The 110788-nt window shown below is 32.7% G+C and overlaps 14 protein-coding genes, 8 non-coding genes and 1 pseudogene across 41 annotated transcripts; 20 read left to right on the forward strand and 3 right to left on the reverse strand.

Moving 5' to 3' along the window:
* The first annotated feature begins 4407 nt into the window (after nt 1-4407).
* On the forward strand, nt 4408-8632 carry LOC100785156 (transcription factor bHLH68). 2 transcript variants are annotated; one of them, XM_003530459.5, is made up of 9 exons: nt 4408-5228; nt 5619-5937; nt 6354-6431; nt 6676-6741; nt 7126-7272; nt 7370-7426; nt 7684-7728; nt 8001-8048; nt 8144-8632. In XM_003530459.5, exons 1-9 carry the CDS (start codon nt 4999-5001, stop codon nt 8276-8278), a joined length of 1125 nt encoding a protein of 374 aa, XP_003530507.1. In that variant the 5' UTR covers nt 4408-4998; the 3' UTR covers nt 8279-8632. The 2 variants fall into 2 exon arrangements, with proteins under 2 accessions (XP_003530507.1, XP_003530506.1); XM_003530458.5 differs by having other exon boundaries at nt 7126-7191.
* Nucleotides 8633-18352: 9720 nt separating this feature from the next.
* Nucleotides 18353-25964, forward strand: LOC100808867 (putative E3 ubiquitin-protein ligase LIN). Its single transcript, XM_006584758.3, has 15 exons — nt 18353-19310; nt 20201-20437; nt 20558-20643; nt 20735-21898; nt 21990-22134; nt 22289-22546; nt 22650-22956; nt 23323-23447; nt 23522-23638; nt 24024-24155; nt 24232-24354; nt 24743-24853; nt 24935-25081; nt 25272-25517; nt 25750-25964. Exons 1-15 carry the CDS (start codon nt 18525-18527, stop codon nt 25765-25767), a joined length of 4002 nt encoding a protein of 1333 aa, XP_006584821.1. The 5' UTR covers nt 18353-18524; the 3' UTR covers nt 25768-25964.
* A 4060-nt stretch (nt 25965-30024) lies between these two features.
* LOC100791180 (protein NRT1/ PTR FAMILY 1.2) lies at nt 30025-33172 on the forward strand. Of its 2 annotated transcripts, none has more exons than XM_041017929.1 (5): nt 30025-30306; nt 30404-30514; nt 30646-30863; nt 31131-31669; nt 32175-33172. In XM_041017929.1, the coding sequence occupies exons 2-5, from the start codon at nt 30412-30414 to the stop codon at nt 33052-33054; spliced, it is 1740 nt and encodes a 579-aa protein (XP_040873863.1). In that variant the 5' UTR covers nt 30025-30306; nt 30404-30411; the 3' UTR covers nt 33055-33172. The 2 variants fall into 2 exon arrangements, with proteins under 2 accessions (XP_040873863.1, XP_014634153.1); XM_014778667.3 differs by having other exon boundaries at nt 30026-30306; nt 30404-30496.
* A 220-nt stretch (nt 33173-33392) lies between these two features.
* LOC100801952 (cyclin-dependent kinase F-1) lies at nt 33393-37061 on the forward strand. 7 transcript variants are annotated; one of them, XM_006584760.4, is made up of 3 exons: nt 33403-33997; nt 34207-34963; nt 36935-37061. In XM_006584760.4, exons 1-2 carry the CDS (start codon nt 33515-33517, stop codon nt 34951-34953), a joined length of 1230 nt encoding a protein of 409 aa, XP_006584823.1. In that variant the 5' UTR covers nt 33403-33514; the 3' UTR covers nt 34954-34963; nt 36935-37061. The 7 variants fall into 7 exon arrangements, with proteins under 7 accessions (XP_003530518.1, XP_006584823.1, XP_006584822.1 ...); XM_006584759.4 differs by having other exon boundaries at nt 33416-33997; nt 36834-37061; XM_006584762.4 differs by having other exon boundaries at nt 33416-33997; nt 36853-37061.
* A 2290-nt stretch (nt 37062-39351) lies between these two features.
* On the forward strand, nt 39352-45423 carry LOC100777327 (protein tesmin/TSO1-like CXC 5). The gene is made up of 8 exons (XM_003530452.5): nt 39352-39962; nt 40399-40506; nt 40606-40783; nt 41623-41976; nt 42435-42535; nt 42617-42711; nt 43876-44298; nt 45077-45423. The coding sequence occupies exons 1-8, from the start codon at nt 39751-39753 to the stop codon at nt 45259-45261; spliced, it is 1656 nt and encodes a 551-aa protein (XP_003530500.1). The 5' UTR covers nt 39352-39750; the 3' UTR covers nt 45262-45423.
* Nucleotides 45424-47401: 1978 nt separating this feature from the next.
* On the forward strand, nt 47402-49024 carry LOC100807973 (uncharacterized). Its single transcript, XM_003530550.5, has 3 exons — nt 47402-47661; nt 47750-47868; nt 48728-49024. Exons 1-3 carry the CDS (start codon nt 47519-47521, stop codon nt 48745-48747), a joined length of 282 nt encoding a protein of 93 aa, XP_003530598.1. The 5' UTR covers nt 47402-47518; the 3' UTR covers nt 48748-49024.
* Nucleotides 49025-50455: 1431 nt separating this feature from the next.
* LOC100809412 (proteinaceous RNase P 1, chloroplastic/mitochondrial) lies at nt 50456-54607 on the forward strand. Its single transcript, XM_003532435.5, has 7 exons — nt 50456-52155; nt 52244-52333; nt 52436-52617; nt 52716-52836; nt 53046-53117; nt 53244-53370; nt 54315-54607. Exons 1-7 carry the CDS (start codon nt 50815-50817, stop codon nt 54554-54556), a joined length of 2175 nt encoding a protein of 724 aa, XP_003532483.1. The 5' UTR covers nt 50456-50814; the 3' UTR covers nt 54557-54607.
* A 1391-nt stretch (nt 54608-55998) lies between these two features.
* LOC100793829 (probable protein ABIL5) lies at nt 55999-60375 on the forward strand. Of its 2 annotated transcripts, none has more exons than XM_003530497.5 (8): nt 55999-56243; nt 56340-56422; nt 57764-57911; nt 58091-58187; nt 58293-58332; nt 58718-58872; nt 59017-59078; nt 59204-60375. In XM_003530497.5, the coding sequence occupies exons 1-8, from the start codon at nt 56169-56171 to the stop codon at nt 59297-59299; spliced, it is 756 nt and encodes a 251-aa protein (XP_003530545.2). In that variant the 5' UTR covers nt 55999-56168; the 3' UTR covers nt 59300-60375. The 2 variants fall into 2 exon arrangements, with proteins under 2 accessions (XP_003530545.2, XP_014634156.1); XM_014778670.3 differs by having other exon boundaries at nt 56002-56207; nt 56330-56422.
* Nucleotides 60376-61649: 1274 nt separating this feature from the next.
* Nucleotides 61650-65984, forward strand: LOC102667535 (uncharacterized). Of its 3 annotated transcripts, none has more exons than XM_014778671.3 (6): nt 61650-62124; nt 62681-62744; nt 62832-64319; nt 64400-64473; nt 64626-64737; nt 65224-65984. In XM_014778671.3, the coding sequence occupies exons 3-6, from the start codon at nt 62852-62854 to the stop codon at nt 65838-65840; spliced, it is 2271 nt and encodes a 756-aa protein (XP_014634157.1). In that variant the 5' UTR covers nt 61650-62124; nt 62681-62744; nt 62832-62851; the 3' UTR covers nt 65841-65984. The 3 variants fall into 3 exon arrangements, with proteins under 3 accessions (XP_014634157.1, XP_014634158.1, XP_006584829.1); XM_014778672.3 differs by having other exon boundaries at nt 64412-64473; XM_006584766.4 differs by having other exon boundaries at nt 61650-62120.
* Nucleotides 65985-66737: 753 nt separating this feature from the next.
* On the reverse strand, nt 66738-67959 carry LOC100500277 (dynein light chain 1-like). Its single transcript, NM_001248781.2, has 2 exons — nt 67524-67959; nt 66738-67223 (listed from the first exon to the last, which is right to left on the reverse strand). The coding sequence occupies exons 1-2, from the start codon at nt 67659-67661 to the stop codon at nt 67080-67082; spliced, it is 282 nt and encodes a 93-aa protein (NP_001235710.1). The 5' UTR covers nt 67662-67959; the 3' UTR covers nt 66738-67079.
* A 6232-nt stretch (nt 67960-74191) lies between these two features.
* LOC113002466 (small nucleolar RNA Z43) lies at nt 74192-74289 on the forward strand. Its single transcript, XR_003268027.1, has one exon. It is a non-coding gene; the product is annotated as a small nucleolar RNA Z43 (small nucleolar RNA).
* Nucleotides 74290-74584: 295 nt separating this feature from the next.
* Nucleotides 74585-74664, forward strand: LOC113002470 (small nucleolar RNA U83). The gene has a single exon (XR_003268031.1). It is a non-coding gene; the product is annotated as a small nucleolar RNA U83 (small nucleolar RNA).
* Nucleotides 74665-74756: 92 nt separating this feature from the next.
* Nucleotides 74757-74846, forward strand: LOC113002464 (small nucleolar RNA snR60/Z15/Z230/Z193/J17). Its single transcript, XR_003268025.1, has one exon. It is a non-coding gene; the product is annotated as a small nucleolar RNA snR60/Z15/Z230/Z193/J17 (small nucleolar RNA).
* A 99-nt stretch (nt 74847-74945) lies between these two features.
* Nucleotides 74946-75048, forward strand: LOC113002471 (small nucleolar RNA snoR99). Its single transcript, XR_003268032.1, has one exon. It is a non-coding gene; the product is annotated as a small nucleolar RNA snoR99 (small nucleolar RNA).
* A 95-nt stretch (nt 75049-75143) lies between these two features.
* On the forward strand, nt 75144-75266 carry LOC113002496 (small nucleolar RNA SNORD14). The gene has a single exon (XR_003268051.1). It is a non-coding gene; the product is annotated as a small nucleolar RNA SNORD14 (small nucleolar RNA).
* An 89-nt stretch (nt 75267-75355) lies between these two features.
* LOC113002499 (small nucleolar RNA SNORD14) lies at nt 75356-75473 on the forward strand. Its single transcript, XR_003268054.1, has one exon. It is a non-coding gene; the product is annotated as a small nucleolar RNA SNORD14 (small nucleolar RNA).
* Nucleotides 75474-75575: 102 nt separating this feature from the next.
* Nucleotides 75576-75699, forward strand: LOC113002497 (small nucleolar RNA SNORD14). Its single transcript, XR_003268052.1, has one exon. It is a non-coding gene; the product is annotated as a small nucleolar RNA SNORD14 (small nucleolar RNA).
* A 116-nt stretch (nt 75700-75815) lies between these two features.
* Nucleotides 75816-75939, forward strand: LOC113002498 (small nucleolar RNA SNORD14). Its single transcript, XR_003268053.1, has one exon. It is a non-coding gene; the product is annotated as a small nucleolar RNA SNORD14 (small nucleolar RNA).
* Nucleotides 75940-77750: 1811 nt separating this feature from the next.
* On the reverse strand, nt 77751-80261 carry LOC100815810 (chloroplast processing peptidase). Its single transcript, XM_006584768.4, has 5 exons — nt 79675-80261; nt 79153-79290; nt 78666-78752; nt 78176-78243; nt 77751-78078 (listed from the first exon to the last, which is right to left on the reverse strand). The coding sequence occupies exons 1-5, from the start codon at nt 80110-80112 to the stop codon at nt 77928-77930; spliced, it is 882 nt and encodes a 293-aa protein (XP_006584831.1). The 5' UTR covers nt 80113-80261; the 3' UTR covers nt 77751-77927.
* A 971-nt stretch (nt 80262-81232) lies between these two features.
* On the reverse strand, nt 81233-84856 carry LOC100809945 (pentatricopeptide repeat-containing protein At5g21222). 9 transcript variants are annotated; one of them, XM_006584772.4, is made up of 5 exons: nt 84722-84839; nt 84294-84369; nt 83791-84030; nt 82576-83481; nt 81233-82384 (listed from the first exon to the last, which is right to left on the reverse strand). In XM_006584772.4, the coding sequence occupies exons 3-5, from the start codon at nt 83851-83853 to the stop codon at nt 81500-81502; spliced, it is 1854 nt and encodes a 617-aa protein (XP_006584835.1). In that variant the 5' UTR covers nt 83854-84030; nt 84294-84369; nt 84722-84839; the 3' UTR covers nt 81233-81499. The 9 variants fall into 9 exon arrangements, with proteins under 9 accessions (XP_006584835.1, XP_014634159.1, XP_040873859.1 ...); XM_014778673.3 differs by having other exon boundaries at nt 82576-83493; nt 84722-84838; XM_041017925.1 differs by having other exon boundaries at nt 84639-84787.
* Nucleotides 84857-85007: 151 nt separating this feature from the next.
* On the forward strand, nt 85008-87817 carry LOC100810479 (PXMP2/4 family protein 4-like; annotated as a pseudogene).
* Nucleotides 87818-100658: 12841 nt separating this feature from the next.
* Nucleotides 100659-101842, forward strand: LOC100776613 (transcription repressor OFP8-like). The gene has a single exon (NM_001317602.2). The coding sequence runs from the start codon at nt 100777-100779 to the stop codon at nt 101656-101658; it is 882 nt and encodes a 293-aa protein (NP_001304531.2). The 5' UTR covers nt 100659-100776; the 3' UTR covers nt 101659-101842.
* Nucleotides 101843-107144: 5302 nt separating this feature from the next.
* LOC100811016 (uncharacterized) lies at nt 107145-108177 on the forward strand. The gene has a single exon (XM_003532437.5). It carries the CDS (start codon nt 107383-107385, stop codon nt 108049-108051), a length of 669 nt encoding a protein of 222 aa, XP_003532485.1. The 5' UTR covers nt 107145-107382; the 3' UTR covers nt 108052-108177.
* Nucleotides 108178-110788: the final 2611 nt, after the last annotated feature.

Below are 110788 nucleotides of genomic sequence, written 5' to 3' on the forward strand. Positions count from 1 at the left end.
TACACAAATAAAATAAAATCAATAAATAAATGAAAATGAATAATAATTTTATAAAATTAGTTTTATTATCATAATTATTTTTTGTTTTATAGTCCATATTATTAATATTATAAAAAATATAAATGACAGAAAATACTTAATATTATATTAAAAATTTAAAAATAATTATTTTAAGATAATTTTTTACCCAACAATTATTATTGAACGGAGAAAATAGTAATTTTAAAGGAAATTCTGAAGCATGTGATGAGGAATCCAACGATGAAAACGTTTTTGACATGGATTTAAATAAGCTATTTAAGTTTTTTAGGCTAAATATTGGGGTTCAAAAAAGACATTCCAAATTTCAATATTGTCGTTTGTATGTGTTACACAAATATTTTTGAGTTAATAGTACAATATGCTAATTATGATATTGTTTAAGAACATGCTGCTCATCTCGCGGATTCAACCTTGTGTGAGCAGTGGACAATATATAATTAACTCTTCTGTTGGCTTCGTGACGAAAAAAGATAAAGACACCGTAGTCGTAAATCCTACTATAACTTTTTATTTTAAATATTTTACTGTCGTAAATATTCATGATTTCTATGAGAAAATTAAAAAGAAAAAAAGAAATCGTACAAGCTTTTATAACTTTTGTGTATAAAATCGTGATTTCATTTACGCCATATCCTTAAATGAGTATTTTTTCAAAATTTATCTTCATTTTGATAAATTTTTTTAAAAAATACCCCTTTTAGTAAATATCCTTACCATCCTTTTTCTCATAAATTCCTTTCATATGAGAAAGAGAGTTGTGTTTGTTTCTCGGGAAGATCATGGAGGAAAGCTAAAGAAAATAAAATGAGAAAAGTGTGGTGACTAAGGGGAGAAAAGTGTGCTAGAAAGAAAGAAAAGACACCGCACCTACGACAAAGATTTTGGAGTACTGTATGTGCTAGAAAGACAAAGCCATCCCCGGCTAACTATATGCCTATTCTTTATATATTTAAAAAATGTAGCTTTTTAGTATTATTTTTTATACTAATTTTTTATTTGATTAATTATTTTATTTTTTCATATATTTTTTTTGTCTCTTTCTTTATTGTAAAAATTTATACAAAATATAGTACGTATACATTTTTTATCCCTTTAATGCAAATGAAGAAAACTATGTGGGTTAATTGTTTTCAAGTCTCTGGTCTCAGGGCAGTCTTAGTTCGAGAATTATAGGTTTATTTGTTTGTTGCTGGTAATATCAAAATGCGGTTAAAAGGAATGTTTGTTTGGAATGTATAAAACTAATTATATTAATTAAGAGTTTTGTTAACCAAATGCTTTAATTAAGGATGACATTATATTCATTAAGAAATTAAAAGAATATTGAAAATCATATAAAAACTCATTTAAAAATTACATAAGAATACATTTTTATGTATTTTAATAAAACATTTTTTTTTTACTTTCTTCAATTTAAGTTATTGATTAACATCTGTGTTATGTGTAGTTACTATAGCTAACCAAACGAATAATCCCATCACAGTTTTAATATGTTTACTATTGATTTGATCACTTTAAAATGGCATCAAAATGCTGATAGCAATATAATACGAAAATTTACAGCATGCATGAGTGCGTGTACGACCTATATCCTATATATGGCATACTTAAGTATGAGGAGGGGTATCAACAACGCTTAGCTGCTTAAATTAGGTATAATATTTTTTTGGGTGCATAAACAAGGAAAGAACAAAAAACAGAAGCTATTTTTACAATTGAAAAATAAATTTCAATTTAAATTGAAGATTAGTTTTAAAAATCATACACTCATTGTTACTCTATCGAATATTTTTTTTCGTATTAAATATTGTATGCATATATTATTATTTGCTCTATTGAAACTTGAAAGTCAATTTAAATAATTTTTAGAATACGAATTCACGTTTGATTTTTATTTGAAAAAATGAAAATTTTGGACAAGGATAAATTAGAATTAAATATTGTAATTAATTATCTTTTAAAAAATTAAGTATTATAATATTGAAAATCTTGATTTATCTTTTAAAAAGAAAATATTTATTGCAAAAATTGAAAACAAAAGAAATCCATACTCAACTAAAAGTCTAAAAGTATTAAGTTATATAACAAAAATACATGCATTATTTTGTAAAAAAAAAATACTAATTATAACTATTGCTTATAGAAATTCTTAAAATTAAAATGACTCAAATCCTATATGAAATTAATTATGTTAATAGATAGATTGAATAAATTTACCATTTTATATATTCAGATCCAAATGTTAGAAATCCTTGATTGAGAAAATCAATAATTTTGTAGTCAATAAGGAAAAATAAAATGAGAATTGACATGTCAACTAGATTGAATATTAATTTTCTAGTCTAGTTTTTTTATCTTACTAAAAAGACTTAATTAAACTTTGAATATTAACTTTGATTAAAACTTTTAGCCACGACAATGAAATTCCTAAACATATTTTTTAAGAATTTTTTTTATCAAACAATAACAAATTAAAGTAAAAATAAAAAAATGAAATTGAAGTGGGAATATTACTACTATTACACTACTTTTTATTATAAATATACTTTTTAAATAATATAATTTGAACATAAATCATTTCATTTTAAAACTTTTTGTTGACTAAAATATATTTTATAAAATAAAATTTATTCAAATCAAGTTTACCAACGCTTTCCTCCACATGCGCAAGGTTGATGATGTTAACGTCATAGATTTGATTTACTACTTTGTTAATTTGTCACACAAATTCGAAAAGTTAATAAAGATACTCCTACGTATTATACGCTGATGAAGTATATGTTTACACTTGAAGTTACTGCAAGAGCCAGCTTCACATAATGATTAGTATAACCGTAACTCGTTGAGAGCATTACGCCATTATCAAGTTGTTCGTCATTAGTCAATGATAGAATCGTTAAGCAAGTAATTTTCGTTGACTAATGTATAAAATTGTCAACGCATTATACATGCAATCGACCATCATGGCGGAAGAAGAAAACCGAATTGAAAGACGATTAATTGGGATGGAAAGCTGAATCCTTCAGGCAACTAATGTGGCTAAAATTTTTAATAAATAATTTTAAATTCTCCTATGACATCTTTTTATCAATGTTAATGTATCCCTTATAGTCACTATCGGATGATTTTTTTTTTTTTTGCATTTTAGTCTTTTTTGAATTTATGCACCTAAGATTACCCCTTTTTGCATCTTAGTCTCTTATCGTATTCATGCACTTGAGACTATAAGCTTGTGTATTCCTGTAGACTATGATTGACTGACCCTGTATAACCTGTCTTATTTATTGATCCAGTATTTGCTATCTGACCAACCCTGGATAGCCAACCAATGATCTTGCATTGGACGTTTCATGAGACTCCAAGACACAATCTAAGTGTAACGCCCATGATACACATATGAGAATTGTAAGAATAACAACTAGATGGAATATGAGAAATCATTTCAGGAATATCGGAGTCATTCGGATATAATAAAACCCTATATGAGCCAACGTTAAACCACACAAAGGACATATATTACACTTTTCGCACTAAATGTTTTTGGGTTAGGTCTCTTGTTTTCTTACCCATGATCTAGCTACAAAAATAATTAATTTTTTATTTATTAAATATAAACACATTTAATATTTTTATGTATTTAATTAAAACATTAAATATATTTTATTTAATATTTTTGTTAAGAATAATTCCACATCGAATAATTCATGAACATGATAAGTGTTTATATAGCTGGGTAGACCATGAGAGAAATTTTAATAAAGGAGAGAAGAGGAAGGAAAATGAGAGGTTTTAATTACATATTATATTTGATTAAAAATAGTGGATGCATGGAAGAAATTTTAATGGAGATGAGATTGGGGAGTTTCCCTTTTCTTCATTAGTTCACAAGAGGAGAGGAAGGAAGGAAGGAGTTTTAAAAATTAATTTAAATTTGCATTTATATAGCTTTAAATTTTAAAACACACAAATGTTTTGATCATTATAATTGAAATGTTTTACATTTTCACCCCTACCTTTCAAATCCTCCCAATTGAAGAAGAACAAAATTGGATGGAAAAGGATTTTTCTCCCCTAGCCTCATAAAAATTGATGAGACAACAAAAATTTATAAAAATCTCCCCCTCCTCTCCATTTCCTTCCAACTAATTAAATACTATGTAAATCTGCTTATAATTAAAGCAAACGAAAATACACATGCAATTAAAATACATATGACCGAAGATCAAGAGCGTATTCATTTAATAATTAGCTGTAACCCTTTTTTCTACAGACAATAATTAGCTGTCTGTAACTTTTAACCTTTTCATACATAAATATAGTATAAGACACAGACTAATTAACTCATTGACAACTGCTTAATGAAATGAAATAAGCAATGAATGCCAATGCAGTCAAGGATAAGGTGGAAGTGTTTAGCTTGGATAAGTCAAATTAAATTTCTCAAATTTTAGACGTCTCATCTATTAAAAGGCATTGCAATATTGTGCAAGTCTCAGTAGCACGCCACGTGGAAGATATGATACAAAATTCGTGCACTCGAGAGTGGCTATGGTTAGACGCATATATTGGTTTTCTTAATTATGGGAATTTGCTACCACCTTTTCTGTCCCACTTTAAGATAAAGCAAAAGCAAGCAGCTAGCTAGGGGAAATAGAAAAGCAAAGGAAGAAAAGAAAAACATGAAAGAAAGAAAGAAAAGAAAAGAAAAGCAATAAAGAAAGGGAAAAAAAGAAGAAGAGAGAAAACAAAGACAAAAGGTTCTCAAAACTCCATGATTATTCAAATTCTCTAAAAAAACAGTACCAAGCAGTAGTAGTGTTCCCTCTACTTAATCAACCCACAGGAGAGGACCTCTACAAAGACCCTGTTTAGGCTTGGGTTGGAACAACATCAAAAAAGAGAAAGCAGACTTTCTTTTCTCTTTTGTAGATCGAGATCGTAGAAATTAAGAAAGGCATGAATAGAGGTGTTTTGCAAAGCTCACCGGTGCAACAAATGATGGCCAGAAACCCTAACAACTGGTGGAACATCAACACCATGCGCCCTCCTCCTCCTTCTCAAGCTTCTGCACCTTTCTTCTCCACTCCTTCCAACTTTCTAACTCCTTATAACCCCACTTCTCTTCCTCTTCCTTCTTGGCATGACAACAATCAAGAGCTACCCGAGTCATGGAGCCAGCTACTCATGTAATACACAAATACACACTCTCTCTCTCTCTCTCTCTCTCACACACACACACACACACCAAATTAACACACCCACATGGTTGCATGGCAAGGCTTGGTATTTTTTTTTTTTGAATTAAAAGTATTTACAGGTTGAGAGTCATGTACTAATCCTTTCGGCCGATAATCATATACTAATATCTCTCGAGATTGATTTCAGAAAATAATTATTTACTTTTTTGCAATATTCTCTTTTAAGAAATCTAGAAAAACAAGAGATTATTTCTTTAAAATAAGTTAAACCAAACCCTTACTTAGTACTTACATATATGAATATGTTTGATTATTTGAAGGATTAAATCTAACTGATTTTAATTTGTTTTTGGTTGCATGTGTGGTTTTGGGAAAAAGGAGTGGGATGGTGTCTGAAGAAGAGAAAGGGGGTATGTGCCAGATTCAGTCAAAGAAGTTGGAGAACTGGGAGCAACAAATGCTAAGCCAGGCTCCAAGTGCTCCTATTGTTGATGTTAAGCAAGAAAGCTCGGTGAACAGCTATGTGTATGGGCATGGAACAAACGAAGAGTTTCAAGCAGCAAAGCCAATTACATGGTCTCAAATAGTGCCTGCTTCTTCCCCCAAATCATGTGTAACAAGTTTCAGCAGCAGCATGTTGGATTTCTCCAACAATAACGCCGATGCGAGGCCTCCTCCACCAGATCCATCCTCAGAGGTAAAATTATACACATTAATTTAGAGAGATTCTACACAATTTAATTTGTTATTGTTTTTCTTTCTTTCTGGGTTTTGATACGAGTTGCACATTTCGTGAAACTTTACTAAAACCAAATGACAATTGAAATTAACCTTTGAATTTGGTCCCCGAAATGCTTTCGTATTGAAGAATATTTTCAATTTTCATTTTCCAATTTAATATACATACGCCAAAGGCGTGGGTCCTCCAACTTTTCTTTTTAAACGAATATGTATGTAAAACGGTTCTTCTAATATTTTTCTTTATTATATATAGATAAAAAAATGGATCGTTTGCTTCTCTTTATCTTCTATTTTCTTTTGGGTTTCTACTTTAAGTATTTCTTTTTCTATTGCATTATAATTTTAACGATTTTTTTGTTTTTTAATTTCAAGTGTAATAGCAGTACTGCAACTGGTGGGGCATTCAAGAAAGCTAGGGTTCAACCGCCCACAACTCAGTCGACCTTCAAGGTATTTTCATCGATTGCAAACAAATACACAGAAACTTCCAACCTCGAACACTTTTTCAGGCAAACCAACACACATAACCGCACACAAACATCACATGTGTGTGGGTGGTCACTGTTGTTTTTCTTGATTGTCTTGTTCCTACACATTTTTATTTCATTTTATTTTATTTTTCTCATTTTATCTTGATATATGAAGAATTAACATAAGCCAGCATATCAATTAAGCATGTGTTTGCCCGTTACAGGTTAGGAAGGAGAAATTAGGTGACAGAATTACCGCCCTTCATCAACTCGTTTCCCCATTCGGAAAGGTATAAACCTAATTTATTCAATGGAATTGAATATTTACATAAACTTAATTTATATCCAAAATTGGAATAAAAAACTAAAGTATATATATATATATATATATATATATATATATATATATATATATATATCTTCATAGAAAACCTATAAAAGTTTGCATATCCAATTAACCTCGTTAGTTCCCTAGCTCCAACATAAGAATGGAAAACGATACTTTTTCTTGATATGATTCATCTTCCCCATACCCTCTTTCTTTCACACAGTTTTTTAGAGAAAAGAAAACAATATGCTCTTTGTTTATATAGCATTACATAGAAGAGAAGAGATGACTGAGAATATGACTGTAGTGTGTGATATATATTTTGATTTTTTTTTTACTTTTGCAGACTGACACGGCTTCTGTCTTATTAGAAGCTATTGGGTATATCAGATTCCTTCAGAGTCAAATTGAGGTCATTAATGTTTATTCTCCTCGCTCTGTCGATTTTTGCAAACGACCACGAGAGTCAGTGAATAGTGATGGCACGCTAGATGTTAGAAGTCCATTATTTCACGTTGTTCTAATCTTTCTGCTTCCACTTTAGTTTTTGAAGTTCTAAAAATATTCTCTTTTCCCCGTGGATGATGCAGGCCCTTAGCTTACCATACTTGGGCAGTGGATCAGGAAACATGAGGCACCAACAATCCGTAAGAAATAATACCAACCCATTTCTAGTTAGCACACAACACATACATAAAGCCGTTTCTCACTTCCCAAAGCAATGATATATATATATATATATATATATATATATATATATATATATATATATATATAAAATCACTCTAGCTTTCTCTCTCTTGCAGCATCTTTCTTCTTCTTGCATGTGCGCCAGAATGCATACTAATTAATGGGTAATAATGTGGTACTAATTGAGTGATGATTTGTAATTGTTTAATGTTAGGTTCAAGGAGAGAAGAATTGTATATTCCCTGAAGACCCCGGTCAGGTATGCTTTTTCCTTGGATCCACTAATTAACCCCTTAAAGGGATACGTTTGGGGATTTTGCATTTGGAAAAGAAGCTTAGCCAGCCACCTGCAGTTCGACTTGCATTCTATATTATAAGTGAAGAAAAGTTTATAGCTAGACAATTAAAGACAAATGTCACCAGCTTTATCAGATATAATACTATATATTAATTAGTTATTATATATATAGTAGTTTGAACACTAGCTAGTCAAATTCTCATTTTATTTAATTTGTTTCTGGCCGGTTATAGTTGCTGAATGAAAACTGTTTGAAGAGGAAAGCAGCTAGTAGTGAGCAGGTAATTAATTGTTCTGTGAATTTTTTCCTTTTCTAATAATGATTAAACTAATTCAATTTTTACTTATGTCTTGCTTTATTGGTTGTTGCTATTAGGATTCTCAAGAAGAAGCAAATAAAGACCTGAGGAGTAGAGGGTTGTGCCTGGTTCCAGTGTCATGTACGCTCCAAGTTGGAAGTGACAATGGAGCTGACTATTGGGCTCCTGCTTTTGGTGGGGGATTTCGGTAGATTGCTCAACTTACTATATATTAATGGGTTATCATGCATATGCAGCATATATACAGCAGAGAGGAAAATATAATATTCATGGAGATTGTATAACATCATTAGCAGTCAATCTGCTGCAAAACCTAATTAAGGCTGATTGCTCATGATGCTATACAGCATTCCTGAATAAAATGTATGCTGCCAGTCAAGTAGTATATATTTTGCAAGCCCTTGTGAAGACTCCTTAATTCACGGAAATCAGGCTCTATTTATTTTCACTAGCTTAATTAATTAAGAGGTCGATCGATCGAACAATGCTAGATTAATTAATGTATGTATATATATGCAATAATTGTATGATTATTTTCATTGCTACTTCTTTAGCAGTAACTAAACAGGAGATCATAAAAGCTATTACTAATGCATAATCTGCATATCCACTATTTAAGCCTTTAAGATTAAATTTATTGTCCATTTGGTACATCACGAAATTGTGAGAAGGATATACAAAATACGACATCGAGCTAGTGTTTATTTAGACCAGTTTACATAAGTTACTTGAGTGCATGCTAAACAATATTTAAACTTTTTTAATATATTCTTTATTTTGAAGCTAATTATATGTGAATTTTATTAAATAAATATTTTAACAAATTGTGTTTTATTTAATAATAGAGTGTAATATTCCTATAAATACTCGACCTAGCAGTCGGCATATATAAAGTTTGCAGTGTATTTTTGTACGTGGATGAATAGACGTAAAAAAGTGTGCACACTTCGCAATGACATACACCGACACCGACAGAGTTTAACACGCATGCAGACTTGTATCGCATGCGGGGGTTATATTTATAGTTATACTTATTATACCCTTTCTTTGGTTATACCAGTCACCGGTGTATATAGCAGAATAAATAGCCCTAGCTTGGCTAGGGCAACCCATCTGTTATTGCATTTCAGCAACACACTTCATTTGTTTCATCATAAATTATAATATATAGAAAAAAATTGTTAACAATAAAAAATTTATTGAACATGTATTTTTTATTTATTAAATTTGATGATAGTAAAAAAATTATAATGTCACTTCAAGAATGAGTCTTCTTATTTTAATTTTTGAATAAATTTTAATCAATAATATAATAAAACATGTATTAGAAAACTTATTAATAACATTCCTTATATTTACAAGATGTTTTGAAAGAAATTATTACGATGAAAACTTTCAATAATAACTTTTACATCACAATACAATTTTTAAAAATGCGATCAAAATTAAAACCTAAATATTAGTACTTCTTATCAAACCACCATCACCAACTTTTTTATGTAAATGTTGTTGTCACGGCCGGCGTACGATCATGTAGTGGTGGCGGGAGTGGAGTTGATTGAAGCAACAACAATGAGAGGTGACAATATGAATAATGACATGGTGATAGTGGTAACATAATAGTAATGATACTAAATATAGGATGTCAATTAACAAAGATCACATATTAAATGAATAACAAGATTACATCCAAATTAATATAATATAAAATAATAAGAATTAAGATATAACAAATAAATTAATATAAGTGACTAAATTATATTTTATAATAATAATTGATAACATGATTTGTACCAATTTATATATCTTACTAAATATGAATTTATATATATATATATATATATATATATATATAAATATTTTATATTAAATATGAAAAATTTAAAAATATTTTAAAAAATATAGTTTTTCAAAAATTACTAGTTCAAATTGATCAGCTCTACACCAGTTTGACTGATTCCCATTGGTTCTTAAACCATCCGATTTTTCTAAATTAATCAATCGATCTTCATGTCAATTCTTGGTGGTTCAACTAGTTGAACTGGTCAATTGGATTTTCAAAATATTGATTTTTTTAATAAAGCTTCTAGACAAAGAATAGATTTATCTTTTAATAAATGTATATATTTTGAACTCTTTATGTAGGTCATCAAATTTAATATTTTAAAAAGGTAAATAAATATGTGATTTATATATTATAACAAATTTAATATAATAATAATAATAATAAAAGAAAATATAATTTATGTTTACATAAATAGGCCTAAAAAACTTCTTAAAATGCCTAATGTCTAGCCTTTTTTAACTAAATATATTTTTATTGGACTAATTGTAAACTAGACCGTAAATTTCTATCAGACGACCTAACCAATTTCTATCTATTTATGTGAAAAATGAATAAATTAATAAGTAAAAAGATAAAAAGCATCCACAAACAAGTTTAAGGAAAACTAATAAGTAATAATAAAGTGTCTGTTATATAGAATGGTTTTACTAGTTGAAAAAAATACTTACCAGCCATGACATTTATATTTGAAAAGTTATGTGCAAATAATATATATATATATATATATATATATATTCCCCAAGCTAGGATAATAATCTAATTACTTGCAGCCGTTTGTTCTTATCATTGTGTGTCCTCTATCTCGAAAATTAATAAAATTATAAAAAAATCGATGGCCAGCTAGCTACTAGCTACTGTAACTAGTATCGCATATAGAAATTGGCTTCTCTATTATCATCCGTTCCTCAGCTGTCTCGCATGTGAATAAGAAATGTACAAATTCCAGTATTACAAACTTCCAATAAGAAGGGGTGAATTAGTGCTGCGATGTATTTAAGAAATTGGACCATCTGAACTGACACGCAAATGATAGTGAAACATTCTATGGCTCTATATACAATAACGAACATTAATGGCATGGGTTGCATACAGCATATCTGATGCAGCCATTCATCAACACAAGATACTTACGTGTAGTTGTGCAAAAAAAGATCAATTAATACACAAGATACTTACATTTTGTCCAGTTATACAACTTAATTACAAGTTTGGAAGCATGGAGAACTGAATTAATCATCAAACAAATAAGCATAAAAGAAAAAAGGAAAAAAGAAAGCGTGAGTGAGCACAGAACAAACAAGGTAATTCATAAAGTGAATAAAAACAATCAACACGGCATAGCAAAGTTGCGAAAGAAAATAAACCAACTAAAAATGGGGAACACTCGATACGGCAAAACAAAAAATAGAAAAGTCTAAATCACTTCATGTCTATATATATGCGAGTATGAGGAAGGATAAGTATTATAGTATTTAAATTTGCACTTATCATCGTTAAATTTTATAGATAATTTTACCGAAAACAACATAGTTAACTACTTCCTTTTTCAAAGTAATTTTTAGCCCTTTAATGTTAATAAAAAATAAAATGCTAAATGTTTTAACAAATTCAATTTACAACTAATAAAATTTAAACAAATATGATTTATAGCAAAGTAAAATTGTTTTTTTTTAATTTAGAGACTTTGACCGGTTAAATTTTTATTTAAAAACAAAAAAGCTTAAAGAAAAAAGTTGAAAGATCAAGATTAATTAAACTTTTTTCATGAACTAAAAAATAAATTTTTAAAAAGTTTAAAAACTAACAATCTAATCCAAAATACAGTGAATTGAAAGCAACAACTTTCAATTTAGGATTTTTATTCACACCGTCACTTTTTCTTCTTCTCCTTAATGACACAAAAACAAAAGCCCAATTTCATAAAACTCAATGCAAAAAGTTTGGGTCCACATACAGTTCTCTCTATTTGCTTTTGTATTTTTTAAAAACTTTTTTCCTCCTAGAAACATGATAATTGTTGTGTATAAGTATATTTTGAGATTAAATCACATAGAAATTGTTAATTTCCTTCTTTTAATTCTTCCTTTTTATGTGTGAATAATTGAGATTTTAACATCATTTAAGTTTTTGTGCATAAAGTGTTCAAGTTTTGTGAATTTATAGTGTTTGGTGAATAATTGTCACAGAAAAATAAAGTAAAGCTCGAGAAAACAAACTTAAGATCTGAAGATGTTCGCTTAGCGCAACACAATCGCTTAACAGGTAGAACACGCTTAGCGCCAAGAAGTATGAAGAAGTCTGATACGTGAAGGCGCACTCAACGCAAGTCACACGCTGAGCGCTAGGTTATCGCCATACTCGATAAGCACGGTAATCGCGCTTAGCACGAAGGTTGCATGAAATCCAAACTGAATTGCAACTATAAAAAGAGAAAGAAGAGAAGAGAAAAGACAAATGTTAGAAGCACGAGAATCAATCATTAGGAGTCATTCTTTCTCTCCATTCCCTTTCTTGTCTACTCCTTTCATTACCCATTACCCTCTTACAATTATAAAGTCTCTTAAGACAATGAGAGACTAAAATCACTCTTGTTGGGAGCTTAATAGTCAACTATTTTTTATGTAATCACTCTTCCTATTTATTTAATGTTATTTTAATTTCATTATTTTTTTTCTTTGCTTAATTTCATTGTTTATGGTTTGATCACCCATATTCATAGTAAATTTTAGGGGTCACATTGGGAAATGTTATTCACTAAAAGAATTGGAAAAGAACATCTAAATAATTCATCTCTAAGGATAGAATGATTTTATTTAGCCTATTATAATCTCCATTCTTAATGCAATTTAACTGTTTTACCTCTTAAGGAGATTTGAGAGAGAAAATAGATAAATTATACCGTTTCACATGAAGGATCATGATAAGGATAAATTAGTAGATGTAGGTGATAATTAGAGTAATCTAAATAGAGAAATTTTTTTAGCATTACATCAAGAGTAACTCTTGTAGGTTAAGCCCTAGACATTCTCATCTTCTGAATTAACTTTTGCTTCTAATATTGGCTTCTCTCATCTTGTATGTTTTAATTAATTAATTTAATTTTATGCTTGTTTTTCTCTCTTGTTTGTTTAAATTTAATTTTATGCCAATTTATTTTACTTTTCTTTTCACAACCTTTAAACCAATTTATTTATTATTTGAAAATTATAAATTTACCTACCTAAGTACAAACAAAGTTCATCTAGACTTGATACTTAAACTTTCGTTTTATTTTACTACTTTACAAATTTGTGCACTTGTCAATCGTTCAACAAGTTTTTGGCATTGTTGTCAGAGACTTTGTTCTTTGTACTTGATAATTTGGATATTCCAATTTTAAAGCAATTGGTTTTTATTCTTTAGCTTTTTATTTAATTTTTCTGAAAAAAATCAATTTTCTATAATCAATTTTTATTTTTAATTTTTATTTTAATTTTTGCTTTATAATACATTCTTTAACCTTGATAACCTGTGTTGTAGTTGTTTTCTTTCTTGTATGTGAAGTATAATTTCAGGAAACAACCTTGTTCCATTGGATCTAGAGATTGAAACAACTTGTAGAAGAAACAACCCTGCAAGAAGAAGGAGGGAACAACAAGAGGTCTAGGTAAATTAAGGAGAGAGAGAACCATCATCTTCGGTATCATCTTTTTCTTTCCATGTGATCAACCCACATCCCAATTTTGAAGAACGTATTATGGCAGAAGATAGGCCATAGAGTGACTTTGGAGGACTATTTTTGTTCCTTTTTACCTTAGTACTTTACTAGCATAGCCTGGCCCGAAGTTTAAGCCACCAACATCACTTATCCACATTCTTTCATTCAGCTGATTCAAGGCAATTGTTGATGGATTGACAAGTGCACCAATTCGTTTCAAGTAATAAAGTTAAAATGGAAGTTCAAGTATCGAATTCACATGGATTTTATTTGTACTTAGGTAGATGGATATTTTATTAATAAAAGAAGTTAAAGAAATTTGACTTGAAAAGTTTATAAGAAAAACAATAATTTAAATTGACAGAAAATTAAATCAAACAAGAGAAGAAATTAAACAAAAATTTAAATTGATTAATTAAAGACAGAAAATTTAGAGAACCTAATAATATTATAGAAGTAAATTAAGAAGATGAAAATGTTGAAAACTTAGCCTAGCAGAGCTACTTTTTGATGTAATGTTAATAAATTTTCTCTATTTATAATTATTTTAATTTACACCTGTATCTATTAGTATACTCTAAATTTGGTTCTCCACATGAAAGGGCCTAATTTATCTATTCTCTCTCAAATCCCTTTGTAGAGCTAAAATAGTAAATTGCATTAAGAATAAAGATGTATAACAGGCTAAACAAAAATCAACTTATCTCTAGTGATGACTTTATTTAGATACTCTTTCCTAATTCTATTAGAAAATAATATTTTCCAACATTACCCCTAAAACTTAACATGCAAATGGGTGATCAAGCCACAAACAATCATGTTAAACACAAGAAAGGATAATACAAATGTAATATTATTAAATAGATATGAAGAAAAATTACATCAAGAGTTTAGCCTCTCATTGTCATAAAGGTTTTACAATTACAAGAGAAAAATATTTAGTAAAAGGGAAAGAAGATAAGAAAAGGAATAAAAGAAAGGAATGACTCTTAATGCTTGCTTATCCTTCTTCTAACTTTTGTCTTCTACAAGGAATTATATTATCTTGAAATCTCTGTTTATTTTTTTCCTTCTTTTCTCTTTTTCTTTTATAGATGCAGATTAACTTAGCTACGCGAATTTCTCGTACTAAGTCTACCTTTACTTTATTGAATTAGCCTGTTTTTCTTAATTAACCCATTTTTCTTAATTAGTCTGCTTTCCTTAATTAATTTATAATATATTCCAACAAATGATAAATCAATCATGTCACACACTATGTTGATATGCATACCCCATTTTTTTATTGAATAATTAAATTAAGAAAAAATATAGATTTGAATTGTAATAATAATATATCGTTGCACAGGTAGTTATGCAGAAACATTATAAAATAATTTATCATTTGATATATGTATGTTATTGTACACAAAATTAAATATTGACAGTTTTTATTAATGTAAGAGTATAATAAATAAGAATATATTTATATAGAATGTTAATATTTTGTGTCTAATAATGACATACATATATGAAATGACATTATCTCAAATTAATAATTTGCACATTTGAAAACTGTTAACTTTATATTATTGAACAAGTAATGGCAATGCCAACGTAAACTTCAAAAGCACTCATAGTTGATAACCTGAACCTGCAACGTTGCATTATAATAATATATACTGTAAATCTCTTTTCATATCAAAGGCTGTAACTTTGAGATGATATAAAAACTTAATAATTACATGTTATTAATTTTTATAAAAGCATATTTGGATAGAAAGTGTTGATAGTACGAGGTTGATTATAACTTAGGTTGATGGAGATGGAGTCCCTACTACAAGAACGAAACAGAATCAGACTAGCGAAAAGTTTTTCTAGCAAGTAAAACTGAGATAATTCATCGATCAAACGTAGTCTTCGTCTGTGAGTAGAAGAGAATCTTGAAGAGTGGAGAACGAGTTGCCTTATTGGTAATGGATGTGATCGCTTTTACCGTATGACTTTTCTAGATTTCTAGTCAATATATATATGTGTATATATATATATATATATATATATATATATATATATATATATATATATATATATATATATATATATATATATAATAGGTATGAAATTGAACAAACAATACGTAGTTTGTTGATACTATATATGTTATATGACCATCATGGGGACTAATTGTTCGTATTATGGTACGTTGCTCATTACAGGAACATTGACTAATCCCAGACAAAGTATGCAAAACTTCACAAGCCAACAATTTTAAGTAAAGTGAAGGAGTCTAGTTCAGGGCAGCCCAAATAATCAGGGGTATAAAGTAAATTTTAAGAGAAATTTGAAAATTATATTTTAAATATATATATATATATATATATATATTACTTTTGTCAGTATATAATTTATTTCCTATTTTATGAAAATTAATTATAATTTTTTTGATAAAACTAAAATTTAAGCTTTAATTACTTAACTTTGAGCTGACACATTTACTAGTTCAGTAAAATATAGAAAAAAAAAAGCATGATGGTAAAATGAAAAAAAAAATGATGATAATTTGATGCTAAAATGTACAATTAAATTAAGAAACAAGTCTTTGTTCATTTCCAGCTCGTGTGTGCAACAACCCAGCAATCACGTCTCCAACAGCAACCGTGCGTACATACATAAGGTATGTTTTTTGTTTTTTCGTACTATAAATCACAAGAAATATGCAATAGCATGCATGATGAAAATGTTGATGGAAACTCCAGGCTTGGCTTGACTTTCATAGGATATGCCTGCTGGAAAGGATGACAAAAAAACAGTAATCATGTTGGGCGTGAAGTTGCAAAGCAATAAACATCATTTCCAGGTGAGCAATTACCAAACATCGCCACCACGCGAGGCCATGTCATTTCCACACCCTAATTATTCTTCTTTTCGATGTGACGACATGCGTTGTTCATCCATCACCCTTTCTATTTCCAGATCTCTTTGTCTGTCACTGCTTGTAGTTTTGATGTGATATTTAAACTGTTCTCTTATGCTCATTTCCTCAAATGTCACTTTCCAATCTAAAGTAGCACAGCGTATTGGTTTTTCTCCTTATGATTGCGTGAACTAACTCACATGTTATTCTAGTTTAATTACTAAGTTTGGAAGCAGAATTTGGCTCTCTTAATAGTTGTGCAAAGATCGATTGTTTCTCATAAAAAAAACATCCATAGTATAGATCCAAAAAAAATATTGATTTTTTTTCCGTCAATGTGTGTTTAGGTTATAATATATAATGTTAATTTCAATTAAAATTGAATTTTCAAGCAATATGATTTTTGCTCGAATGTTTTATTCTTAAAATAAGTCGATACTAAAATTTTGATGTAAAACATAATTTAAGTCACTTTAACTTAAAAATTAATTTTATACCAAAGTTAGTTTTTTTAACGTGAGACTAAATTTTTCTATATTCACTTGAAATTACGTTAATTACAATATTTCAACATAATTTTTTATGATTCAACGTAAATCCAAACAAATTCAATGTATACAAAAAAAAAAATCTGAAAAAATATTGATGATAAAATTCAGTGTAAAATTTTGATTTAATGTAAAACCCACTTAAAGTTACTTCAACTTAATGTATTCTATGCCCAAATTACTTCAACATAATTTTATGTGGTGTTTAGTCAAATTTTAAATAACCTGACCGGTACTGGCCCATGCACTACACAATGGATTGTGATCTTGGTCTTACTGCCTATGTCCTGCTCTGGTTAGAAAGGCCTATTAGTCCCACAGTGTGTTCAAGTGATGGCCTGAAAAAAAAGGAATGAATCAAATGGATAAAAAATGTAAAAGAATTGTGTGATAGAGGAAAATTCTCTCAGAATTGGTTTAGCTTTTCCGTTTCTAACTGTATACTATTGAAATTGTCAAATTTGATGATTCTTTCATGCGTTTGATTTAGCTTTTCAAATTGGTTTTCTTAGGATTCTATATGCTTGTTTAATTTGGCAAATTTGTTGTTAGCGCATTCATAAATCGAGCATGTGTTGATTTGATAATATTCAGAAGGAAAATAATCAAGTGGTGAATGTGAATCTCCTCTGTATCCGTGCACATGATTAACGAGCCGGCTGGGCGGCAAAACGGGTCCCACCCGCTGTTCGTGTTTTACCGCGAGATTTCAAAGTGGACAGAGTTACCAAAATGTCCCACTCTTTTGGCCTTGCTCCACTTCCGATTCCACACAGCTGTTTTAGATGTTGCCATTTTAACCTAACCCTCGTTTTTTAATTCCATCTTTAGTTTTTCATATTATAAAATCTTTTAAACTAGTAGTAGTATAACTTATATGAAAATTTTGTCTTTTGTATAATTTTGGCTCAAATTAACCATTTATTATTTTTTTTATTCTTTCTTATTATATACTAACTCGAATTGTACGTAAGTATTCCCATGTTCTATATTGGGTGCAATTACTGCAGACCCATTGAGTTACCTCTGTCCTTTCACAATATCTTAATATAATTTGACGGTAATATTTAAAGGACTATCTTAGCAGTTAGCACAATATCTTTGGACCGATTAAACTTCACAAGTTAAACAACGTCATTGAAAGAAAGGAGACACACGAGAGGTTTAAATTTAACAGCCAGTTGATTAAAAACTCTCGCAGCAATGTTTTGCAGTAACATTAAATACAAGGGTCACATTGGTAAAGTAAAGTATTTTATTTTAGTATTTTATGAAAGTAAAACATGGTAAGACCAAAACAAGGGTCACATTGGTCATTTCAGAAACTGCCGTCCGAGACTTCTAATTCCGGCAAATTCAATTGAAACCGTTAACTGGTATTTCCGTTAACGTCGTATCCATAATTTCATATACCCCCCCAACAGACCAAACTTGTACTCACTATCACACCACCATGACCACCGTAACGGTCACCACTCGAGCTCAAATCCTCCGCCACACCGCCGCATTCACCTCCTCCGTCCTCTCGCAATCCGAACTACGTCGCCGCCTCATCGCCACTCTCCTCCGCGACACTCCATTCTCCGACCAAAAACACCTAAACCTCGCCGCAGACACTCTTGAGAGCGCGATCTCGTTCTCGAGCCCCGCCCTCCGCTTCTCGTCCCTCTCCCTCGCCGAGAAGCTCCTCCTCCCTCTCCCCGACTTCCCCCTCTCCTCTCTTCTCCTCTCTCTCATCCACGCACTCCGTAACCGCCCTACCGAATCCGCCGTTAGCCTCCTCCGAATCTTCCACTCCAACGCTTCCCTCGCTCGATCCGAAATCGCTCCCGCGCTCTACGAACGCCTCTTCTCTCTCCACCTCTTCCCCGTCTTCCGCTGGTTCGATGATCAGAGGACGCGGATTCTCTCAACGAGCCGTAACGATAGCGATTATTCGGTAACTTCCGAGGAGTACTCCGTGGTGCTGCCATGCGCGAAGGTGTTGTCGAAGATGAGCGAGGAGCAGGCAGCGAAGCTCAGGGAGGTGGAGAGAGACTACGAAGAGGTCCTCAACCAGAACTGCATGGTTCTCGCCGAGTATTTCAAAGAGGTTTTGGTCAACGAAAACGGTGACGCTGCTGCGATTAGTCCACCGTCGTTGGTACTGAAGAGCGCCGCAGAAGATGGCCGCGGCGGTGTGGAGAACAGAAAGGAGGAGATGATGAAAATGAGCGTGTTGGAGAACGGACGGTATAATGTAATAATGTTGTATCTACTTAATTTGTTCTGTTTACCAATTCCTTACTATTTTCAATCTAACACTGAGAGCATCAAGAGCTGGTCAATATTATTTTCATTTTCATATCAACTTATTATTTAATTATAGGATTACAATTTTTTCCTCTCTAGCTTATATGATTTCTGTTTCCTTGAAAATCATTCTGAATTTTATCCAAGTATTTCATAATTTTCATGTCTTATGCTAAGAGAAAAAAAAAAGAAAGGTTTTCAGGTTGTTGGAAAATTAGAATAATGGTAATTAACTTTTGAAGGTGTTTTTACAAAAAAGTTATATTTTTCTTATTAACTAGTATTTCAGTTAGTAACCTACAGGATAATCAATAATGTTTATTTTATATACAATTGAATTTATAATAAATAAACATCTAAAAGTATATTATGATAGGCTGACAAGAGAATTGAATATAATAAAGATAAAAAGAAAATTATTTAAAATAGTTAAGAGAGAAATTTTTTATCACTTGTAGAAATAATACGTGAAGTGCACCTTAGAGAGTGGAAGTTACTGAAAATTTGTGTAGTTCTTGAATGTGTGAGATGCTACTATAGTAATAATCTCTATTAAATAAATTATTGAAGTTGAAATACAACTACATTTTAGAATTTGAAATATAGAATTTATCATCATTACAATTTCTAACTTTTATATGAGAGACTAACAAGATTAATAGATTTCAAATTTAAAGATATATTTAATATTTTTCTGATTCTAGAACTATCGTGACCTCACCTCACAATTTTGATACAGAATAAAATGAGGGGGGAGAATATTAGATTTTAATATAATACTAGGCACTTGCATTTCATGATCATTCTGTCTCGTTTTTTATGTACTGATTGCTGCAGCCAATATGGTCCGAAAGGGAAGCATCTATTGAATTTTTGAGCCCCAGTTCCAGCAGCAGATCTTCCCAAGTGCCATTTTATCCTCAAAGAGTCTTTTCCAGAATCCTCAAACCCCAAAAAGCTTCAAAAACTTGGACAACACCAGTCTATTTAAACTCAACCACCGCTGATACTGATTTTTCTTTAGATGAGAGTTTGCTTAGTTCGTCTTCAGATTCTGAGGCAGAAAATGATGAGGTAATTGATGCTACCGAGAGAGGGAGAGCCGAAAAATTAAATATTCCCACGAGGTCTGAATTTTCTATGCTAGTTGTTTTTAGTTCTTGAAATGCTAAGTAATAAAGCTGTGTCCTGTAGGAAAAGGACAAAACTGTTGCATTGTTGGAGCCTCGACAAAGCCAAATTAAGGAGCGAATGCTATCCATCTTCAAACAATCAAGAGGGTACGTATACGCCAATATTTAAAACCATTCTTGGTTATGTTATTGCATGGTGTGCTGCATTTTATTTAACTTGGGTTGTTCCTACTTGTAGTTCCCCAGATTATCCTATGGCAGACTTCGATACCCCGCTGCATGGAATTGGGAAACATGCACCTCCCAAGGACTTTGTCTGTCCAATAACAAGTCACATATTTGATGATCCAGTGACTCTTGAGACTGGTCAGACATATGAACGTAAAGCTATCGAGGAATGGTTTAATAGAGGAAACATAACCTGTCCCATCACACGCCAGAAGCTTCAAAACACCCAGCTACCCAAAACAAATTACGTGCTCAAGCGACTAATTGCAAGCTGGAAAGATCGCAACCCCCATTTGGTCCCACCGCCGTGTGAGAGTCCGTACGAAGATACTGATGAGGCAGTTGTGATACCAACAACATTGCCTTCAACTTCTCCTAATAGTGTTATAACCCAAGCCACCGTTGATGGGATGATGAGTGAGTTACGCTGTGCAATCAATAACCTTTATATGTCAGAGGTTCTCCAGGAATCGGAAATGGCCGTGCTTCAAATTGACAAGTTCTGGAGAGGAGTGAATGTAGGAGTGGATATACATAGCATGCTATCAAAACCTGCGATAATCAATGGATTTATGGAGATCCTTTTCAATTCTGTTGAGCCCCAGGTGCTTCAAGCTTCAGTTTTCCTTTTGGCGGAGATGGGTTCCAGAGACAATGCTGTTATTAAGACTCTCACACGTGTGGACACTGACGTGGAATGTATCAAGGCTCTTTTCAAGAACGGGTTGACTGAGGCTGTTGTCTTGTTGTATCTGCTAAACCCTTCCACTATGAGTCTTGCAGAGATGGCAATAGTGGAGTCTCTAATAACAGTTTTCAATAAGAAAGAGGAAGACTTGGTTAAGATGTGTTTGAAGCCCAAAACAGCTGCAGTGCTTTTACTTGCACGGATTGTTGGAAGCAGTGAAGAGATAATTGCATCTTCGGTTGTCAATACCCTTTTCTCTGAAAAAACAATTGGAACTATTGTCGGAAGTTTGGGAGCTGACTTGGCAAAGGAGAGGATTGCTGCAGTGGAGATCTTGTTGAGATGCATGGAAGAAGATGGGACTTGCAGGAATAACATTGCTGATAAAGCAGAGTTGTCACCTATTTTGGAAACTTTAATCGGTGCAACCGATGGAGATCGATTTAAGATTATTCAGTTTTTCTTTGAGTTAGTCAAATTAAATAGGTATGTATATATCTTTCATTTTCATAATTACACTAATCAAACTAATCTAAATTTTAGTTTGTCTGATAGCTTCCTTCTGGGTTCCCTTCAGGCGTACATTCATTGAACAAATCCTCCACATTATAAAGGAAGAAGGACCTTTTAGTACAATGCATACTCTTCTTATTTATTTGCAGACAGCTCTTCAAGATCAATGTCCAGTTATGGCTGGCCTCTTACTCCAACTCGATCTTCTGGTGTGAATCTTTGATGCTCCCTGAATCTTAAATATAAAAATTAGTTGTATGATTTCTTATTACAGTATCTTTGTATTACTGCCTTTAAATCACAAATGATAAAAATCTGTTTTACAAGTAATAAGGGCTTAATTTTCATCATGACATTTTGTAGGTTGAGCCAAGAAAAATGAGCATATACCGGGAAGAGGCGATGGATACTCTTATTTCATGCCTGAGAAACACAGATTTCCCCGTTACCCAATTAGCAGCTGCTGATACAATTATTTCACTGCAAGGGAGTTTTGACTTCTCTGGAAACCCTCGAACAAGAGAAGTTCTTCTTAAACGAGCAGGTATCGAAAAAAGTTCCAGAAGTCTTGTACAGGTGGATCAGATCAACAACTTCAGCCCAGAAATTGATATAACTCCAGTTAAGTCCTTCTAAACTCGAATCTCTTCCTGTATTTTGACTTTTTGGGTTCTGCTTGCCAAATATTCTCTCTGATACCTTATTGTTTGTTTGGCGTCAACAGGAAGAAGAGAAGGCAGCTGATGATTGGGAAAGAAGAATTGCATCTGTTCTAGTTAGCCATGAGTTTGGCACTCTTTTTGAGGCTTTAGCAGATGGCATGAAGAGCCGAAACCCAGAACTACGATCAGCATGCTTTATATTAGCTACATGGCTCATTTACATGTTGACCATTCTACCAGATACAGGGATACATGTAGCAGCTCGTGCCTGCTTGCTGAAGCAGTTCATAGCTAAATTAAATTGTGCTAAGGATGTAGAAGACAGAATCCTTTCTATGCTTGCTCTCAATAGCTTTCTTCATTTCTCTGGTAAGTTTCACAAATATAGCCATTGAATACAATTTACAAGTTACAACATCATTTCAAAAATATGGTACAGCTAGATAATGACAAACAAAAATCTTGTCTAAGAAGGGGTAGCTGCCAATAAGCAGTTCCTTGAAGCATGATAAACTACTCAATACAGAATTCAACATTTATTTAGATCTGATACTATCAATCAATATTAGTGTTGGCTTTCGTTATTAATCTGTTATTTGAATTTTGAAATGAAAATAATCAAAATAATTTCCTTCTACATGAATCTATGAGACTTTCTTATGATTTATATGTTCAAGTTCCTGCATGTCATTGTTATAGAAAATTGTTGATCATACATCATATCATGAATTTCAGACGGCTTTGGTGATCTAACTTCCTTCACTAAGGATATCATAAAAGGGTTGAGAGAGCTAAAGAGATCCTGTCCTTTAGCAACTAAAATGCTAAAGGTTCTTGTTGAAGAAAATGAATCTAAAGCGGTAAGTTTGTTGAATTCTTTTACCATTGTCTAGTATAGGCATGGTGCATGATTTAATGTTCTTGATTGGAACAGGAAATTTGGATACATAAAGAGCTCATAAAAGAAGACTGCAGCGAGAATGGAGAGGTGCTGTCTGTCATTTGCTTTAAGGGTAAATTTTTTTCAGGACATACAGATGGCACTATGAAGGTAATTATAGTTAGAACTTAGAACTTTACATGCCTTGTATACTCTAACGAATAATGAATTTAAGTCTGAACGAAAATATCTGTACTAGTTGAAATATTTGTTCCTTAGAATTACTGGAAAATAAATCATTACATTATTGAACTGTTGATTTATGCAATTACCATAAAAAAGAATGAGGTGAGCTAGACCTAAATACGTAAAGATATATGTATCACAAACTGGAGTGGACTTTAGGGCGTGTTTTATGCCACATGCTTAAAAGATTGAATGGCTGGAAAAAAGTCAAGTCATGCTTGATCATTGGCAAAAATGTTTTGGTCTTGGCTGCACATGACAGCTATACTGTAATATGAGCTAACTGGAAAATACCTTGTAACTTCTGAAGGTCTGGACATTAAAGGATAACTTATTCTGTCTGATGCAAGAGATCCAAGAACATACTAAGGCTGTGACAAACTTGGTGATTTCCGAATCTGATGACAGATTATACAGTGGTTCACTTGACCGAACTGCAAGGGTAAAATTTTCTGCAGTTATTCTAACCTCAATGTTGGGCTGCCTGCTAACAAAGGTTTTGTTTCATTAAAGAACAGGTCTGGTCTATTGGAAAGGCAGCAATACATTGTGTGCAGGTGCATGATATGAAAGACCAGATTCATAATTTAGTTGTAACCAATAGCTTATCTTGTTTCATTCCGCAGGGGACTGGTGTCAAGGTACTCTTAAACTATGAACACATGTTCTTCTTTAAATGGTTTTGGCTCACTTCTTTTATGCAGGCTAGAGTGTAAAATAACACTAGTCTCCTTATTATGAATGTCTCTCTGTCACACTCACTTGTACACACAAACATTATGCTTGATACATTGCTCTGAGCTGCATGTTTTACCGTTTCTTTATTTTCTTCCCTTCTGATTATGTCTTTGACAACAAAATCCCTAGGTGGGATCTTCACAGGCCATTAATTTTTGTAATAGATTCTGTTACTGCTTTGCCCTTTGTACTGAAAATTCTTAACAATTACTTCATACATGCATGCATACATACATACATACAGACAGACATACATTGCTTTCTGCTGAAATTAGTTTGCTATCTTATCAGGTTCAGTCATTGAATGGAGAATCAAAGTTGTTAAATTCTAGTAAATATGTGAAGTGCTTGGCTCATGTTCATGGGAAATTATACTGTGGATGCCATGACAGTAGTGTTCAGGTATCAAGTTTTTGAAGTGTAAGGCAGTCTAATGTGATGCTTTATCAACATTCTTGCAATAATATTCTCATGATATTTCAGGAGATACATTTGGCCACTGGAACAGTCAACACTATTCAAAGTGGTTATAAAAGATTACTTGGGAAAGCAAATCCTATTCATGCACTGCAAATTCATGGTGAACTTATATATGCAGCTGGCTCTTCCTTGGATGGATCCGCTATAAAGGTATCCCAGACACGTATGATATAGCGGTATATATAATGATTAATAATAGTTACAATTCTTGCTAGAAACATCGGGTTTCATGATTTTCTGAATTCCCAAGCATAGAAAATCTTTGAGCTACTTGATGTTAATTTTAAGGATGTCATAAACTCATAATAGCTAACTAACTTTTGCATATATAAATGTCAAGATATGGAACAATTCCAATTACAGTATAGTTGGATCATTGCAAACTGGATCTGATGTGCGGGCCATGGAAGTGAGCTCAGAATTGATTTATTTGGGGTGCAAAGGAGGTACTGTGGAAATTTGGGATAAGAAGAAACACAAAAGAGTCGACACGTTGCAAATGGGTACGAATTGTAGGGTTAATTGCATGGCTCTAGACAGCAATGAAGAGGTTTTGGTAATTGGAACTTCAGATGGACAGATTCAGGTGCCTCTTTTATTTATTCAATTAACTAATTAACTTCTTGTTTGAATTTTAATTCCAAAATAACGATGGAAATTGTGCTCTGGAACTTAGATGGACTTCAAGTTTTGCATTTTCATGTCATCATATATGTAGCATTTGTACTTTGTCTTCCAAGTTCCAAATCAGATTTATAAACGAAATTGTAATTATAGACGTTTCCTTTAACAGTTACTAAATCTCTGGTTAATTGCAGGCTTGGGGAATGAATTAAAAAAAGACGCTGAAGGTGCAGTGGTACAGGAAGACATAGATGAACTTACCTTGACATTTGACAGTATTACATTCATTAAACCTTAAAAAATACTTTCATTTTTTAGGTTCCTCGTGAGCTGTATATAGCTCAAAGTTTATACATCCAAGTGACTTGTACATAGATTAATTCATAGATATATTGCTATATCATATGTATGAGATTGTCTTTTTAATTTTTATGCATTCTTCCTTTTTATTTCTTTTATCTCTTTCTTTTATTTTCTTTTTCTTGTTTATGGACGTTTGTGTGGGGACTTTAGTAGGGAAGGAAGATGAGGATAAATTCTAGTATTTTGAATAAGCATTCTGCTGATACGAGAAATTAGAAAGAATCTTCATTTTAATAATAAATATGCAATAATTTTCCATCTGTTCATAATATAAAGTTGTAACATTCAGATTCACGTGTTACATTTTTTTCTTCAAATTCACCTGTCATATTTAGTAATAAAATTTTAGTAAAAAAATATCCAATGAAGTTATTTTAATAAGAGATATATTTGTAAAAAATTCTTATATGAAAGTTCTAAGATCTTTAATGACCACTTAGGAGTGATTTAAATCACCATAAGACATAAACAAAGATAATTCTCAAATAATTACATGATTAATTATGTAATCACATCCTCATAAGTAGCAATAGAATTTTATTTGTATTTTATAAAAAAATTTCATATTTATAAAATAATATTTTTTTGTTTACATTAACTAAGATTGATTGAGTCCGTTTAACGATGACATCTACTTATATAATTTAATAAATGAGATATATTAATTTTTATACAATAAAAATCATTACATATATATTGTTCTATCCGGATTAATGATGTCTTGTCACAACAATTCTGCTATCAATAACAATTTAGATTAAAATTATAAAATATTTGTTTCTCATTATCATAATCTATATTATAATAACAAATTTCTAATTTTAATCAAATACTTGTCATATTAACAATTAATTTAATAAAACAATAAATATGATAATAAAATAAAAAATAATTTTTTATTAAAATTGACATAATAGATTGAATTTTGGACATACATATTTATCCCCAACATATATATTATAACTTTACCCACTGATTTGTTTTACTAAGGAAAGCTCTTTATGTCATTGATAGTAAAACTTTTTATACATTTAGGTATATGATTTAAGAGTTTAATAATTGTTCGTATAAAATATTTTATACTATTAACTAATAAAAAGTTATTATTAATATAATTTTTAAGATACATAGTAAAAGTCCTTGATATTGTATTTACATAAAAAAAATTAATTATTCTTTTAGTCCTATAATTTAAAAGTCTTATTTTGATTGTTATAATTGTAATATTTTAACTCTTTTGATTATGATCGTCTAAAATTATCTTACATTGATATCTTTTAAATCGCTACAAAAATGAAACTACTATTTAATTTAATTTTTTGGTGGTTTTTCACCGTTTGCTTTAGTTATTTAGCAATTTTATATATATATATAATTAATATGACATTAGGAAATTTCAGATGTGGGTAAAAAGGTTAAAAAATTGTAACTATAAGAATCAAAATAAATAAATAAAAAACTTAAATGATAGAAAAAGATGTTGTAACTAGAAAGATTTCTCATCAAAATTTCAAATCATTTTTTTTCTCTATTCTCTTTTTAATCTCTCAATCAATTGTTTATTTTTAAAAAATAATGATTACTAATTCACATCTACTTTGTATATATTACTTTTTAACCTATTTTTGAAGGAGATAAAAGTTATCAACATTAGGCTCATCTTATAATTACAAAGTACTTTAATTAAGATCAATAAAATTCGAAAATTGTGATTTTTTTGTACTTTTAAGTATGTGAATTAAATTTCTGGCAAATAACCTTTTGTGTACATGTAACTTCTGTTTCCACCAATATAACCGTCGATTCTTCGAACAAAACAAGAGTACATGAAGCTTTCATCACACCCAGGGGACCAAATTTAACTTCTATTTATTAATTAACAGATTAAAAAAAATCAATTTCCATACTTTTTATGTAAAATACGCTTCGATTCAAGTTAACTTAAAAGCATGTTTCAATTTTTAAAATAAATTTCATCAAAATTATTTTTAAGAAAATGTTTGATAAATATTTCATATTGTCCGAAAGTAGATTTGAGCTTAAGTCAATCCTATAAAATCAGTTATAAGGTGAAGATTATTCCTCATTTATATAGTTTATTTTGATATTATTTTTATTGGATGTGAGACTTAACATATCTCATTTTTTTCATAGTTATTTGTCATGTGAGACTTTTAACACATTCATTTATTTAGGTGTGACCACACATATGTTATCCTACACCTAAAAAGAAAAAAAAAATATATATATATATATATATATATATATATAATATAACATAATTTATAGTGTGATTAAAAAAATTAAAAATATTGACAAGGTGTTTAAAATAAAAATTGATTCATATATATTACTATTATTTTTATGAAATCAAACGAATAGTTAAATACTAACTAAAGTCAGTTCACCGCAACTTGAAATGACATAATTTTTTTTTTTTTCTTCACCCTTTGGAACCTTGGATCAATCGTTGGACACTTAATCTAACCTTTTTGTTCCACCGAGTCACATATTTAATACAAGTAATCTTTCACTTCAAGCTAGTTAAAGGTGGACGATGACAGTTAAAGAAGTATATTATTAAGTTCTATCAGCCATGGGAGTTAAAACTGAAGTCAATTAAGAAACTTGGAATCTTGCTTTGGAACGAATTTGTCCAACAACACTTGTAACTCAATACATTTTTTCCTCAAGTTGAACCAATTTGTCCAATACTTATAGATGATAAAGACTTTCATTAGAGGGAGAGATTATCATGTAAAAGAGAGTTACACTTAAAGGAAAGATGTGTTGGGTTATAAGTGTGAGGTGAAGTCACACATTAAATAGAAGTAGAAATTGAACACCATATAAATGAAAAAAAAACTCATAGCGTTAAGATTGAAAAGCACGTGGATTTGGTGTAGCACAATGAAAATGATTCTCTTACTATCAAATCTACTCCTTTACTAAATGTTACTACTAGTGATAATTTCGAGAACTCATGGCATGTGATATTTGGCTGCAACCCAAGTTCAGCGAGTCTTCATAAGGAATGGTCTGCTGCTCGTGCTTTGTCCAATCTACATCATGAGCACCATCACCAAATTATGCTCTCATCTTGGTCGAAACCTGCACCTGGATACATCAAGATAAACATTGATGCTGCTAGCTTTAAAGACATCAACAAATATGACGTCAGCGTTTGTATACGAGATGACCAAAGTAATTTCATTTCAGCCAAATCTCTTCACCATGAGGGAACACCAGAACCTCGGGAGGCAGAAGCAATTGATCTCTTACATGGTTTGCTTTGGGCTAAAAGAGCTACGACTTCATAACATTTTGTTTGAGCTTGATTGCAAGACAGTCGTTGACGGAATCTCAGTCGGTTCTACAGGAAGCACAGATTTTAAAGTTATTCTATCTAAACATAGAACTTTAATTTCTAATTTTTAAACTCGGGTGAGTTTCATTAGAAAACAAGTGAATATTGTTGTCCACTCCTTAGCAACAAGAGCATCAATTTCTATACTTGTATTCAAGTCTTTGATTATATTCTCAGTTATATCTTTCATCGTATTATTAATGGTGAGTTAATCTTCTTTTAAAAAAAACCATCATGAAAAAAAGTAAGTATTATCCATAAATGAAACCTATAATCATTGTTTAATTAATCAACACCCAAATTTATTAAAAAGATTAAATATTTTTTTCTGACAAATTGTGCAGTGATTTTTCAAACAAAAAGGCATACTTTTCCTTTGTACTTTGTACTTAACGAGCGATTAAAAAAGTTAATCAAATATTCTCAATAGTCTTTTTTTTTTTTTTTAAGAAAAACTTTTCCTCTGTATTTCTCACTTACCAAACGAGGTCTGTATTTTAAAAGCAATTGATTGCATCACAATTATTTTTATCAAATTTTAAATCAAACTGAATGTTAAAAAATAAAGCCAGTTACCTTCATTATACTTGAAATGACATAAATTAGTTTTTTTTTCCTTCCTTTCACCCTTTGGAACCTTTGATTCGTCGTTGGACACTTAAACTTAATTACCTTTTCGTTCCGCGGAGTCTCTCACACACACATATATATATATATATATAACGTATTTTTCACTTCACACTTGTTTAAGGTGAATGACACATACGGATTTAAGCCCAATTGGATGCCATTTCGTGTAGTTCATATGACAATAATTAAATAAATGGTTTAATATGTACATAAATAGCCAATTTTTTTGTCGTAATTAAAATTTTGTTTTCCTTTTTAAGGAAATTGGGTGGTCGTTAATTTGCAACAAGAAATACTACTAATTTCTTTCGATTACCGAGATGCGACAATAAATTACTATAATAACGAGGTCAACTGCACCGAGTCGTAACACACGCAGGAGAGAAATATTGTATGCGGATAAAAAGAGCTTTTGTCCATATATTGTAGTAACTAGCTTAATTAATTTATAGTATTTTGTGTGTAACTTTTCCATGTGTGTATCGCAGAAGGAAAAATGGAGATGCCAATGGAGCAAAAGAAAGCCACCGAGCTGCTTGAAAGGAAAAAGGGTGGTTGGAGAACCATGCCCTTTATCATAGGTGATGACCCCTTTCAAGGCATTTCTCTATTCATTCATACATTAAAAATCATTGTTTTTCTTTTGGCACAATGTTGTGTGTTACTGCTAGTGAGGTATATATATGAGAAGTTCTAATATAACCAGGTTGTGATTTCCATCTTCCTGTAGCAAACGAGACCTTTGAAAAGGTTGCAGTAGTGGGGCTCCGTGTAAACATGATTTTGTACCTGCTTCAGGAGTATCATTTTGACCCTGCAACTGGAACTATTATAATGTTCCTGTGGAACGCCTTGACCAATCTGTTGCCCATCTTTTGTGCTTTCCTTTCTGATTCTTGCCTTGGACGATTTCGTGTTATTGCAATGGGAACAGTCATCCACCTTGTTGTAAGCCAATACTTTGGAATAACTTATTTTCGGTTTATTTGGATTATATGACATTAAGAACTTATAAAATATATATAGCTTATAACACACACATATATATATATATAATCAATTGTTTAATTTTAACTTATTTCAACAAGCTTTCAAAAACAGTTTATAATTTAAATATTGAAAATAATTTATCGGAAATGGCTAAAGTCTTAATTAAGTTGCTTACCCAATGGGCACTTGAATTTCTTACATGTTTGGTTATTATCTTGATTGCAGGGCTTAGTTGTGTTATGGCTCACTACTATTATTAGGCATGCAAGGCCTCAATGTGATACAGAACCTTGTGCAAATCCAACAGTACCGCAACTCCTGATTCTTTTCTCTTCCCTTACTCTCATGGCTCTTGGAGCTAGTGGCATTAGGTCATGTACCTTGGCCTTTACCGCAGATCAAATCTACAACCCTGAAAACCCACAAAACGAGAGGACCATGAAGAGCTTTTTCAATTGGTACTATCTTTCAGTTGCCATTTCAGTAACAATTTCAATGGCATTCATAGTGTACATTCAAGTTAAAGCAGGGTGGGTTGTGGGTTTTGGGATTTCTATGGGGATTGTGTCACTGTCTGCAATCATGTTTTTTTTGGGCACTTCCATATACGTCAAAGTGAAACCAAACAAGAGCTTGCTCACTGGCTTCGCCCAAGTGATTGTTGCGGCCTGGAAAAACAGACACTTACCCCTGCCTCCCAAGAACTCTGACATTTGGTATTTCCGCAATGGTTCTAATCTTGTTCAACCAACAAACAAAGTAAGGTATGCATTGATTTTTCATATGATAGACTCTCATGTAACACTTGTGTATGCGTTTCTTTCTTTGTATAGAGATTAAATAAATATCTAGGCACGTTAAAGAATAGAGTAAACACCGAACAACCAAATCTATTGTTAAAAAAACGTTAATCCTTAAACATATAAACTCTCACTTTAATCTTTAAAAACAATCAAATATTGGCTATATTAGTCCTTTTTAAAACTAAAGTGTACCATGTTTTATATGACTAACATTTATAATTTTAAAAACTAAATAAAATAATATTTCTGTAGTATTGGAGATTAATGTGTCTTGCACTAATTTTTTCAAGAAGAAATTTAGGTATATTGCTATATTAGTAAGAAGAAATAGACAAAAAAATTGCAAATCATATATAGTTTATCCGGTCCCCATTTTGTAATATGAAATTATAAAAAAAAATAAAAATTAGAGGACTTATTTTGAGCATGTTAATTAATTCAATAGTTCATTGATCTCCCTTCTTAGGTTCTTGAATAAAGCTTGCATAATCAAGAATAGAGAGAAAGATTTGGACTATGAGGGGAGACCCAATGAGCCATGGAGTCTGTGTACAGTGAGACAAGTAGAGGAGTTGAAAGCCATAATCAAAGTCCTTCCTATTTGGTCCACTGGCATCATACTTGCGACTACTGTAAGCCAACAACAATTTTTCATAGTCCAAGCAGGTACCATGGACAGGATGGTGTTCGGTATAGATATCCCAGCTACTAATTTCGCTTTATTCATGATGCTAACTTTGACCATGTGGGTGATTGTGTATGATCGCATTCTAGTTCCCATTTTGCCTAACCAACGAATACTCACTGTGAAGCTACGAATGGGAATTGGGCTAGTGATCTCATGTTTAGCCACTCTAGTAGCAACATTGGTAGAGAAGAAGAGAAGAAATCAAGCCATAAGTGAAGGATTTATAGACAACCCGAAAGGAGTGGTCAACATGTCAGCTATGTGGTTGGTGCCCTCCTATTGCTTATTTGGTTTGGCACAAGGTTTTACTGTCATTGGACAAATAGAGTTTTTTTACTCTCAATTTCCTAAAACAATGTCCACTGTTGCTGTTTCCCTATCTACCCTTAACATTGGGGTGGGAAACTTGGTGGGAAGCCTCATCATCAAGGTTGTGAAAGATGGGACAAGGAGAGGAGGAAGAGCTAGTTGGCTAGCATCAAATATCAATAGAGGACACTATGATTACTACTATGGACTCCTTTTCATTCTAAATTTGGTTAATTTGGTATGTTTCTTGGTATGGAGTAGGGCTTATGGGAGTACTCAGGATATAAAAGATTGGGATGAAGATGTTGACAAAATTTTGACATCAGAGAAAGAGACCAACACACAATAAAAAGGAGGAAAACAAAGCAAAAGAAATAAATGTATTCTCTTGTATTAGTGGAAAAAAGATATTTTGTGGCTGTATTTTCTTATTTCTTATTAAAATAAGAATGTAAAACCATGTGAAATTATCCTCTTTTATAATTGTTATAGATATAGTATCGATAATCATGCAACACATGGAATAATGTGTCAATCAACAAGAGTGGATTTAGATTATTAAAATATTAAATATATATTATTGAATTATAAATTAACGGGCATAAAATTGTCCTCAATGAAAAACATGTGTGGTCCATTAAAAAATTACATAATTTATTGGCTTATTAAATATATTTTCGGTGTTATAATATATCTAATCTTTCCCACGTGTGAATAAGAGAAGTTGAGTGAGAAGTGAGAAGAAGAGACTGATAATAAGTTTGAGGCAGAGGCATTGGACACCGGAGTGGACAGTGAGTGTGATTGAGATGGATCCTCCACCGAAGAGCTGGAGCATCCACACCCGATCCGAGATCATAGCAAAATACGAGGTCATGGAGCGGGTCGGGTCGGGAGCATACGCCGATGTGTACCGCGGCCGCCGCCTCTCCGACAACCTCACCGTCGCCCTCAAGGAAATCCACGACTACCAGTCCGCCTTCCGAGAAATCGACGCTTTGCAGCTCCTGCAGGGCTCCCCAAACGTCGTCGTTTTGCACGAGTACTTCTGGCGCGAAGACGAGGACGCCGTCCTTGTCCTCGAGTTCCTCAGAACCGACTTGGCCACCGTCGTCGCCGACGCCGCTAAGGCCAACCAGCCCCTCCCCGCCGGCGAGCTCAAGCGCTGGATGATTCAGATTCTCTCCGGCCTCGACGCTTGTCACCGCCACATGGTCCTCCACCGAGATTTGAAGCCCTCTAATCTCTTAATTTCCGAACTCGGCCTCCTCAAGATCGCTGATTTTGGACAGGTTATCTCGTTCTCAACAATCACAAACCCTATCCCTCTAACTATTGAAATGTTTTAGCCAGTGTTTGCATAATTGATTTTTTAATTTGAGTTTAATGGTCATTCCCTGGCGCTGTAAATCTATTTTGTATTCTACTATTAATTTTACACTATTGAAATGTTTTAACCAGTGTTTGCAAAATTTACAGAATTGATGGGTTGTTTTCTCAGGCAAGGATTCTCACGGAGCCTGGTATTGATGCTTCTAATAATCATGAAGAATATTCTAGGGTTTTAGATGACGCTGACAATAAGGATACTATTACTAGCACTCACGATGGGAAAGCAACATGCACCACAAGTGGCGTAGATAGGGAAGAGGAAGAGAAAGAACTTGGTTGTTTGACGTCATGCGTGGGGACTCGTTGGTTTAGGGCTCCTGAGTTGCTTTATGGATCCAGAGACTATGGTTTGGAGGTTGATTTGTGGTCCTTGGGATGTATCTTTGCAGAACTTTTAACTCTGCAACCTTTGTTTCCTGGAACTGCTGATATTGACCAGCTTAGTAGAATCATTGGTGTTTTGGGTAGCCTTGATGAGAGTGCTTGGGCTGGTTGTTCTAAACTTCCTGATTATGCGATAATCTCCTTTAGCAAGGTGGAGAATCCTGCTGGTCTTGAAGCTTGTTTGCCCAATCGGTCCCCTGATGAAGTGGCTCTGGTGAAAAAACTGGTTTGTTATGATCCTGCTAAGAGGGCCACGGCGATGGAGCTGCTTCATGACAAGTACTTTAGTGAAGAGCCTCTTCCTGTTCCGGTTTCTGAGCTGCGAGTTCCTATGACCAGAAAAGGGCAAGATGAGGATTCCCTTTGTGGGTGGGGTGATATCGATGAAATGGATTGCGATTCTGATTTTGATGAGTTTGGCCCTCTGAATATCACAAGGACTGGAACTGGTTTCTCCATACAGTTTCCTTGAAGAATTCAAGGTACATTGTATTCTTGGAACTGCCTTTTTGCCTTTTCTGTTGTGTTGCTCAACTGTTATTATTTGCTGGAAATTCTTCGGTGAGAATATTGATAAGAAATATCTCTTTTTGTCTGATTTATCATTCACTTGTGAACAAAGGGATAAATTGTTGAAAAGTATGCATGATTGTGTGTTAACATGACACTCGTAGTTGATATAATACATGGACTTGTATCTGTTCAAATTTACACATATAATGATAGAACCCACTATAGTTATTTTTGTGTTTATTGCTCTGATGACATGACAAAGTAAAAAGTTAGCTGCAAGAGGATTCATATCCATAATAAAGACCGACTTTTTGTGAGTGGAAGTGGGAAATTCTGCAGCCCAGCTATGTTAACAGGGGTCTTTGTGAACTTAGACGTTGAAATATATTTTGTTTAAATTTATATTTGTATAAAATTTAAAGGAAATTAAATAGAGGAATATTATTAACTTTCCTCTTTTTATTTTTTTAAGAAAATAAGCTTCCTCTTATTAAATAACTCTGACACTTTGTTGCCTTTTTAATATGACTCCATTACCTGTTTTTGTCTCTATACATGAATACTATTTTGTCATAATCATTCATTCGAGAAAAGCAAGGCATACCTTGTCATCTTTAACTGTACATAGAAATTGGATGGTTATACTTCATGATATTTGTAATCCACTTTAAATCCACAATACCATGACTTGAAAAAATTAGAAAAAGGGGAAGTTATTTGTTGCTTATGACTTATTGGTTCTCCCCATGTCTTTTGATTAACATATCTTATAAGCTATACTTTTTAATCGTTAATAACTTCTTCTTTTTTTTTTATCTAAAATAGGCTACTGCATAAACATTATGAAGACAGACAGACATACTTTATCTAACTTAATGTCCATTACATAATGTCAATCAAGAGAGAGTCAAAAGAAATTGAAACCAAACAAATAATTGATTGCTACAACTTATATGACTCTGAAATTAGGGCTGAACAAATTAAAGCATACCCAATTACCCATTACCCATTATTTACAGCAAGTACCTCCAGTCTAGTTTGTTGCAATTCCTTATTGAAAATAAAGCAGTGTTATTGAACATCAAGCTTAGGTTGGACCGACAATGCACCAAATTACCCAATCTCCTTCCTATCTAATCTCTAACCCCCAATCCAATTTGCTGCACTGATGTCACCCTTATTCCAGTTCCTCAAATTTATCCACGGTATCATTCACTTTTCAATAATGTCTATTATTTACTACAAATATGACTGTCTATTAGCATATCCACTGTTCTAAGTATTGCATACCACTTCTTAGAACATGCTTAAACTACCTACGTATGTAAATACTATTTTATTATATGCACCGAGGCAATAGTCAATAATGCATGGAAAAACACAAACTGAAAGAGTAAAGAACAATTCTCCAATATAGGAGTTGCTCAGCGTGTAAACACTGATATCCATAACAATTCTCTTTGCCAAATACTACATCCACGTTAACTAGTCTGTTAGCACTTAGCAATATTGTTGATAATTTCTAGACCAAAAGATGAAACTACTATTAATCAAGGGCAGTAATGGTAGCAACAAATAAATTTTGTATGTTATTTTATTTAAAAGACATTGATATACTAAACATCAGGACTTAAAATAAATCTTTAGGTTCAATCACACCTGCAGAAGTGAACCATTTATACACAAAGATTATATAATTATCAACCTAAAGATTGTTTACTTAAAGAAGTAGAAATTCTGAAAAACATATTACATTATATATTATCAACCTCTATTATTGAGATCTTTTGTTCTCAATATTACATCAGTTGCATTAATGTTTTTCTGTGCCTCTTCAAGATTCTTCTATTTCTGCTAGCATATTTTGTGATTCTCATCAGCCCCTTCTCTGAAGTGCAAGTAATGTGGAAGAAATGATGAACAATCCCTTTGAAGTGCAGGTTCTTTTAGCCTTGGAATTTCCTATCACACTTCGAACTATATATATTGATTTATGCAATTTTGGAATCAGTAGAATACTAGAATGTGACTTGGATTCTACATATAAAGAAACCATTTTAAACAAAATATTTATAATGCTAATTCCTGGATGTTTTTTTTTCTTCTGTCAATTAATTTGTAAAACTTAAGCCTTTTACTCAACCTTGTCTTGGGACAAATCTAACTTAAATTATTTCATTTTAGACAAATAAATTTAGATCTGCATTAGTAACAGGTCTTAATCACCTTTTTACTGGAAAATTAGTTCCAAATAAGACGAACAGTGAATTTCTTATTTCCGGACATTTCTGTGAACACTTACCTGCTGCTCAGCACTATATAGCTTTCAACTTGAAGCTATTATATACGCTCCTGAATTCTTTCTTCCAAAAGCATTACGCTAAAAATGAGACAAACTTTGAAAAATGGAATGTTATTTAAGCAGGCATCTCTTCTCCTTTCTATTGGTAAAAACATTTTATTTTCATTTTTCAAGCGTGAAAGGAAAAATAAATAATTCAACAACATATCAACCTTTGGCAAAACTTTCAGCCATTTATGGCAAATAATTCTCTTAATTGCAAGGAGACATCAAATTCCAAAATTAATTCACAAACAAATCTCTAGCCACTAACAGTCACGGAAATTCTCTAAAAATAACTTCAAATGCGACATGCATATAAAACCAATCTGGAAGGGATGACAAATAGAAATCTTTGCGGGAGCAATTTAAAATAGTATAGATTCATTTCCTACAATGTCCAACATTTCCTATAATTTCCCAATACTCATTAACTCATTGAAAGCATTTGATTTTGAACAATTTGTATTGCCATCAAGTTTTATGGTGTGTATCTCCGTTAGTTTCTTTGCGACGACTCTTTTTTTAATTCATTATAATCAAACTACTTGAATATTATATGGAGACTGATCAATTCACCAAAAAATATGGAGAGTGATCATGATACCTTTTGTATCCTTCACCTAAAAAAGAATGGAATAATGTCTTGACTTTTATGTTGAATTGCTGTCATGTTCGCTTATATTGGGCTAATATCCCAGTTGAGTGTCTTCCATGGTCCAATTTTAGTGGGTAGTTTGATTGAAGTTTTTAAGCTCTTTAAGCCTTTTCACACGGAATATATAGGGTTTAGTGGTTTTATCACGTTTTCCTTAGGGCCACCATACACATACAGAAGCCAGGTGGAGTCAGTTTGTTATCTACTCCTTTGCTATTACCTCTGAAAAAATACAAAATATTTAAACATGTCATTTCCTTTTCAATTTATTATCCTAAACATATACAGCAAAGACTTATATTTCATTTTCTTCACCATTTTTTGCCATTGGTCCAAGAAAAGAAAAAAAGACTGTAATACAGATTTTTTTAATTACCATGTAATAAATAGTACTTATTTTCATTCTAAAAAAATGTAATAAATATTACATTTTTCTATTTATAAGAATTAATTAACTAGTTTACCGTGATTAATTTAATTAATAAAAAAATTATCTTAAATTTATATTTTTTTTAAAATACTATTGTTATTAATGTTTTTCTCTCTCTTCTAAATGTTTATCAATACAATATTTTTCTAATTTAATTGGGGATATTCTAGTTTAAGAAAAATTAATTCAAAAAAATTATGAATTTGATCTTATTAAAATGAATAAATATCACTTCTAATTTGAGTCTTATAAATAATCTTACTTAAGAATTTTATGATTTTTATTGAGATTTTTTCTCCTACCCATACTTTTTTCATTCACAATTAGGAACAGAGGTGGGATAGTAAAAAAAATATAAACATTATTAATAATTAATCTTACTAAAGAAATTTGAGATTTTTTTCTCTTACCCATACTTTTTTCATTCACAAGAAATTATTACTTGAGAAATTCGAATTATGTTTCGTTAAGTAATGTTGTTTTATGAAAATTAAAATAAAATAATACGATTATAAAATTTTACAATTGTGAAAAAATTATTGATATTTTGTCAATGTTACTCCAGTATGAAACCATGAGATGACAATGAGATTAGCTCGAAATTGCACTTAGTGGCATAAACTGTAAAAAAGTTTGCTCTGGGAAGTCAACAAGTGGCGTGGGACCGCTTTATTTTAGCGCCAAATTCTCTCTTTATTTACATCTTAGGTTTAATCCCAAAACCGAATCCCCTGTTATAAACCCCAGAGACGCAAAGTAAGGCTCCAGATCAAAAACGCACACGTGTCCACAATTAACGGCTGATATGAAAAATGGTTTGGACGTGGGTTGAATCGTAGGGCAGAGAAGCAAAGAGGAGCACTGCTTCTATGAATTTGCGCCGCGTGATCAATACTTTAACGAAGAACCGTTGGATGAAGAAGGGAGCGATATCTGGGCGTTGAATATTTACAAAAATTGAATTTGAAAAGCTTGGGAGAGAGAGGGAGGAAGAGAGGGGGCGAAGGCGAACACCACCAACAAAGAACACACACAACTCAAACCCCCCTTCTCCCTTCTCTCCTCTTCTCTTCTCTTAATAATCGCAAAGTTTTCTTTTTTTCTTTTTCATATTTTCTTGTTCTTTCTATTGTTGTTCTGTGTCGGTGTTTGGATCGAATTGTCTTTGATTCGAGAGCTGAACGCAGAGTGGGGCTCCGTTTGGATCTGAATTTGAGCTTAATTTTTGTTGAATTTGTAGCTCTGATTATTCTTGTTGTTACCATCAATAGTCGGTGAGAAGACTGAGTGAGGTTTTGATTTTTCTTTTAAAAAGATTATTGTTTTGATGGGGGAAGGTGAAGCTGAGGGGAGTGATGGCGCTCCCAAGAATGTTGTGGCAAACGACGTCGTTGCCAATGCGCTGTTGCCGTTCGATGTTCCCGCCAAGAAGTTAGCGCGGCAGCTCGATTTCACCGGCTTCGGCGGGATGTCGACGACGCCGCAGCCGCAGCCGCCGGTGGTTTTGCCGCTGCGGCCTTCTACTTCTGTCAGGGTTGGGTGAGTTTTTGTATCCTACATGTTGTTTTCTATTTTTCATTTGTCGACAATATGGATTTTCAGATTTCTTAGAAAAAATAAGGTGAAACTGTGTGTGTGTGTGTGTGGTTTTTTTAAAAAAAAATATCTGATTTGTGGAAATTCTGGGATTGGGAATTCGGGAATAAAGTTTCGATTTTTATGCTTCTCATACATGCGCGATGCTTGTTTGGTAGTTAGGAAGTTGAGTTGCAATCACAGTTTGTGAAATTTTCTATAGGAAATTTCCTTTCTGGTTTTGGGGTTCGGTTGTTGAGAAATGAGAAAGAAGTGACCGATAATTATCATTAGGTTTTGGTTTATTTAGTATGTATTGAATTTTTTATTTTTTCTTACAGCGTGTTTGTTGATTATTTGAATTGCTCTTTGGTCTTCAATTAACGTTTGTTTTATTCAGGAAACCAGAATCTCCTAAATCAAGACCGAGGCCTGGCTTTGAAATTAAAGAAGCTACCCCGAAGAAGCAGAAGCAGTGCAATTGTAAACATTCAAAATGCCTGAAACTGTAAGTGAAATACTCTGACTTTCTCTGTGGTCATTGTATTGTGCTTTTGCACCTTGTTGGATGCAATGTGGAGCTAATGTTTGAAATGTCTTTGAGCAGATATTGTGAATGTTTTGCTTCGGGAATATATTGTGACGGCTGCAACTGTGTAAATTGTTGTAACAATGTGGAAAACGAAGCTGCTAGACGAGAAGCAGTTGAAGCTACTTTAGAACGGAATCCAAATGCATTTAGGCCAAAAATAGCAAGTAGCCCTCATAGAACACGTGATATCAGGGTATGTGGTTGGTTTACCTTTTGTGATGATTAATGTTGTGTGTTGTGTTTTATATTGTGGCCGTTAACATTGATTTAAGGTATTGTATTTATTGATTAGAAATTTAGAACCACATCAGGTTTGAATATGCTCCACTGGTGCAAGACATTATTACTTCTCTTTAATATGCAAAAGGGATATTTTCTGCATTATAATTGGAGGTCACTTCTGCTTGTGTAATTGTTTTCCCCACAGCATAATTTTATGTTACATTAAGTGCATCATTCCATAATTACAGAATTATGCCTTTGCTTATTACTCTACCATTTTTCGGTTTTACAATTTTGTAGAGATAATCAATTTTCCTTGATATTAAGTATCCTTACTGGTTATGTTAATTGTCTTTATCCCCTACCTATTAATATGTTGATGCTATTTTCCAAAAGACATAGTTTAGATAAATTCATTTTTTGATCTTCTAAAATTTTGTGTCAATGAAACCTATTTCATTTTTGGTTTCCTTATTTGCATTTTCTTTTAATTTAGTTACACAAGGATAGAAAGTCAATATAAATCGGCTAGCAATGTAACTAAAAGCAACTCAGGACTCGGGTAAGTGACAGCCACATGTCTCATTGTCCGCACAAAATTTTGGCTTTTGACGGTATAAAAATTTTCTATGACAGCAACCTATTGTTAAAACACCTGACAAATTCACTTATATATGCTCTAAAGTGTAAAACTGTAAATAAATGAATTTTTTTCTGAACTCAGTAATTTTTCTAGTACTGGTAAAGATGTTGCATTTTTTTTCTTACTTTTTAATTGTTGACTATCTGTGAACTTCAAAATAAATGTAGGAGGATGCTGGGGAAATTTTGATATTGGGAAAGCATAATAAAGGGTGCCATTGTAAAAAATCTGGGTGCCTCAAGAAGTATTGTGAGTGCTTCCAAGCCAACATTCTTTGTTCTGAAAATTGTAAATGCATGGATTGCAAAAACTTTGAGGGAAGTGAAGAGAGACAGGCTTTGTTCCATGGAGATCAAAATAACAACTTGGTGTATATTCAGCAAGCAGCCAATGCTGCCATAACTGGAGCTATTGGTTCCTCTGGCTATTCTTCACCACCAATATCAAAGAAAAGAAAAGGTCAAGAACTCTTATTTGGGCCAACCGTCAAGGATCCATCAGTTGGCAGGCAGGGGCAACAGGTAAAAATTTGTTAATATTGTTCAGAGGTTTATTTTAACTTGGGAAATCGGTTAAATTGTGGAAATGGAGGAAAAAAAAGTTAGCCAGTTTTAAAATTTACTGTCGCACAATCTTACATGACTGTATTCACAATTAATTTAGTCTTTATTTAATTTATATATGCTCCCTTTGATTTGTTCCAATGTGTCTCCACAAGGAAAGCCTATCTCAAAATGCTAGTCTATTGTGAATGAATAAAGACAAATCAATTCTGCGGCTTTGATGCTGAAAGTTTTGGTTCGATACCATGATGACTTAACATCTGGTCTAAAAAAAGCTCATCATGAGTTGCTAGTTCATATTAGCTTGCTGCAATTTAGAGTGAAAACTATTAATGACTTTTTTATTTTTCAATTATATACAATAATGTCATGAATGATGAATTATGTATATATATATATTCTTTAATGTTCACCAGGCAAACAATGTCAGAGTTCCTGCACCCTCCTCATCCTTGTCACCTATCCCAGGTGCTCGTGTTGGACCAGCAACATTAGGTCCTTCAAAATTAATGTACAGGTATAACTGGTTAAATTCATGAAAATGATGAAATGAAGATATATTTATTTAATTTAGTCATTAACTTGATTACTGTTGAAGGTCTCTTTTAGCAGACATCATACAACCACAGCACCTGAAGGAACTTTGCTCAGTTCTGGTGCTAGTATCTGGACAAGCCGCTAAGACATTTACAGGTATGTTGACATGTTAAATTGTCAATTATAAATTGTGCTATTTGTTTTGGAAGTATCATTATTGTTTGTCTTTTTAATTCCTTATATGAGTATTGAGTAGAGTGGTATTAACCAAGAAAAGATTTTTCTGTTTTCCACATTTTCCCTGCCTTTTCCCTTTCTCAAACTGATCCTAAAAAATTGAGTTGTTCCATATAATAAGTGAGCATTATTTAAGGATTGCTGTAATTTTGTATCTTACAAATTGAATTGTTACATCAGATAAGACTTTCTAATTTGTTGCTCTAGAAACAAGTGCATCAGAAAATCAAGAACTAAACAAATTTTCAATCATAGTAAGGTTTATAAATTTTTTTATCACCATTCTGTTTATGTGCAATCAAACTAGTTAGAGGATTTAATTAGCTAAATAATAAGTTACAGAATTTAATCTGTTTTAGTAATATATACCTGCAAACAATAGTTTCCTTTATGGGAAATGAGGAAAGCAGAAAAGGAAGTGCAATAAATTAAAAGTTGTTTATTTTGAACTTTGAAGTGGAATTAATTCTATGGCACCTCTAAATGTTTGGTAACCCTGCCCATTTGCTGATGTTATTTGTCACTGGATAGCTGTTTGATGAGTTTCGAATTTGGGATGGAGTGCGATGCTCAAGATGCTGGGGTATCCAAAAATTTTAGCACCTAAGAAACCTCTATATTGACAAGTGACCTTTTAGTGCACTAATTTTTTTCCTGTTATTCTATAGAAATATGATTAGGAAACAGTTCATAAAACACTAAGAACTTTTTGGTTTATGGAATTGCTTTCTTTTCCTATTTTCTGTTTCACTCATTATTTTGCTTTCAGAGATTTGTATTGGAAATGGTGAAAACAAGAAATTAAGTGAAATTGATGTGGCATTTTTGTAATTATATGTAAAAAAAATAAGAAATTTGAATTAAAAAATATTTCCCAAAACCAAACAGGCTCTAATACTTATGGAGTCTTGTTCCATGAGTTTATGCATATACTTAGAAGTAAAGATTTTGGGCTAGAAACTTCTAGTTTTCTGTATTGATGATTCCAGTTGCTATCTACCAAGTGATATTAGCTTTATCAATGTACAGTTGTACATTATTGACTTATTTTCTCTCACCAATTATTTTTATGGCTGTGAACAGACCAGAAAAATTTAATGGATAAGCATGCAGAAGATCAGACAGAAACTTCTCGTGCTTCTTCAACTCAGGAGCAATTACCAAGCCAAAAGGAAGCTAATGTTGACAAAGCTATGGCTGATGATGATTGTTCGAGTGCAAACCAGACAGATAATATCAGCCTGGATAATTCTTGTTCAGATGGTGCTGATGCCCCAAAAGGGAGGCCAATGTCTCCTGGAACTTTAGCATTGATGTGCGATGAGCAAGATACAATGTTCATGACTGCTGCCTCCCCTGTTGGATCAAGGGCACATGCTTGCAACACATCTTTGCAACCGCCTTATGGGCAAGTAATGACAGAGGTCTATGCAGAGCAAGAAAGGATTGTATTGACGAAATTTAGAGATTTTCTCAATAGAGTTATCACTATGGGAGAAATAAATGGTAAGTTAACTTTCAATTTAGACAACACCCACCATCCCAATAACTGCTTGTTTATTTTCCATTAGTTGATTTGTCATTGTACCGTCCTTTTAGTTATCTGAAGCTGAACCTGTATTATTTATGTGTAATTTGAGCTCCGGTACCAATATCTATCAGTCCAGAGACAGTGTAAATTCATGAAGATAAAGAAAGGAAAAAAGCAATACTGGAACCTTCCTGCTTCCTCCTATCTCAAACCAAACTCATTTCTCTGTTACCCCTTTCTCCATCACTACACCTTATGCTCCACTCCCCACCTGATTCTTTTCCCTCTGCTAAGAGCCAATCTATTCATACTCCATTGATTCCTCAGCAAGAACTTGCTTAAACACCTAATCCATTCACTTTACTTCAAAGTTACGGGGTTGGTTCTGTTTTTTGCTAATTACAAGTTAATTGTGGTAAAGGATTACTGGATGAGTGAGTTCTATCATCTATGGAGCATGAAGTGAAGACCTCATATGGATAGAAAATGGTCGTCTTCTATAGTTGTAAAGTGTACATCAAGACAGTTAGTGAGATTAACTAGCTGTTTCTAGTTTGTTAATGCTTTGTCGGGTCTGCTTTTTATATCATTGTGAGTTGAAATGGCTCTGAAATTTCTGATTTCCGTGGTCAGAAAGTATTGTGGGCTGGATTTCAATGTTAAATGTATGGTTGAAGTATATGTTGTGTATTTTTGCATTTCCTACTTGAGTGTTTGTTTGAAGTGACTAACTTTTATTCCCAAAAAATTCAGAAACAAAGTGCTCTTCATTAGCCAGAAGTGAATTAGAGAGTCAAAAGGGCCCAAACATGAATTGCAGTGGAAATGACAGTACTGAGACAGCACATCAGCAGGCAGCCACTAATAATAACATTAACGGTGTTGCCAAAGCTGCGGCGGGCAACTCCATTTTGTTCCCTGGTAGTGGTAGTTCCTGAAAATGGGGAAACTTATCCTAAGGTAGAAAAATAGATATGAAAGGAATCTAACATAGATGAGCAGAGATAACTCTGGAAGAATATTGTGTGAAGGTATGCTACAACTCTGAACTGTAAAAACACTTTCATTCTTCATTATATGCCTTCTCTTTGAAGTTTGAAGGGGGTGTCAACTGTCAACCCAGGCCCACCAACTAATCCAACTAGGATCAATTTTCTTCTTTTACTTCGCTCATTCATATAGAAATCTTAATTGCTCTGCTTCGTCATCTATTCATTATTAATTATTAATTAATTAATCTAAAAGAAGTTTTGGTGGACACATGTCAAATCTCATGCAATTTTTTCCTCCCTTTTTTAACAAGATCTAGGCCATTTTTGTCTTTTAGTTGAACGGTTCAGAAACCAGTGATTAACAATTTTTTTTTATGTATTGTGCTATCTCTTTTTTTTTCTTCTAATATAATTATATTTTTAAGAAAAGTAACTATTATTATCATAAAATAATAAAATTTAATTTAAAATTATATATATATATATATATATATATATACTTTTTTTTAAGCTAAAGTTTTATATACCTACTTTCTATTTAGGACACAAGATAATTTGACATTTTTTTTATTTGAGAATAACTTTACATTGTCAAAATATATATTTATTTTATGATTTTATTCATATATTTTCTAAATCTTACTAGGTATTTTTTATACTTTTATACCTACCAATTTTTTATATAGTCATCTTAATAGGTTATACGTGTTTATCTCCAAGTTTTTTCCTCATCTACGACAACTATTTCGTCAAATTTTATAAAAAAGATTTTAACTGTGTTTAATATTTTTTTATATAAGTGTATACAACATTAAAGAAATAAATAATATAAATTTAAGAAAATGCAGAAAATTATTTATAGAAATTAATTTTTTTTCAGTTTAAAGTTATAAAAGTGATTAATTAACGAGTTTATTAAATTAACTAATAAAAACTAAGTTAATTGAAGAAAATTATTTTATTTGTGACGGAAATGAGATAATTGAAATATAAAAAACACTTTAAGAAACATACTATTTAAATTGAATAATATGAAACAAATAAGAAGGGACGGAGTCGGCCTTCGCTGTAGGGACGGCCAACAAATTTTCCCTATATACGCATTAATTTTTGTATAAAACTCTTATTTTTTCGGATAAAAAACTCTTATAATGTGATAATTCAAAATGTTAACTATTTTTTTTGGTATAGAAAATTTTAACTACTTTATATAGGGAACATAATTTTAAGATAGAAAAAAAGGTTGTTAATTATTTATTATTGTTTAGAACAATTCATTAATTATAACCTTTAGCTAGCACTCTTATTATGAGAATCCATAATAAAGTATTATACGCACCATTTTCAATTGATGAAAAAAAAATGGGCACCATTTTCAGTTAATAACAATCAATTTTATTTTTTTTTGTATTTGAGCAAGTAGGAATAAATGGATCCATTTGTGTGTTTGATCTACTTTGTTTTTTTTTATATAAAAAAAAACTGTATGTTTTTGTCAAATTTTCAAAAGAATTTTTGAGAAATAAGAGTTTATTTTACTATTATTTCAAAAGTGATCAACTGAAGAAAAAAAAAAGATATAAGATATGTTAGACTGTTAAGGAGTAAAGTAAGAGGAAAAATATGAGAGATTTGAATTCATCTGTTAACAAAATTAATATTTGTTAATAAAAAAACAAAATAAATTAAATGATATGATGATATAGCCTCAGTAAAATTAGGCTCGATTTTTAAATAAAGTCTCGGATGTGAGGATGGAGTTTTAAGCCTCCGTTGGTACAATTGTGTCATTCAAAAGCTTGCATTAAAAAACTGCCCAAGGATGAGGAAAGATAAAATCTGTGCAGTTACTATTTCCTAACACGAATGGACATTTTCTTTTTTTGCAGTAAATCTGTATCCATTTTGAAAAAATGTGATGAACGCAAAAGTAATAAATCGGGTTAACCGGAACGGTTTAAGTTTGTTTGTTTTCAGTTTCAGGCCATATTGGGCCGAATAAAAAAATATTCTGTGCATGGGCCCCCAAACAAAAGTCCGAATGACTTAAAAAAAGTTTTTTTTATTATTTATTAAAAGTGTCTCAAGTAAAAATGTTTTAAAGAAATGGCACCGTTGCAGTGGTAATATTGTGGTTCTGGGAAAGCGTAGATTACATAGTGATAGTAGCGGCGGGCGAAGGTTTGATACTGAGTGTTTGAGAATGGCATCATCGAAGGTAATGTGTAGGTTGTCGTGTCGGATACAGAGTGTTGTTGCTCATAATCATAACAAGTTCACCAAACCCTCACCACTCTCTCCTCTTTCTCTCTCTCTCTCTGCGCGACGCCTTTCTCGCACTTCCCGGTGAGACCAGACCCACATCACTATATTAACTTTTCCTTCTTGTGAAAACCTAAAAATAACATTTTTTTCTGTGATTTTGGTTGGTTAGGTTACCAGTGGAATTGGGAAGCTTGGAATCAATGATGCCGTTGCATAGCGCGGTAGCTTCAGCTCGATTAGTGTCAAGCTTGTCTATTGAGTCTCTGGGTTGGGGATTAGTTCCTCAAGGTCTGTCTCCTTCACTATTGCACACCACACAATTACCCCTTTACTTTCTTCTTTTGTTTTGCACACTAATTGTATAGACATACCTTTCGGTTCTTGTTGGTTAGAGGTAGAGCTTTGTTGTGTGGAAGTTTTTTACAGGGTATACCATATCATCAGCACTTGGGTATTGGAAGTATTTGTATTTGTGATAGAATTTACTTAGATGTGAAAAATCATTAAGTGGGCTTTCAAGGGAAATGATGTTCTGAAGCCTGGCACCAAGGGGTAGGAAAGGGGGTTCTTCTAAATTGTATAGTAAATTTATCATATCATTTCCATTTTACCCATTTTTTTTTTTTAATTTTGGAAGCTTTGGATCTAAGGATAACGTTAGAAAAATAGACAGGTATTGTTAGTCATATGATAGAAATTGCACTATGATAGTTGTATTTGTATTATGACTTCAAAAATACCAAAATAAGTCATGGTGGTATTTATTTCATGAAGTTTTGCTGAAGTAAATTCCAGGGTACAAGTGTTAACTGTTAACTAGAGATACCTGAAGGCTGATGCTCAAAAAGGCAAATATATTCATTTTTTTAATTTTTTCATAAAATTATATTTTACAGCTCAACAAAATTAAATATCATTGTGTCCTTTTAGACTTTGTTAGAAGTAGAGAAGTAGCCTGCATGAGTAAATAGCTACCTTTGATGGAAGTCTTGCTATACACTGTTGACTTATTAGAATTTTTTTTTATAAAGTACATTGTTGATATGATAATTGCACACATCTCATTTTTCCCTCTAATTTGAGGTGCCAAATTTAATAACTGAACGACGAGAACTTATTGCAATGCTTCCATGTGTCTATTTTACAGGTATTTCCATGCCTTTATGACAGCATTTGTCTGCAGTTAGTTGCTGAAAGGTAGCATTTTCATTGGATGGCAGGCTCATGTTGATGTTTTCATTTGTTGTAATCTTGAGGCCACTGGCATAGAATCCTTCATCTGACATATTTGAGGAACATGCCGTGCAACTGATGTTGCTTACGTATTGTTTGGTTCATTTTATCGTCATATATTTCTGGAATAACATTTTTGGTTTTTCCAGTCTGGATGAATTTTCTGTCAACTAATAATGCATTAAAGTGCATTATATCTGAGGATTTAATCCATTTACTCGTTAATGTTTCCATTTTTACTACAGTTCTATGGTTTTATAACTATAAGTCATTGGCAAACCAGGTATGATATAGTAGTGTAGAGGGGTCTAGCAAATGGGAAATGAGACTCGCATATAAAAGTTGGACTCACCCGATAACATTTCTCATGTAGGAAAGAGAGGGCTAAAGAGTGGATTGCTAAGATTTCTCGTGTAGTGTGTGATTCTGCATCCTTGGTTGGACAGATGACATGGGTGGAATGGGAACAAAATAGATGGTTCATGGTTGCTTTAGAACATGCTAAATCATTACCTGCTGCTGTTGATTACCTACCCTTTTGTTTCTACATGTTGTAATCTTGTAACAATTCCATTTTGCTTTTGTTTTAATGATTTCCTACAATGGTCTGATTGGTTTTTATCGCAAAAAAAAAATTGTGGATTTAGTTGAATCCTGGGTTTAAAAAAATTATATAGCATTTTATTGCAAGGTGTACTAGTTTTCACTCAAATTTTATTGCTATGACCCAAGAAAGGTTTTTCTGTTGAGTGGCTTTGAACCTTGATTCATCTCAATTGAAGTTTATTTTTTTCCATTGAGAGAAACTCCTAACTATTGGCATATGCAAGAAATTTGTGTTTGAAGTTTTTACCAAATGTGCATATGAACCCCATGTATGTAGTTAAGGTAGCTTTAAAACACTATCAATTTGTTCTGATGGTAAAACGTTACGGTACAAAGTTTTAGTAGCTTATATACCATTAAAACTCGGGGTGAGTCTGAGATCTCAAGTTGAAGTTGAAGAAATTGAGTTTTTAATTAACTTCATCAATTTCATTGCTGATAAAGTTTATTAAAGCGAATCCAATGTATATTTTATATAGTAAAAAAAATGAATTTGACAATGGAAATGCATGTTTCAAAAAGAAAATGATAAATGGAGAGACATTAAAGGGATAATTATTTTGAAGTGAAAAACAGTTTTCCGAGGGATTTAGGTTCTTGACACATCGGATCTTTAGCTAGTTTAGATAAATGTTTTTTACCATTATAAATCGGGGTAGTAGTGGTAGGGTCAAAATTTTTATAGAATAAAATATAAAAATAACAAATTAAATCTTTGAAGTATAAGGATCAAAATTTAAAAAGCATAAATCAATAACGGAGATTGAAATTGTATTTAGTTTACATAAAAACAAATTTAGTGATTCAGCTCAGGTATCCGATTTGAAAAAGGGTAATTTTGTATCAAGGGTATTTATTACATTTGATAAGGTGTTTTGAAATGTTAAAACTTAACGTAATTTGGAATTATTATTTTTTGTATTGGGAAGTGATTTAATTTATTTTTTTTGTTTGGAAGGTATATATAATAAGGAATGATGTTATAAAAAAATAGAATAAGAAATTATTTGAAATGTTATTTTCATAAGGTGTCTCCTTCCTATTACTTCTCTTCATCTACTCAAAAAGTTTTATGAGAGAGCACAGTTAAAAGCAAAAGGAAAAATGAAAAAATAGGAAAATTAAGCATATAATTCAAAAGATGATCTATATATTAAAAATGATGTAATGTCAAAAAATATAAAACGTAGTATAAATGTCAGATTGACCAGACGATAAGGGATCGAAATGTCTGTGTTTCATAGATTACCACTGCCAGTGCGAAATTAATTTGTTACATGCGCATAATAATCCAGGTCCGGGGGCAGTGGAAAAGAAAATACAGAAATAAAACAAAACAAAAAGCATATCTATCTAAGAGTAGAGAATTAGCGGCAGCACATGATACGGTGATTGATGGCCCCCTTTACCTTTACCCTCGACTTCAACACTCTGCAACTTCAACTTCGTCACTCTCTGTTTTTCTCTAAACCAAAGCTTTGTCGTGTCTATCATCCTCGCCCTTCAACCAACATCATCACTTTCAGCTTCATCCAAAGAACACAAACTGCAACTAAATATTCTTCTTCACTTGAAATCGTGACCAAGAGAGCCCCTCCTGCTTCATTCGAACCAAAAGCTGGCATTAGTAGCACTAGCAGCAGTTCCGAGGTTAGTGAGAGAGTGAAGAAGAAGAAAAAGAAGAAGAAGAATAAGGATAAGGATTGTCCTGAAGTGAAGTTGAAGAATGCTTTGGATATGTGTTCTAAAAGAGGTGACGTTATGGGAGCATTATCCTTATATGACTCAGCAATCTCAGAGGGTGTCAAACTGGGTCAGCACCACTACACTGTGTTGTTGTATCTTTGTTCATCTGCAGCTGTTGGTGTTGTTCGACCAGCTAAAAGTGGAAGTGGTGCTAGAACTTTGAACTCACATGTTTACTCTAATGAAGTTCCCAATGAGGGCACACATTTTGATTTGGATGGCAAAGCTGAGTTAAATTCTGATTTGAATTCTACCGAGAAGGATGAGATATTATTGGTGAGTGAGGATGTCAAGAGATATGCACTGCAGAGAGGGTTTGAAGTGTATCAGAATATGTGTTTGGATAAGGTTCAAATGAATGAGGCCGCGTTGACGGCCGTGGCTCGAATGGCCATGTCCATGGGCGATGGTGACAGAGCTTTTGAGATGGTGAGGCAGATGAAGGACTTGGGGATAAGTCCTAGGTTAAGGTCTTATGGTCCTGCTTTGTTCACCTTTTGCAATAATGGGGAAATAGATAAGGCATTTGCTGTTGAAAAGCACATGCTACAACATGGTGTTTACCCTGAAGAGCCTGAGTTGGAGGCTCTCTTGAGGGTGAGTGTGGGAGCTGGAAATAGTGATAAGGTTTACTATGTGTTGCATAAACTAAGAAGTATTGTGAGGAAAGTGTCACCGACTACTTCGTCTTTGATTGTTGATTGGTTTAAGAGCAAGCAGGCTTCAAGAGTTGGAAAGAGAAAATGGGATGAGAGATTAATAAGGGAAGCAATAGAAAATAATGGTGGAGGCTGGCATGGACAAGGGTGGTTGGGTAAGGGGAAATGGGAAGCTGTTCATACAACTATTGGAAAGGATGGAATGTGCAAATGCTGTCAGGTGCAGTTGACAACTATTGATCTTGATCCTGTTGAAACTGAGAATTTTGCCAAGTCGGTTGCATCCTTAGCTGTAATGAGAGAAAAAGGGTCAAACTTCCAGAAATTTCAAGTAAGAAACTTTTATAATGCGAATTTGTTCTAATCTCATCATAGATTGATGAAATTGAACTTGGAATATATGAAATTGTGCATTGCAGAAATGGCTTGACTACTCTGGACCTTTTGAAGCAGTGGTAGATGCTGCAAATGTTGGTCTTTTCGGCCAAGGGAGGTTCATGCCACACAAGGCAAGTTACTGAATGTGGAAGATCCTTCTCCTTTTTTCTTTTGCCCTGCTTGTTGTTCTTATTATGGTTATTGATTATTTTCTCCTGAGATGAAAAATTTAGATCAATGCCGTTGCCAATGAAATACGCCAAAGGCTCCCTTCAAAGAAGTTTCCACTTATCATTTTGCATAATAAACGTATCAAGGGAGACAAAATGGATGAACCAATCAATAGGGCATTAATTGATAAGTGGAATAATGCTGATGCACTCTATGCAACACCTACTGGATCAAATGATGATTGGTAAGAACAAAATGGGATAAATTATTGTTAGTAACTTTTTGTTATCTATTTCTACTGTTTATGCATTATCATGCTTCATTTACTAACCTGTGCTTCAGGTACTGGTTGTATGCAGCTATAAAATTTAGATGCTTACTTGTTACCAATGATGAGATGAGAGATCATCTATTTCAACTTTTGGGAAATGACTTTTTCCCCAAGTGGAAAGAAAGGCATCAGGTGAGCATAGCCCTCTGGAAAGAAATTTTTTGATCGGATCTGTTCTTATTTTCATACTGGTTTTATATATTTGATCATTTTGATGAAATGAGGTTTAACCTTTAGTCTTTGGTTAAATCATGTAATATGCTTGGCTTTGTTTCCCTTTCTTTGATAATTTTCAATTTAAGGCTGTCCTAACATTGGAATCCCTGTCTTCCAAATTTAAGGTACGCTTCAGTTTCTCTGATACTGGTAGTCCAGTGTTTCACATGCCCCCTCCTTGTTCTGTTGTTATTCAGGTAAGCTCCTTGTTTCAAAAATGGTGGAGCATGAATAAAAATTAAATTATATTTGTTTATAAATCTGAAGTTGAAAAAATAATGTAAAGAAAAGAAAGAAATATAATATGGCAATTGTGGTAGCAGGAATCAGAGGAAGGCCACTGGCATATTCCAATTGATGCAGAACTTAATGATGAATCAGAAAGAAGATGGTTGTGCATTACCCGCGCTAAATTAGATGTGGTTTCCAAAGATTCTTCAACATCTAAAGGTAATTGCTGGCACACTCACCGGGGATTGTATCTGGTTCTCATTTACATGGTTGTTTTTACAACCACTTATTGTCTTCATTATTGTTGTTTCAATGAAAATAATGATATCAATTTCTTGATATATGGGGTATTGATATTTCTCAAATTAAGAAAATAGTTCTCAACAATGAAATTTTAAGCTTTAGCAACAAAGTCATTATCAAAATACATGCTATATAGTAGAAATTTGTACTTTTCTAGAGGTTTTCTAAACTCTATTCCATTGATGCTTCTTGTATTAACCCTCCATAACATATGCTACCCAAGTACATCTGGACTAATAGACACTCAGCTAGCTTGTGATCAATGACTTTAAAATGAAGCATTGGAAATTTCAGATGGTCAAATGTGAGGATTAGAAGTCATTTGCTTTCCTCAAAAAAGAAGAAAAAGAAAAGGAATCGGAATTAAGAATGCCATTAACTGCTCAGGGAATTATCAGTTCTTCTAAAGTAATTACAGTAACTTTAAAAGTCTAAACGTAGCTCAAGCACCGTGAAAATTATCTAATTTGTTCAGTACTCATCATCTCAATATATATTCCCTGGCTAACCTTTCCACCCAACCGTTTACAACTTTTGAGCTAAGACACTTTAGTAACAGTTGCATGTAAGTGTCATGTAGCCTAATATAATTCTATCTATTACAGTATGGCATACCTCAAAATCCTCCATAGAACTTATTTTTTGCGTGCATGCCTGCTTTGCATCCATCAACATGAGCATGGTTTAACAACTTGATGCCTACTTTTGTATTCTGTACTTGGGAAGAGTTACTTGAGTGTAGGCCATATCTATTGCCAATTATAAAGTTATCCCTTATAAAAATTAACTCTGCATACCAATTTGGTGAATTAACTTGTTGTTATACTAATCCCCTCCTTGCTTTCCCTTCCTTTCATTAGACTCTAAACCTTTGCAAAAAGGAGAATGTGCAAGATCAGCTACTAGAAATGCGTCTGCAAAGGAGTCGCAACATCAGAATCTTGTCAACCACAAAGAAAAAAAGGAAACACCTCAAGAATTGTATAAAAATGTTAGAGATATTTTTTTAGAATCAGTATCCTCAGATAAAAATAACTCAATATTGTCTGACATTGAGGCTGCAGAGTTGATTGGTGGTTGTACCATTGATTTTCAGATATAGAGTTCCCTTTGTCTTGCTGATTATCTTGAGCTATACCCTGGAAAATTATCATATTGGTCTGGCGTGAAGCTCCAATATAGTTTTATATTGCAGAGAGAAATATAAAGGATAAGTTGTAGTTCTAAATTCTAATCCAAAATTAACTTTTTCCATTCAAAACTCGTAGTTATTGTTCACACATGGAATGGGACAAGATAATATTTGGTAATTCAATTTTTTAACCGCCATCAAATAGCTTGAAATTTCAATTGAACAGTTCTTTTGTCATGATTCTAAACCATGTTAACAACCATAATTATATCAGATTTGAACAGCAGAAGGCATCTTCATGTAGCAGACCCTTACTGAAGATATAAATAAATTATCACTGTCAATTAGTTTATAACTCAATTTGTATGTTTAACTTGTTTGTGACAGTATGATGATGACGTTGGAATCTTGGTCCTCTATGAAACCACTTTTTCACTCTCCTACCCGGTACTTCATATGCTTCATTAGTTTTGTAAGTTCTAGACTTCTAGTCAATATGACATGTACTCATTTTTCTGTTCAAATACTCTCTGTTCACCCAAATCTTCTGTTCAAATAGTCATTTTTCATTGCCATATGGCATATACTGTTATATAATAATCATTCACTACCTTAGAGGGGTCATTCCATACATCAAAGGTTTTCTTATCTTGGATTGGATTACCATTTCTTTTCTCTAAAATTTGTGTCTCAACTACCAAAAATGAGGGAGCCATTCGGACTAGTAGTAACATTCTTGTCTTGGACTGGAGTACTATTTATTCCCCTAAAAATTTTGTTCCAACTATAAAAATGGAAATAGCATAACTAACCCGCTGGAAGATCAGGCTGATGGATAATAGGTAAAAGGCGTTAACTTCTATAAATAAATAAAAAATGCAAAAGGCGTTAGCTATACATAAATGATTTTAATTAAATATTAACATCTACATTAAATATACGGTTAAGATTTGCGCATCTTATACTCTCATGAATCTCTCACCTTATACAAGTCCTACACGTATATGAAACAGTGCATATGCATGTGCTATGCTGTTTAAGCCACAAACCCAATAAGCTCTACAACAAGTCATGTGCCTTTCAAAATATAAATATTATTAATTAGCAACGACATATATCTAATATCATATATATACGTGACTTGTTTTTATCAGAAATCTGAGATGATTATGTCACTGGGAGTAGTAAATGCTTAGTAATTACGAGTTACTGTTGGTTACATGATTGTAAATTTTTTAAAGGAATGAATTGTTATTCATTGCATTATACTGAGTCATTACTTTGAGCTTTTAATTAATTAGATGCCCATGATGGCAAAAAAACAGAATATCACGGGACTGAAACTGTTTATTTGTCACCATCCCCTATAATGTGTGTGCTGGCTGGTCATGGGCAGCAGAATCTATTTTCAAGGAACCTTGTTTGTTTAATCATATCACAAGCCTCCAAAAGTCACATTACACAAACCCTCTTACAGTTAGTTTGGAGAGCCTCATTCAGAAAAGTGATCAGCATTATATTAGAACCTGTCTTTACAAACATTATTGTTATTTTCATAAGTTAACGCAACTGCTACAATAATATGATGGAGTTGAATTTCAAGTCTTTAGCGGATGCTGAGGTAGAAGAAACTATGCGCTTTGAAAAGTCTCTTCAGGTTCATATCCATATATACCAAACAACGCCATATATAATATATTAGCTTTTCTTTTAAGTTCCATTTTTTTTTCATGCATATATAAGGTGGTTGCAGGAGCTGAGAGAACTAAGGTCTGAGCTACACAAAGCTGCAGAATACTGTGAAACTAAGTTCTCGCAAAGCGAAGACAAGAGTGAGTGAGTGCTCTAAACTCACCATGCGCGCCCTTGTACCTGCGTTGTTGTGAACGTTACTCATTTGTATTTTGCTTAATGGGTGTTTTTATTTGTAAAGAAAAAGTGATGGAAAAAATCCAAATCTCAAATCAGTTAAAAATAAAATCAGATTAGAATATATAAGTAAGAGGGTTTTGAAATGAACAGTAACATGATGACGTAGACTCATACTTTTATCCTCTATTTTAATTCGAAGCATTAACCTCAATTTACTTTTGTTTTTTTATTTCTTTCCGTTATAAGCAATGGACCTTAAGTTAGCTTCCCTTTTTGCCAGTTTGATTCTTTCGCCATATGGATGCCGATTACACGTAGCAAGATCTTAGTCATTGTTTCGTTGACATGCTAAACTCTTCTTTTCTTCCTTCAATGGTAAAGAGTTTGCTAACAGTCTACGGCTGCGGAAAGAAAAACAGTTTTTTAGAAAACGGACCGAACCACTATATAAAAACCCTTATGCTAGAACCAAACTGTTTTTATTAAATGTTTCAGATCAGTTTTTTTAAAAATGGTTTGATTTTTTTGTTCAGATCCGTTTGGTTATCCTTTTAAACTCATTTATGATTCAATTTTTACAATGAATCGAACCAAGCTGCTTTATAAAAGCAGTGTCCATGGTTTGAACCAAACCATTTTTCTAAAACAGTTCGGTTTGGTTAGTTTTGTTTTTATTTTTTCTAAAACAGTTTGGTTTTGAAAACGGTTTGCTTCAGTTTTTCCCACACCGATGGCTAACACCACAGCATTTTGTATTCTGTGGCATCTAAGGAGCTTTTCAATTGTCTCCCTGAGGGACAGAACGATAATCCAGAATCATTCTTGTGGCCAAACGTGAATTAGTTTCGGCTCGAATCATCCACCATTTTTCATGCTTAACTTCAAAAATTGATAAATTTAGTGGAATTGAATAACTTTCAGGAATTGAAGAGAGTTTAACTCAGTTGATTGAATTGTTGTAAATTCACTAATACTGTCTTTCCTTCCTAAGGATAAAAAATTCAGTCTTTGGTTTCATTGTTTTTTTAAATAAAATTATTTTTTGAATATAATGGTGGTCCTATATAATTGGCTTCGCAAAAATTAATATATAGATTGAGTACGTATCATCTGTAAAGATGAGTATTTCAATAATTGTAGTTGGTGGAGGTCTTTCATTTGCTGTTTTAGGATGTTACGTCTTAAAACTGTTTAGATAGTTCCCTCTTAGCTAGTTTGCTTGTGCTTTCTAATTTTTTTTTACTAAAGAGTTTGTTTGGTTGCTTGCTGGATATGTTGACCCGTGACAAATAATGTTGCATGCAGTGTGGTGGACAACACAAAAGAGTACATATGCAGGACCATGGTCACTGTTGTTGATCATCTTGGAAACGTTTCTGCCAATCTTGATGGCCTTATTTCTCATACAAATGCATTTTCTGAAGCTGAGTTACGAATCCAATGCCTACAACAAGTTAGTATTGATGCTTTACACAATATTAGTCCCAAATATATCATGTTATCTGAAACTTCTTGTACATCGTCCTAACAAAAATGCTTTAATTTATTTAAAAATATCACCACACACTTCATATATAATTTTCATTTTTTTAAAAAAAAATCTAACTAAGTTTAATATTTGTTTCTTGATAGAGACTTCTCTCTTGTGAACAATATGCTCGTAAATTGGCCCTCGCAAAATTGCAATGGAATGAGAATTCGCTTAGATTTCATCCTCGTTATTTATCAAGTAAAATATTTCCTGCACTGCCACCCCTTATTTTTCTTTCCATACAGAGTACATTTTTCCATATATCTGATTCCTGTTTTATTTTATTATTTTTCAATTGATCAGCACCTCCCCTTGAGACATCAAGCAGTAAAAAAGTAATAAGGTACGTACCTCTCCATTTCTCCATAACTCACGCGGAATCTAATAAGGCGACAATGATCTTACACACAGCACACAAAAATAGTGTTTATAATAATGACACCCGTAATGTCATGATCCATAACTGGACTCATGGATGATGCACACATATTTTTTAACCAAAATAATATTTTAAATTTATCAAAAACTTTGCAGCCTCTTCTATAATTCCAGCATTCCAAGATGATAAATAAATGTCAAAATCTATATATAAACATTCACTCAACAGTCAAAATTAAAGACACGAAATACATGTTATTTTTAATGAAGATATATGGCACTTCATCTATGAAACTTAATTAAAGATATTTTAGATAATATTTCTGACTTTTTTTATTAATATAATGAAGAGATTCTGAAAGTCAAGTTCCTTTAAAGTTAGAAGATAAAGACGCACCGGAAACATATGAGGATTTGCCACTCTTTATGTACACCCATAAGCCACCAGTTCAGAATTTGAAGCCAACCACAGCCACACTTAACGGACACATCAATTTGGCCATGGGTAGGTACCATATTAATGTGTTTGTGTGTGTAGTACTAAAACAAAAGTTATCTTATTCTTCGGAAAAATTAATTTTCTTTTGGGTTGCATCTCTAACAATTTTTTCTTTTCCACTAATACTTCCCTGTTAATTTTAAACAATAGTGGCACCTGTTAAGGACGGTTTGTCATTCTTAACAAAAGTTTCAAATCCTTTCCATTTCCAAGTAAGTCATGTGTCCTTTATACTCTACCTGTTTTATAGTATAATTGATTATTGATATGCAAAATAAATTGGATCCTAGTCCTAGATTTCTGATTAATTTGTGAATGTCTTTGTATATATATGTAGAGTACCCAGAAGGTTGGACACCACAGAAGATCCTTATATGGTAGTGACATCTTATGGCTCTTACGGCGTTCAAAACGAGCACAACGAAAAAACTAGACTACGAGAATCTATTAATTTGCAAATCTTAAGTTTTCATAGTCATTGTGGTTTATCATATCCCTCTTATTTCTATGAAATTATAAGCAAATATTTGTATTTCAGGCTCTGAAAGATTAGTTTTTTTTTTTCTTCTGTTAAAGCACTTGGGGCAGGGAAGATATATCATATATGATGATATAAGATTTAGATATAGCACATCTGACTCTATATAAATGCTCATTTAACTCAAAATTTCTGAAATGAAAAAGCTTGAGATACCAACTACCTAAAAACTGGGTCCCCAGTGCGACCAAAATGGAAATGAGCAGAAAATCAAATGGATGGAGATTTCAGTAATGATCTTAGACCAGCAAGACTATATACTACCACTCTTTTACCTCTTTGAAGTGTAAGAATAAATAGTCTGCAAGCCCTGCAGTAATGACACTGCCTAATGTTTGCAATGACAGTTATCGTAAGAATCACAAAACCCCGTATACTACTTATAATATTTTATGCCCTTTCCATGAAAGCTAGGAATAAGAGTACACAACACCTTTTAATTTAGTCCTTACATATATAGTTACATTACATCTGCATTGTCACTATTTTTTCTCTGTGATTCAATCAATCGTTTTCTCCTTCCTTCTTTCCATTCCCTGAACATTAATATTGATATTATTTGCGAGTATGGAACTTCTAAAAACTAATTGAACTCAATCATAGTCCTATCCTTTAATTATATTCCTGGTATGATATGTATATGCTGCCCCTAGAAATCAAGTTAAAACTCATGGATCCATAGTCAAAGAAAAATATTATCAAAATTCAATGTGTAAATTAAAATTCTTACAGCTTTTCCATACGCTATCATATATAAAGACAAATATCATTCTCCCTCTTTATTTTTTTTTATATTTTTTTAAGAAGCTAAGACCCCCCTGGAATAAAGGATCGGAGAAGGAAAATTGGGATAGAGAGCATTAGCACTTAGCAGGAATTGAACTCTACTGTTCTCATTGATCTCTTACCAATTGAGGTACTAGCTAGAGAAAGATAATTTATTAACTCTATTGAATTTATATTTACATTTATTGAGCTTTTTATTTAGTTTAATTGGCTCTTTTTCGTTCCAATTTTGTTTTATATTGAGTTTAATTAAACAAGTCATTTAATATAGCAATATTAAAGACAAAGGACTTCGGCCGGCAAATTGGAACGTGAACTACTATTTACGGTTGGCAGGTTTAGCTAAATGTTTATGGCTAATGCTTACTACTCTGCAAAATGATCCCACTGTCTCCATTCGCTCTTATCAGTGTTTTTAAGAAGTCCTACTAAAACCAGTATTTATAACAAGTATGTTGAAGATATCGATCGATTAAGGAAGTATTTTTTTGTTCAAAGACAGTATTTTTAAATACAAATAATGAAAAAAAAAACAGAATGTATTGAAAATAATAATAATATTAAAACCAGCTGTGTTAAAATTATTTTAATATCATTTTTAATTTTTTATTTATTGTAACTATCAGTATCGTACTCATGAAAAATTACTCTTATCCAAGTATGCATAATTATATTTCAAAGCTTCTTAGAAGAAAATATACCAAAATGAAATCTGAAAGATAAAAATGTTAAATATAGGTGGGATTAATTGCCTTTAAGTTCAAACTAATTCAATACCGAAAAATTTGATCATTCAACCTGTAGAGATATATATGAGGTCGTAGTGAACAATAATGAACATGAACAGAAAGGATTTCTCTCTCCTCAGAAGCACTAATTAAATGCCTCATTAAGACTAATAAGAAAACAGTTCAACCCCTGAAAAGAAAATTAACCAATTGAATTATCTTCCACAAGATTTTAGGTAATTTTTAATTTGTTTTTTATTAGCTGAAAAATTTATTTAGTTGTTGTTGATTAAGTAAACGATTTTAGGAGCTTTTAATGTTTTTTTAAGCATTACCTTGAAAAAATATTTTTTTAAACATTAACTTCTAAATTTTAACTTTCTATATTTTTTTTAATTTTTATTCTCATTATTTATTCATTTTTCTTATTATATTTTTTAAAATAAATTATGATATTATTATTTTTTATCCTCGATATTCATTCATTTTTCTTGTTACATTTTTTTAATAAATTATTATATTATTATTTTTCTGTGATTTATATTTTTCAATTATTTTAACAATTAATTTTATAAATACTTTTAATTTAATAAATTAGTTTTCAGCTTATTTTACTTGCTAATTTGAGTCGTTGTCCAATCTCCTCGCCCCACAACGGAAAAAGTAAACACGTCCTTTTATGGTAATTCATTGAAGAAGTCTATGATAGAAAAGAAAAAGGAAAACACTAATGTAGTAATGTTCTGAACTGAATTTTTGGCTTCACCAACTCGAGTGTGGTGGCAGTGTCCACTTTCCATTGAGTATGTACTATGTAACTGACACACTTATGTTTCCTCGCACTCAGCAACATGTGTACGACGAAAACCATTATGTCTCATTTATTGCAATCGCAATATTTAATCGTTCGCCATAAACAAAGGAAGTAAGGAGCTGTAGTACAACCTCTTCAGCTGACAACTCTGCACCACAGCTGATGCAAACACTTTCGTTATGTTAATGTATCCATCATACACGTGTGTTACTCTCATGACTCTCTAGGAGTTGTTTCTCGTGGTCGTGGATGAATCTTCTACAAACCCTCTTATTTCCTCACTCGCATATTTTCATGAGTTTCTTTCTCATCTGGTTATGTTGTTCTGCTGATTCTGGCGTCTCTGTGCTTTACACGGCATTGTTTTGGGATTCATGCTAAGAAAAAGGTAGGTAAGTATGAAACCATGAATTCCTCTTGTGCGCTTAATGTTGCATTTTCTTTACCGTGTGTGTGTGTGTTTTTTTTTTCCATAAAGAAGATGCAAAAGATGGGGAGTGTATGGTTTTATCAAATCCGAGTGTGAATAATAAAGGAGTATAGCTTTAAATGTTTGAAAAAAAAATATTAAGGAATAACAAAAAAAAAAGGAGAAAAGAAGTGTGTTTTTACAGGCTGAAATCTTCAGCTAGCGTTAATTTTTTCTTCATTTTTTCCTTCAACTTTCACAATTTCCATATTTCTTGTATAATTTCTGTGTTGTACTTATATCCCTTATGATTTCAGTGGAGATTCACTCACTGATCAACTCTGTCGATAAATGGTTATTGCGAGAATCAAGTCTAACAACTATACAAATAGTTTAGTTTACAATATTTATTGTTAAATGTTGGTGATCTAGACATGTTTTTTTTCCTCGGTTGATGTTTCTTTGATGTATCTTCATTTTGGATGACTTTGTTGATGGGGACTGATTTTATAAGTAATACTTAACTTCTTATGTTTCAGTGGGACAAACAAATATTATTTCTATCTGCAGTAAAACTTTGAGGTTCAAAGGGGACTAAACCACGTAAGTATTCTACAAAAATTTATTAAGAATTGACGTGTATTAGAATGTAAACAACTTCTCAGTTAGTTAATGAAATTTATGTGACAGAATATCACCACGACTCAATCATGTATAGATCATTTCTGAGATGTGATGATCCAAAAGGAGTAGTACAATGTGGAACAATCAGGAAATACAGGACTCGTTCTCACAAAGTGAAGGACAAGACAAGAATCCAAAAGACAGGCGAAAACTTGGAGACATCCTTGTCCTTGATGAACAAAAGATACAAAGAAGACAAAAAGGTCTTAAAAGGATGTGATGGAAATCTCATTGGTCCATCATCTTTGCAGCTCACACAAGTCTACGGAGGGGATCAAAGTTTGAAAAACATGCTAAATTCATGGTCTAGAGATATTATGTGTGATGGAAAGTCTGAAGACATTGCAAAAGGAGCTCTTGGTCTGCAAGACTCTCTAATCATGCTTCGCAAGTTGCAAGAGGAGGCTTCACCACATTCAGCTTCTTTTAGGAGAAAACGGACTATGAAACCTGTAAGAGACAGAATTGATGCAAAGATGGTTGGTAGAACGCAGGCTAAACCATTTGGGGAACAAAGTAATCCAAAGGGGTTTCAAAGACCACAGCCTTCAGCTGGTGGTTCTTCAAGTAATTGCCAAGAGGAACTTAAGAAGGTGATTAAGGAGAGTTTGGTTAGGCAAAATATGTTTCCAAAGACCTCTGAAAGATTAAATTCAGGCTCAGAAACTTTTTCTACCAGCACAAGCCAATATTCTGCTGTCAGGACTAACAGCCTTTTTGATCCTTCTTTGTCAGTAATAGCTTCAAAGATGGAAAGAGGACCAGGCCTAATTTTCAAGCTGATGGGTTTAGAAGAAGCCCCCTCAAAATCATTTCCAGCTGTTAAGCAGAAACAGTTGGATAGTGAGATAGATACGTCAAAGGTAAGAAAGAATGATTCTGTAGCTGAGAAGGTTAATCCAGAAAAAAAGGCCCTGAGGGAAACTCTTGACACCAAACATTTCAAAGGAATTTTGAAGGAGAGTTTTGTCGAAGAGCCCAAGCTTCATGTGCATCATTTCAATGATACACATTCTAAGCAGTTTGGTGATTTATCTCAAATTGCACTTATGAAACCTCAATGTACTCTTTACCAGGAATCAGTAAAAAGTACCTATATGCCAGTTCCTCCAAAAGAGTTACCCATAACAAAACTGAAACCAGAAATAGCCTCTTCCAAAACTATCAAACATAGAAAAGGTTCCAGTTCTACCACCATGGGAAAAGAAGAGGTTATGAAACTGGATGCAAAAGGAATCAATCCTGTTGAAGAATCATCAGGTAAGGTAAAGCTGTATTGTTACATTGGTCACACATCACAGGTAAATGAGACAATTGGTCAAAATTGGAAGGTACAGACCATTAGTAGAAAACAGCCAGAGAAGGATATCTCACAACCTAGAATTGTGACAACAAGACCTCAATATCAACGAGGAATCCCCTCCACAAAATTGAGGAAGCTAAAAAGTGGGTCCAGAATCGACAAGAATGAGATTTCTTGCTTAAAGAGAACAGGTTCAATCAACATCTCCACTCAAAATACTAATAATTCCAAGGACCTTAATATTGAGATTAAAATATTGATTCTGTGGTAGATTCCTTAACAGGTATAAAGAATCGGATGATGAACCAAAGCCCAGTTGCTGAGCCTGAACCAGCTAAACTAACTGTAAGTTTATTCTTTACTGTATATTTTATCACTATAGGAATCTAAACGTAGAAACTACTTTGTTGAAAACAATGTTTGGATTGTAAAATCATTAATGAATGAATTAAGCAAGACCTTCAATCTGAGTCTGAATTTACAATTCTTCTGCACAGGTTGAACAAATCAGGAAGGGAGAAGAGCAAAAAGTTTACACTGAGATTAGTGCACTAGAAGATGAACTCCTGAATGTGTGTGAAGCAGATGCCTACATAAATAAGATTGGAGGTAAGCTTCTCAAGTTATTACTACTGACACAATTGAAATGAAACTCAAAATGCACTCGTTGTGCTCCTTCTTTGCATTTAGCATTGTCAAAGATATGAAAGTAAACACATTATTATAATTTCTAATGTCCGATTCAAACCAAAAGTTGTACTACTACCCTCCATTTTTGCTGGGGCTTCTTCTCCTCTGTCTAGTGGCCTTAGCCCCCCCTTCTATATTAAAATAGTTATATGAAGTTTCATAGCTCAGTGAAGAAATTGTGTGAAAAAGAGAGTTACTTGATCTATTTTTTGCTTGGATCATAAGTATAGAGTAATAATTAATCCCTTTCATGTGAAAATGGTAATGTTAAGCATTTGTCAAATAGCTTTATATTGTTTTTATCATAACATTACACCTAGTAATGCATTGAAAGCTTATTCATCCCATGACAAGCATTTTGATTCTGTCTTTACGTGACTTATTTCTCTAATATTGATGTCACAGAAAAATACAAGCAGAGGAAGAGTTTTTCAGGCGATGACATTATTATGCTGCTCAAGTCTGAACATGAAAATAATGCTATCACTGCTTATAGCATTAACGCTGATAAAGAGGGGACTGAGCTGAAACATTTTCTTTTAACCAGTCCATCATTCATTGGACATGCAAAGAAGCTCTTCAATCTTGAAGTTGATTGTCCCAACACCCTACAAAAGGATGAAACTATTTACAGCATGGCAAATCTCAGGCTTTATTTGGATTGCACGTATGAACTCGCTGAGCGTAAAAGCCTTCAAGAGTCACAAGTAGTTCGTTCTTTCTTGCTCGCTTGTGGAGGGAACTCAAGATTACACTTCTCCTTAGGCAGGTTGGTTGAAGAAATCTGTGATGGCATTGAGAATCTGAAATTTTACAAAGAAGATTCCGGGGAGGAAGTTTTTGCAGGCAATGATGTCTTTGCAATGATGGAGAAAGACATGAAGTGCAATGGAGAGATAAACAGTATGTGGGAGAAGGGTTGGAGGCGAGGATTTTCTGCAGATGAGGCTGAACTAGTTGTCAATAAAATAGAGATCCTGCTTATGAGTGGATTAATTGAGGAGGTTTTTATAAATTTATGATTAAATCACATTTCAGTATCTTCACCAGTTCAACTTGTAGATAATAAGAACTGACTATACAAGAGTTGAATGTTAAAACAGTTGTCTTATAGTTGCATAGTAGTTTTGGAATGAAAAGTTAGTAATCTATAAATATTATTTCTACCATTGGCGTTGGATACACATTTTTAACACGATAACACCTCATGTAATATGTGTTTGACATTCTATCAAGTGCATAAGCAAAGAAATTTGTTTTAGTGGTTCAGACGCTCGAACCAAGCTTTCATTTGAATGTATAATTTTTTTATAATGATCGCATGAGGCTAGAACTTATGAATTCATACGTAGTAATATTCAAAACTAACAGATTCTAGTGAATTTTTAAACGCACAATTGAAAACAGTTGCATAGTTGCCTAGTTTTGGTATGAACAGTTTTTAGTAATCTTATTCTTTGATCACAAATACTCCTACAATTGGCGCTGGACACATTTTTAACTCGACAACACCTCGTGTGTAATGTGTGACATTATTTCAAGGGTCTAATTCAAAAATTATTGTTTAGTGGTTCCTAAACTTGAACCAAACTTTCATTTGAATGCGAATATATAAGGTTAGCTCAATTGATGTTTTTAATAATATTAATCAACTAATATTTATCGATAAAAAAAATTTGTTTGAGTGACTTAATAAAAAAATTTCATTAGGATGTACACTTTAAAACACTAAATAATATATAAAATATTTAACAACTATTATACACACTTGTTATAAATAAAAGAACACATCCCATTGCAAAATAATTCTATTTTTGCCACGAAGAAGAAATGAATATTCATATATATATATATATATATATATATATATATATATATATATATATATATATATATATATATTGGAAAAAAAAGAAAAAGAAACGAATAAAGCTCAGACAATTTTATTTTATTATTATTCTTTTTTCACATGAAGCAGAGACAGTATCTTAACTACAGTTCGATTGATACACGTATTCGCATAGGTGAATCCAGAGTCGTCGAAAAGTTCCATTTGAGAGACAAGATGATGAAAACACTTCAACAGCCATCATACATAGTTCTTCCATTCAAAGCTGTAACATCTAAAATATTCTGATGGTGCATGGAAGCAAAATCAGATCAAGAGGGATCAATTAAAAACTTATCCTGCATATGGATGCTTCTCTATTCTCTAATAACCAAACCCTGTATTCTATCTCAGATTGCACTTTTAACATAAATCAAGAAGATGTTCCCTTGAAGATAAGAAAATTAAGAGTCGCCAGAGCAAAATAGATGAAAGTCCCTGATGAATGGGTGAAATAGCACCCAAAATTGGATCCTACCACACATTGCCACCCATTCCCGTACACACTATCAAATTCCTGAAAAATTAACCAAACACCACCACCACATAATCAATAGAAAATAATAGATACACCTCAAAAGAACTAACATTAGTCAAACCACCGTCGTCATAGGAGAAACTATTACATGGTTTCGAATTACCACGTGTCTATGATATTAAATAATTTTCAAGTGTCATATAATCAAGAAACTTAATTTATGAGGAAAAGGATTAATAATGCTAAAGTATGTATCATGCAGATAATGGTTGAGTCTTGAATTATGTAAATATTCTCCAAACCCACACCCCAAATTAAAGAAAGAAAGAAGTGAGGCACCTTCTTGATATGGGCAGCAATAGAGATGCAATCATAAACATCGTAGAGATCAAGGGCCTGAGAAGCAGAGGCCATGGCATGGATCTGCATCTTGGTTGACATGTCTGTTTCTTTCACCATAGCCTTTCCTTCCAACATCCTTAGAGAGAGGTGATTCTAATTCTCCTTTTACAAGGTTTTTGCTGTGCAATAATCTGTTATCTAAGGTTGAGATTATGGCACCTGAAGCCCCTCCAGTTCCAATTTCCAAACACAGCGCTGGAATTCCAACAACGATGATGCATTGGTGATTGAGTGATCTTATTATTGATGGGGTGGCATGGCACTACTTCAAGAGATACACGTAACCTCACCTTTATGTTCAGCTATCTTGTCTCATTCGTCTCCTCTCTCTCTCTCTCTCTAATCTCTTTTTCTCACTCCATTCATCATCAACAAATTACAAACCATTGTGATTGCATTTCTTATCTCTGCTCTTCAAGTTGCAACTGTTTATTTTAATTCACTTATTTTATAAAAAAATCTATTTGATTTCGCGTTGAAAACACATAACGCGGTATCAAATGTGGAAAACTGAAAGCCGTTACTTCGCTGTTAATGTGAAAATTTGACGCAAAATCTAATAGGAGTATGCTATAAATTGTTTTTGTAAAATTAATAAATGAGTTTCCTAAAAAAAAGTAATAGATGAATAGTTATTTCAACTTTTTGGTAAATAACAGTTTCTTGAGCAAAATCATTTTTCAGGCATATATTATTAAAAGCGCAGTATTTAATATATAGATAATATTAAAGGTAGTATTATTTATTACAAATTTACTTTTAATTATTTCAATGTTATTTACTATAAGTAAATTAAATAAATTCAGATTTATATCAAAAATTCAAAATTAGTGTCATTACTATTACTGATCAATAAAAACTAATATCTATAAAAAGTAAAATGCGGGTTAGCAAAAGTATATTAAAAATATGTATTTTAAGAAATTATAGGAAATAATAAACATACTTTTATGCCAAAGATTGCATTGAAGATTTCTGTATTGAAAATGTCAAAATGGTTCTGGTCGCGGGGCTACGTATTTGTCCTTCTTATTCCTACGCGTAAAAATAAAATTTAGTCACATGCTCGTTTGCGTTACCGAAATATATTTTATCATTAAAAATGTGGGTAATACTAGTTAAGGATAAGATAAAAATAATAATTAATTAATATTATCTTTAAAATTCTTGAACTTTTATTTCCTTACTTATTTTACTCATTTAATTAATATATATTTACTTAAAGGTATTTTTATACAAAAATAACTAATATAATAGTAAATAATTTTCAATATACTTTTATTATTTTTTTATAAAATTGTGCATCAAAATGTGTGCAAATGGAATCCAAACACGCTGGAAAGTGTCAGAACTTAGAAGATAATATCTTAGAATATCCACACTCCGGATTGGTTTGGTGCAGAATGCATATTTGCTCAAATCCATGGATTATCTCGAATCCTAATCGTAATCCTTGTCCTTGATGTAAGCACGTGGCATCTCTCTTTCTCCGGTAATGCATTGGACTGGGAAATTGAACTGTGTGTGACTCGTGCATGTATGGGTCTGGTTCCTTTTTTGCTTTTTTATATATCAAACTAAATAGCCCATTTCAGTGTCTCGTGCCAGCTACAAAATTTTCTTTGATCAATTTCGCCAAAATTTGGTTCTAACATGGACCAATGGAGACATGCTTTAGCACAATGCAATGATTTTGTTTTACACATATTTCACAATGCTAGATTCTGCCTATACCACTTGACCAAAAACACTTGTGACTACCGCGCAATATTGGGCCAAAAACAAAAATGACTAGCCTACCGCGTAATAACCATTCAATTGTTTGACCAACAAAACTACAAAACTCCATACTTTTTTTTTCTATTTCGGTGCTACAAAGGAGCTAAGTTAGTGTTTCGTTGTGAAGAAAGAAAATAAATAAAGTAGATAAAAAAATATTCAAATTAAAATTGTTAGTTATGAATAAAATTACTGATTTGTAATTCAGAAGGGAGAAATAAACAGAAGAGACATCAGCCAACATAGCTAACTGATTCCTAGTTGGAGGACTATGAAAAACATGAACACCATCGTGCAGCTCCACTCCACGCTTAGCCAACAAATTAGCAACTTGCAGATTCGCCTCACGAAGAATATGGTTGCCCCTGACCAGATGAATATCTTGAGCCATATTAGCAACATGATTGTAGAGAGAATAGCAGGTTTCTATTGCACCCTTCAATTAAGAACTTCGTTGCAATAGCAGATTCCGATTCCAAGATAAAATCTTCACTTATATATGGGACTTAAATTTTTTTCAATACAAAACTTCATACCTCTTCCTACAACTACAAACTACAAAAGAAAACCCTTATAAAACTTATATTTTTATTTTTTTGTTTTCACAAAAAACAGACTTATTTTGGAGCATAATAATCGTTCAAAATTACGAATATTGTAACTTGAACTTTGACACACTTCAATAAATAAGTTTCCTAATTATCGTTCTTTTTGTATTTTTTTTTATTTTTCTTGTTGTGTATTTGTCTTTCTTGATTTTTTTTTACAATACTAGCCAAAAAATTAACTAGGAGCCGAAAACCTAAAAGTTTTTAGGTTATCTTATTAAATCATAAGTATTATATAAAAACATTACAAGCAATAGAAGTTATAAAAAAAGGAGTAATAAGAAAATTGAATAAATATTTTAAGGATGAAAATGAATAAAATATAAAAAAAAGTTATAGAAACTAGCATTTTAAAAAGTGTTACTACAAGTAATGTTTCAAAAAATACTACAAGCTACTAAAAAATGATAAAAGCTACTTAAAAAATATGTTTACCATACAGTTGAAAAAGTTTTTCAACTAATAAAAAAAATTAAAAGTTAATTGAAATGACTTATCAAACATAACATTTGTCATTGTTTGTTAGATTTCAATGTGTTATCAACATTACATGCACTCATTTATACACACCATTGTATAAACCTAAGAAGAACTCAAAGGCCCTCACTTAAGTGTGATTAAGCGAGGAGAGTTGATAGCTAAACATTTCAATATCAGAAGGTTTCGATTAAGCGAGACATTACTTGTGCTTAAGCGAGGGATGCACGTCAAGCCTAAGCCTACGACAAATTATAAAAACCTGATATGCAAATGAAGAAGGATCTTAACACGTTTTGAGACAACAATTTTGTGAGAGAGAACACCATTCAAAGGGCTTTTGGCTTGATTCATTACACTTTGAATGATTGATTTTGGGATTTATAATCAAGTTATAAGCAATTAATCTCCTCATCTGTCGGGGTTGAAAACAATTAAACCTAATTTCATGTAATACTCATTTTTAATACAATTGTTCGTGTATTATTATTATTATTTTTCACTTAATGCTTGTTTTAGACGGGTCACCTAATCATAGAAGCCGTTAGTTTGATTGATAGACATTCTTATGGTCCCTGAACTAATAAAAGTAACTAATTGGAATTAATTCCAGACATAGGTCAATACCAATTAGAATTTTTTAAATTTTTAAACATTAATATTGGTTATTTAGATTGATTTGTCAAGACATCGAGAATTAATCTAAATAATTTAATTTTTTTTCACCTAAGACACTAGGGTTAGAATATATGTGTGAATTTGAGATAAATTACATGAATAATTATACTTATCTATTGAGTTAATTACATCAAAAGAGGGGAAAATCAAGTCCAATTTGGGTCGTTCAAACCATCCATTTCCTACCGCAATACTGTTATCATTATTATTTTTTACATTATTTTTATTCTTACATTAGTCTTTATTATTCAAACACAACCCCTTTTGGAAAAAATACATTACAAAACCTTAGTCTTTTGATTGGAATTGTCTGAATAACCACTAGTAATTTGGGAGACTACTAGGACACAAGTCCTAATACTAAATTGAAACTTGTGATTTCATTTGATCATACGAAAAATCCTTAATAGTAAAAATCCTACACTTACAAACCCCACAAATTTATAAGCATAAAACACATTCTCTTATAATTTTCTTAGAGTTGTAGCCTTTTCCATAACACAACATTAATTGTTTTTTTTTTCAAAAGAGAAATATTAATAGTAGCACATTGTTTTAAACACACATTATTTGTTAAAAATTATTAAAAATTTCAAAAATTGAATATTTAATTGTTAATAAGGAGTGAAACACATCAAAATTTATTATTTTTAATAAAGTGTGTTAGAAAAAGTATGTTGTTAGCATTTAAAAAAAAAATTGGAAAGCAAACTATTCTTCCATAGTTGTTTTTAGGTTACTAGCTATTATTCTAAAGTTGATGGTTTTTATTGCTTTAAAAGATAGTTTGATGAACAACATGATTAATTATAATTTAGTATATTTTTTTATAACATAATTAATACTTTTTAATTGTGCAAAAATTATAGTTAACATAGATACTAAAACCATGAAGGTTCTTGGTGGATGGTGAAGTTCATGATTAACATTTGTAATCTTAAGTCTTTAAAAAATGTTTAATTTATCTTCTATACAAATACTTTGTAAAGGCAAAAATCATAAGAATGATTGACTTATGATTTACAAAATTTTACCTGAATTTTTTCATAAAGACAACTATCATCTTACTAGCATATTTAAAACAATAACTTTAATAAAAAAACCAGATGAAAGATCTTGAAGAAAAGATAAAAACTTGATTTTCTTAAAACAAAAATCACAACCCAAAGTCAGTAAAAAAAAGAGATCAATTGCAAAGATTTTAAACTACTTGATTTTTACCACTAACACTACATTTAGATATTGACAATAACCAACCAAACTTTCAGTATCTTTCACAGAGATCCAAGTTTAATTTTACAGGCTACTTGTAGTTTATTCCAGGTAATTTTTACACTAGTATCCCCCAAGTTTTGTTTACTACCAAAACACTTTTGTCTCTACACAAATAAACAAATTCATTATTAATGAGGTCTAGTTCAATTACTTAAGAAGAGTGTGTGAATTATTGAACCCCCTGATGTTGCCTTCCATTTTTACTGATAAAAAAACAAATTTGTTTAAAGTTGTGTGCACACATACATTAAATGTCTAATAAACAAAAATACAAAGCTAAGCTCATTGTTCCTTTTCTCTCGGGGTTTCCAAGGTACTCTGAGAGCTCTATACAACTTAAGAAAATAAGTTCAAAGAGTTTGAATACATGCTATAAGGCTCTGATTGGAATTACATAACTTGAGCACTTCAAATCTTCTAATATTTATAAAATTGTTGATGAAGTAATCATTATTTCTAGATGGTTTTTTTCTATGTTTGTCTATTGTCTGGGGTGTCAATTTGAGTATTTAATACACCATTTAATATTTGTCATCAACTAGTCACTTAAGAGTGATAAAACATTTTGTTTATCTTCCTTGAGTAAGACTTTAATTTTTTTTTTAGAGATCATATTATCATTTATTTAGAGAAGTACAATGTCTTATTCTTTTGTGTGTTTTTTTATGTAGAAGGTGATTTTACAATTTGTCTTTTTTTTTTTTTTATCTTTCGACAGATCCTGTGAAGGATATCAAGACGACATTCTTTGTAAGAGGGTCGAACACACACAAAACATTAACTTGATCTCAAATGCTTACAAAATAAAAGTGTTGTTAATAAAAACTTTGACGTGACGGGTTTGAAGAATATCACCCCATGAAATAGGAAAAATAATGAAAAAAATTCATGTAGTGCAATGATGATGATAACTTTTTTTTATGCTTAAATAATTTTTTGATACCTATAAAATATGAGTGTTGTAGTACATTACTTTTATTTGGGAACATGTAAAATTTTTATTTTTGAAAAAAATATCTATCGTAAAAATAACTTAACTACTTGGTCATAAACTTTTAGATGACCTATAATTGATGATTGTGACGCTCTATTAGCCGTATCATTGGTTATCATACGTTCACTAACAACAAATAATAACATCAATCATAAAAACATGAGACACTTAAATTAAAAAGAACATTAGAATTTAGGTATCAAAATCAAATCAGCTTAGTTTTAGGATCTAAAAAACTATTTAATTCTTAGTTTATTTATAATTTGATTATTTTTATTTTTAAGATTTTTCTTAAATATTCTTTTTATCAATTTAGTATTAATTAAAAATAAATATTTACAAATTAAAATTAAATAAATTAATGTTTAATTTAACAAACAGTTTTCAAATTGCATCTATTTATGATTAATTATAAATAGTTTACTAATTAAAGAAATTAATTAAAATTTCAATGCCTTTGATAAAAACTTTCAATTAAAACTTAAGAATTAAGATGATTAAAAGAAGTAAAACGTTGGTGTAAAAAAAAAAAACGTTCACTTTAACTTAACCTCCCGAGTAATTTGGCTAGGCTATTATTTGACGGCGCAGGTTAGGAATGGCGCACCCTCAGCACGTTCTAGAGACATCAAAACCCTAGTTCGCAATTCTCCTCTTTATAAGCACTCTCTAAGAACCTTACCCACATCCTCATGTTCTATCTGAGGCTAGGGTTTACGTCTTTCGCCGCAATTTCGAAGATCCAATTTCTTTCATTGCTTTCATTGTTCTTTTGTCTGTGATTCGAAGGAAAGGGACTGTGACGATTTCTGTGATTAGGTCTCGTTCGTCGTAATTGGCCTAACCGGCCTTGCCGACCATCCTGCTATATCACCACCCATATTCTGAGTCCCTTTTTCATCCAATTCTTTTTCTTTTATCTTTTTTCAATTTTAAATTGTTCTTCGTTGTCAGTATTGGTTGTGCGGTATCAGATTCGTACACTTTTGATCGGCCGATGATTAAATCACAAATAATAGACAAGCATATGTCTGAACTATTTTGTGTGGAAAAATCTAATCTTCTCTATGAGGCCAACTATTTTTCTGTTTTCTTTTAGATTTTTTTCTAGGTTTAGTCTTCCAAGGAAGTGTTTTTCTTTTGCGATTGGGGTGTTTCAAGTTTTTCGAATCTTCTGTGCATTGTTTTGCCAATGATGAGAGAAATAGTACATATGTAATGTATGATTTTTCATGATTACAGAACCTACTGCCTTCCTTCTGAGGCGCGCCTTTAATGTTTGTGATTTTGTATGCTTGAGTGTTTTTTAGTAAATTATTTTTGGTCACTCCCAAGTTATTCGTGGTTTAATTGTAGTTGAAGGGTCATATGATGATTATAAGCATAGTTCAGATGATTTATCTGTGATTAATTCTGTTTTTAGTCTTTCGCTCCTATCTGATGATCCCTTCACATAACGTCTTATGGGCTTTTTTATTTGTTAACACGCTTAAATTATCCTTCTCAAGTTTTGGGACTATTCGTCAGCCCCTTTAGCAGTTCCTCTGATTGCTCTAGGGATGGATATGTCCCTCACATAATTCTTCCATCCGATTCACTTTGTCAGCTTTGTTTTTTAATGTTTTGCTGATCATTGTAGGATGGAATATCTTTATGTTTGAATTCCTATGATAGGTGATTGTTATTATTTTGCATCAGATTAGTCCACATATGTTGTAATATTTTCCTCCGTGATACATTGTTTGTTGTCTGTGATGATATCTTTTAAGGCTGTTTCTCAAAACATTCGCAGTGGCCGCCCAAGAGCTTTCGCCTTCGCCAGGCTTGAGAGCTAGTGCTGCTTTTATCCTTCCTTGGATGTCTGAGACATTATACCTGGAATTATTTGTGTTATGTTTTCTTTGTTTGTTTACCTTAAGTAAATTTGTTACAGTTTTCCATGTTGTTCAATTACCCGATGACGACAATCAATTAGGCTTGTTTCTCTAAACATTCGCAGTGGCCGCATAAGAGCTTTCGCCTTCGCCGGGCTCGAGAGCTATTGCTGCTATTATCCTTCCTTGGATGTTTGAGACTTTGTAGATTTTATTCAAATTTGATTAGCTTTGTGCTTTTTTGCGTTGTTTGTTTTTTTGAAATTTACTCGTTCACAACAGTATATTAGGATGACCTTAAAGAACTCGATGATGATAAATCTAAAGGCTTGTTTCTCTAAACATTCGCAGTGGCCGACCAAGAGCTTTCGCCTTCGCCAGGCTTGAGAGCTAATGCTGCCATTATCCTTCCTTGGATGTCTGAGAGTTTGTTAATTGTGCAATGAATTGAGTTGTTTGGTTTTGGAGTTCATTCATATTTAATAAATCTACCTAAGTTTTTCTTAATTTTGTATTTTGGCATTTTGTGTCACATTTTGATTCACGCCAATGATGATAAATCCTAAGGCTTGTTTCTCTAAACATTCGCAGTGGCCGCCCAAGAGCTTTCGCCTTCGCCAGGCTAGAGAGCTAATGCTGCTATTATCCTTCCTTGGATGTCTGAGGTCAAATTATATCATAAGTTTGACTATTTTCTCATTTCAGGCTAGCACCTGTGTCCTTGGTACGATTTTGTTACACATGGCTAAATGAAGATGGTGTTTTCGTCACTCATATTTTTGTATCCACTGGAATTAGTCTGTTCCCGCATAGTTGACAAATAAATACTATGTATAGATGGAATGGATCCTGAATCGTATGCCATCATTTAAACGTGTATAGTTAGTGTTAATGAGTTGAAACGGATCAACATTTAGTTGTTTTTTTGGTAATGACATACTATCTCCGAATTAGTTTGGATTGTTTTTAAAGGTAGTGTTCGGAATTAGATATACTAAATGTTTTGAAAGAATTATTTAACAAGTTTAATTTATTGTTTGCTTATACGCTACATCCTAATGGATTTTTTTGGTTTTTTTTGGGTATGTTAACGTTCTAAAACTAAGTTAGAAAATCCGAGTCAGCTTCAGAAATTTCATAAAAAAAGTTCTTTCAAGAACACCAGAAACAATGACAATCAATCAAGCAACAAAAACATAACTTCGTCAAAACAAAATCACAGTCAAAGTTGCTATATCTTTTTCTAAAAATGTTAGCAAAAGAATTTCAATTAAAGCCCGTCGACGTTTACGAGACATAATCCCAAGTAAAAAATGTGACATGGATATCTCAAGATTTTTTCTCCCGTTTCACTCTGCTTCTGCTAAATTCACTGTGAAAGTTAGAAAGGAAGGTATCTAATAGGTGTGGCGTTTCTTATCTTAAGTATTTGTGTTTAGACATCTAAAGTTGAGCCAGAACCGTAACACCGTAAATGTAGGGATTTAAGTGAGATTATTTGTTTGTCACTTACGAATTTGTTAGTGGAGGCAATTTCTGCGTTTTCCTCCTTATAGTCCGCTTTTTCGAAGATCGACATGGCTGGCAAACAACGTTGTCCTTGCTAACATTGCTTTTTGGCATTGGTTGCAAGGAAAAGTCGGCTAAGAATATGCTTTGCTTGAACTTAGAAGATTAATTCGATCCCCAAAACATTATTTTACTGTGGTTTTTTCCTTAAAAAAGTTATCTTCATTTTTTGTATTAAGACTCTGGCGTGAATTTATCATTTTTATTTTATTTTATAATCTTGAACTGTGAGATATATTGGATTAAGATTTCAAAGAATTATAAAAGATTTTTTTATAATAAAATCTGGTGATATTTTATTAGATTCTTAAATAATATAAATAAGTTTTATTTTATTTTAATATTCTTAGATAATCTTTAAAATTTACAAAAAAAAATTATACTAAAATAATTTTTTAAAATTGTAATTCAATACACCTAAAAATCTTTGTGCTCGTTCTTATGAGGTGAAATATGGCTTATGTGGAATCGGGGGAGCCTTGAAGGAAAGGGAGTGTCATGTTTAATCTATTCCATTGAATTATTCCTACGGTAGTCCCACATATATTGTAGCCGTTGATTAAAAACCTATTCGGGTTTCCTGCTGTAGAACCCGTCTTTAATTTTTTTTTATGTTAGCGCTCCGCATCAACTTTCGGAGGGATAAAGCGGTGTAAGAGAGATGCAAAAAGACCAAGGAGAAAATGTTCGCATAGTGTCTAACAGAACAACAAGAAGAAAATGGACCACCAATTTGGCGAAATGAAGTTAAGAATGTTACATGTGTCTTAATCAAGACATGATTTTATTAAATAGTACATAGATAGATTTATAATGTAAATACTTTTCATTCCTTAAAGCAAAATATATTCTAAGAAAAGTTGGTGGTATTTTTTTTTTTTTACATGTATTTTTTCCTGTAACCAACTTCTTCAAGCAAAGTACGATGACTGGATATTTGAATTAATAGATAATTTACACGAACCAATATGAAGAATGTGAAGAAACTTACAAATGTTTTTCAACTTAGCAAACATCCTATCCTATATCTTTGAATACAAAAATTGGGAAAGGTTGTACAGTCTACAATAATCGATGGACAGAGTGGTCATTGAGATGGTAGAGCAGTCTCCGCACTCTCCTGCGTCTGCGTGGTTTCAACACTGCAAGTTTCCTTAGAAACTGTGCCAGCAATTCTATTTGGTGGCCAATAGCGAAATACTGATCTACCTATGATATTCTTGGCTGGCAGGGGACCCCTAACAAAATTATATTTCATTCGCAACATAATTAGCAACTACTCTATAGAAATAACATTACTGAATGCATTTGGATAATTAAACACATAGCCATTACCACACATGGGAGTCATAGCTGTTATTGCGGTTGTCTCCCATTACAAAGACGTAGTTCTCTGGCACACGCTGCAAAACACACAAAGCAACAAATAAGTAACTAAGTTATGAACAAGGTCAGAATTATCCTAGCCCATAACAAAAACGCTGCAAAGCTGTAGTATGCCTCCAAGACTCAAGCTTCCCACACCCCATAAAAATCAGATTTGGAATGTAAAAATTACATCCCTTGATTTTTATGGGGTGCAGGAAGAAACACCCTGCCTCCAATTCCTCTGTTTACTGTCCTAAAAGTAAAATCTTACCCGTTAGCCCAACACAATGATCATCAACCTTCACAGGCCTAACTCAAATTATCTCAATAATCAATTCTTGGTAGTTATCCCCACTCTTAAGTATTAAATTAGAATTTCCTTTTCAATAAAAATATTTTATTTTATTACTAAAACATCATATGAAGTGGAACAAAGGGAGTAAAAGGTACAACTTACTGTGGGTTTCATCTCATAAGCAGGTGGTTCAAGGATGTACTCTTCATTCCTCTCAACCCCATTAACTACAAGATGCCCTTTACGAACCTGGAAATAATTTAATTAGAGATTAGTGATATTTAAGTGAATAAGCACTGGATCAAGCACCCCAAGAATCTGACTTAAATTATAAATGACTACTTACATTCATGCAAACTTTAAAGTTCCAAGACCATTTAAAAACCAAGAGCCTAGTTAACCAAACTTTTGAACTAGAAAAGAATAAACTTCCCTCTAAAAACAAGAAAACAAGCAAGTGGTAAAACAAATCCAGGGACAAGCAAAAGACAAGAACAGGACCACGAATGAAAATGTAACAATTAGTTGTAGTCACTAGCCATGAGATAGAACAATGCACAATAAAATTTGTTCATCAAGGAATTGAACAAACAATGAAAAGCCAGCATCACGAAACAAGAGTATGAATGCTCTTATCCAGAGATCTTACCTCCACAATATCACCTGCCTTTGCAACCACACGCTTTATAAAAACATCATCATCGCTATATCCAACTTCTTGAAGCACCGGAGGGCTTTTAAATATCACTATGTCACTTGCACATGGTTTTCTAAAATAGTATGAAACCTGAAAACATGAAGATGTATCTTTACAATGGAGATGCATCATAACAGATAGAAAGTCTAGCTAAATGCTGACGTCAAAATCTATTAAAAGTGCATAGCTATATGTTACATGATTTGTCAAGGCCTACGGATTCATATACTTTTTGTGAAGTAGTCAAATTCAACATTAAATTTTTTCTCTTCACAACAAATAGCTACAAATACAAAACTATTATCTGAAAAAAACTAAGCCAGTAAATAATCTGCTTCAGGTAAAACAAAAAAAGAAAGAATTTACCAATTAAGTACAAAAGCCTATCATAATCCCCATAACCTTGCATATGTCTCACAATCCGCAATTTAATAAAAGTAAAATTAGAAGAAGGTAAAGGAAGAAAAAGGGTACCTTCTCAGCAACAATTCGATCTCCAACATCAAATGTAGGATACATTGACAGCGAAGGAATGTACCTCGGCTCCGCCACGAACGTTCGAAACGCAAGCGAAATTGCCAGAGCCACAAGCACCGTTTTTGCGTCATCAGAACTGAAATTCAACCATTCCGGCAAGGGCCCTTCTTTCTTCTCCGCATCCCGGTCACCCCCACCCCCACCGTCGCCGCCGCCGTCGCCGCTGCCACCACCGTCGTCGGACTTGAGCACCGCCTTGATGTCCTCGCCGGAATCTCTGAAGGCTTTGCAGAGGATTCTACGGTGAAAAGTTGCAGTGCTTTTGACGAGGGGACGGTGACAGAGCGACGGTAAGCGGAAATTGAAGAAATTGGGTTGGCTCAAGTTAGGGTTTTGAAGCGATGGGAGTGATGGGAAAACGGAGAGAGAAGGCATGTCGTCCTAGTTAGAGATTGAGACCTTGAGATACCAAGCTCAGCTAACAAAGAAAGAGGAAAAACTCACAAAATCTTGTAGTGAAGTGATTGCTTTGCTTGGATGGAGTTTGTCCGATTCTTGTCTTTATCTTTTTTTACTTCCCACTTTGCCAATAGTGGATTGTATTTGCGTTTAATTAATTAAAGTTTTTCATGGATTATACAAAAAAATTCTAAATTTAAAAAGAAAAAAAAAGTATTGTTGTTATTTAAAAGTAAAAAAAAAAACATATTTTTATGAAAGTAATATTATTACAAGAGAAATACTAACTACCCATCCTCTAACATGTTCACTCTAACACACAATTATTATTTTAAATTAATTAAAAATTACAAAATTACAAGAAAATCATTTATTAGGATATGAGATCCATAATTTTTTTTAATTTATAATACATTTCAACCAATAAAAATTTCTACTATTAAATAAAAATTGTTGGTATAAACTGAAAATGTTTTTTTTAAATTAAAAAAACATCGTTTAGTTATGAAGCGGAGTTTTCTATTCTTTCTTGTCATGGTTGTCACTCATACCATGTTTAATTTTGACATTTATTTTTGTGAACAATAATGTGTAGACACCAATTATATACACAGAAAAGTCAATTTAGTTGCTCACCACTTAATTAGATTAGAACTATCTTATCTTAAGAATTGGATCGGATCATCCAACACAGAAAAAAAATGTTTTATATATAAGCTATTGTATGCTACATTTGAGGTCATTTTAGTCTCAGTTTTATCTGTCTAATGATATGTATTGGTGATTCAAAACTCAAAAGTAAATGATTTGTCTGACTTGACTCTGCATTTTTGTGGGTTTAAAATTTTGACTATAACAATTAAAATATTAATGGACTAATTTAGAGTAATAAAATATTAAAGAACTGAAAGAACACCGATAGAAGAATTAAGAATGCAATTAAGCCTTGAATTTAATAATGGTCTCTTCTCATATGTAATCTAAGTAAGCATGTTGGTCTCGTGCAATTTCATTTGATTGATATGGTTCTATTCTTTTCAGTGTTTTCCTTATAAGTACTATTTATAAAAGTAAGATTTTCCAACAATGCTCAGTGTACACAACAATACAAAACGAATTTTATAGTGATGTAATAGGATACACATTTCATTGGCAAGTGATTACTGAATACGAGTAGCAGCAGTTCAACAAATTGAAATTACACCAGCATTTTGTCAAAATTGTAAGTGTATGTTCTGATTTCTGAAGTCCATGAATGGTATCTACAGTTTTTCCACCTGAACTCATTGGCATGGTGTACTGTCATGGAAACAACCAAATCTATTCAGAAAGGATTTGTGTTTCATCACAATGGTAAGTCACCTCAACAAAGTATTGACACTACTCTGCAACAGTCAAGGAATGGCCTAACAACCTGATTTTGAATCTGCTGCCTACTTACAATCAGTGGTTGCACTCCATATGAACTTCTTGTGCGAACAAAAAACATGGAAGTGGTAACATTCCGCATGTTGTCAGATAGTTTGACTACCATTCTGCATCTTATGTTTCCATTAGTTGTTCTTGTTGGATGAGTCACCACTACGTCAGGTATTTGAAGCAGATTAGAGGGAGAAGCACTGAGTTTCTGTTTCTTATAAATACTCTCCAAGCTTTGCACTTGTATCTTGTCACTATCAAATTCTTGATCTAGCTCAGATTCTTCTTCTGAACCATTAAGAATTCTGTTGGCTTCTTTGAATAAACCAATGGCACGCCAAGCATCAGCCACCAGTTGCATAGTCGACATTTCAGGGACAACACCCCTCTCTTCCATAGTAGTAAGTAACTCTTCTGCTTTCCATGGTTGTTTTGCTTCTCCATATCCCCATATTAAAGTTTCATAAGTTTTCAAATTTGGGGAAGTTCCCATTTCATGCATTTTCTCACAAAGTCTAAATGCACGATCCATTTTGCCTGCGGCACACCATCCACTGATGATGGTAGTGAAGATCACCACGTTTGGTTGTACGCCATATTTGCTCATAGAAGTCAGAAGAGCCTCGGCTTTTCGTGGCTGTCCGGCACGCACATAGCCTTTTGCAAGGATGCTATATGCGTGGATGTCAGGTTCTATACCGGCCTTCACCATGTCGTTGAATATCTCCTCACAATTTTCCATAAGCCCTGCTGAACTCCATGCATTCATGATGGTGCTAAAGGTTACTACATCTGGTTTGATCCCAAATTCTTCCATCAATGTCAGTGCCTGAACAATTTTCATCTGTAAGTTACTATCACAATACTAGATACTGAATAATTACAGAACAACAGAATACATGCACAAAATAAACACGCAACAAACGGTTCTTGGAGTATTTTCAGCGTGTCAATAAAGTGGAGGGAAAGGCGTGCAAGAAAATATTGATCTCATGAAAAGTATAAGATATCAGAACTCACCTCATCTACTCCATTTGTGTCTGTAGTGTCTAGATATCCTTTGATAAGAGAGTTGAAAACTACTGGATTTGGATCCACACCAAGCTCCTTCATTCTGTATAGAAACCTCAAGGCTTCTGGCATATTGCCTTCCTTGCAATAACCACTTATTATGATGCCACAAGTTCGTTCATTAGGTTTCACTATGTTGTACGGCATTTTCAATATTAGCCTTTCAGCCCTCTCTGTCTCACCATTCTGAGCATATGCCCTTGCCATGGTGTTGTATGTTACAACATCAGGCTGAATGCCAGAAGCCACCATTTTATGCAAAACATTCCATGCTTCTTCCAGTTTCTTCTTGGTACACCAGGCTTGGATGAGAATATTATATGTTCTATCATTGGGTTTCACATTTTCATCTTGACCCATCATCTCTAGCAATTTCATAGATTCATAAGGCCTTCCAGCAATCCCAAATCCTTTGATGAGAGTATTATAAGTACTAGTCGTTGGTTTACATCCATACTCCTTCATTTTCTGAAAGATTTTCATGGCCTCATCTACCTTGCCAGACTCAGAAAAGGCATTGATCATAGCATTGAGAAGTATTGAATCAGGCTTCATCCCATTGTCTGCAACTTTAGAAAGAAGTGCAGGAATAGACTTGAAACGCTTTTGGCGGGTTAGAGCAGCCACAAGAGTTGTGTATGTTATGAGAGTTGGCTTATGCCCTTCTTCAGTTAAGTTGTTGAAGACGGCCTGAGCTTCATGTGGCTTCCCTTTTCCAATCAAAGTATTCATCAGTTTTGTTCTTGCATGAACTGTTTGACAACTGTTGTTTCCCCTACAGATAAGGCAGTGGGATTGATCACGTCTCTCTTGCGGGGTAGAACTTAACTTTGGTTGGTTCTTCTTGTACTGATGCTGTTTCAGAACCTGATGTCAATCTTTATCAATCTTATGGGCATTTTTGGTAACGAATTCAATTGAATGGCAGTCATGGAAAACTCTCATTCAGATTACTAATACAATTCAGTGTAGTCTACTTGGCCTGTTGGCCACTCCCTATTAGGCAGCTACAATCTAGTCCTATTAAAATCTAAGAATTCAACAGTCAAAATCATAGGAAGAATTAAGGATAATTGAAGTCATAGCTAATGCAATGAACAGAACACGTTATTTTCTGATATCATCATGAGAAAAATAATAAAATAAACAAGTAGTTCACAATACCATGACTGATAAATCTTTTGCGCTTTCATTACTCATGAGGGCTCCCTTCTTGCTGCTATCCATGACTAATGAGTAGACCTGATCTGATTCTCAGAAATCTATCTTGATTCTTGACTGCTTCTGAAAGCCTCAGCAAACTACTATTCTAGCCAGAATCAGATTCTGGCTACAAGACCTAGCCGGAGTGCTGGCTTAATTATACCGGCACATAATAACGGAGATGCCTCATCCTGGATTATTCTATCAAGAACACACAAGAGAATCAACCAGAGAAGGTTATCATCAACTGGCGTTTTCAAAAACACAATGATGAACAAAATGAACCATGGCATTAATCCAGAAATGACTAAACTAATCTTGCACGGGATGAAGATTAGTAAAAATAAATTCTATCTAGTTGCTCAATAGAGAGTCCAATTGAGATAAAGTACTAGTGGTAAGGTTTACTTTTGTATGGTCAAGGACAAATCTATGTTGGTTCAAGAAAATGGAACAACTATTACCTTAAAATCCATACACAAACTGGCAAACCCCACACCCAGTCACATTTGCTCCAGAAATCTTCATTTTATTAACAAACTGGTGCACAAAATGTAAAAATGTAATCCTTAAATAAACAGCCAAGAAGAAAATCCATAACTCAACATTATGTTTGGGGTGGGAAGTTTAGAAGCTGAACGTGGATCATGGGAATTTGCTATCTATATATAGCAACAATAATACAGAAGGAACAAACAATCACCCAATTGTAACTGACAAAGCAAACAGTTGAAATATCAATTAGATGATCACGTCGTCAGTTTTCAGCATTAAGATACAGTTTATGATGACTCAGAAGTAAACTATACCATAGTGCATGCTGCATAGTTGATGGTGTTGTTCATAATAGTTAGGAAACAAGTCGACAAGTTTGAAGGACAGGAAAGGGTACCTTAGTTTAGCAGTTGAGAAGCTTATGGTCTGCGTGCGTAGTTAGGAGTGAAGTTGTGTTACATAGTTAGCAGAAGAAAATCCAATTGGAGTTTAGTGGTATTTTCGTGTGTGTGGCATACACTGGAGATTCTTATCCACAAATATTTATCGTAATAAGATTTCGGGGTACTATTTTGAGGCAGACATGGGAAAAAGACAAAGATCACTTGAGGAGTGGATTAGACCACGCCAGCATTCTATTGGCAGGATCAAAATTTACCACGTATTCCATTGCCAAGAACGCCCACCTTCCAGATTCTCAATTTTCAATTTCAAACTTGCACTTTAGACTTTATTCACTGTGGTGTGACTTTTTTTATTCATTGATAATTTCTTGTTATTGGAAGAACTAGAAGGCTTAATTCTTGTTACATTGATTATTAATATATTGTGATTATCTTGAGAAAAAAAGATTTTTGAAGTGTCTGCTTAACGATACCTGGCCTGTTTTTCTTTTTTCTTTTTTTTTTAATCAGTTTTGACCGCAGGTGACCAAATAATAGTGTTGGTTAAGTTTTTTTTACACACGTGCAGCACTTTTTTTTAAGAGTATGATACTTGAACACTTTTTCTTTTTATTTTTAATTCAAGCATTCTTCTAACACTTTTTTTTTTCTATTTTTTCCTTTTAATCACATCATAAATCTTATATTTGTATTTTTCTCCTTTTTCCTTTTTTTCATCAAGTGTTTAATAGCATTTTTTGGTGTCCATTTATCTTTTTCCTTTATTCAATAGCATTCATCATTTAAGGGTTTGACAATATTTGTTTACATTATTTTTTCTTGTCTTTTAATTTAACCCATCTTTTATTTTGTGTATTATTAAGAAGAAGAGACAACTTGGGCTATTATTATGAGTAACAATACGTATATTTTTCTCTCTTTATCTAAAAAAAAGTAATTCATCTTTACTTTTTTCTTTTAATCTCTCTTTCTCTTTGTCCTTTTGTGTGGTTGTGTCGTGTTTTAACCCAATTAAACCCAAAATGTTGCGATAACTGAGAAGGGGCAGTTGCTTCCATTACTTTTTTTTAAGCTTCCGGACATTTAATCCGAAATATAAAATTACATGTCTTTATGCAATGTAAAAATTTACATTCCAGGATAGGTACAGAAAACAAATGAGAGGTGCAGGAAATAATTTTCCTTGAGAAGGTAGTGATGGCAATTGGCATAAAGTCCAAAGCGATGCTTACGGGGAAGTTCCCCAAAACCTGCAACATTTTCTATCTGTAGACACTGTTTTGATTTCAAGAACCAAACTTCATCCGCTACGTTGGTGGAAAAAACAGTAACAACAGTACATGATGTTGAAGGTGTGGAAGTGGTACCAGAATTGCCTTGCTGTTCATCCAGTGAAGACCCAAGCCATCAGTTCTGCGATTCTCTGGGGTGTTTGAAACCTTTCAGCTCAGTACATCACTCATTCAGCTGCAAAAAAGCAACTTCTACTATCTGTAATTGTAACTAACCCCATTTTTATATCAATTTTCTGTTCAAGCAGTGCTTTCTGACTCTAGGATTGTTTGGTGTTATGTTAACATATACAGCAAACCTGTAATGTTGAAGTGTCAACGTACATGGTTTGGATTCCCAATTACTTGTGTGCTATCATGGTTTGCATTTCTAAAGGTGTCATTTTTTAATGGAAAATGGAAGCTGATTTTAATGAAAATATATATGCAGTCAAAACCTACAGAATCCTTTATGTAAGAACCTTTAGGTTCAAGTGGTACACATCACACTTTTGATTTCCAGCTTTTATTGATTTTGAATTTTGATATATCTCTTGGCGGTTTCAGCAATTTGCCTTGCTGGTAAGTTAAGTTGGCATCTGCAATTTTTTTATTGATTGAAGCTAGTTGATTTTGATTTTTTGATTATGAAACCTAAGATAATATATTGATGTTGTAGGATTCAGATGCTAAATTTACGATCAACTGGAACCGCTTGGCTGTTACGAGTATGTTTGGATTTGGTTTTGTTGGACCAGTTGGGCACTTCTGGTATGTGAATTCTATTTTGTTCAGTTTATTTACCTGCTTTCCAGTACTTCCTACTTATCAAATCATGTCTTCATATGGCAGAGTTTTTGCTGATTAGTTATAACGTAATTCACCTGTAAAGAAATTCTTCAATAGCATATCATATCATAGAGATAGAGATGGATTTTAATTTACAAAGTAATTAATGGTTCAAGTATGATCTTTTATGTGGGGAGTGGGGACTTTGTAAATCACTTTGTCACAACATGAGATTGCGTCCAATTTTTGAGACATATCATATAGGGCTTTTGACTAGTAAATTTTCTGCAATTTTTGGGACATATCATATAGGACTTTTGACTTGTGATTTCAAAAGTGGGGAGTGACTTGACTTGCTTTGGGATTTTAAGATTGAAAAATGTGACATTCAATTCACTAACAAGCTTAAAAAATAAGGAACAGTTCTGCTGAAAGTAATTATAGGCCAAGTTATAATTCTTGCTGCTAAACACTTGGAACCAACTTTCATGTCTTGTTTGTAGGAATGAAGGCTTGGACAAACATATAAAGTTCAAGCTTCAACTAATGTCAAAGTCCGTGCGATCCGTGGCCACTAAAGTGGCAATGAATGGCATAATTTTTGGTCCTTTCCATTTGCTTGTCTTCTTTACTTACATGGGATTATGTGCTGGCAAGTGAAGGAAGACTTGAAGAGAAATTATGTCCCCCTGATTTTAGAAGGTGGCGTGTGGCCAGTTGTGCTGGTTTTTAATTTTAGGTGTGTTCCTGTGAAGTGCTTTCTGGATAGTGCTTTTCTGTCATGCTTGGAGCAACAGAAGGGTGCACCCTTGAAAAAATGGTTTGCATCATTTCATTCTACGATTACGAATGAAAAAGGAGGTGGTCATTGATGACGAAGAGATTGATGAAATAACAAAAATTGATTTCTTAAAGCTTTTGAATATTTTTTATTTTTTAATGTTTTGCAAGTTGTAATAGATAGATTGAAGATAGATATTTTGCTTTGTATATTGTTGTTGAGTCTAATTATCTTGAACTGCAGGCCAAGAAATTATCTCCGTGCTACTAGTTGAGAGCTGCAATTATTAGCATATAGTGGAACCGAAGACAAATATAATTTGATAAGTCTATAATTTTTCTTCTTTTAGTTTCCTTGTTGCACTGAAATGTTGGGTGGACGAGGGTCAATGATCTCTCTTTTTCTTTACAAATAAAAATAATACTACATAATGATTGTCTTCAGTACACTATACACTTTAAGGTGTCATAGCCCATATTCCAGGAATAACGTAAAAGATAACAAAGTCACTGTCATCTACAAGCACTAAATACGTATTAACTGTTTTTTTTTTCAATAAAAAAAGTCAAGAGCTCAAAGGAGATTGACGTTCTAAGTGAAGATGAGGCACAGAGTCTAAGTGTAAGTGTAAGCTTAAGTCATTGGTTAACGTTGTGATTTTGATAGCGAAAATGATCAAAACTCATAATTTGGGCTTCTTGTTAATTTTGGAAAAAGAGAAAGAGGTGTGTTTTTTGGGCACATAAATTGCATTCTTATTTTGCTTGGTGAGACATGTAATTAGATGCATGCTGGAAAAGGTTGGAAGATTTTTTTTAAAGAAATTTAAAAAGAAAAAAAATAATAAACAAATTTTGATACTCTTCAAAATATTTAATTTCTTACGCTTTTTTTACTTATATGTCCTCATTCAATGAGTAAATGGAACAATATTCTAGGAAAACGTTAGATTTTTGTATTAATTTTTGAAGCTCTGTATTTCCTTTTTATGGAGTGATTGTTAAGACTTAAGAGTGAAACGGAAATTATTACAAATATTTTGTAGTATTAAATTTGATTCATATATATTTATCTGACAAATTTAATTCTTTATGATCAGCTTCCTCTATTATCTAGGTCTAGTTTTGTCCCTGGTCTAAGTTGATACTACTCCATAACATAATATATCTGATTTTCGTTGGCACTTGGGACATAGTCGTCAGCATGCAGACTCACTTATGTTATGAATGAAGCAAAACTGTGTTGTGTTTCTCACTGTCTATCCTCCACTCAAACTATATGAGGCAAAACTGACACTAATGAATACGTATCATATTATGTGATGAAAATGAAGTTTGTTTGTTCATTAATGCTTTAACTCTCTTCATTAAATAGTATTGATTTAAAGTAGATATATAAATATTTTGAACAATATATTAATTTAAACTATTATTATATTCATTAACGTAGTATATGCTGAATTGAAACCAAAGATTTAAATAATATTCTGAATGAATAAAGATATTACTGATATGTTATTATGTGAAAATAGGAAAAGTTATTACATGTGTTTGCGGGGGAAGGGGAAGGGAAAGTGGCATTTTGGCACCTCATTTGGATCATCCTTTCCTTTGTTATTTGTGGTCGTCTTATCGGAAGACGACAAAATCAGTGATATTCATACAGTACTTGTTTGCACAGTCCAATTAACCGAATGCATTTCCTCACTACTCACAAAGAAACCATGGACGCCAACACTCCTCTCCGCTGAATTAAGGCTTCACCAAATAACCAAAGCAGCAGGCCCAAACCCAACCAATTGGCAAGATTTATTAATAAGGCCCATTAGGCGAATGTTGGTTACTGCCACTGGCATTAACTTTTTCATGCAGGGACGCCGTTATATTCAAAGTCGCTGGAATTCACAGCAAGAAAAACCTTTTCGGGGTTAATGTGATTATGGGAATTGCCAAGAGTTCCTTTGTTTTGCTTTTTGCGATCTACTTGGACAAGTTTGGGAGAAGGCAGTTGGGTTCATGTCCTTGTCTGGGTTGGGCTTGGGCTCCAAAATTTTTGAAGAGTCAAGTTCGAGGGATTTTCTTCCTACAGTGAAAGAAAATCTTCTACGCTCAATATTTTTTGGAATATTTCAAAATTATTCCTGTTAATAAACATATGAATTTGTAATATGTATGAATGATACGGAAGGGTGTTTTTAGAATTTTCCTCTTAATGTTGGGTGTAGAAGAAAAATGGCTAGTGAAGGAAGAAAATTCCCGAGTTCAAAGCCTTTGTGGGCGATTGTGTTGAGCATTGTCGCTTGGGTTATTCTTTCTACACCCAACATATTTAAAAAAATTATAACTTTGCTCTTTTTACTTTTTCTTCTTCGTTTTTTCATTTTCTCTTTTCTTCGTATAGCCTACGGATTAGCAATCCGTAAGACACTGTTCATTTGGAATTTTTGGTGCGTCCATTGATCTCCTCCTTCTCCTCCACGAAGCTAGTGTCGGTACTACTCGTGGTGTGTGTTTGTTGTCTATGGCTCCTCCCTAGTTTCTCCTCCAACAGTTTCTTGTCGTCCTCCGCGAATTTCTTCTCCTTTGCTGTCGTGAGTAGCACTGCGTCATTATCAGTAAGTTTTTTTTGCCTTCATTTACTCCATACGAATTATCAATCCATATGATTTATATGAATTGCTAATCCATATGATTCATACATATTAATAATTCATATGAAACAAATAGATTATCAATCCGTATGAACCATATAAATTGGCTTCATATGAATTGTCAATCCGTATGGTTCATACGGATTGTTAATCCATATGAACCATATAGATTGTCAATCTGTATGGATCATACTGATTGTCAATCCGTATGGATCATATGAATTTTCGTATGGATTGCTAATCAGTATACGTTCAATATACAGAAAAGAAAAAAATGCAGATAGCAAACTCATGGCGGCAATAGCGGAACGAAGGCAGACACCAACAACGAGCACACGTAGATTGATGAAAATGAATCACAAATTGAAGATGAGAGAATTTAGAGGAGAAATGAAAAATGTGTGAATGAATGGTGCAGACGAACGAATTCCTAATCTGTATTTCACATTTAAGCGTTAATAAAGGAGGAGCAAAATTAGTTTTTCACTCAAAATGTTGGGTGTAGAAGAAATGAATTTGGGTGCAAGAAGAAAATCCTTTGTCGCTTTGTGTGAGGATGTTTCATTTTTTTCTATTGAGCTTGGGCCCATTACGTGGGTCTATTCATCAGGGATTTTTCCGTTGAGGCTTCGGGCCCAAGGGTCGAGTCTTGCAATTTCAGTGAACCGGTTGGTGAGAGGGATGGTGTCCATGACATTCTTGACTATTTCGGAGAAGATAACGTTTAGAGGGATGTTTTTTTTGAGATGACAGGGATTATGATGATGGTTACGACTTTCTTTTATGTGTTTATGCCGGAGACCAAAGGCAAAAAAACATTGGAAGAAATGGAAACACTTTTTGAGAGTCATGTTAGTAATAGAGGGAGGCAAGTGGAAGTTGTTTAGGGGAGTGGTTGCCTAGTTCGGGTATGTGTTATTGTGTTTGCTTTATCCTTTTTCTAGTTGCATAATATGTATTAACGCGAAATTGCTTACCCTATTATATAACATGAATTTAAGTAAAAAATTCTAAGAACCATTGTACACCTGAAAAAAAAAAAAAAGAGCTATCGGTTATATATACAAGCATTTACGAAATTGTGGTTAATGTTAGCAAAGTTAAGTAAGCAAGGCATTGAAGCAAATGGCATTTACGAAATTATGTTAAATGCTAGCAAATGTACCAGCCAAGGCAAGTTAGTTTTTATGAAAACGATATATTATTCGTATGAGAAATAAATATAACATTTTTAACAATTGCCAATCAAAATATTATCAACTAATTAAAAGTAATTCTAAATATAACTTCAAAATATTTATTACACGAATCAATATTATGTTCATACCATACAATTCATAATTAGTTAATAGTAATTTAGATAAAATGTTTTTTTTAATCTTTTTTCATTGCATTAATCATTTTAAAATTATAGTGTAGAATAAATAAAATAAAATATTCAATAAAAACCAATTTTTTAGACGATAAAGTTTCATAAATGATATTTTAATCATAGTTTCATTAGTTAAATACCAAAGTAGTAACACTAGAATAACATTCACACATAGTGTGAATAACCTTGTAAAAAACAACCATTTAAACACACAGTAGTACAAGAAAAGCACAATGTCTACCCCAATAAAGCCTAGCATAGTTAGTAGATATAGTTGGGTTTGCTAAGCAAAAATTGACGGAATTGATATAACTCATTTCAATAATTTCTAACTATTTGTTGAGAGAGATATTTAGTGAAATAAAAAACACAAATGTCTACTTTTAGATTAGTTTTTTGTGTGGTATTCCTACCTTTCTTTTCTTTCCTAAATCTTTTATGTGCATTTTAAATTGGGGAAAGGATTAATATTTGCTTCTTTCTATTCTTTCTTCAATCTTAATTTCTAATGTCTTTCATGAAAAACTGACCAAACTCCAAAGGGTGAAGAGAGGTAATGCCATTTCACACTAATATATATTATTTTTATTTTACAAAACTAAGAAACAGTTTTTTTTAAAAGAAAAAAATGAGATATTTTCTCCACGAAAGCTTATATAAGTGATGTTTTTTTAGGAGGACACAAGAAAGAGAGAGAGAAAAAAGTACAAAAAATCTCAACACAGGAAAACATTCATGTTCTATTTAGTAAAAGGGAAATAAATAGATAAAAATAGGAATAATAAAAAAAGAGAGAGAAATAAGGGTATGAAAACAAGCAAGAAATATAATGAATTTAAATGTTCTTAATTTAAAAGAAATAAAGATGAGATAGTCTCAAATAGTGAGACAATTAATGAGATATGTGGATGAGTGTGTTTTCAGAGAACTATGGAGTTTGAGTTGAAATAAGAAAAACATGAATTGTGGATTCAAGCAATAAGGCGAAATGTGAGTGAGTGTCAGCAGTTAACCCGATATTGTGAGAAATTATAATGTAATTTTTTTTCGGGGAAAATATAAATTATATTAAATCCAAAATGATACAATAATAAACGGGACATAAAGAAAATCAAAAGCCTCCCTAATACAAGAAGACCTATATCAAGATGCTAAAACAAATGTAACAGGTGTGCTTGTCTATACATAAAAAACTTAATCTTGCTAATAACCTCTATTAGAGAAAATTGATAATCTTCAGAAATCAGCTTGTTCCTAGACAACCAGATGCAGTAGACTGTACTGTAATTGTTATAGCCAGTAATTTTCCTTGAACACCTGATGTGGATCTGCCCCTAATTAAAGAGTCAGTAATGCGTTATAAAGATGTGAAACGTTTGCGGAAAGGAGCCAAATCACGAATGTGAGCCCAAACTTTTCTACAAGAAAAGAACAAAAGAGCATTTGATTCGGACTCATTTGAACATAAAAGGCAGAGAAAACCCTTGTTAAAAAAACAATTTTGTCAAGAGTAAGCACACGATTAATGTAAAATTAATTATACCTAAAGTTGTTATACATTTCTGTCATTTCTTATCATTTTTTTGCTTGGAATTAAATTCAAGTAGAACATACCACTTCCATAAAAAATAAAAAAAGGCAGGACATACCACGTTTTTTTTTCACCCTATTTCATAGGTACCAATTACCAAACATACTCATATTTGTTGCTCCATCCTATTTCCATGCTCCCCTTCATTTTGTCCTTTTTTTTTCCTACCAAATACATCATTATATATTTCTTCGAGAATGAATAGCACGAGGTAAAAGTAAATTCACAAAAGAATGTTAAAAAAAATGTCAACAAAAAAGCATATCACGTAAAAACTTCTAAATGCAATTACCAAGTTTGTAAGCCTTAAGGATTAGGTGAGTGTCCTTGCCAAATTACAAGCTTTCTGGTAAATCTAACTTTAACTGCGATGAAAGACGCTATATTCACAGTCACAGACGTTGCTAAAAGGAATGCGGAATCGCGCATAAATATAATGGAATGCTTTCTTGATTAGCCTCTGGGAGAACTTCTTAGTTACTTACATTAAGAGGCTAATTCAGATTCCCATTATTATTCAAAGGATTTTGTTAAGGGATTAGCTTAAAAAATAATAAATAAAAGATTCTAATTAAAATTTAAAAATTACAGTGAAAATATATTGATAACGTTAACTAATATATTTTTATAAAAAATAAATTATTTTTTCTAGTTTTTATAACCAATGTTTAGATCAACTCCTTCCCCGAAATGTACTGAGACCTAACCTGTTTTTTTCTGTTTTAATTTTTACGAAAAACAAAGAACCATGACTCAGTTACCATCTCCATGGATGGACCTGCAACCTGGAGTTGTTTACTAGTTTCCTCAGTTTAATGATAAAAGAAGAGAAATTGTGTCTATACATAAACGTGTGTATATATATACTTTTTTTTACACCAAAGAGAGAAAAGTGTAGAATGAGATAAGTGGTTGTCAAAATAACTATACTTTGAGTCACGGGTGCTGAATCATTGAGAAAATGGGGTACTCTGTTCCTCACATCACACGTACCCACAGAACTTACGGGTTGACATTAATCTTAGTCATAAGGCAAAGACCGTACCAAATCCATGTTCCCAGTCACCTTTTAGTTACGTTGTGTAAGTTACTCGAAATGTAGATATTTTAGCTTCTGCTAGTGCCAGCATTTACTAAGGTTGTGTTTCCTACTATTGATTTCGATTCAAAACTTTATAAACAATAATATATATTCTCCACCTTTTCATGACTTCTGCTCACGGTATTATTTGGGTCCTGCTCACGGTATTATTTGGGTTCAATACCCTTGTCTGATTCTGCAAGAGGGACCTGTCTGATGCAAACTTAACGTTAAGGATTTGAAATTCCAACCTAATCTTGCTATGGTTGCGCCAATCTTAGTTGCACAAGTGAGATTTGAGTGATTATACAACGTGTTATGTATATATAGTCTATATAAAGGACAAGATCAAGAAATTGTTTTGTATAAAAAGAAGAAAAAGAGAAAGGAAGAAAACTACACGAGGACCATACGTCATGATCCAAATGTCAAACTCTAACACCACCCCATGTTTTCATTGACAAGGCATAAGCTAACAAAAATGGGGTTCAGACCCCTTTTTTATATAATCATAAGCAGAGCAAATCAGAGCAACAGTGTGACAAGAAATCCATGTAATTGCAATGGTATCTCCTTGTCATTAAGTTCATGTGAATTTGAAAAGCTAACTATAACTATCCCATACCGTCTGCTACCCCATTTGGTGTGGCTTTTCAAGTAGTAAAGGGTAAGAGCTTCTCGTTTCCATGTGTCGTTATGTGTTTGGAACCTTCCAAGACTTTGAGATGCTCTTGATCAGAGAGACCTTGACCTCATCATTCCATGGACATTAATTTTTTAGTGCTGTTTAAACGGGATAGATATATTAAGGCAACTAAAGAGTAATTAATAGAAGGGGGTTAATTATATAAGTGGCTTCAACGACCATAAATTATTAGGTAATTCTAAACTATAACCTAGATAAGGCTTGATTGCCGAGGGAGAAAGTAAGTCTTCTCACCAGACTCTCGAAAGTATCCATCGATGAATAATAGAAGACTGCTAAAAAGAGACAAAGGCTAACTAAGGACCTCTATCTCTAAACTCTAAAAGCTGGAAAGTGCTGACTCCAGGCCTATCCTACACCCTTGGATTACATCATTATTAATCGTATTTTCCAAAAAATTAGTTAAAAATATTTCTTTTCTTTACCATCCTGAATTAATTTTTTCTGGTATCTGATTGAATTGGAATATGGAATATCATAATAATGATAATGCATTTTTTTATATTCCTTAAAATGAAAAAAAAATGATGCTAACTAATATCTAAATAACATATAATTGATGATAAAAAAATTAATATTGTACAATTACGTGTCATATATGAAAATTTAGTTTGGATTGTAGTGTTTTTTTTTTTTGTCTAATATACAATGACGACAACAAATTTTTTATCTGTGTACAAATTAAAATTACTCAATCTCTTATATAGCTACTAGACCTATGCTAGTGAGTTGGGATTACAGTGATCAATATATAATAATTTCTGATTCTAGATTAAAATGTAGTAGTAGTACTAGCCAAGATCAAACTTGTTGGTGTGGCATGGACTTCAAAGTTCAAACCTATAACTTGTCTTCTAACTACCGGACGAGTCGAGCAAGACGCGAGCATGTTGACAAAAATGCTTAATAAGATCCATTTAGAAGGGAACATTGATAAGGTGACAATAATACCTTTGTCCTCCACTCCTATATCTCACATATCGAAAATAAAAATTCCTCTATTCTTTCTCTCTCTGCACTATATCAACTTTTGTAGCTTTCTAAATTCAGAGAACTGAGAAATAAATATACTGGGAGCCCCCACCGCCATCATTTACGTATTTTCAAATCAAATAAAAATAATAATAATAAGTAAGGGGCCAAAATCAACCGCGAAAACTATACATGATTGGTCTCTAGATTATAGTCCATATATATTATATTGAAGCCCACTTTCTTGGTTTAGGGTTAATGCATTGTACTGGTAACAGCTGAAATATGCAGATATCTCAAATGGAAACTGCCTACCATTTTCATCCAAATGATGATGATGATTTGGTCAAGAGTCACTATTGAACAATTGGTTCTATAGGATGCCCAGTCTCAATTTTCCCACAGTTGAATGCTAAAAATATAGGTACTAGGTTGTATTGGTTAATGCCCCGTGAGACCTCTTCTACCACTTCCATCTATATATTATAAGCTAAACAGTTAGGTATAGTTGTCTTTCCTATCCTGGAGTATATTCTGAAGGTTGTTGAGCTAGCAAAAGAGTCCATTGCAAGAATTTATATGGGCAATTTGAAACCAATCTAATATTATTAATAAAATGAGGTTTTAAGAACATTTTCCATTCCTCTACTGGTTGTGTCATTTGTGTGGAAGGGGGAGACAGGAAATACTGCTATTATATTGTACCAACATATAGTTGCATTATATCTCCTGTGAATGTATGCTTTTCCGTGACTTGCATTATAATGTAACTTTATTAATAAATAATCATACAGCACGGATCAGTTTAGATTTTTTTTTTTATAAAAAAAAGTACCTATAAGAGAAAAAAAAAGTAATTTTTTATAGTTAAAATCATATCTATTTTAAGAACTATTAAGTACATGAATCTATTGACACAATATTATTTTAGTTTAACTAAAAGTTTAAATTCTATGTAGTTATATTAAGTATTTAGAGGAAAGACTTTAATGTATATATGGTTTCTAAAATAAATTATTTTAGAGAATTTAGTTAAAAAAATTAAAGTTGATTTACTAATTTAAAGTTGTTGGAATAATTGTGGCATTAGGTTAAATCTGACATTACACTTAATTTAAAATCTTAAAGTTAAGATTATGAATTTGTTTTTAGTTATATAACACTTAACCTTTTCATTTTTATTTATATGATGTTGGACTTCACCTTCTACTTATTCCAACTAAAGTTAAGAGAAATTTTATTTGTTTTACTTCCTTATTATTTCCCCCATATCAGACGTATTTTTTTAGAAGTTTATCTGACTAGTTTTAAAGGCGCATGTAGTTTGTTTGCAATTTTGTTATATATTAACTTTGTAGCTAGGCGTGGAACCCCCTCACTTCAGTTCTTCTAACCTTCTTAATTAAATAATTATGTAAAAATAAAATGTTTTTAATTCCTGCATTTTGAGTTAAATGTGGCAAGGTCCTTAAATTTTATATTGATTAATTTAGTCTTTAAATTCATTAATATGAAATATAAGGACTTTGACCGAGTTTAACAAAAAAATATAGCTAGGAATTAAAATACAGTTTCCCCTAATCATGCACTACAGCTAATATACATGAGTATGGATGTCGTCGTTGAGGAATTAGTTTGCAATTAGTAATACTCTCACTTTGTAGCTAGCTGTGAACAGACAACTGAAAACGAACGGAAGAAGTAATTGAAAAGCTTTTCAATGCTTTCCTTATCGATTTGAGTTCGTAATAAGGAAGAGAAATACAGTGAAGAAAAAGGATAAACAAATCTGCGAGAGTATTTCATTTTCGTTTCAATCATAACACATACTTTCCACACATAAAAGAATAAAAAAAAAAGAATTAGAAGAGGAGGAGGATAATGCATGCTTTAGTTTGTTTTAAATTAAAGTAAATCTTTTATTTTATATTATACTAAGTTACTAACCATATATCACGGGACTATATATGTAGATAGAAGAAATCAAGTTTAGGTAAGGATTCTTAAACTGTTATTGAAAAGGCTATACTAGTGTAGCACTTTATTATTTTTATTTTTCTTATTGTGTAGTACTAAGAGATACCATCGTTTTCTACTATTTGAATTTCAAACATCATTAAGCGCCTTGAACAAGTATAATTAACGTCCTTGACCGTGGTCCCCTATTGTCATATATATATGTCCCAGAGCAAATATATGCTGCAGTTGTTATATTGTTTTTCTAACTGATCATCAATTAGTACAATTAGTCAATTACTATAATAATAGTAAATCAATTTCAATAATAATTACACCTTTAATACAAGGAATAAGTTCGATCACTTTAGAGAGTACTTTTAACGAGAATTGTTTAACTCACTTTTTTTTATTAACAAAATACAATTTTTTGTTACCCTATTTTCTCAAATTTGGGGGCAAGATACAGTTCCTTACAACAAATTTTGGGACAATTTGTAATGCTAAAAGATTCCATGAGAGAGAATGGACGTAAACAAATAAAAAAAAAATAGATTGCAACAAAAATCATAAAAATTCACTGTACATGGACCAATGCATGGCAGCCAACATATTTTTAAGCATAAAGCAGATTTTGAGGTCAGACTTTTTTAACTAATAAATTATAGAAAAATTAGGGATTTTACAAAAAATAAAAGTGGCCTGTGAGGTGGAGTCTTTATAAAACTAATAAAAGTAACCGAAAAATTAGGAACCTTATAAAAATGTAAGTGATTTTTCCTGTCGAAGGGTTTGAATTTCATTCATCAAATAAAAAACACGCCTTAGCTATCACTACATTAGAGCAACTAATAATAAAAGTTATATTAATATTAACACAAAATAACTTTTTTCTGGGAACCTAAAACAAGGGCTTGAGCCTTGAGTACTCGCCTTATGTTCGGGTCAAAACAAAATTCTTCAAATTATGGATATATGAATCAAAACAACGAACCTCCATCATATCATAAAAAAAAAGCTAAAATATTTAAAGTGTTGTGGCAACGGAAAAAAAAGCAATGAACCAAAAACAAATTGCCTTGTGACCAGTTGGTCTGACTAGAAAATTTTCATAAATCCACACTACCTTGCACCGTCACACAAATTGGGTATGCTAACAAGCACGGTACGACAATTGCGATAAATTCTTCATAACAGTAAATTTAATACTATAAGAAATCCAGTATATAATTTGGTTGAGATCCGATAGAGGAATGGGACGCAGTGATATTATAAAGTTTTATATATTTTTATTTTATTTTTTGTTGATTTTTTTTTACTTTTTTTCAAAATTAAATACCAATAATTATTGTGATAGTTATTGTTATTGTCGCATTTATTTTAGTATGATAAATAATAAATAAAATACAAATAACAATGCTATTTTATTATTACATAAAAAAATTAAAAAATAACTAGTGTTGTTATTTATAATATGAAAAACTCGCTTATTTAGTTTCATTCTTAAAAGAACTAGAGATAAAAGCAATTAACCTAAGTCCAGCAAATGTAGCCTAACTCAAGCACGATTATGACATGGAGTTAATAGAATCAAGCCAAATAAAAGCTAGTATTGAATGCAGGATTGAATAAATTATTCTAAATTTTCTTACATTATTTTTTATTTTTATAAATAAAAAATCTTATACATTTTATTTGATAGGTTCGAGGTAACTAAGCAGGCTCGACCCATTTTATTTGTATTCACTTCTAAGTAACTTATTTGTATTAACTTTAAAATTAATGAGACTTCACCCTTAAAATTACTCTTATTTTTAATAAGGTTATTGTTAGTAAGTAATATGTAAACATGGAAAAATGCTGGAGATTCCCTTGTCAACTTGTACACGGAAGGAGAACAAAGAAGAAGCATGAGCCTGGGCAACAAGAGAGAATTGTGCTTGTTCAGTAAGCCTACCCATGCCCTTGTGTTGGTACGTATCCAGGAAGCTTTACGCTAGCTTTTCAGAGTTTTTCACTCATACCCAGCAGTAGTTGTTCAACTTGGAGCACAAAACAAAAGGACAAAGGGTAAAATTTCCTCCCAACATATTTGAATTCTCATATTCATCTCCAAGTAATAAGTTACACACTTACACCTCAAGTAGTTGAAACAAGTGTAATTTTAACGCATCAAATCAAATATAATAAGGCCAAGCAGTCAAGCACCAAGCATGTTCACATTAAAAATTACAACACACAAGCCTAATACCACTTTATAGTTTCTTGGAATGCAGGTATATTTTTCATGAAAAATACTTTTGTTGAAGCTGAATAAAATTATTATAAATGACAAATTTCATTCTTCAACGACATATGTAATGTTGAAACTAGATATTATTATTAATGAAGCCCAAACAATCCCATTCCAATTAATTCAAATAGTCTCTTGTTAAGAATACTGTAAATTGTATATATGTTTTATTTTTCCAAAAAAAATAAAAGAAAAAGAAGGTAAACGAAAACCCGGGGGTGGGACTGGGCACGTTAAGGTCTAAGGTCAATTACAACTGTTGCGAGTATTTATTAAACTAAACCGAAATTCTCTCATTAGTCATTGATCCACTCAGTGCCACAGGCAGGACAAACAAGAGGACGAGAAGAAACAGCATAAAGTTGCATCAGTGCCTTTTTTATTAATTAAATTAAATAAAATTATTTTTCCTTTCATTTGAAATCATTATTAATAAGACTTTCCCTTTCGTTGCGGTTTCTCATGCATTTATATCCCTCCCTCCCCATTACCCGTCTTCAAAATCCTCTCTTTCTCTTTCTTTCCCTCTATTATCCCACAGTAGTAAGTAGTACCATCCCACTCACTCACTCACTCACTGTTGGCCATGGAAAACCATAACCGTCTCAAACTGCGAATCTCTCGCATGTTCCGATCCTCATTCGGGTCGTGCAGAACCCGTAACCTAACCGATGTTATGGAAAAAACGGTGTTTGCACCACCCAGCCCCATCGATGAACCACCCTCACCCAAAACGAGACCCATTTTTAGGCCCAAAACCATCAACGACACTTGCATCCTGTCGTTTAAGGATTCTCATTCTCTCCCCAGACGCAAAATCTCCGAGTGGTCATCACCTTTTGTAGTGGGTGGCGGCAACAAAATCAAAAACAACAACCTCAACCTTAACCTCGGTGTCATGTCGTGCCCACCCACTTCCCCAAACATTTCCCTCAACACAATCCACGAACACGATTTCGGTTACGACGACAAAAAAAAGGTCTCGACGAAAAACTCGAGGACCAACAAGAAGAAGAAGAAGAAGAAGAAGAAGAGGCATGCCCAGAAGAAAAGGGAGTTTTTCCCTTTCAATTCATGCGCCAAAGACACCAACTTTGGTGGATACTGGTGGTATAGCAGTGACGAAGACGACGAAACCGACACCCTTTTCTCCTCGAAAAGCCTCTCCTCGGATTCCTCCCGGTCCCGGCGCCGGCGCCGGAATAATGAACGGAGCTCCGACATGGGTGTTCTGCCGCTGAACGGGAAGGTGAAGGATACATTCGCGGTGGTGAAGCGCTCCAGCGACCCTTACAGTGATTTCAGGACTTCGATGCTCGAAATGATCGTCGAGAAGCAGATTTTTTCGCCCGCTGATTTGGAGAATCTCTTGCAGTGTTTTCTGTCGCTGAATTCGCATCACCATCATAAGATCATTGTCCATGTCTTCACCGAGATTTGGGAGGCTCTGTTCTCTGACTGGTTTTGATAATTAGAGAGATAAAATAAGAGGGAGAAAGAAAATAACCACTGTCTTAATTATCTTCGTTCTCTCTGTTATTTATGTTAATGTTAATTAGTTATTTAGTTCGTTCCCAAGGGAATTAATTAGTTCAGTCCTTCTCACTTGCTTTGCATGTATGATATGATATGATATTCCATCTTCTGCTGCACAATTTAATTACTGAACCTTTTTCATTTTTCCTGTTGAATCTGATTTTTTTTTAACCTTGTAAGTAGGGCTTTTGATTTTTGCAAGGGTTGATCATTTGAGCTAACCATGAGATGATTAATCTGACTTGGAAACTAATTTCTCAAAATGTTGAGATTTAAAATTTATATAAGCGACAGATATATAGTATTTCATAAACATGTGATCACATATTTAAAGACGTAAGATATGATTATCTGCTAATCATGTGCCAGACTTTGGAAGTTATTATTGTTTAAGAATGGGGTCTTTCTTTCGTATGCGAGGTGTGTGGATATACTGACAAGGGGCTTTGTTTGGGAAGGTGGTGGTAAGATTGTGAAAAGACCTTAAAAAAAGGGCACTTGTCTTGTTTTTGGGGGTGCCAGCTTTATTTATGCTTATGGAAAAGATTACTCAAAGGAATTGGGGGAAACAAGGGTCGTTGGATGGGGGTGCTTTTTTTTATTTGAATGGGGGAAAGAAAGAAAGTGGTTGAAAGCACCAAAGCTGTCTTACTCTCCCGTGTGTGTTGTTGTGGTTGAATTGGACCTTTTGAAATTCTTTTCTTCTGGATGCACCAAAAGAATACAAAAAGACTAGCTTGTTTTCATTTTCTAAAGTCCCCCTCCATAAAATCAGAGAAAAGGATGAGATACTATCCTCTTTCCATTGGAATTAGGAGGTTATCATTAGAAAACTTCCACATGGGGATGAGACTTTTAGAGTTCACGGAGTGAGTGAGATCTGCATCGGATTAAGTTAACAAAACACAATGGATCAACTTTATGCACTTGTGACCACTATTCTAAAAGATATTCTAACATCTATTGTAATTAAAAAGGAATAGTGAATTATTTCACCACATAAAATAACAAGTATTCTTTTTTTACCAAAATATTCTAACACTTATTATTTTATGATAAAAAGTATTGAAATTGAAAGAAAATATAATTAATTATTTAAAACGCACAAAAATATTTAATATTTTTAACTGAATAGTTAAGATTATTTAAAAAGTACTTGATGAGGATAGATTCAGAATTATTTTAATCTACAATACATTGCCAAATTCGTAAAAGAAAAATAATACAGCACCTTGTTAAATTTAAAGATAAGTACTATCTATCAAAAAAATTTAAAGATAAGTATTTGCTAACATTTATTTTTCTTAATGGTTTGAGTTTGTCTTTCTTCGCTTCACCAATACTATTTGAAGTATTGATTAAGCAATTAAAGTAAAAGTTTTTTTTTTACAAAAGTATAAGGTTTTTATTATACTTATAAGCAAGAACCTTGTTTTAAATAGCTAAAAACGAGAAAAACAAGTCAGTGGGCAAATGTAGTGTTGACCTTATTTCTACAAGAATAATCTACAATTCTCCTTAAACATAAGGGGATTCACATGATGCAAATGTTTTTATGTCCCCATCTCTATTTAATTTGAAACTTACCTGTTTTTAATTAAGAAATATCAACTTGGAGATCAAGACGCAGATATGGATGAACAGCAATTTTTTTTGTCTCTTGTTTCATGAGTTACTCCAGGTTAATACGAACAATTATTATCCAGTAGCTGCGAAAAAGATTCATTGAATTCTTTTCAAATGGGTATACATCTTTTTGGTCAAAGAAAAAAAACATTTGTTCAATAATTTAGTGATGAGTTTGTCACCATGCTGAGACGACATAATTTAGAAATCATTCAAAGCATCCTGCCAAAAAGGATAATAAATTCCACAATAAAGTTTTATAACATTTGTATTTTTTTTTTCTTTTTATCTTTCTCTATCATATCATCTATAGTATCTCATATGTTTTGTTTTTTTTAATCTCTCTATCAATTATAAGAAAATTCTACAGAAATAATATACAAATACAATTTCTCATCCAAAAAGAATGAGAAAAAGGAAAATAAGTACTTTTTGGTCTTGTATGCGGTTGGTTTGGTACACGTATACAAGAGACAAAACATATAATTGTTAGGTAAAAACATTTTAAGTTTGTATTATTAACCAAATTCATGTCTATGAATGTATTATTAACCAAATTGCATGTATTGCTACGAGCGAGCAAGACAGGACAGAACAAACACACACACCCTTAACATCAAACACTGTCCCAGACGGAGGAGATCATGTTGTTTGTCTTCACTATATACTTGAAGATTGAGAGATCTAAAAATAATTGTCTCAAGGAAGGATCTTGGACTGTTCATGTACATATATCAATGACAAGCAAAGATATGTTTGGGTCCTGATTGGACTATATAGACTGTAGCAAATTAATTCAACAAACTAATGGAAAAAAAACAAACAAGGGTAGCAAAAAATAAAGCAAAACTTTATTATACTATTAAAAAGATTACTGAAATAATTTAATTTCCTAGTTTTAAAAAAAATAATATTAGTAGTGTATTAAAAAGAGAAAGGAATTGAAGAAAGGGAGAGGCATTGGTCATGTGTTTGTCAGAGAGGGTGGAGACGTACACTTGCCATTCCATTATACTGTCATTTGAAGCAGAAACATCAAATTGGGAGCGTAACGTCGGTGTCAAAAGAATGGGTGCAGCTTCAAAACTGAAATGAAAGAGAAGGCACAATGGAATGGAATGAGAAGGGTTTGCAGAAAGAATATAAAACCAAAACGTTTCTATCTTTCGATTGGTTGTGGGGACTGCATCCCTACTCTACTTAATGCATGGTATCATTACCCAATTACCCCGTTGATAGCTATGTAACATGTCACACATGAGACTCATGAGATGAGAGAAAAGAAAACAAAATTGAAAAAGAGGTTTTTATTTGTTTTGTGGCAATCTAGCCTAGGACGTCACATTCATTTGGGTGGCAATTGGCATAGGGTTTATGTCCATTTGCCTCAAATGGAAAGCAGATTAAAGAATGTCTGCTAGTGGCGAATCCATTATGTCTTGGTTTGGTTGCCACTCTCATTAATGATCGCATTTTTTGGGTTCTTGAGTCCCAAATCTCCTTGTCAATGCACACAACCAAATATGTGCAATTAATATTTGGCCGTAAAAAGGGCCAATTAATTTGCTGCATTGGGTGTCGGTTTCTGAACATGGGCCTCATTGCCACATAATTGGGCTGCCCTACCTCTTTCTATACTCTTTGTCGTTTAATCCCTATCTTCCCTTTGGGCTACCTTTAACATTGTAGCTGTCCTTCCTATATTCTTACTATTATAAAAAGCACTTACTTACTAGTTCAAATTTTGGATTAGTTACGAACAAGAATTTCAAAAATAAATTTACATCTGTTCACGGGTATGGTGTTTATAACATGCCGTTGACTAGACAATGTATCAATTTTTATTTTTTTTAAGGATAACATCTTTTAAGAAATCAAATTTTAAATGAACCATTCTCTCAGCTCCCGCTCACTGCCACAGGGATGTCAGTGACTTTTGATGGTTATTTTTATAATGTATCAAAAGAATAATGTCAAATATTAAGAATTGAATTTCATCAGTGTATGCTAGTTGTAACATATAGTATTTAAGTTTTCAATCATGTACTGTACGCATACTGAGCTATTTTTCACTCACATGAATTACTAAAAGAGAAATTGAGCATGTAACATAATCGCATAAAATCTTTAGAAATAAATTGCCTCACTGTCATTCAAAATATTATAAGGACTATAGGAAAATGAAAAAGTGAAATTTCTTTGTTTAAACACAGTGTGGTCTCTCATATTTAGAGTGTAGAGGCTCTGCAAACAGTGTAATGTTAATACAATTGAGCAATCTTCTAAGCACTGAGTACCAAACAGCAAGCTGTATAGGTGGTACTGGGAGGGGACATTTTTGGGGCCAAACATATTTTTCAAGAAATTAAAATTATCAAGGAAAATTAAAAAAGAAGAAGAGAGGTTTAAAATTTTGAAGGTTTGTTGTCGCTTCCTCTGCCTGTTGAGCACGTCTGGTTCTGGAAGGCAGAAAAAAAAAAAAAAAAAAGAAACTGGTCAGGGTCAGACAGACAGGCACGGTTCTATAATTCTAATTCTTTATTATATGTATCTTGACTCTGAAACAACATGACAAAAGAGAAATGACGAAAAAACCCACGATACTGTCTCTCTCTGTAAGGGGCTTTCCGTTTCACACCACACTCTAGAGGTTTGATGTTTTTTAAATTGACCCTACTATTGAATTGGAAATAGATTTGATTTTGTTCCACCTTAGTTTAATGGTTAAGCCAGCAATAATATGGATTGAAAATATATGACATTTGTTTTATGCTTGAAAATATGAATTGCTTTTTTCTCTCTCCAAATACACTAATTAATGAACAATATATGCCTACATATTTAAAATTATAATCACAAACTTGAAACTTCCTATAGTTAGCCATATCTAAAAGGAAAGAACTAGGAATTAAAGTAGCGAATAATTGCCACAAATTAAATTTACATGGAGAGATAATAATTTCTTGAATATCTTCCAACACTATGAGATTCTCTATATCCTTCCACTTCATAAAACAATACTGTATCTCCCTTCTTATGCTGGTAACTCTAGAAGCAGGGGAGAAGGTCTCAAGGAATAGTGTCAGAATGTGTTCCCATTTTTCTACAATCCCCAGTAGTAGGTAAGACAACAAGTCCTTCCTTTGTCACAACTCTAGAATTTTCTGAATATATTTTTACTTAGGATACAGTGGATAATTGGAGTCAGAAAGTTATGATCTGGTTCATTCAAGTCTTCTTAAACACATGCTAAAGAATCCGAAGTACTAGTAATTAAAAAAATGGCAACGTCTTTCTGATGTAATCAAACTTTTGCAACAATCAACGTGTTTAAGTCATTGCCTTTATTTGGATTTGAAATAGGCGAGACCACTATAGCCTAAAGGGAATAAAATTCTCCCTATCAAGTTTAAGTACAAAAATAAGACTCATGTTCCTAAAGAAAAAAGACTCAATCACTGCAAAGTGATTTACATGTTGGATAAACCTTGCAGCACAGTGAATTTAGCCAATCAACGTGATCAGTGATTACTGATTAGGAGAAAAGCAGCCATAAAACATAGAACAAGAGAGACACAAGTCAACAACCACCCGCTCCTTTGATCAAAAGCAACAAAAACTTAAAAATTCCATTACAACAATGGGAACGAGTGACTATAAAAAAATTATGATAGTGAGAAACTGATTTTGCGTTTTGGAGGATGTGGGGCCCCGTTAGGAAGCAGAAAGTAAAGAAGGGCAACAAAGGAGCGTGTGAAGACAAAAGAGCACAAAAAAGCAAAGGAAGCCTATGCCCGAAACCGAAAAGGGAATTCCATCCATCATTCAAAAGAAAAAAAGCTAAAGAATCTTTCATGGCTCCTCTCCTTCTATCATCTGTATAAAGAAAAATCTTCACTAAGGTCTTTTCATTCATATCCAATCCAACTACAACATCGATCACATTGACACAGCAGCAGTTACATTCTGCTGTGTCCCTTATCAGCACCAAAGTACACAGCATAAAATCTATCTTATTTTCATACCATCAATGCTGCTAGGAAGCTCCATTTCCAACACCACCAAGAAGTTCTTTCAAAGGACTCTTGAGAACTACAAGTCTTGTTTCTCTCCTGGTTACCAAAAGCTTCCCAAAACACCTCAACATAATCAATTCTCTTCTTCTGTGGCTGCGCCATGTGTCTTGGACGACATGGACATTAATAACAACCCAAGTTACAAGGAATTGGAGAAGTTCTACAGTGACTTCACAGGGCAATGGGATTCAGTAAAGGAAAAGGGAAGGCCAAGAAGAAGCAAGAACAAAGGCCAAGAGGTACGTAACGAAAGCTTCGTTAGCTTAAACAATGCAAGAAGCCATGATCAGATTGAGAAAAGTGAGGAATGTGACAAGAACAAGAACAACATTGGCCTAACCCATCATAGCGAGAAACAGAAATTGAATTATATGAAGGATAGGAAGGGAAATGGAAATCGCATGGTAGAAAAGAAGCTTAGAGAATTGGAGATGTTGGACATGAGCGATGTGGATTATGTACTGGACATTGAAGAGGTTCTTCATTACTACTCTCGACTCACTTGCCCGGTGTATCTTCAAATTGTGGATAAATTCTTCATGGAAATGTGCTCTGAGTTCTTTGGTGCTCCTTTGAGGCCTGTTGTTACACCTCGTACTCCTAGTATTAAAGTGAGGTCTTAGTCTTATATAGGCTTGCCTTTGTCTTGTTCTTGCAATGTTTCTGTCCATGGATGGTGATGGATGTTTCGGTGTTTTTCTAAAATTTAAATTCGTTGTTGTTCAATAATTATATAATTCGTTGATCAATCGTCAAAGGATCCATATGATATGCACTTAGATGTTAAAATTCAGAATGCATTTTGTTTGAGAAATTGCTGTACGTATTTCTTAAAGTGAAATATTGAAGACTTTTTATTAGCTCAATCTGTGGAAATGGAAGGCACTCGGGTCCCTCGAGGAAAGGCATAACAGGAAGGGCTTTTGCTTTATTTTCCGCCATTATAAAGATAGGGAGCTGATTTTTCTGCTTTTCCTTTCCGAGTTGTGTTCTTGGTGATGTCCCTTAAAAATTATATAAAATTAAATTACAAAATTAAATATTAACACAAGTGAACAACACAAAAATAACCGAGAAAAGAACAGAGAAACCAATTTCATAAAAATAGATGCCTTTTACATCTAAACACATTAGCAGTAGGGGTCCGACCAGTTACAATGAACGTCTTTCGTCCTATGTTGATTTTATATTTTCAAGAATGGGTTTGAGTTGTATTTTAGGCTGTTCTGATCTGATTTTATGCGCAGTATTATTTTAAAAATATATTTTTTAAATAATTTTATATGTATAATATTTTTTACTTAATATTAATATTATTTATTTTGAAATTGCATTATAAAATATACTTTAGTTGTAATAATGCACTTCTTTAAATTTATTTTCTTGGTCAGTTTACTTGCTTTTCAAATTTCATTCTAATCATTCACTTTAGTTTGCATCTTTATTTTCTTCTTCAACTGGTTATTTTTTCTCTGAGCTTCAAAGTCATTTAACATTCATGCAAAGGCAATTGTTTCCTGTTATTCCCGAATTGTTTTCTATACTTCCATTTTGCTTTGGGAATGGCCATTCCAAAAGTATTACGGGAAGTAAAAAAAACAATTCTAAAAGTGTAAAAAAAAGCACCCACTTGCAAATTTACTTTTTTTCAGAACTTTTACTGTTTATAGAGCCCGACATGTTATTGTTTAATGTTAATGCTAATAAGAACCACTAGACCATAAAAAACGTTGCTATTTGCACTTCTATTTTTTCACCCTTTACATCCCTAGGTTTTTTTTTAAAATACATAAATCATTCTTCCCTTCACACTCCTCCCATTTTAAAAACCTTTTGCCCTTTTCTTCCTCAACTCTCATGCTCAATTTTACACCCCACCCCCATCTTCCTCATCACCCTATTGGTCTTTCATTACTCTTCCATTGCTTCTCCATGTGAGCTACTTATGAAGAGGAAGAAGATGGGGTTGGATGTGTAAAGAGTGAGCTGGAGAGTGTGGGAGGAAGAAAAGGGAAATTTTTTTAAAATGGGAGGTTTAGATATTATGTCATTTTTTTTATAAAAAAAATAGAAGTGTGAAGAGTGAAAAGTCCAAAGGGGGGTTATATAAGTAAGAGGGGGATGTATAAATAACAATTACCTCTAGAAAATAAAACGAGCCTTAACCCATTCAATCATACCTTGTACACTTCAATTTCGGCCCAATATGCATAAGCGCTAACGTTTTTCACTTTTTTGGACGCCGCATGACTGGCCTGAAGGTATCTGACAAGAAACATCTAAGCCCGAGAACTCATTGCCCAAGAGCACTAAGATAATGTTTGGTAGAATGTATATATAAAGTGCACTATATATATGTGTGTTTAATTCTTACACTACCAAACAACCTTTAATAGTAATTGTATTTTAAAATTCATTATTAGAATGAAATTTATTGTTCTACAGATCATAGTTATAAAATTTATATTAATTCAAAATATTTTAAGAAGTTATTGAAATTTATGAAATGGTCGTGTATATACTTTTGAAACCGTTTGATTATCAAATTATTAATACTAAAATTTTACAATATTCATTGAAAATAAAAGAGGTTTTAAGTAATTCAAGGTTAAACTATTTACTTTATTCTTAATAGTTGTTTTTATTTGAAGTTTTAGTTTCTGTACGAAAAATTGTAAGTTTTAGCTCCTAGGTGCACATGTATGTTTACCAATGTTCTAGTTCTTGCTTGCCACTAACATCAAAGACTTTCTAGCGGTATAAAGCTGCTACAAAAACTTTCTGATGGTGATAAATTGTTATAAAAAGCACTAAAATTTATCATTTTCTTATATAAAGACTAAAAACTTAATTAAAATGGAGATAACTATAGGAACCAACCGGAGAGTTTTAACCATAATACAATATATTATATCTATCAATGATATAAGAGTTAATATGAATTGGTGTTGAAACCTCTCTCAAACTAATTAATCTCAGTCGTGAAATTAAATCTAATGATTGCAATTAAATATTTTCGTTTTTCAGTGCTATTACAAAATATTCTCACCAGATAGATTAAAGGGAATTCTATCTCCCTCTTAAAATGGAGAGATGATTACTTACACTTGGGCCATGATGTTAATAAATGTAGCAGGAACCAACGCATGTGCTTTGGATATGGTCACATGGTTTAATTGTGAAGAATAGAAGGAAAAAGAAATGACACACTCACTCGAGGTTGGAACAAACGTCCAATAGTCTGAGAAAGTATGACACTTTTAAGTACAGATTCAAAGGTTCTCCACTACGTAAAGTGAATCCCATTTTATCTACTATATTGATCAAGAAATGAACGGAAAGCCGGGTCAGGAATCCAAG

The sequence above is a fragment of the Glycine max genome, chromosome 8 (assembly GCF_000004515.6).
Source record: "Glycine max cultivar Williams 82 chromosome 8, Glycine_max_v4.0, whole genome shotgun sequence".
In the NCBI taxonomy this organism is placed as follows: Eukaryota; Viridiplantae; Streptophyta; class Magnoliopsida; order Fabales; family Fabaceae; genus Glycine; species Glycine max.

Excerpts from the sequence above, each read along its gene's own strand:
- LOC102667535 (XM_014778671.3), top strand. The coding sequence starts at position 62,852 with ATGTATAGATCATTTCTGAGATGTGATGATCCAAAAGGAGTAGTACAA. Across the intron at positions 64,320-64,399 it reads TTCTTGCTTAAAGAGAACAG|ATTCCTTAACAGGTATAAAG; the intron begins GTTCAATCAACA and ends ATTCTGTGGTAG. Across the intron at positions 64,474-64,625 it reads CTGAACCAGCTAAACTAACT|GTTGAACAAATCAGGAAGGG; the intron begins GTAAGTTTATTC and ends TCTTCTGCACAG.
- LOC100808867 (XM_006584758.3), top strand. The coding sequence starts at position 18,525 with ATGACCACCGTAACGGTCACCACTCGAGCTCAAATCCTCCGCCACACC. Across the intron at positions 24,355-24,742 it reads CGCAGGGGACTGGTGTCAAG|GTTCAGTCATTGAATGGAGA; the intron begins GTACTCTTAAAC and ends CTATCTTATCAG. Across the intron at positions 25,082-25,271 it reads TGGATGGATCCGCTATAAAG|ATATGGAACAATTCCAATTA; the intron begins GTATCCCAGACA and ends ATAAATGTCAAG.
- LOC100777327 (XM_003530452.5), top strand. The coding sequence starts at position 39,751 with ATGGGGGAAGGTGAAGCTGAGGGGAGTGATGGCGCTCCCAAGAATGTT. Across the intron at positions 41,977-42,434 it reads TTGGCAGGCAGGGGCAACAG|GCAAACAATGTCAGAGTTCC; the intron begins GTAAAAATTTGT and ends AATGTTCACCAG. Across the intron at positions 42,712-43,875 it reads AGCCGCTAAGACATTTACAG|ACCAGAAAAATTTAATGGAT; the intron begins GTATGTTGACAT and ends GGCTGTGAACAG.
- LOC100815810 (XM_006584768.4), bottom strand. The coding sequence starts at position 80,112 with ATGCCTTCTCTCTCCGTTTTCCCATCACTCCCATCGCTTCAAAACCCT. Across the intron at positions 78,753-79,152 it reads AGGCAGGTGATATTGTGGAG|GTTCGTAAAGGGCATCTTGT; the intron begins GTAAGATCTCTG and ends AATTATTTCCAG. Across the intron at positions 78,079-78,175 it reads AGCTATGACTCCCATGTGTG|GGGTCCCCTGCCAGCCAAGA; the intron begins GTAATGGCTATG and ends TAATTTTGTTAG.
- LOC100811016 (XM_003532437.5), top strand. The coding sequence starts at position 107,383 with ATGCTGCTAGGAAGCTCCATTTCCAACACCACCAAGAAGTTCTTTCAA.
- LOC100801952 (XM_003530470.5), top strand. The coding sequence starts at position 33,515 with ATGGATCCTCCACCGAAGAGCTGGAGCATCCACACCCGATCCGAGATC. Across the intron at positions 33,998-34,206 it reads AGATCGCTGATTTTGGACAG|GCAAGGATTCTCACGGAGCC; the intron begins GTTATCTCGTTC and ends TTGTTTTCTCAG.
- LOC100809412 (XM_003532435.5), top strand. The coding sequence starts at position 50,815 with ATGGCCCCCTTTACCTTTACCCTCGACTTCAACACTCTGCAACTTCAA. Across the intron at positions 52,156-52,243 it reads CAAACTTCCAGAAATTTCAA|AAATGGCTTGACTACTCTGG; the intron begins GTAAGAAACTTT and ends TGTGCATTGCAG. Across the intron at positions 53,118-53,243 it reads CTTGTTCTGTTGTTATTCAG|GAATCAGAGGAAGGCCACTG; the intron begins GTAAGCTCCTTG and ends TTGTGGTAGCAG.
- LOC100785156 (XM_003530459.5), top strand. The coding sequence starts at position 4,999 with ATGAATAGAGGTGTTTTGCAAAGCTCACCGGTGCAACAAATGATGGCC. Across the intron at positions 6,432-6,675 it reads CAACTCAGTCGACCTTCAAG|GTTAGGAAGGAGAAATTAGG; the intron begins GTATTTTCATCG and ends TGCCCGTTACAG. Across the intron at positions 8,049-8,143 it reads AAGCAGCTAGTAGTGAGCAG|GATTCTCAAGAAGAAGCAAA; the intron begins GTAATTAATTGT and ends TGTTGCTATTAG.
- LOC100807973 (XM_003530550.5), top strand. The coding sequence starts at position 47,519 with ATGGCATCATCGAAGGTAATGTGTAGGTTGTCGTGTCGGATACAGAGT. Across the intron at positions 47,662-47,749 it reads CGCCTTTCTCGCACTTCCCG|GTTACCAGTGGAATTGGGAA; the intron begins GTGAGACCAGAC and ends TTGGTTGGTTAG. Across the intron at positions 47,869-48,727 it reads TTGGGGATTAGTTCCTCAAG|GTATTTCCATGCCTTTATGA; the intron begins GTCTGTCTCCTT and ends TCTATTTTACAG.
- LOC100500277 (NM_001248781.2), bottom strand. The coding sequence starts at position 67,661 with ATGTTGGAAGGAAAGGCTATGGTGAAAGAAACAGACATGTCAACCAAG. Across the intron at positions 67,224-67,523 it reads TTGCTGCCCATATCAAGAAG|GAATTTGATAGTGTGTACGG; the intron begins GTGCCTCACTTC and ends TTAATTTTTCAG.
- LOC100791180 (XM_041017929.1), top strand. The coding sequence starts at position 30,412 with ATGGAGATGCCAATGGAGCAAAAGAAAGCCACCGAGCTGCTTGAAAGG. Across the intron at positions 30,864-31,130 it reads GAACAGTCATCCACCTTGTT|GGCTTAGTTGTGTTATGGCT; the intron begins GTAAGCCAATAC and ends TCTTGATTGCAG. Across the intron at positions 31,670-32,174 it reads CAACCAACAAACAAAGTAAG|GTTCTTGAATAAAGCTTGCA; the intron begins GTATGCATTGAT and ends CTCCCTTCTTAG.
- LOC100793829 (XM_003530497.5), top strand. The coding sequence starts at position 56,169 with ATGATGGAGTTGAATTTCAAGTCTTTAGCGGATGCTGAGGTAGAAGAA. Across the intron at positions 57,912-58,090 it reads GAATCCAATGCCTACAACAA|AGACTTCTCTCTTGTGAACA; the intron begins GTTAGTATTGAT and ends GTTTCTTGATAG. Across the intron at positions 58,188-58,292 it reads TCATCCTCGTTATTTATCAA|CACCTCCCCTTGAGACATCA; the intron begins GTAAAATATTTC and ends TCAATTGATCAG.
- LOC100809945 (XM_006584770.4), bottom strand. The coding sequence starts at position 83,853 with ATGGATAGCAGCAAGAAGGGAGCCCTCATGAGTAATGAAAGCGCAAAA. Across the intron at positions 83,494-83,790 it reads CAAAAGATTTATCAGTCATG|GTTCTGAAACAGCATCAGTA; the intron begins GTATTGTGAACT and ends GATTGACATCAG. Across the intron at positions 82,385-82,575 it reads ACACAAATGGAGTAGATGAG|GCACTGACATTGATGGAAGA; the intron begins GTGAGTTCTGAT and ends AAAATTGTTCAG.
- LOC100776613 (NM_001317602.2), top strand. The coding sequence starts at position 100,777 with ATGGAAAACCATAACCGTCTCAAACTGCGAATCTCTCGCATGTTCCGA.